At 55.6% G+C, this 144,179-nt stretch overlaps 3 non-coding genes and 3 pseudogenes across 3 annotated transcripts; 2 read left to right on the forward strand and 4 right to left on the reverse strand.

Annotated features, from left to right (window-relative positions):
• Positions 1-29,976: 29,976 nt before the first annotated feature.
• LOC147956910 (signal recognition particle RNA) lies at positions 29,977-30,280 on the reverse strand. Its single transcript, XR_015612431.1, has one exon.
• A 2,018-nt stretch (positions 30,281-32,298) lies between these two features.
• Positions 32,299-32,715, forward strand: LOC147956911 (putative polygalacturonase pseudogene; annotated as a pseudogene).
• Positions 32,716-33,588: 873 nt separating this feature from the next.
• On the reverse strand, positions 33,589-33,890 carry LOC147956912 (signal recognition particle RNA). The gene has a single exon (XR_015612441.1).
• Positions 33,891-36,023: 2,133 nt separating this feature from the next.
• On the reverse strand, positions 36,024-36,327 carry LOC147956913 (signal recognition particle RNA). The gene has a single exon (XR_015612427.1).
• Positions 36,328-58,865: 22,538 nt separating this feature from the next.
• Positions 58,866-59,672, forward strand: LOC147956914 (putative polygalacturonase pseudogene; annotated as a pseudogene).
• Positions 59,673-60,314: 642 nt separating this feature from the next.
• On the reverse strand, positions 60,315-60,600 carry LOC147956915 (signal recognition particle RNA; annotated as a pseudogene).
• Between the last annotated feature and the right edge of the window lie 83,579 nt (positions 60,601-144,179).

A 144,179-nucleotide genomic window follows, 5' to 3' on the forward strand; every position in this document is an offset into this window, starting at 1 on the left:
GATTGCGGTGGAACTGGTGAGCTTGGAGCAGTTGGCGTTGCAGGAGCTCGCGGTGATCCCACCACCTCAGGCGTCACGGTGTAGGTCGTGGTTACGGGCGCACCCGCGTCGGAGTACACAACAGTGAACTCACGGGAGTGCACAGAGTCGCCAGCGTCCTTGCTCCAGTCCCAGCGCCGGTCCTCCTCGAAACGCACATCGCGTGTGATGTACAGACGCTTGCCAATCGGGTCGTACACCCGATAGCCCTTCGTCCCGGGCTCGTACCCCAGGAAGATGCCAGGGCGTGATCTGTCCGCCAACTTGGTCACCCCCGGTCCGACGAGCTTGACATGGGCGACACAGCCAAAGGTGCGGAAGTAGTCCACCGCTGGCTTCTTCTTGCGCCACGCCTCGTATGGCGTGATGCCCTGCAGGCTTCTGGTCGGCGACCGGTTGAGGATGTGGACGGCGGTGCGCACGGCCTCGCCCTAGAACGCACACGGCACGCCCATGGCCTCAATGAGACTGCACGCCATCTCCATGACCGTCTGGTTCCTCCGTTCGACCACCCCATTTTGTTGAGGAGAGTACGGAGTCGTCATGTTCCTCTGGATCCCCAGTTCCTCACAGTAGGCGGCGAATTCGTTCGAGGTGAACTCGCCACCTCTGTCTGTGCGGAACGCCCGGAGCTTGGCATTTCCTTGCATCTCCGCGTGTGCCTTGATCTTCTTGAAGTAACGAAATGCCTCATCCTTGCCTTTCAGTACCTCAAGCCACATGTATCTGCTGAAATCGTCAACTATCAATAGAAAGTACTTGTTACCGCTAGCCATCGCCGGAGTGATCGGACCACACAGGTCGCCATGCACGAGCTCAAGTGCGCTCTCGGCGCGGTACGACGATGCGCGCGGGAAGGGAGTGCGATGCATCTTCCCAATGGTGCAGCCTTCGCAGAACTGGTCGAGGTGCGCAATCGCTGGCATGCCGCCCACCATGCCCTTTGCACCGAGATCATCCAGCGCGCGGAAGTGCAGGTGCCCGAACCATGCATGCCACCTCCATGCGTCGTCCTGAACTCCTGCGAGGAGGCTCACAGGTACGACCAAGTTCAGAGCCATGGCGTATAGCCGGTTGCTCGTCCGCCGCACCCGTGCAAGCAGCAGCCTCTGCCTGTCATACAGGCAGAGTTCTCCCTCCTCGATCACGGCTTTGCAGCTGTGCTCATCGAGCTGGCCGACGCTGACGATGCTTGTGCGTAGTTGCGGGATGTAGTAGACGTCGGCGAGCGCGCGATGTTCACCGTTGCGGCACGTGAAGAGCACGACGCCGCGTCCATAGATCTTCACAACCGAGCCATCACCAAAACGAACAGTACCCCGTACTGTCTCGTCGAGCTTCGAGAGCATGTCGCGGCGCCCCGTCATATGGTTGCTGGCGCCGGTGTCAAGATACCACCAGTCGTTGTCCGTCGCCACGGGCACGACCCGTGCTTCGTTGAGGAAGATCTTCATGCCCGGTTCGCGTGCACCGCCGTTCATGCTCTCGCCGTTCACCACCACGCAGGTGGCCAGCAGCAAGCCCGGCTGCTCGACGTCGACCTGGGCGACGTTTGCCTGTTGGTCCGGCTGCTCCCGCTGGTCCCTCTCCTTCTTGCGGCATTCTTTGGCCCAGTGACCTGGGATGCCGCAATAGCGGCAGTTGCCCTTCCGCTTGGGCGTCGCCAGACCACCATTGCCGCGGCCACCGCTCTGGCCACGGCCGCCCCCGCCTTGGAGGTTCTTGGGCTTGCCATTCCCGTGCCCACGCCCTGCTCCAGAGCCTGAGGACGCGCCGCCTTGCTCCAACAGCTTCTCGTGCGCACGCCACTGGTCGATGGTGTACAGCAGCTGCGCGCCGAGGGCGGGAGTTTCCTCACGCTCACGCTCCTCAACGACAAGGAGCCGGCCGCAGAGTTCCTCGAGGGAGAGCAGCTTGGTGTCGACGAGCGACTCAATCGCCACATCCATCTCGCGGTACGGGCGCGGCACGGTGCGGAGCACCTTGAGGACGGCCTTGTGCTCGTCCACGGGATCACCGAGCGCCTACAGCTCGTCGATGATCGTCCTGAGCCGCATCACGTACGACTCGATTCCCTCGCTGTCCTTGTACCGGAGCGACTCGTACTCCGAGCAACGAGTCTGCGCCTTGGCCTCGCGCACGCGCTCAACGCCGACCCGCATGGTCTTCAGAGTGTCCCATGCCTCCTTGGCACTGGCCTTGGCGCCCAAGATCCGCATCAGCTCCGGCGGCACCCCCTTCAGAAGGGCGATCATGGCGCGCCGATCGTCGTGGTCCGTACCTTGGCCTGTCTCCACCACGCGCCACAGCTCGTCGGCCTGCAACTGCAGCTTAGTGATCATGGCCCAATCAGAATAATTGGTGCGCGTGAGCATCATCGGAGGCGCACCGCCACCGCCGTGCACGATTTGCTCGACAATGCGCACCCCCGACCCCTCCTCGGTGGAGAGACGGGCCAGGGACTTGCCAAGCGCCGACGCCTCCGCCGCGGCCTCTTCTTCCTGTTTCTGCTTCACCTTCTCGTCATCGCTGCCGGCCATCGCTCCGACGGATCAGACACCGCCGGCACCCAGGATGGATCGAACACCACCGAGGCTCTGATGCCACTTGTTGTTGCACAAACTGGCCAACCGATCGAGTAGAAGGAGGGAGCAAGATTGGATCGAGGGGAAGGGGACTGCTTAACTGATTGCAGCTTTTCAGGTGTTTCTGTTATTTATGCAGAGCTCAAAACGAGTTGCCGAATACAAAGGAAATCACACCCACGCACTCCTAGCCTACTGATCGTGCCATCCCACGATGCTAAGCTTGCGCGAGCCACTACGCCGCCGTTAAATCCGCTGAAGTTCCACACCATCCCATGGAAGCGGTCTTGTTGGCATTTCTACAGCTATCTGAAGAAACTGAACTAACTGAAGAAAAGAAAACTGAACCGAACATGGACATGCACACCCTGTCGGTCACTTATTCATTATGGTAACTTAGAGTAACACTGATCCTAGCAACAAGGATTATACTTCAAACCATGCATCGTCAAGTTCAGATGATGAAGCATCCGACAACGAGAGCAAAACGGATGGTAAACATCCTGGTGGAGAACAGAATGAGGATGCAAAATAAGAGCAGACGGCGCGAGAACTAACCACACCATCATAATCCATGAAGTCACACCCTGGTCTGCAGAAAAAGGAGGGACTTTCTCAAACTGATAACAACAGTTATACAGGGGGAGCGGTTTACAACAAACCCTACTACTCACATTTACAGAGTCGGTAACATTCACTTGTGATCCAGGGAAGCTGCGACGTAGTCCTGAGGAGGAGCGCCGAAGCGACGGAGTGCATCACAATGTGCGCCATCCTGAGCTTTATTTGCCCACGACGCGGCAGCGGCCAAACCTTGCTCCGCCTTTCGCCCTTATAAACCCTGATGAGATTGCCTGCACAAACTCTCTCGCCCATGCTGCTGAAGGAGATGGCTGTGAATGTTGAGCTTTCTTGGTTGCTTGTACTTATGCTTAGTGTTTGCTCCTTGCCTCCTTGGTGGTCTATTTATAAGGCATCAAAGAGTTGTATCCGGATGCAAGATATGAGTGGTCTTCATTTCTTTAATGTAACCCTGTAGCGTAGTGTCTATTGTTGGTATGAGAAGGTGTTGTTGATCTGTTTTGTCCCACGCATGGTTTTGGGGCTGTTTGTCTGTCCCTATGCTATCTGCTGCAAATCTTTGATTCCTGAACAGACACACTGTTAGACCAATGATTTGCCAATGGAGTACATATGTTTGTGCAGAGAACAATATGGTTGCCAATCTGTAATGTCCCAGAACCAGATTATTAGTAATCTGTCTATAGAGAAGCATCTGCCATTATGCTTGTCCATTCTGTGATTACGCCTGTTAATTGGCGGCAGTCAGAAGGTTCTTGTCTCACGCTTGCTGCTAAGAGCATCTCATACCGTGCCCCCAATAGCCTCCCCGGCGATTTTTCTGCGCCGGCACCCAAAAATCGGTCCAGTCGCGCCCCCAGGAGCCTGTTTTTCGCCGGTTTGGGCCGAAACTGGTGCCGGCGGACCCAGGCCAAACCTGGCGCGCTAGGGGCTCCTGGGGGCGCCGGGGCGAGCGGTTTTGGCGAAAGAGCTGCGGGCCCGCCGAGTCAGTGACACTCTTCTCGTCGTCCTCACAACGCCTCGATTTCCCGCGAGGAATCAATGGTAAGGCTGTCGCCGGTCAGCCTTGCCATTGATTCCTCACGGGCGGCGCGGTGACGCCTCCCCTCCCGCCGCGCGGCTATAAAAGCAAGGCCTCCCCTCGCCTCTGGCCACACCCGCCCACAGCCGCCGCCGAGCTCTACCTCTCTCGCCATGCGTAGCCGCCGCCGACGTTCCTCCCCTCCCCTCTCTTCCCAAGCCCATCCGATGGCTGAGCGATTCCCCGGCGATGGGCTGCCGCTCGCTCCACGAGTGGGAGGCCTATCTTTTCTTTGAGGCGAACATCCCGGCGCCATCGGACATGCGCGCCAGGCCGATGGGGTGGAGGCTTAGCACCGGTGGCGTCCCCATTCCCCCGGTGCCCGACGTCGAGGCGTGCCTCGACCTCTTCGCCGCCGAGGTCGACCGTGTGCGGGCGTCGCTGACAGAGGAGCAGCGAGCCCTCCTGCAGTACGCCGCCGAAAACCACGCGTCATGGGCGGTGTACTTCCAGCACCGGCAGGCGCAGCGGCTGGCGTCCACCAACGGGGCACGGGTGGTGGGGCAAGAACAGCGAGGGGCGCTGCCTATGGTGGGGCGCCCCCAGCCGCACGCTCCACGAGGTACTTGCTACCTCTTTTAGCACTGCGTTGGTTTTCCTCGAAGAGGAAGGGATGATGCAGCCAAGTAGCGTAAATATTTCCCTCAGTTTTTGAGAACCAATGTATCAATCCAGTAGGAGGCTACGCGCGAGTCCCTCGCACCTGCACAAAACAAATAAATCCTCGCAACCAACGCAAATAGGGGTTGTCAATCCCTATAGGGCCACTTACGAGAGTGAGATCTGGTAGATATGATAAGATAATATTGTAGGAGATAGACCCGGGGGCCTAGTAGCAAAGTATTTATGATAAAGATGCAAAGTAAAATAAAGGCAAAGTAAATAGCAAAGTAAATAACTAAGTAGTAGGAGATTAATATGATTAAGATAGACCCGGGGGCCATAGGTTTCACTAGTGGCTTCTCTTGAGAGCATAAGTATTCTACGGTGGGTGAACAAATTACTGTTGAGCAATTGACAGAATTGAGCATAGTTATGAGAATATCTAGGTATGATCATGTATATAGGCATCACGTCCGAGACAAGTAGACCGACTCCTGCCTGCATCTACTACTATTACTCCACTCATCGACCGCTATCCAGCATGCATCTAGAGTATTAAGTTAAAAACAGAGTAATGCCTTAAGCAAGATGACATGATGTAGAGGGATAGACGCATGCAATATGAAGAAAACCCCATCTTGTTATCCTCGATGGCAACAATACAATACGTGCCTTGATGCCCTTACTGTCACTGGGAAAGAACACCGCAAGATTGAACCCAAAGCTAAGCACTTCTCCCATTGCAAGAAAGATCAATCTAGTAGGCCAAACCAAACTAATAATTCAAAGAGACTTGCAAAGATAACCAATCATACATAAAAGAATTCAGAGAAGATTCAAATATTATTCATAGATAGACTTGATCATAAACCCACAATTCATCGGTCTCAACAAACACACCGCAAAAAGAAGATTACATCGAATAGATCTCCATAAGAGAGGGTGAGAACATTGTATTGAGATCCAAAAAAAGAGAAGAAGCCATCTAGCTACTAACTATGGACCCGTAGGTCTGAGGTAAACTACTCACACTTCATCAGAGGGGCTATGGTGTTGATGAAGAAGCCCTCCGTGATCGATGCCCCCTCCGGCAGAGCTCCGGAACAGGCCCCAAGATGGGATCTCGTGGATACAGAAAGTTACGACGGTCGAATTAGGGTTTTGGCTCCATATCTGATCGTTTGGGGGTACGTGGGTATATATAGGAGGAAGAAGTACGTCGGTGGAGCAACAAGGGGCCCACGAGGGTGGAGGGCGCGCCTGGGAGGGTAGGCGCGCCCCCCTACCTCGTGGCCTCCTATTACGTGTCTTGACGTAGGGTCCAAGTCTCCTGAGTTGTATTCGATGAGAAAATCACGTTCCCGAAGGTTCCGTTTGGACTCCGTTTGATATTCCTTTTCTTCGAAACCCTAAAACAGGCAAAAAACAGCAATTCTGGGAGGGCGGCGGGCGCGCCTCCTCCTCAGCCCCTCTGCGCTACATCAAACCGAAGACGGAGCCAGGGCTCGCAGCCGTGAAGACGGAGCCAGGGCTCGCCGACGGCGTCAAGGAGGAGCTCGACGATGCGGCGGCCTTGAAGTAGGCATGTGACGACTGGACGCGGACGGAGCTGGAGCGCCAGCACCTCGCGTATGAGCGGTTCGCCGCTCGGCGCCATGGCTGGGATGAGGGAGGCGTTGTCGTCCTCGACGACAGCGACGATGACGCGCCGCCACCACCGGTCCACCAGGGCGACGCCTGGCAGGGGTCTAGCAGGACCAGCCGCGTGAAGGAGGAGAAGGATGACGAGGACAACGACGGCGGCGGCGGCGACGGCAGCGACTTCTCCTCTCTCAGCGCCTTATTCGGCCTGTAGTCGCATTTATTTTTTTGAAGTCTTTTATCTATGTAAAAAACTATTTCAGTGTGCCGAATTAATGCACTGTTTCGCCGAATATTTGTCCCGTTCGCCGAATTTTAGTCAAATAAATGTTTAAAAAATAATTAAAACAGGCGCTTGGGGCCGACCCTGGGGCTTCAGCTGGGAACCCCATCGCCCCCGGGCCGATTTTACCACCGGTTCGCCCCCAGACGGCGATTTTTCGAGCCGCCTAGGGAGCCAACGGCTGGAGATGCTCTAATCATTTGCAGTCTGATGGTTGGCCTTGACTGGTCTTGGTTTAACACATGTACTGTACGCCTTGCCCATGGAACATTATCACTTTATCAGTCAACCTTTTTGTTCATATATTTATATACGATTGTTAATTTTTGCAACTTCTTGAGGTGGCACTTTTCTGCTAATCATCTGCATTCCATGAATCAAGAACAATAGTCTGCACTAATCAAGACGAGCTAAAATGCATGCATCAGCACCAGCAGTCTGCATCTGGACTTTGTAGCCAAGGAAAAAAAGCCAGGAAACAGACATAATATTAAGACACTCAATGAGAAGAGGAGGATGGTCTAGCCCCCCCCCCCCCCCCCCCCGACGGGATTTGTTAAACTTAACGTTGATGCTTCTTTTGACCACGACCTTCTCGGGGTGGTCTTAAGAGACGACAAAGGTAGGTTCATCAGGGGGGGTGGTGGTAAGATTGACTGGTGCGTAGATATGTTGATGGCTGAAGCTTTGGCATTAAAATTCGGCCTATCGCTTGCGCAAAGGACAGGTTGTAATCGCATAATTATTAACTCGGATAATATGGAGGTGATCGAGACCATGAACAAAGGAGGACGATCGTGGGGGGCAGCAGCTGCAATTTTTTATGATTGTTTTCATTTAGCTTGTGATTTTCCTATTTCTAGATTTGAGCATTGTAATAGAGAAGCAAATAAAGTTGCTCATGAACTTGCCAAGTTGGATAGATTTTCCTTTATTTCTGATTGGCTCGAGAAACCACATAATGCAATTGTACCAATCCTCATAAACGATGTAGTGATTATTTCTAATGAATAAAACTCAAACTTTCTTTCAAAAAAAGTTAAGACACTCAAATATATAAGGACAGTAGTCTGGCCGGCTGGATGCTGCGTATTTCAGCTCTAAAAAATGAGTTAATTACACTATTGATACATAAACTTGCAGGAGGGTACAATTTCATACAAAAACTTGCATATTGACTCAAGTTAGCCCCTAAACTTACTTTGTGGGAACAAACTGATACAAATTAGTCCGAAACCTGCCTGTCGGATGAGAGGCACACATCGGTCACTTCGGTTTTCGTTTCTCATCGGCCCTTTCGTCTTTTTGTTTCTCGTCAGCGACGGTGCGATGGTCGCCGCGGACGAAATCGACGCTGGATGGAGCCGTGTCCTCGGACGAAATCGACGCTGGATGGAGCCGCGTCCTCGTGGCATTGGTGAGTTTCCGCCTGACTACGGTATGAAATCACTTTCCTTCTTCTATGTCGGATTGTCCCACCTGTAACGGTGTCTCTTATTGCTAGGGTTTTCATCCGGTCTGATCAGTGGTATATTCGCTCGCATATGGTTTTTCTGTGGTGCGTATGGTTGATAATCAGGTGTCAGTAGATGAAAGGTGTTGTTTTGTGGTATTTCCGCCCTCTTGTCATAGTTTACTGAAACCCGTGTTGGGCGTGATGTTGAGAGTTGCAGAAAGTAGTGTTCTGTTACAGTGGAGTTGCTGTTGTTTGATTATAATCTTGTGATGTGATTACTTTCATAGTTTTGTGACTGAAACAAGTGTCGTTTAAATCTTTTCACTACCACTATTTACATAACTCAGATGAAAGTCTAGAAACCTACGCCCTGCGTCGAATCCTTCTGTACACACTCTAAGAACAGGGCTACGAAAATGCCCACAATTCTACTTATTCTCAGTGTCATAAAAGTCAGAGCAATACTCAGATGGTGGAATAAACCCATCAAAATGATTAAGGTTGGAAAAAGCGGTAGGCGTAAGCGAGGCGGTTGTCCTTCGCCTAGTGCCTAGGCGGTGCCTAAGCGACCTAGGCGCGACCTAGGCGGTAATATTTTTTTTACTCATGGTGTATTTGCGATTATTATATGGGTGTTGATATTAGTTTAGGGCATACACATAAGTTAAATACGGTCTACTGCCATTCGAATACAACCCATTTGACATATCAGTGCAGTACGTGGCATGATTTCTTTCTTGGGTAGGCAATTCCTTGCTTGCCCTTCCTAGACATCCATTTATGCCCTAGGTGAGGCGTTTGACTATTGCCTAGTGCCTAGGCGTGCCTAAGCGCCTCCTAAGCACTGCCTTTTCCAACAGAGAAAATAATACTCAATGGCCATTTGCATTTGATTCTGCAAAAATTGTTGAGTTCTACTCACAAAGTCACATACTGTAGGACACGAGAAATTATGAATAGAAAAGCACCTCCGTATTTTTTTGGGCCGAAATGAAGCTCAGATGTCACCCGCCATTCTTCAGTACAACCGTCGCCCAGGCCGCCGTCGGGACCGACATTGCCACCGCCGTCGCCCATGGGCCATGCGCCCACGAGGAGGGGCTGACTATCCGCCCATGACGACGCCCCGTCATGGAGAGCCACCTTCCGTCATTGCCGCGGCCGTTGCCACTGTCAAGGGTTAGGGATTTGGCTTGAGAGGAAGGCTGCCTCAGTCGAGTGTGAATTTGTGGGAATAACAGAGAAGAACCGCTAGGGATTTGGCTGGTGTGTGGTGAACAGAGAGGCTGGCTAGGCTACTCGGGGATCTATTTACATCATACAGTGGGGGGTTCCTGTAAATTAATCTGGATGCGGGCCAAGTTCCTAGAGCCGACGTGGCAGGTTTCAACTAATTTGTATCAGTTTGCTCCCGTAAAGCAAGTTTATGGGCTAATTTGAGTCATTTTGTAAGTTTTTGTATGAGATTGTACCCGCGCTGCAAGTTTATGTACCAATAGTGTAATTAAATCCTCAAAAATATATACTTAGGTACTCTACAGCTGTGGTTATTTTGGTACTCCTCCCTCTGTCCCATAATATAAGATGTTATCCACTGCTGACTCTTTTTTGAGAAGATCCACCCCGTGATGCCTCTGTCTCTCTCGGTCTCTCCTCACTTTTCCCCTCCCGAGACCTTAGCTCGCTCTGCTCACCCAACTGCTGCCGCCGGCACACGGCCCGCCGACGTCGGCGCCGCCGCACCGCCCCTACGCGAGCTTCCGCCTCTCTTTTCTTTGATTCCCGCCGGTCCCCGAGCCCTAGCCCTCTCATCTTCGAGTCGCTGATGCCGCCATCGCCACCTCCAGCAGCCGCCCCGGCCACCTCGTACGACGGCGGAGACAGGGGACAGGAGGCGCCACACCAACGCCAGGAGGTACCCCTCGGCCCTGGCCTTCCCCATCGCGACATTGTGTCCTCTGCGATTGATGAACCCAGGTAACCACTCCCACCCAGACCCATGTTGAGAAGAAAAAATCACGATCTCTTCCCCTTTGCAGGGCCTACCCTCTGGCCTTTCTCTGACACGCGGGCATTGGCGCCACGGCCCTTCTCCATGTCGTGAGATTCGAGGAGGTCAAGGCTGCCACAAGGTCGGCATCACGGTCGGCCCTTCTCCATGTCGCTTGATAGTGCATGTAGATTCTAAAGGCACATGCTCACACAATTTATGTAAAACCGGTAGAATATGTTGCCATCCGTTACAACGCATGAATTATTTCCTATATAGATATTAAAAATAGGAAGTAACATGGAAGAGTTTTCTTATTGTAGTTTTGGTTCAGGGTATCTAGCATAAATAACTGGGGCACTACAACCTTGTTGTGCCCAATGTGGCATTCACGGTGCAGTGGTGAGAGAGATAATAGGTGGCTGGCAGAGAAAAAGAGTGATTTAATGGTATAAAAAGTCTACTCCTAACTTCAGTTTTGCCATTGTAAAAGCCATCTCCAAGTCATTTTCTCTATCTAAAATGAGAGATGAAAAAAGTCCTATGAGAGGTGCAAATTTTTGCTGACGTCGCCGGCATCTTAGTCACAATTATTTGGGGGCGAGTCAGGCTAGACATGATACCTAAGACCTCACTGATCATCTTTTTCATCCCTCGCTCGCATCAGACGCCTGGTCGAGACTACCATGATTGTCCTCATCATCCCTTGCCCGGCAGAACTGTTGTCTCTGTTGTTGTCCTCGGCATCCCTTCACGCGCCACCAAGGCCGGCCTTCCCCAAGCAATTATGCAAGTCATGATCATCCTGGTAATCTCTCTTTGGTGCTTTAAGTTTAATTAACACATCAACAACTAGAATTGGCATACTCGTGTAGGTAACGTATTCAGATTTTGGCCTTTGTCATTTACGCACATTAATACAATATAACATGAGCTTTAGTATAGATGCTATCAAATTTTAGTTAGATTGTTGCTAAAATAAGCATGTTATTGTGGCTACTATTTTTCAAGAAATTTTACTTAGGTGAGCATTTAATATTTTTTCCAGTGAGTATTATTACATTAATGAAAAAAATAGTGCGTAAGATAATATAGAAGGCATGATTTTCCGACCAAGCGGCTTCAATATCGATCTCTGTTCCAATTTGCCGCCATGGAGCTCTGATTTGGAGTGACCTGTGATTCGGCTGTTCAGGAGATTTTGTCAGCGTGATGTGTTTTGGAGGAAAACAAAGTGGTAGAGAGTCAAGGAATTGGGGTTTGGTTGGGGACAGTTCACTTGTGTTTTGATCTGAGGGACCCAAAACTTGAGGCTATCAAAAACTATATGTTTCAACATTTTCAGTTTATCATAAATATAGTCATCTATGTCTCCCACATGGAAGAGCAAGGAATCATGCATGGATGATGTACCACAGTGTTCACTAAAGCCCATGCCGTCGGGCAGAGGGAATGCGGTTTTTCTTCTCCCGTTGCAACGCACGGGCATGTTTCCTAGTTACATCCAATATACTCATACATTGGATTTAATAACAACTTGTATTATGGAAGGGAAGGAGTACATGATAGTAAGAGGTAATTTCTTCTCAAAGAAAAACAATCCTTATGTTTCAAGATCTGGAGTTTCGTGTGTGAAAAAACCCATAGATATACGATCATTTGCGACGGAGTGAAGTGCACCAGAGGTGCTAAACTACTTCATGGGTGTCACATAGGTATCTTCCTTTGCTTACAATTCACCGGTGGGATGTCATCGGAGGGCGTGTGGAGGAGTGCCTCCATTGAATCTCGCTGGATTCCGTCGGTGCTGGTGTTTGATGGATCTGTTGAGTCTCGTCTTTGTTTGTCTTCGATTGAGTGTTTACAGGTTTTACCCTTCCAATCTACAACTTTCTTCATCGGCGATGCTTGTTGCTCTATTGCGCTGGTTCTATGAGGCCTTAGCACGACAATTTCTCGGTTGTCTACTATAAGATTTGCCCGGCTTCGGCGAGGGAGGGGCGATGACAGTGGCGCACCTTCGGCTCGCTCCAGTGCTTGTAGTCGTCGCTAGGTGGTCTATGGACCTGGTTGCATTTTTTATTATCTCTAGTATTCTTTGTACTGCCATGATTAAAGATAAATAGATTGAAAGTTTCTCACGCAAAAAAAAACTAGGACAACGCCCGTATGTTACAACGGGAATATAAATATTCTAGTACGTTAGCTCATGATTTACCTACTCATATTAATGTGATTGTATAAATAATTGCTTACCAAATCCTGTTCATGATTTATCTTATAGTTGATGAAAATTTTGGTAAGTAAATTAAGGTGGAATTGATGCGAAAGATAAGTAAATTGATGTGATAAAGTGGGTTACTGAAAAGGTGCGATCAAATATGGCATGGTGGGAAATAAACCGGCTGAATGAAAGAGACTTGATGGGAAGGGTGAACCGGTTGACAAAGAGTTCTTGCTCACAGAAAAAAAAACACTGCTTAGTTTTTAAGTAGTAGAGAAGTACAGATGACACGTGAAGGTGAAAATTTCTTCTCTGCTAGGAAGGCAGATAAGATACATTATAATTTTCTAGAAATCTTCGTTAAATATTTTGATAGACACATATATTCTCGATCTCTCTGCCAATATATTTTAGGAAATTAAAATAGTTGCAAACACATAAAAACTATATAACTCAAAATGATGCACATCAATTCATAGTGGAATGATATCTTGTTATTACTATGGTTTTTAGATCTAAGTACAATTCAACCCCAAAAAAATGCCAGTGGTACTTCAATTGTTCATAAATCAATCTAAACGATACACACTGGAGTTGCAAAATATATTGTATTTAAAAATTAGCAGCATTATTATGTTGCTAATTATAATAGAAAGATATTAAATTAAATATTATATTTATGAAATAAATTGTAATAAAGTAAAATAGTTTGGTATAATTTAATGAAAATTTGTAATATCTATCCCAGAGTTTGAGTGGAAATTTGTTTAGCATGTAGCAAATTATAAATAGTACACTACAGCTTCGAGTGCTGTCGACGGAAGTGAGTACTGGTGTTACACTCATACTATGATGAAACTAGGATTTAATACTCTAAATAATTTGCTGAAACTGCACATATTTCAACAATCCAGAAAACCTTTATTTGAAGAAATGTCCTCTCGCTCAGATATAATCAAACCAGATGTGTTTGACGGAACCAACTTTAATCGTTGGCAGGCAAAGACAAAGATGTGGTTGATGGATCAGAAATTATTCTGGACCATGGCAGATCCCCCACGCATTGGTCCTATGGACGCTGAGTGTCAGACCAAGTGGAAGGATGCAGATACCTCAGCTGTGGCTCGTTCGTTGTCTGTATTCGCCGATAAGTTGTTTGACGTGTATGTGACTTACATGAATGCCAATAAACTCTGGGATGAGCTGGATCAGAAATATTCTAAGGGGGACAATGGGAACGAGTTCTTCATAACTGCCAGATACTTGAACTACAAGATGGTAGATGGGTGCTCGGTGATGGAGCGAATCCATGAGCTTTAGCTCCATGCACGTGACTTTGGTCAGTACAAGTGCATCCTGCTTGAGTCTTTTCAAGTCAATGTGCTCCTGGCCAAGTTGCCGCCTTCTTGGCGTGACTTTGTTACAGCTCGTCGACATCTTAAGCAAAGTTTATCTCTTGGCGAGCTAGTAGCTGCTATTAATGTTAAGGAGCGGGCCAGGGCAGGTGATGGTGAAGGAAATTCTCAAGTCCATGCTCACCAAGTTGAGGTCAAGAATTCTTGAGACAATGGGAAGTAGAAATACAAGAAACCAACCCCACATAAGCCAAAGCCAAAGAATATGAAGAAGAAGAAGATGATGAAGAAAGAGGACATCATCTGTTATGTTTGTGGTGTGGCTGGTCATAAAGCTTGAAGGAAATATGTCCTAGAGGCAATAATAAAGTTGTTATTTATATTTCCTTATATCATGATAAATGTTTATTACTCATGCTAGAATTGTATTAACTGGAAACTTAGTACATGTGTGAATACATAAACAAAATAGAGTGTCCCTAGTATGCCTCTACTTAACTAGCTCCTTGATCAAAGATGGTTAAGTTTCCTAACCATAGACATGTGTTGCCATTTGATGAACGGGATCACATCATTAGAGAATGATGTGATGGACAAGACCCATCCGTTAGCTTAGCGTAATGATCATTAAGTTTTATTGCTATTGCTCTCTTCATGACTTATACATATTCCTCTGACTATGAGATTATGCAACTCCCGAATACCGGAGGAACACCTTCTGTGCTATCAAACGTCACAACGTAACTGGGTGATTATAAAGATGCTCTATAGGTGTCTTCGAAGGTGTTTGTTGAGTTGGCACAGATCGAGATTAGGATTTGTAAATCCGAGTATCGGAGAGGTATCTCTGGGCCCTCTCGGTAATGCACATCACTATAAGCCTTGCAAGCAATGTGACTAATGAGTTAGTTACGAGATGATGCATTACAAAATGGGTAAAGAGACTTGCCAGTAACGAGATTGAACTAGGTATGATGATACCGACGATCGAATCTCGGGCAAGTAACATACCGGTGACAAAGGGAATGACGTATGTTGTTATGCGATTTGACCGATAAAGATCTTCGTAGAATATGTAGGAACCAATATGAGCATCCAGGTTCCGCTATTGGTTATTGACTGGAGATGTGTCTCGGTCATGTCTACATAGTTCTCGAACCCGTAGGGTCCACATGCTTAACGTTTGATGACGATTTGTATTATGAGTTATGTGTTTTGGTGACCGAAGTTTGTTCGGAGTATCGGATGAGATCACGGACATGACGAGGAGTCTCGAAATGGTCGAGAGGTAAAGATTGATATATTGGAAGGTTATATACGGACATCAGAATGGTTCCGAATAGGTTCGGGGATTTATCGGAGTCGTACCGGGAGGTTATTGGACCCCCCCGGAAAGTTAATGGGCCTTATGGGCAATAGTGGAGAGAGGGAGGAAGGCCACGGGAGGTGGCGCACGCCTCCTCCCTGCCCAATCCAAATTGGACAAGGGGTGGGCCCCCCCTTCCTTCTCCCTCTCCCCTCTTTCCCCTTTCCCCCTCTCAGTTGGAAGGAAGGGGGGCCCGAATCCTACTAGGAGTGGAGTCCTAGTAGGACTCCCCCCCTTGGCGCGCCTCCACCTGGCCGCCGGCCTCCTCCTCCCCTCCTTTATATACGGGGGCGGATGCACCCCAAAGGCACAACAGTTATTGTCTTAGCCGTGTGCGGTGCCCCCCTCCACAGTTTACTCCTCCGGTCATGGCGTCGTAGTGCTTAGGCGAAGCCCTGCGCGGATCACATCACCATCACCGTCACCACACCGTCGTGCTGGCGGAACTCTCCCTCGACCCTCTGCTGGATCAAGAGTTAGAGGGACGTCATCGAGGATAATGTGTGCTGAACACGGAGGTGCCGTACGTTCAGTACTTGGATCGGTTGGATCGTGAAGACGTTCGACTACATCAACCGCGTTAACATAACGCTTCCGCTTTCGTCTACGAGGGTACGTGGACACACTCTCCCCAACAAAGCTAACCAGTGCCGTGAACGTAAGGGAAAAGGTCATGTTCCACCAGGTCAGCACAAGGGTCGTAAGGCTGAAGCTAATGTTGTTGTAGCGAACACAAATATAGATGGGTATGTACCTCAGGCCTTTATGGCATATCCATCAATAGATTGGTGGGTTGATACTGGTGCTACAAGAGATAGGCCCCAGGTGGTCCACTACGCAACTTGAACGGTTGGGCCCGCAGCAGCACACCCAGACCAGGCCCGCAGCAATACAACATCGTCCACATCACCTTAATGCCGCGGCGCGTACGTGCGCGACGTCTACGCGCGCCGGATGAGGCTCGACGGCATGAAGCGCGTCTTCTGGATGACCGGCGACTACAAGTCCCACCCCGACGACGGCTACAACAAGACCGCCGTGCCCGTCGTGGAGAACATCAGCTACCAGGACGTGGTGGTCACCGACGTCTGGAAGGAGGCTGCCAGGATGCAGGGCATCTAGGGCGCGCCCTTCAAGGGCATCTGCATGGCCAACGTCACCACTGAGATGACCAAGGAGAGGAAGGTGTCGTGGAACTGCGCCGATGTCGAGGGCGTGTCGGCCGGCGTCACCCCGGCGCCATGCGCGCCGCTGCAGGGCACCCACGCCGGCTCCTGCCCGTTCCCTACGGACACGCTCGCCGTCGACTAGATCGCCGTGCAGCAATGCTCATACTCCATTGCACCAGCTGCTTTTTCAGTGACTGGGACAGAGTAGCTCGACCATATTAGTAGCACTACTAGGAAAAGGCCTACTAATGGCGCACCTAATTTGGCCATTAATGGCACATTAGTGGTGCGCCATTAGTGCCACGCCATTAGTATATCTTACTAATGGCACACCACTGGTGCGCCATTAGTATCTGGTATACTAATGGCGCACCTCGGATGCGCCATTAGTATATACAACAGTGCGCCATTAGTATGCGTCCCAGGGGGCCATGTATACCCAGGTGCTTTGGCATACTAATGGCGCACAACAACGGGATGCGCCATTAGTAACTTCGGCATACTAATGGCGCACTGTTTAATGATGCGCCATTAGTATCCTTTGGCATACTAATGGTGCACTATGATGTGATGCGCCATTAGTATGAATATTAGGTTTTTTTATTTTTTAATTTTCTATTTTTTGCACAGGTTACAAAATGTATAATTGGACAAAATATAGACAGCACACATCAACAACAGATTCATCGAATACAATAGAAGATTAGTCTCTGAATACAATTCATCATTTTAGTCTCCGAATACAATTCATCATATTAGTCTCCGAATTGAAAAGACCGAACAAAGATAGAACATTGTATTACAAGTCTCGAGACCGCGAGTTTGTCTTCACATTACAAGTCGATATCGATCATCTAAACTACCATCACATAGAAGAGAGCTGCGGTCATCACGATGAGCATCATCACGATGAAACTCGTATTCATCCGGTTCCTCCAACGCTCCCTCCCCTCTCCCGCTAGATAGCGGGCGTATCTAGATTCGGCCTCGGCCCTAGTGGTGTACCCTTTGTAACTGTTACCGCTGAATCGGTGAACCTGTCTCCGACACTCCTCCCAGTCGTTGTAGACTCCGGGAACCTTACCCTTGTACACGACATACCACGGCATCGCTATGCAGTAGCCAAATGAAACGTTAGTACCAATTCACAGACAATACATAAGCAATATATAAGTATGCAACAGAACGATCGGAAGAGAAAAGCAAGACATTAATAGCATCGATTACATCTAAGTTGAACGACTCTCGAAACCAAAGAGACATACTACAAGTTCATTAAAGTTTAATTACAACATGAGCCAATCGATGTTTCAGAACTAGACACAGCATCACTGCTTTCGACTCGACTCAAGGGACCGGAGCATGGATGAAGCCGCCGTCTATCATGGGAGTCATGAAACAACGGGCGTTGTCAGCCTGCATTTGTAGGATTGTGTCGATGTCACTGTTGGATGGTTGATTTCTAAGGTAGAACTGCCCCGAGGTACGAAGGACATCTTGATGGATGATTTCCGCAAACTCTGACTGGATGCGAAAGAATTCTTGTCTGATGTCCGCGTCCTGGATTGCCAACACGCTCGCAGCCCAATCTTTGAGTCTACTCAGTAGCAGAAGTTGATGATGGTCCCGTACGATCGCCCGCATGTGATGGATGGCGTAGTAGGCACCCTTCTAACCGCGAGGCGGCTGCTTGACACAGCAGAACGTCGTATTTTGGGAGAACACGTGCTTGCCGTACTTACGAATAGGCCTGGTGAAGGTGCCTCCAGATTTGACGTAGCCGGGGAGAACATCATCAAGAACCTTCTTGACATTTGTGTAGTCTACATTCGACTGACGGTCCGGGTCGAAATATGTGGCCATGGAATATTTGGGGCTTAGGAGGATGAGCGTGCAACGTGTGTCACTGCAGAAAACACGGAATGTTAAAAGAAAAACGATCGAAATCTAAGAATTCATATGTTACGGGGCGGTTGAGGGGAGGACTTACTCGGGAAAGTAAGGCACGAGGAAGTTATCCTTATCTTGGTTTGCCAGAATGACGCCTTCGAGGTAAGAACTCGCGACTTGCCGGTCCCCAGTGTTGCCCAAGATCTTGGCACGCATGTAGAAGGTGTCGACTATCACGATGTCCGGGGTCTTGTCGCGAATGATCCGCATCTCCATACTCAGCGAAAATAGCCGAACGAAGGTGTAGTGCAGCGGATGAAGGTTCAACATAGCGTGGATGTCATCAAACCACAGGACGATCGTACTCCCAATGGAGTTATCCACAAAGCCCTTGCCCTCTGGCACCTTGGCCGCGAAAACTGGGTATGCCACATCTTTCTCTCCGAGATGCCGCTTCTCCAAAGAAAGAACACTGTCATGCAGACTCCGCATAGCACCGGTTGCAGCATCGAGCATATTTCTCGGTAGCATCGGCCTACCCGCCACATGCACCCTCCTCGAGATATCCTCGGGTGAAGGTGGCCCGTCCTGAGCATGGATCGTACTCGGTGCCGGCTGGCCCACATACTTGTTAGTCTTTCTTTTGCGTGCCTTCTTCTTCTCCTGTAATGGGACCGAGTTCTGCTCACAGACCGCCTTCTTGAGTGTGTTGGGGCTGATAATATTTCGCACCTCGCCTATCTGAGGCTCGGTGAAGTCGGCAGCTGGAGGCGTCTCCTGAAAGCTGAACGGCAGACGACGCCTGTTGCAACTTGGCTTCTCCGCGGTACCAGCTAGATCGCGCACGTCTTTTGTTGGGTTGGGTTCTTGAGAAGGAGGCCCCATGAAGTCGCCACCGTACCCATGATCGGCAAAGTACTGATCGACGTTGGCAAATGTATCGTCGTCGTTGTCGTTCTGATCCTGTGCCATATGCATGTTTGGATCCAGTGGCATAGGGATGTCCGGCACCGTTGCGGCGGTCTTGCCATGGGGCCGACTTGGCGCCGGCACGACTGGCGGTGTTGTCTTTGGGGTGGTGTCCCCCGCCCCCAAACGAATCTGGCTCTTCGGCCAAAGCAGGGGCCAGCTCAGGCAGGCGCTGAGGGTCATCACGTCATCATCGTCGGCCCCGACGGGTCGAATCGGAGGTAACAACTCGTTGCAGCCTGGCAGCACCCGAACCAGTTGAACCCTAAACAAGTTGGGTGGCATCTGGGTACCGTGGAACAAGGGGTTGCCCGGTTGAACGATTTTGCCCTTGGCGACATCGACCAACTCGTTGTTCACGAAGTGCAGGAGAGTGCACGGAACGTCGGTGGCGCCCTGCGAAAACATGTAGGGCGTCAGGGATGCCCAGTCAAAGGCAAGGAGATGAAGTCCTCGGCCGAGAGAGGCTTAATTAGTTACCGTGATGATGGCGTCGAGCTCGGCTAATGTCGAGGCACCGCCAACGGTGGGCGTGCAGTTGACGGAGGGGCCGCTTGCTGCAGAGGTGCCGGCCGGCGTACACCCAGGTGCATTAAGCTCCCGTGCCGGCGTCGGAGACACCAATGCCGCCTCCGCCGGAGACACCAATGGCCCCGCCATCGCGTTCTGCGAGTTGCTGGCCTTGAAGCTAGGAATCGGGGGCGGCCCCTGTTGGCCACCCGCAATCCACGCACTAATCCCCTGGATCAAGGTAGGCACAATGGCGGTGATCGTCGCTCCGAGTTGTTGTTGCACTTGCTCTTGGACAATCTCCGGAATCCGCGCCACTTGTGCCCTGAGTTCTTGAACCTCGCGCGCCTGGCTTTCCGAGCTGGTCTTTTTCTCCTTTCGCCCACCAGTGTTATACTATGACGACCATTTTGTCGACAAGCCTTTGCCGGCCACACGACCAGCTGACGTCGGCTTACTGAGCTTATCCTTGTTCTTCATTACATTCAACGCCCTATTTAGAGTGGTGTCCCAAGGGTTGCTCTTAGTCGACCCCGCGCTACTGCTTTCAGTCGCCTGCGGAAGGAATGTGAACCATTTAGAAATTTGGCTTCATTAATTAGAATGCAACCATATGGAGCTAATTACGCGGGGGTGTATTCCTTACCAGAACAAGCTCAAGCGCCCTGGTCTTCGGATCCGTGATAAGCTCCTTTGTTTTCGGGTCCTTCTTGTACCGGGCCCTGACAAAGTTCCTAGTCTGCTTGTCACCGTATTTATCGAAGAGGGGCGGTAGGCCTTGCTCGGCACGGTCCGCCTCCTCCTTGTCCCATATAGGCTCTGCCACTCTGTAATCGCCGGGACCGAGTGTGTGTTCCGCTAAGTTCAGCTCCCGCATTTCTTTCCCCCACTTACTTGATTCGGAGTTTGCGGTGCTTGAGCAATTGATCTTGAAGTCGTTGTAGTCATCTTCGGTGATCGAAGGATTTTTCTCCTTGATCTTCTCATAACTCTCACCTTTCTCGATCATTCTCTTCACATTGCTTTTCCATGTAGACAGGGCCGTGCTCATCTTCATGAGGGCAGCACTGTTCACTTTATTCCCTTAGAGGCTTGTGTTTTCAAATTCAGCGGGGAACTTGTATCATTCGTGCAGCTTCGTGAAAAGGAGGTTGCGCAAATTCCCTCGGTCAGGATGCCTGAGGTTCTCGGTGTTGGTCGAGACGGTGCTCCGGAGAATGCACCCGAGCTGAAGCGAGTACCCCTTGACTATTCGTTCGGGCGCCGTTGGATTCCCGTTGGAGTCCACTTCAGTAACTTCCTCCTTGAGGGTGCGGAGCACGGTCGGGCGCCGGTCCTTCCGTTGCCTCTTCGGTTGGCTGTCATCTGTGCGTGCGCCGCCATCATCAGTGGTGGCATCCTCGGCGGCACCATCAGTGGTGGCATCAGTGGGATCATCCTCGGCGGTACCATCAGTGGTCCCAGGATCGGTGGGGAAGGCGGCGTCCTCATACAAGTGAGGTTGTTCCTCCATCTCCTGGGACAGCTCCCAGAAGGCCTTGACGCCCGAACCCCCGGCCTCATCGTTGTTGGCCATGTTTCTCTCTAAATAGGAACAAAGTTTGGTCAAAAAGTTGGTTATTGTCAAGGAACAAGATCTCTAAGTTGACCAAATAACCTAATTCTCGAGGAATGTCGCCAAAAAGTTGGTTATTGTCAAGGAACAATTGAGAGATGTTTGTGATATTGCCTAGGTGTTTTGGGATAGAACCTGTTAGTGTGTTGTTGCTAAGGTCCAAGTCCACGTTCTCAGGGTAACCTAGTTCTTGAGGGGTGTGTCTAGAAAGTTGGTTGCTGCAAAGATACAAGGTTGTGAGTTTGGTCAAATTGCCTATGATGTTTGTGATATTGCCTTGGATCTTGAAGGCACTGTTGCATGATGCAGTGGTACAGCCAGCATGGGACCTCATCTTTGCAGGCTAATTTTCTAGATTGTAACACTGGGATTTGTGCACAAGCTAAGCTAGCTAAGACAGTAGCTTCCTTGCAACCCACAAAAGACAAAGGAAAAGGGGTGAAAAGGGGGAGATGGTTAGCTTTGATGAGCAGGCAACATCTTCCTAACCCCCTTCTTCTTGTCTCCTCTCACTATCTCTCTCACACACATGGCAAGCAAGGGTGTCTGAGTGTGTGAAAAAAATACTAAACTAATCCAACCACTAAAGCAAATTAATTTTTATTTCGGTTGAGAATCGGGCACCTTCTAGGTCAAGAAAATTGGGCATGACCTTTGCTAATTTTCTTGACCTAGGAGTGCCCCATTTCTCAACCGAAACGGAAATTAATCAATGTTTCAGGAGAAAGGGGTCATTTTAGAAGATCACAAGTAGCAGCAGCATCACTTGACAAAATCACAACTAGCAGCAGCATCACAAGTAGTACAGCAGCAACATCATCACAAGTAGTACAGCAGCAGCAGCATCATCACAAGTAATACACTTAGCTACCAGTTCAGAAATACAGCTAAGATAACATCATCACCACATTTTAGAAACATAGCTCATCATTTTCATTCTTGCAGATAAGATCATCACCACATTTCAGAAATACAGCTTCATAGGTTGCTCTCTGTATGCAAGCAGTAGACCATATATATGTGACATTTTCATCTCTCATTAGCGCTAAGATCTAACGTCTATTTTTGCTCATGCTGATTACTCACTTCAAAATAGGTTGCTTAGTAGTACGAAACAACACACACCAAGCTCCATCAAAAACAGAATAAAAATGGCCATGTCATGCTTGGCAATAGCACAAGTGACATGAAAATTCAGGAGTAGGAGATCACAAAAGTACAGTCCACAGGTTACTCCAAGTTTCTGAATTTTCGGTAAATTTTCTGTAAGAAAAGAACTGAAAGAAAAGAAATCCTAGGGTTAAAAAATCTGGAGCAAGTCCTAGCAGAACCACAAAATGTTCATCTACTCAAATTAATGTCCAAACAGTGTCATATCTGAAATTAACCTGTCATGTTCACTGCTCAAACATGAAGTACCAGCAACCTTCAACAAGAAGTACTCAAACTGTCAAACATGAAGTACAAGCAACCTGCTATGTTAGGAGTACAAGAAGGATCCTGCTGCTGCTCCAAACAGCACTGGAAAACAGACATACTCCAACAGTTGATTGCGTGGTGGTGTTTAGGGATGGAATGCACAAAAATTGCAGGTGGCTCGGCCTACCAGAACCATTGAAACATAGTGAAACCTGCCCTGACATCGGTCAGTTCCGTGCACAGCACATGCAAATCCTTATGCAAGAAGTGTAGATTACAAAAGCTAGACACTCATCACTATAGTAGTCTACAGCAACTGCAGAATCACCAACACTGAAAGTCAAATCTATGGGTACCATGAAAAGAAGTTAACATGGACAGCAAGTAGCTGACACAAAACGAACATAGCCTAATTTAGCTAAGAAAACCCTCAGGTTGTAGTAGAAGATACTGCTCTAAAACATGTGATCCTTTTTGCATGCTAGGTTTAGTTAGTGTTACCTGCCAAGTGCACATGTGACAGTAGTTCTAGCAAGCAATGTTGCTGAAGGGTATAGCATGTAAATTGGGTCTTGGGCTATAAGTTTAGTGAACTACATGCTACTGGGCTTCATGGCTATGAATATCTCACATAGATTTTAATCTCTTCGCTAGCTCCAAAAAACTGTTAGGTATTTGTCCGTTATTTGTTGCATATCTTACATTTGGTCGGAGAGAGCAAGGCTAATGTGACAATTGCCACAACCAACCTCTATTTCCCTGATGCTTCTTACAGGGCCGGTGCATCAATGTGCCTGGGCATACAAAGATGAGTATATAGTGCAGGACACTGTGCATGCTGAATCTCCTTTTTGTTAAAAAATTCGGTAAATTAACTATGATCAAGCTAAGTGTTTCAGAACACATATTTACATTTCTAGCATAATATTTCAGAACACATACAAATCAGTTATTCTAGCAATGAACAGAGGGGGAGAGGGGGAGAGGAGGAGGGGGAGCTCACGGGGGCGGTGGTGTGGACGGGGCGACGAGGTGGGGCGACGAGGTCCGGGTGGTGGTGGTGCGACGAGGTCCGGGAGGCGACGAGGTCCGGGTGGTGGTGGTGCTCCGGCGACGGTGGTGTGGACGGGGCGGCGTCCGGGCCACCGGCGATGAGGGCGGCGGGGCGATGGCGTCCAACGAGGTGGGCGACGGGGAGAGCGGTGCCGAGGAGACGAGGACGACGGGGCGGCGGGGTGGCGGCGTCGGGAGAGGAGAGGGCGGCATCGGGGCAGCGGCGTCGGGAGAGGAGAGGGGAAGGGGATCGAGGGCGAGGGCGAGGGAGAGAGAGGGGATAGGGAGGGGCCGGGGAGGAAATATGGATGGGGGCGGCACAATAATAATGGCGCACCACCCCTCGGTGTGCCATAAGTACATCCATACTAATGGCGCACCTCACCGTGGTGCGCCATTAGTAGTTTTTTTTCTTATAGCAATGGCACAATACTAATGGCGCACCACCCCTCGGTGCGCCATAAGTACATCCATACTAATGGCGCACCTCACCATGGTGCGCCATTAGTATTTTTTTATAAGACAGTAATAATTTTTTAAACTTGTTTAAATCATAACAGTAATATTTTTTTATAAGACAGTAATAATTTTTTAAAAAATATCATCAAACAGTAATGCCGGTGGAGCGGGGGAGGGTGCGCGGGGTGCGGGGGGTCGGCGGCGGCGGTTGAGTAGGGGAGGGGTGGGGGGGGGTCGGCGGCGGCGGTTGAGTAGGGGAATCGAGGGTGCGGGGGGTCGGCGGCGGCGGCCGGTGGACCGGGGTGTGCTCGGCGGCAAGGGGGACCGGATCTGGCGAGGTGGGATAGCGATCGAGATGGAGGGGGATCGAGATCGAGTGTCCATGAAATTTAAAAATATTCATGATAGTTCAAAAAGTGCCCATGAAATACAATCGAGAAATGAAGGCTACGATTTAAATACAATCGATCTTAGCTAGCTATCTGTTCACAATCTTCTTGCCCTTCTTTTTCGCAAATGGAGTTCTTCTGTGGAACGGACGTCCTTTAGGTAGGGTGGTCCTGCTTCTTCTTGTGGTGTATGCTGCTACTTCATCATCGTCGTCATGTTCGATCCTCGGGTCGCTGTACTTGTCGAAGTCTTGCTCATTGGCTACTCCATCCATTCCGATGATCTTCCTTTTGCCTCTCCTCACGACAACACGACTGGGCTTTGACGGGTCGGTAATGAAGAAGCATTGGTCCACTTGGGAAGCCAGTACCCATGGCTCATTTTTCGCGGTGACGTTTGCGCCCGCGGTCTTGGATTTTGCTTCGGGTATAACCATGGTGGTGAAATACCGGTCTTCTTTTAGGACGCTCTTGGCCCATCTGACACGGAACATCGGGACCTTCTCGCCAGCGTAGCTCAGCTCCCAGATCTCCTCGATCCTTCCGTAGTATCTGTCCTTGTCGTTACCGGTGTAGGATTCCATCGTTACCCCGGAGTTCTGATAACCATCGCTCTTCATGTCCTTAGTCTCGGTGTAGAATGTGTAGCCGTTGATATCGTACGCCTCATAGGTCATCAGGTTGTGCTCGGCGCCCTGTGACAAGGCGAATATGAGTTGTTCTTCCGCGGAAGAATCCTCATGTAAAGGGTACGACAGAAGCTTCTGCTTGAACCAACGCGTGAAACTTGAGTTGTGCTCTTTGAGTATATCTCCGTCCGTCCTCTGTTGGCCTCGGTCATTGTACGTCTTCTTAATAAAGGTTTTGTGCTGTACCACCCAAGGATCGACCACGTCTATGTGTTGTAGCGCGACTAGGTTTGCTCTTTCAAAGTCCGCGAGTCGACCCTCGAAGTCGACATGCATTTCGCGACGACCCTCACGGTGACCCCATCCAGTGAGCCTACCGAGGTGCCTGTTGACGGGCAGACCAATGGGGTTCTCGATGCCTAGATAATTCGTGCAGTAGGAGATGCACTCTTCGGTCAGAAAGCCCCTGGCTATGCTTCCCTCTGGACGTGACATGTTGCGAACGTATCCTTTGATGACACCATTCATCCTTTTGAACGGCATCATGCTGTGCAGGAACGTCGGCCCGAGTTGGATGATATCGTCCACGATATGGACCAGCAGATGCACCATAACGTCGAAGAATGCGGGCGGGAAGTACATCTCAAGCTCGCATAGTATCACCACGATCTCTTCCTGTAGCCTACTGAGTTGCCTCACGCCAACAGACTTCCGAGAGATGACGTCGAAAAAGTTGCATAGGCCAAATAGGGTTTCATGGACGTGCGCGTCCATGATCCCACGGATTGCAACTGGAAGTATCTGCATCATCAGCACGTGACAGTCGTGAGACTTCATCCCGCTGAACTTCAGCTTCGCTGGGTCTAGGTATCTGCTTATCTTCCCCGCGTAACCGTAAGGAAGTTTTACTCCTACGAGGCAGGTGAAAAACTGCTCGATCTCCTCCTGACTTAGAGTGAAGCACGCGGGAGGGTAGTCATTTCCGGTCTTCCTGGCCTTTTTGCCTTTGCGACGACTTTCCGTGTCCTGCTTCGCCTCATCATCATCATCGTCATCATCATGATCATCATATATAGCGTGAAGCTCCTGCCTGATGCCCATTGATTTCAAGTCTGCCCTTGCTTTCGGCCCATCTTTGGTCCTCTCTGGCATGTTGAGCAGGGTACCAAGCAGACTCTCGCACACGTTCTTCGTGATATGCATGACATCAAGGCTGTGAGGCACACGGTGGATCTTCCAGTACGGCAAGTCCCAGAAAACAGACCTCGTTTTCCATACCTTCAGCAGCGGCTCTGGCGCCTTTCGCTTCTTTCCCGGCTCTGGCGCCTTTTGCTTCTTTCCCGGCAGTGGGCAGTCTTTCCAATTTTTCAACAGCTTGTCTATTTCCTCGCCACTCCTCGTACGCGGGCGTCCTCGGGGTTCGGTTTCACCATCGAACAGATCCTTGCATTTTCTCCACGGGTCATCGTCGCGAAGCCACCTTCGATGTCCCATGAACACGGTTTTCGAAGACCCGGGATCTCTATCTAGCTGGCGATACGTTGTGTCATCCATGCACCTGACGCATCCAGAAAATCCGTGGACCACCTGCCCCGCGACATATCCGTAACCGAGATAGTCGTGCACCGTCGTGAGCAGCGCGGCTCTCATAGGGAAATATTCTTTCTCTGCGGCGTCCCACGTATTGGCTGGCGTTTTCCACAGCGTGTCAAGCTCCTCTTTCAGCAGCCCCAGATACAGATTGATGTCGTTCCCTGGTTGTTTCGGTCCTTCAATTAGCATACTCATGTGAATGTACTTCCTCTTCATGCACAACCAGGGGGGAAGGTTGTACATCCACACAAACACAGGCCAGGTGCTATGTGTGCTTCTCTGGCTGCCAAACGGATTGACTCCATCGGTGCTCGCGCCCAGCGCGATGTTCCTTGGATCGTTCCCAAATTCTAGGTCTTCGAAGTTCAACGCTTGCCACTGGCTCGCATCCTTAGGGTGACTCAGCATCTTGTCTTTTTTATCTATCTCCGGATCATTTGCGTCATCTTCTCGCTTCTTCTCCTCCCTATCCGCGTGCCAACGCAGGAGCTTTGCTACCTTAGGGTCCGCGAAATACTGCTGCAGACGAGGAGTAATCGGAAATTACCACACCACTTTTCGAGGAGCTTTCTTCCTCTTCTTGTATCGAGTGACGCCGCACACCGGACATATGGTAGACTCCGTGTGCTCGTCCCGATAAATGATGCAATTGTTCATGCACACATGGTATTTCACGTGCGGTAAATCCAGAGGACACACGATTTTCTTCGCCTCCTCCAAAATGGTCGGGCACTTGTTCCCCTTGGGAAGACGTTCGTGCCAGAATGGCATGTTCTCGTCGAAGCATGCGTCGGTCATTTTGTGTTTTACCTTCATCTCCAGAGCCATGAGCGTTACTTTCAGGCGGGTATCCTCGGGCCTGCATCCTTCATACAATGGAGTAACCGCGTCTAACTCAAGTTGATCCATCTTGGCTTTCTCTCCGGCGGCAGCTCTTGCGTTATCCGTCTGCTTGAGAAGTAGCTCTTGAATATGAGGGTCCTGCACCCAGCCCATCGATGGTCCAGCGTCGTCTGCTCCGCCGGCATCATCATCTTCATGATCATGCGGCCCGTCGTCTGCTCCGGCATCTTCCTCATCATCATGTCCTGCATCTTCTACATGATGACTGTGTACAGCATCACCGTCGTGATCATCTCCTGGGGATTCTTCGTCTTCTCGCCCGCCCGAGCCGCGGTGGTTGTCTTGCTGCCCTTCCTCATTTCTTGCCCGGCCCCCATGGACGACTTCGTAGTCATCTTCATCACCTTGCCACCGATAGCCATCCATGAAACCACGCAAGAGCAGGTGGTCCCGCACCTGCCCGGATTCCGGGTCCGCAATAAGGCTCTTCAGCTTGCATCTTCGACACGGACATCTTATCTCCGTCTCGTTCTTTTGAAGCATCTCGGCTTCGCGGACCTCAAAAACCTATTCACGATGCCTTCGGTCATCATGCGGACCATGGTCGCCTGCGGGGTAGAGCAAAACGATATTTTAGAACCAAGAAAAAATTTGGCATGACTTTCCCTAAAAATAGGACCAAAAAGAATGCTTAATGCCAAAATTCTCGCCGAAACGGAAATGAATCAACATTCCGGCAAAATATTGGCAACTATCGCATTTCAAATACCGGTACACCTCCAAACACAAACACATATGCAACACCACAAACATATGCAACACCACGAACATACATAGATCTAGCTAGGCCATAAAAAGTGCATGTGCACATTGTTGTAGGGAGAACAACATAAATATAGCTTCCCCCCTTACTTACCTATCAAAACAAGGTAATTTAACCACTTAAATTGAATGAATCTATGGTGGAAATGAGGTGAAAAAGAGGAGGCACCCGAGACAAGGAGGAGGTGGAGAGAATGAAGTGGGGAGAAAGTGAGTGAGTGTGGGTAGGAGAGGCTGTCCAAAATATCTTGTTGCTGCCCACTTACTAATGGCGCACCAACTCTAAATGCGCCATTAGTAATCCAGGTTACTAATGGCGCACCTTCTGGTGGTGCGCCATTAATAGTTTTGCAAAAAAAAACATACTAATGGCGCACTGTCCCACAGTGCGCCATTACTAGTTTAAACTAGTAATGGCGCACGGTGGAACAATGCGCCATTAGTAGTTTTGCAAAAAAATGAAGAAAAAATATAATAAAAAAAACAACATTAGTGACGCACTTTCCGATAGGCACTGTGTCTGGATGCGCCATTAGTATGTTTGGACAGGCGCACTAGTTCAAAAAAAAATTTGATACTAATGGCGCACCCTGGGCCAGGTGCGCCATTAGTAGTTTCAACTCTAATGGCGTATCATAAGGTGGTGCGCCATTAGTATATACTAATGGCGCACCGCTTGTCTGCTGCGCCATTAGTGTCAATCCCATCTATAGCCCTTTTTCTAGTAGTGTAGTATCCAGCTTTTTGGGGCACCAAGTGATGAGGCCATTGGATCTCTAAGAGAGAACAGTAACAATAAGGAGCGTGTTGTCAAGTGGCTACTTTGGTAACTTTAGAAGTAAAGATGTTGTGAGTAACTTGCTGAATGCATCCAGAGTTGCAAACTCAGAATTGTCACTTTGTTAAGTAAAGATGTTGTGAGTAACTTGCTGAATGCATCCAGAGTTGCAAACTCAGAATTGTCACTTTGTTAAGTAAAGATGTTGTGAGTAACTTGCTGAATGCATCCAGAGTTGCAAACTCAGAATTGTCACTTTGTTGTAATCATCAGTGTTTATCCTAGGCCTTGCAGGGTGGACCGTTAAGCTGCTGCTTTGTTGCAGTATTATAGGATAATGAAAAGACCGGAAGCAAAAGAAGGTAACCAAGAAAACAATCAACCATACCAAACTCTTACAATTTATATTCAAGATTCAAAAGAGTAAGCAAATAAACCTCTTATGTGCATCACAATTTATACCGAAGAGTCAAAATTATAAGCAAATACTATTGTAATGTGCAATACAAGAATGAAATACTCATAATTTATACTCCAGTCAAAAGAGTGAGCAAATAAACCTGTTACTCTCATTTTATATTGAAGAGCCGAAAGAGTAAGAAAAAAAATACTGTTATACACAACACAAAGAAAAAAAGTGATGGTTCGCTGGAGTAGGCTGCGAGGCCCAAGCGGCCAAGGAGTGCAGCGGCCCGTTATCCTTCCACCGTTGGAAGCGGGCAGTTGTCGCTGCTCTGTGAAGCCAGCCTCACGCTGTGCCTGCCACATTATGGACCGTGAGGCCCAGCTTTCGCATAGGCCCCAGTCGGTCCACTACGCAACTTGAAACGGGCGGGCCAGCAGTAGCACACCCAAACCAGGCCCGCAGCGCTACAACAGCGTCCACATCACTTTAATGCCCCCACTCGGGTTACAAGCTCTCGTAACTGAGCTCGGTGAGTGAAGGGAGTGGAGACGGGTATTTAAACTGGTCGAGAGCCTCCTCGGTTGGCGAGGTGGGACTAAAGAAGGAGGAGTGCTGTGCTTCCTGCTGGGAGTGGGAGATGTTTTCAGCGTGGGCTTTGGCAGCTTTGGCATTTGTGGTTTTGGGCTCATGGACGTGGCCATGTGGGCAAGGCTCTGGCAGCCATTCGTGGATTTTAGTGCTAATTAGCATAGTGAACCTGCTTAGCAGAAATGGAAACAAGTATAAATCGCTGCATGGTTAAAGTTGGGACTAAGAAATATTTTACTTGTATAAGAATCCCAAACGCATATCAGTTGGGAAAACAGTATACAGTCTCTATATCATGCATGCTCGAGTATAAGATTATTAGCGTAATTAGCTAGTAAAAATCCGACGTGGAAGGTTAATTAGCGAAGAGAGAGACTAGTTATGTATCTTGTTGATGATACAAGTCTCTGACTGATGCATCGTCATGTACACCATCGGATGCAGGTGGCTCAACAAGCAGTTCTCTTTTCGAGGGGACGTTTATCAGAACCAATTTTTGGCATCAGCATGAAGCCATCCAGGAGTCTCATGAACCATGCATCGTCGAGTTCAGACGATGAAACATCTGACCACGAGAGCGAATCGGGTGATAAACAACCTGGTATGGTAGTGATCAAAATGAGGACCAAAGGATGCAAGACAAGAAGATCAAAGCACGAAAGGCGAGAACAAACCACAAGATATCATCATCTATGAAGCCCACACCATGATGTGCAGAAAGAGGAGCAACTTTCTCAAACTGGTAAGCATAGTTGCACGGGGGGGAACGGTTTACAACAAATCCTAACATGTACAGAGTCACTGACATTCACTTGTGATCCAGAACAGGTAGTTGCGACGTAGTCCTGAGGAGCGCCGAAGCGACGATGTGCGCAATCCTCAGCTTTATCTGCCCGCGACGAGGTAGCGGCTGAACCCCGCTCCGCCTTTCGCCCTTGTAGACTCTGACAAGATCGCTGGCACATACTCTCTCGCCCATGGTGGTGAAGGATGTGTCCGTGACTGAACTTCCTTGCTTGCTTGCTTGCTTGCACTTATGCTTGATGTCGGCTCCCTGCATGGTCTTGTCGTCTATTTATAAGGCTTCAGGGAGGGCACCATTGATTGAATGTATTTGGGTGACGTTCTTTCCTTACATGTAGTGTCTGTTGGTATGAGAAGCCTCTGTTTGGTCTGTTTTGTCCCATCCATGGCTTGGGGCTGTTTGTCTGTCCCTGTGTCATCTGAACAAATCTTTGACACTTAAACAAACACTGTATGCACCTGTTGCCAATCTTGGACAGCTGTGGTGTCAGGTGCTACATGTTTGTGAAGAGCAAAAAAATGGTTGCCAACCTGTGATGTCCCCAGATCCAGAGTATTAGTAATCTGTCTATGAAGAAGCATCTTTGATCATGCCTGTTCATTGGGGGCAATCAGAAGGTTCCTCCCAGCACTTAGTTGCTAATCATTTGCACTAGTTGTCCTGTGTGATGATGCAGATGCTGCAGTCTAGTGGTTGGCCTTGACTGGTCTTGGTATGGACACCTGTATGTTAGAAGACATTTTGGTCAACCTTTTTGTTGATAAATTAATGCATAGTTCTCTACATTTTCTTCTGGTGGCACTTTCCTGCTAATCATTTGCATTCCATGAATCAACAAAGTAGAGCTTGGTTGGACATACTGGTTAACCTTGTGTTAATAGACTGATACGTCCATGGCTGTCTCATGTGATTGATCATAACTTCAGAGGAACTCTGCATTTTTTTTTGAGATGGCACCTTGTTTACTACTAGTATAATCATTTCCATTCCATGGATGAAGAAAGTAGAGTCTGATTAATCAAGACTATGATAATGAAGGCATCATCAGTTTTGAAGTTTTGATGACAGGTTTCAGGATAGAATAACAGTCTTCATTTGAACTTTGGAGCCAAGCAAAAAGACAGGTGCAGGCCACGCAGAGTACACAAACTATACAATGACAGAGTATACGGACGTGCGCGCCGAGAAGACGACAGCGGTGGGCACCAAGTTGGCGGTGCAGATCAAGATAGCGGTGGCGTCCAGCGCGTATGTGTTTGACGTGTACGCGTGCCGTGTGAGGCTCGACGGCATGAAGCACGTCTTCTGGATGACCGACGACTACAAGTCCCACCCCGACGACGGCTACGACAAGACCACCGTCCTGAAGAACATCCGCTACCAGGACATTGTGGCCACCGGCGTGCGGAAGGAGGCTGCGAGGGTGCAGGGCATCCAGGGGGCGCCCTTCAAGTGCATCTGCATGGCCAACGTCACCGCCGAGATGACCAAGGAGAGGAATGTGTCGTGGAACTGCACCGACGTCGAGGACGTCTCGGCCGGCGTCACCCCGGCGCCATGCGCGCCGCTGTAGGGAACCCACGCCGGCTCCTGCCCGTTCCCCACCGACACACTCACCGTTGACCAGATCACCGTGCAACAGTGCTCATACTCCATCCCACCTGCTACTTCAGTGGCTGGGACAGAGTAGCTCAGCTATATAGTATCCAGCTTCTTATTGCACCAAGTGATGAGGCTATTGGATCTCTAAGTGAGAACAGTAACAATAAGGAGCGTGTTGTCGAGTGGCTTACTGTTTCAATACATACATAATTGTTGTGAGTAACTATAGAAGCAAAAGTTGTTTGTGAGCAACTTACTGTTTCGATGCATACGGAGTTGCAAATTCAGAATTGTCACTTTTGTTGTTCATCAGTGTTTATCCTAGGCCTTGCAAGGCAGACCGTCAAACCGTTGCTTGTTTGCCATATTATCGGATAGACAAAAGATATGAAGCACAATTTATATTGAAGACTCAAAAGAGCAAGCAAATGGACTTCTTATGTGCAACACAAAAAGAATAATACTCACAAATTATATTCAACAGTCAAAAGTGTAAGCAAATAAGCGTCTTATGTTCACCCAAAAAAATACTCACAATATATATTTAAGAGTCACAATTTATACTCAAGAGTATATGTAAGCAAATAAACCTCCTGTGTTTAGGAAAAAAATGAATACTCGTAATTTATATTGAAGAGCCATAATTTATACTGAAGAGTCAATATTTCATGCAATTAAAATTTTAGTGTTCAATAAAAAAAGAAACACTCGCAATTTATACTCAAGTCAAAAGATTGAGCAAATAAACCTCTTACATGCATCACAAAAAATGAAAATATTCCTAGTTTATATTCAAGAGCCAAAAGAATAAGCAAAAAATACATTTATACTCAGAACAAAGAAAAAAAGTGATGGTTCGCTGGAGTAGGCTACGAGGCCCAAGCGGCCTAGGAGTGCAGCGGCCCGTTATCCTTCCACCGTTGGAAGCGGGCAGTTGTCGTTGCTCTATGAAGCCAGCCTCACGCTGTGCCTGCCACATTATGGACCATGAGGCCCAGCTTTCGTATAGACCCCAAATGGTCCACTACGCAACTTGGAACGAGCGGGTCAGCAATAGCATTCCTAGACCAGGCCCGCAGCGCTACAAATGTCGACATCGCCTTGATGCCCCCACTCGGGTTACAAACTCTCACAATTGAGCTCGGCGAGTGAAGAGAGTGGAGACGGGTATTTAAGCTGGTCGAACGCCTCCTCGGTTGGCGAAGTGGGACTAAAACTAGTGGAGTACTGTGCTTCCTGTTGGGGAATGAGGTGGAGCGTTGTGGACTGAAAGAAGTTTTGGGCTCATGAACGTGGCCATATGGACATGGTTTTGGAACTGGGTGCTAATTAGCACAATGAACTTGCTTAACAGAAATGGAAACAATATTAAATACAGTATTTTATTTGTAGAATCCCAAACGCATATCAATGGGACAAACAGTACAATCTTTCTATCATCGATTTGATTTTTTACTCGGTAGCATGTACTGTATCCGAAGGTTAATTAGTGAAGACTGAAGACAGGATTAATGACTGGCTCGATCCTTGTCTTCTTCTCCTCCAACTCTCCCCAGACAGCTCAAACGAGCAAAAGAAAAAAAAAGAGGAGATTCTTACTACATGTAAAGCTGCCTTCACATATTTGACTGGTGCATCGACAAGTATGAAGCCATCGACAAGTCTTACGAAGGATGCATCATTGAGTTCAAATGATGAAACATCTGACGACGAGACCGAATCGGATGGTAAACAGTCTGGTAGTGATCAGAATGAGGACCAAAAAGATTCAAGACAAGAGCAAACAACGAAAAGTAAGAACGAATCAGACAATCATCCATGCATGAAGCGCACACCGTGATGTGCAGAAAGAGGAGCAACTTTCTCAAAAACCGATAAAAACAGTTACACATGGGGAGCAGTTTACAACGAATCCTAATATGTACAGAGTCAGTCTCAGTCACATTCACTTGTGATCCAGAACTTGGTCGCGGCCGCGGCCAAACTGCGCTCCACCTTTCACCCTTGTAAACTATGACGTGTACGCGCGCCGGATGAGGCTCGAGGGCATGAAGCGTGTCTTCTGGATGACCGGCAACTACAAGTTCCACCCCGAAACGGCGGTACCGGTGGTGGAGAACATTAGCTACCAGGACATGGTGGCCACCGGCATGTGGAAGGAGGCGGTGAGGATGCAGAGCATCCCGGGCACGCCCTTCACGGGGTTCTGCATGGCCAACGTCACCGCCAAGATGACCAGTGAGAGGAAGGTGTCGTGGAAGTGTGCCGATGTCGAGGGCGTGTCGGCCGGCGTCACCCCAGCGCCCCGCAGGGCAGCCATGCCGGCTCCTGCCCATTCCCCACCGACACACTCGCCGTCGACCAGATCACCATGCAGCAGTGCTCTTACTCCATCGCACCTGCTACATCAGTGGCTGGGACAGAGTACTATCCAGCTTCTTGCTGCATCAAATGATGAGGCTATTGGATCCCTAAGCGAGAACTGTAACTATAAGTAGCGTGTTGTCGAGTGGCTTACTGTTTCAATGCATAGAGAGTTGTTGTGAGTAACGTTAGAAGTAAAAGTTGTTTGTGAGCAACTTACTGTTTCAATGCATACAGAGTCACAAATTCAGAATTGTCACTTTGTTGTTCATCAGTGTTTATCCTAGGCTTCAAGGCAGACTGTCAAACCGCTGCTTTGTTGCTATATTATTGGATAGAAAAAATGCAAAGCTTTGTTGCCATATTATTGGATAGAAAAAATGCAAAGCACAGTTTATATTGAAGACTCAAAAGAGCAAGCAAATGGACCTCTTATGTGCAACACAAAAAGAATAATACTCACAAATTATATTCAAGAGTCAAAAGAGTAAGCAAATAAGCGTCTTATGTTCACCCAAAAACATACTCGCCATTTATATTCAGAGTCACAATTTCTACTGAAGAGTAAACAATGTAAGCAAATAAACCTCCTGTGTTCAGGAAAAAAAGGAATACTCGTAATTTATATTCAAGAACACAATTTATATTGAAGAGTCAAAATTGCATTCAATTAAAATTTTAATGTAAACCTCTTACATGCAGCACAAAAAATGGAGTGAGCAAATAAACCTCTTACATGCAGCACAAAAAATGGAAATACTCTCCGTTTACATTCCAGAGCCAAAAAAGTAAGCAAAAAATATATTTATACACAGAAAAAAGTGAAAATTCCAGAGCCAAAAGAGTAAGCAAAAAATACATTTATACACAGAATAAAGAAAAAAATGAAAATACATTTATACACTGAATAAAGAAAAAAATGATGGTTCGCTGGAGTAGGCTACGAGGCCCAAGCGGCCTAGGAGTGCAGCGGCCCGTTATCCTTCCACCGTTGGAAGCGGGCAGTTGTCGCTGCTCTGTGAAGCCAGCCTCACGCGGTGCCTGCCACATTATGGACCGTGAGGCCCAACTTTCGCATAGGCCCCAAGCGGTCCACTACTCAACTTGGAACGGGCGGGCCAACAGTAGCACACCTAGACCAGGCTTGCAGCGCTACAACAGCGTCCACACCACCTTAATGCCCCCACTTGGGTTACAAGCTCTCACAACTGAGCTCGGCGAGAGAAGAGAGTGGAGACGGGTATTTAAGCTGGTTGAACGCCTCCTCGGCTGGCGAGGTGGGACTAAAATAAGTGGAGTGTTGTGCTTAGCTGGGGAATGAGGCGGAGCGTTGTGGACTGATAGAAGATTTTAGCGTGGGCTTCTGTGGCTTCGGCCTTTGTCCTTTTGGGCTCATGGACGTGTCCATGCGGACATGGTTTGGGCAGCCATTCGCTGGTTTTGCAACGAGTGCTAATTAGCACAGAGAACTTACTTATCAGAAGTGGAAACAATATAAATGTCCTCCTTTCCATCCGTTTCTTCTCTGCCTTGTTGATTAGTCTTCTCTTCTTTTCCGACCCTCTCCAAACAGATCAAACAAGCAAAAAAAGAAAAGAAAAAGAGGAGATTCTTACTGCATGTAAAGCTGCCTCCACAGATTTTATTGGTGGATCATCAAGCACACACCATCAGATGCCGGTATGAAGCCATCAACGAGTCTTATGAACGCGGCATCGGCAAGTTCAAATGATGAAACATCTGAACCGCGCTCCGCCTTTCACCCTTGTGAACTCCAACAATATCGCCGGCGCAAACTCTCTCGCCCATGCTGGTGAAGGATATGTTTGTCTCTGTGAGCTGCCTTGGTTGCTTGCATGCACTTATGCTTAATGTCTGCTAGCTGGGTGGTCTATTTATAAGGCTTCAGAGAGTTCTATCCGGATCCAATACACGACAGCTACATTGTTGCTCCTTTGCCATCGACTGTATTTGGATGATGTTCATTTTCTTAATGTAGCCTTGTATGTAGACTGTAGTGTCTGTCTGTTGGTATGGGAAACTTCTGTTGATGTGTGCTGTTTCCATTCTTAATTTGGGGTTGTTTATCCATGTGTTATCTGCAAATCTTTGACTCTTGAACAGACACTGTATGCACCTGTCAGGCCAACTGATTTGCCAATTTTGGACACATGTGGTATCTAGTACATGTATCATGTATATGTGCAGAGTTAGAGAATGGTTGCCAACCTGTGATGTCCCCAGATCCAGAGTATTAGTTTGCCCATGAAGAAGCATATGTGATTATGCTTGCTAACTGTGTGATTAATTATGTCTCATGCTTGCTGCTAATCATTTGTGTTAATTGTCCTCTCTGATGATGTAGCTGCTGCAGTCTGGTGGTTGGCCTTGACCGGTCTTGGTTCAACACATGTGTTAGACACAGATTCTTGGCCATCCTTTTGTTAATAAATTAATCCATGGCCGACTCCTGTAATTGATCATAAGCCTCTGCATTTTTCTTGAGATGGCAATTTTATGCTAATCATTTGCATTCCATAAGCCAAGAAAGCAAAGTCCGAGGGTGATTAAACAAGACATTACGATAAAAGCTGGGACAAAGTAGATCGATTATGTAGTACCCAGCTTCTTGTTGTATGAAGTGATGTGGCTATTGGATCTCTAAGTGAGAACCGATTGGCTGTCTTGGTAACTTCGAAAATCAAATTGTTTTGAGTAGCTTGCAATTTCAATGTTTAGAAACTTACAAATTCAGAAATGTTACTTTGATAGTCCGAAAAGAACCATAATGGCAATTTGTAGTCAATAGATAAAGAAAAGGAAAAAAATAAAAATAAAATGATGGTCCGCTAGAGTAGGTTGTGAGGCCCAAGTGGCCTACTCGACCTCGGTACCATCTCCTTGATAATCCGAAAAGAACCATAATGGCAATTTGTAGTCAACAGTCATAAGAAAAGGAAAGAAAATGATGGTTCGCTGAAGTAGCCTAGTCGACCTCGCACCATCTCCTTGATAGTCCCAAAATAACTATAATGGCACTTTGTAGTCAATAGTCAAAAGAAAAGAAAAAAATGATGGTTCGCTGGAGTAGGCTGCAAGGACCAAACGGCCTACTCGAGCTGGGCACCATCTCCTCGATAGTCCAAAAAAACCATAATGACAATTTGTAGTGAATAGTCAAAAGAAAAGGGGAAAAATGATGGTTCGCGGGAGTAGTATACTCGACCTCGGTATCATCTCCTTGATAGTCCAAAAATAACCATAATGGCAATTTGTAGTCAATAGTCAAAAGAAAAGAAAAAAAATGATGGTTCACTGGAGTAGGCTGCGAGGCCCAAGCGACCTAAGAGTGCAGCGGCTCGTTATCCTTCCACCGTTGGAAGTGGGCAGTTGTCGCTGCTCTGTGAAGCCAGCCTCACGCTGTGCCTGCCACCTTATGGACCGTGAGGCCCAGCTTTCGCATAGGCCACATCACTTTAATGCCCCCACTCGGGTTTCAAGCTCTCGCAACTGAGCTCGGTGAATGAAGTAAGTGGAGGCTGCTATTTAAGCTGGTCAAATGCGTCCTCGGTTGGCGAGGTGGGACTAAACAAGGTGGGGTGATGTGCTTCCTGGTGGAAGGTGGCGCGTTGTGCTTTCTGCTGGAGCTGGGACTGAGATTAGAGTGGGCTTTGGCACCTTAATTAGGCCTTTGTCATTTTGGGTTCATGAACGTGGCCATGCGGACAAGGCTTTGGTAGCTCAAAAAAATGTGCTGGTATTGAAATTAAGGTGGGTTTTTGAACTACTTGTAATTAGCACAATGCACTAGTGCTAAAAAAATTAGTACAATGTAATCGCTTCACAGAATTAGCTCAAAAACAACTTGCTTCACAGAAATGGAAACAATATAGAACTGCAGCGTGATTAGTTCTGTATGAGTGTCATTACATAAACCAAGGCGGATTAGTGACTCGACTTGAGTCCCATGCTTTCTGCGGCATCATTTTGGTAGTTACACTTGAGGATGTCTGCCACCAGCAACCGACCCATTTTGCATCACTGACCTCATCGCCAAGTTGACAATGAAGCCATCGAGGAGTCTTATGAACCATGCATCCTCAAGTTCAGATGATGAAGCATCCGACAACGAGAGCAAAACGGATGGTAAACATCCTGGTGGAGATCAGAATGAGGATGCAAAATAAGAGCAGACGGCGCGAGAACTAACCACACCATCATAATCCATGAAAGTCACACCCTGATCTGCAGAAAAAGGAGGGACTTTCTCAAACTGATAACAACAGTTATACAGGGGGAGCGGTTTACAGCAAACCCTACTACTCAAATTTACAGAGTCGTCGGTAACATTCACTTGTGATCCAGAACGGGAAGCTGCGACGTAGTCCTGAGGAGGAGCGCCGAAGCGACGGAGTGCATTACGATGTGTGCCAACCTCAGCTTTATTTGCCCACGACGCGGCAGCGGCCGAACCTCGCTCCGCCTTTCGCCCTTATAAACTCTGATGAGACCGCCGGCACAAACTCTCTCGCCCATGCTGCTGAAGGAGATGGCTGTGAATGTTGAGCTTTCTTGGTTGCTTGTACTTATGCTTAGTGTTTGCTCCTTGCCTCCTTGGTGGTCTATTTATAAGGCTTCAAAGAGTTGTATCCGGATGCAAGATATGAGTGGTCTTCATTTCTTTAATGTAACCCTGTAGCGTAGTGTCTGTTGTTGGTATGAGAAGCTGTTGTTGATCTGTTTTGTCCCACGCATGGTTTTGGGGCTGTTTGTTTGTCCCTATGCTATCTGCTGCAAATCTTTGATTCCTGAACAGACACACTGTTAGACCAATGATTTGCCAATGGAGTACATATGTTTGTGCAGAGCAAAATATGGTTGCCAATCTGTAATGTCCCAGAACCAGATTATTAGTAATCTGTCTATAGAGAAGCATATGCCATTATGCTTGTTCATTGTGTGATTATGCCTGTTAATTGGCGGCAGTCAGAAGGTTCTTGTCTCACGCTTGCTGCTAAGAGCATCTCCAGCCGTGCCCCCAACAACCTCCCCGGCGATTTTTCTGCGCCGGCACCCAAAAATCGGCCCAGTCGTGCCTCCAGGAGCCTGTTTTTCGCCGGTTTGGGCCGAAACTGGTGCCGACGGACCCAGGCCGAACCTGGCGCGCTAGGGGCGCCCGGGGGCGCCGGGGCGAGCGGTTTTGGCGAAAGAGCTGCGGGCCCGCCGAGTCAGTGACACTCGCCTCGTCGTCCTCACAACGCCTCGATTTCCCGCGGGGAATCAATGGCAAGGTTGTCGCCGGTCAGCCTTGCCATTGATTCCTCATGGGCGGCGCGGTGACGCCTCCCCTCCCGCCACACGTACACACGGTGCGCGGCTATAAAAGCAAGGCCTCCCCTCGCCTCTGGCCACACCCGCCGCCGAGCTCTGCCTCTCTCCCCATGCGCAGCCGCCGCCGACGTTCCTCCCCTTCCCTCTCTCCCCAAGCCCATCCGATGGCAGAGCGATTCCCGGCGATGGGCTGCCGCTCGCTCCACGAGTGGGAGGCCTATCTTTTCTTTGAGGCGAACATCCCGGCGCCATCGGACATGCGCGCTGGGCCGACGGGGTGGAGGCTTAGCGCCGGTGGCGTCCCCATTCCCCCGGTGCCCGACGTCGAGGCGCGCCCCGACCTCTTCGCCGCCGAGGTCGACCGCATGCGGGCGTCGCTGACAGAGGAGCAGCGAGCCCTCCCGCAGTACGCCGCCGAAAACCACGCGTCGTGGGCGGTGTACTTCCAGCGCCGGCAGGCGCAGCGGCTGGCGTCCACCAACGGGGCGCAGGTGGTGGGGCAAGAACAGCGAGGGGCGCTGCCTATGGTGGGGCGCCCCCGGCCGCACGCTCCAAGATCTATCTATGGAGAAACCAGCAACGAGGGGAAGGAGAGTTCATCTACATACCCTTGTAGATCGCTAAGCGGAAGCGTTCAAGTGAACGAGGTTGATGGAGTCGTACTCGTCGTGATCCAAATCACCGATGATCCTAGTGCCGAACGGACGGCACCTTCGTGTTCAACACACGTACAGCCCGGTGACGTCTCCCATGCCTTGATCCAGCAAGGAGAGAGGGAGAGGTTGAGGAAGACTCCATCCAGCAGCAGCACAACGGCGTGGTGGTGATGGAGGAGCGTGGCAATCTTGCAGAGCTTCGCCAAGCACCGCGAGATGTGAGGAGAAATAGAGGGAGGGCTGCACCAACGAGAGAGATCAAATCGCGTGTGTTGAGAGGCCCTCCTTCCCCACTATATATAGGGAGCCCAAGGGGGGGTGCCGGCCCTAGGAGATCCAATCTCCTAGGGGGGCGGCGGCCAAGGGAGGATTCCCTCCCCCCCAAGGCACCTAGGGGGTGCCTTCCCCTTGTGGGACTCTTCCCTTCTTGAAACCCTAGGCGCATGGGCCTCTTGGGGCTGGTGCCCTTGGCCCATGTAGGCCAAGGAGCACCCCCTACAGCCCATGTGGCCCTCCGGGGCTGGTGGCCCCACTTGGTGGACCCCCGGGACCCTCCCGGTGGTCCCGGTACGTTACCGATAAAACCCGAAACTTTTCCGGTGACCAAAACAGGACTTCCTATATATAAATCTTTACCTCCAGACCATTCCGGAACTCCTCGTGACGTCCGGGATCTCATCCGGGACTACGAACAACATTCGGTAACCACATACAAACTTCCTTTATAACCCTAGCATCATCGAACCTTAAGTGTGTAGACCCTACGGGTTCGGGAGACATGCAGACATGACCGAGACGTTCTCCGGTCAATAACCAACAGCGGGATCTGGATACCCATGTTGGTTCCCACATGTTCCACGATGATCTCATCGGATGAACCACGATGTCAAGGACTTAATCAATCCCGTATACAATTCCCTTTGTCTATCGGTACGATACTTGCCCGAGATTCGATCGTCGGTATCCCGATACCTTGTTCAATCTCGTTACCGGCAAGTCTCTTTACTCGTTCCGTAACACATCATCCCGTGATCAACTCCTTGATCACATTGTGCACATTATGATGATGTCCTACCGAGTGGGCCCAGAGATATCTCTCCGTCACACGGAGTGACAAATCCCAGTCTCGATTCGTGCCAACCCAACAGACACTTTCGGAGATACCCGTAGTGCACCTTTATAGTCACCCAGTTACGTTGTGACGTTTGGCACACCCAAAGTATTCCTACGGTATCCGGGAGTTGCACAATCTCATGGTCTAAGGAAATGATACTTGACATTAGAAAAGCTTTAGCATACGAACTACACGATCTTGTGCTATGCTTAGGATTGGGTCTTGTCCATCACATCATTCTCCTAATGATGTGATCCCGTTATCAATGACATCCAATGTCCATGGTCAGGAAACCGTAACCATCTATTGATCAACGAGCTAGTCAACTAGAGGCTTACTAGGGACATGGTGTTGTCTACGTATCCACACATGTATCTGAGTTTCCTATCAATACAATTATAGCATGGATAATAAACGATTATCGTGAACAAGGAAATATAATAATAACCAATTTATTATTGCCTCTAGGGCATATTTCCAACAGTCTCCCACTTGCACTAGAGTCAATAATCTAGTTCACATCGCCATGTGATTAACACTCACGGGTCACATCGCCATGTGACCAACATCCAAAGAGTTTACTAGAGTCAATAATCTAGTTCACATCACTATGTGATTAACACTCAATGAGTTCTGGGTTTGATCATGTCATGCTTGTGAGAGAGGTTTTAGTCAACGGGTCTGCAACATTCAGATCCGTATGTACTTCGCAAATCTCTACGCTATATTTGGAGCCATTTCAAATAACTGTTCTACTTGGAGCTATTCCAAATTGTTGCTCCATTATACGTATCCGGTATCTCTACTCAGAGCTATCCGGATAGGTGTTAAGCTTGCATCGATGTAACCCTTTACGACGAACTCTTTTACCACCTCCATAATTGAGAAAATTCCTTAGTCCACTAGTTACTAAGGATAACTTTGACCGCTGTTCTGTGATCCATTCTTGGATCACTCTTGTACCCCTTGACTGACTCATGGCAAGGCACACTTCAGGTGCGGTACACAGCATAGCATACTGTAGAGCATACGTCTTAAGCATAGGCGACGACCTTCGTCCTTTCTCTCTATTCTGCCGTGGTCGAGCTTTAAGTCTTAACTTCATACCTTAAAACTCAGGCAAGAACTCCTTCTTTGACTGATCCATCTTGAACACCTTCAAGATCATGTCAAGATATGTGCTCATTTGAAAGTACCATTAAGCGTTTTGATCTATCCTTATAGATCTTGATGCTCAATGCTCAAGTAGCTTAATCCAGGCTTTCCATTGAAAAATACTTTCCAAATAACCCTATATGCTTTCTAGAAATTCTACATCATTTCTGATCAACAATATGTCAACAACATATACTCATCAGAAATTCTATAATGCTCCCACTCACTTCTTTGGAAATCCAAGTTTCTCATAAACTTTATATAAACCCAAAATCTTTGATCATCTCATCAAAGCGTACATTCCAACCCGAGATGCTTACTCCAGTCCTCAGAAGGATTGCTGGAGCTTTGCATACTTATTAGCATCTTTCAGGATTGACAAAACCTTCTGGTTGTATCACATACAACCTTTCCTCAAGAAAATCGTCGAGGAAACAATGTTTTGACATCCTATCTGCAAGATTTCATAAATAATGCAGTAATTGCTAATATAATTCCAACAGACTCTTAGAATCGCTATGAGTGAGAAAGTCTCACCGTAGTCAACTCCTTGAACTTGTCGGGAAACACCTTAACGACAAGTCGAGCTTTCTCAATGGTGACACTTACCATCATTGTCTGTCTTCCTTTTAAAATCCATCTGTACTCAACAGCCTTACGACCATCAAGTAGTTCTTCCAAAGTCTACACTTTGTTTTCATACATGGATCCTACCTCGGATTTTATGGCCTCGAGCCATTTATCGGAATCCAGGCCCACCATCGCTTCTCCATGGCTCGTAGGTTCATTGTTGTCTAGCAACATGACTTCTAAGACAGGATCACGTACCACTATGAAGTAGTACGCATCCTTGTCATCCCACGAGGTTTGGTAGTGACTTGATCTGAAGTTTCATGATCACTATCATAAGCTTCCACTTCAATTGGTGTAGGTGCCACAGGAACAACTCCCTGTGCCCTGCCACACACTAGTTGAAGAGACGGTTCAATAACCTCATCAAGTCTCCACCATCCTCCCACTCAATTCTTTCGAGAGAAACTTTTCCTCGAGAAAGGACCCGAAAAACAATCCCTTATTGCTTTCGGATCTGAGACAGGAGGTATACCCAACTGTTTTGGGTGTCCTATGAAGATGCATTTATCCTCTTTGGGTTCGAGCTTATCAGCCTGAAACTTTTTCACATAAGCGTCGCAGCCCCAAACTTTTAAGAAATGACAGCTTAGGTTTCTCTAAACCATAGTTCATATGGTGTCATCTCATCGGAATTACGTGGTGCCCTATTTAAAGTGAATGTGGTTGTCTCTAATGCCTAACCCATAAACTATCGTGGTAATTCGGTAAGAGACATCATGGTATGCATCATATCCAATAGGGTGCAATTATGATGTTCGGACACACCATCACACTATGGTGTTCCAGGCTGTATTAGTTGTGAAACAATCTCCACAATGTCTAAATTCCGTGCCAAACTCGTAATTCAGATATTCATCTCTATGACCATATCATAAATATTTTATCCTCTTGTCACGACGATCTTTCAACTTCACCCTGAAATTACTTGAACCTTTCAATAATTCAGACTCGTGATTCATCAAGTAAATATACTCAACATCTACTCAAATCATCTGTGAAGTAAGAACATAACGATATCCACTACACGCCTCAGCACTCATTGGACTGCACACATCAAAATGTATTACTTCCAGCAAGTTGCTTTCTGGTTCCATTTTACTGAAACCGAGGCTTTCAGTCATCTTGCCCATGTGGTATGATTTGCATGTCTCAAGTGATTCAAAATCAAGTGAGTCCAAATGGTCCATTTTCATGGAGTTTCTTTATGCATATACACCAATAGACATGGTTCGCATGTCTCAAACTTTTCAAAAATGAGTGAGTCCAAAGATCCATCAACATGGAGCTTCTTCATGCGTTTTATACCGATATGACTTAAGTGGCAGTGCCACAAGTAGGTGGTACTATCATTACTATCTTATATCTTTTGGCATGAACATGTGTATCACTACGATCGAGATTCAATAAACCATTCATTTTAGGTGCAAGACCATTGAAGGTATTATTCAAATAAACAGAGTAACCATTATTCTCCTTAAATGAATAACCGTATTGCGATAGACATAATCCAATCACGTCTATGCTCAACGCAAACACCAAATAACAATTATTTAGGTTTAACACCAATCTCGATGGTAGAGGGAGCGTGCGATGCTTGATCATATCAACATTGGAAACACTTCCAACACATATCGTCAGCTCACCTTTAGCTAGTCTCCGTTTATTCCGTAGCTTTTATTTCGAGTTACTAACACTTAGCAACCAAACCGGTATCTAATACCCTGGCGCTACTAGGAGTACTAGTAAAGTAAACATCAACACAATGTATATCCAATATACTACTATCGACCTTGCCAGCCTTCTAATCTACCAAGTATCTAGGGTAATCCTGCTCCAGTGGCTGTTCCCCTTATTACAGAAGCACTTAGTCTCGGGTATGGGTTCCACCTTGGGTTTCTTCACTAGAGCAGCAGCTGAATTGCCATTTCATGAAGTATCCCTTCTTGCCCTTGCCCTTCTTGAAACTAGTGGTTTCACCAACCATCAACAATTGATGCTCCTTCTTGACTTCTACTTTTGTGGTGTCAAACATCGCGAATATCTCAAGGATCATCATATATGTCCCTGATATATTATAGTTCATCACAAAGCTCTAGCAGCTTGGTGGTAATGACTTTGGAGAAACATCACTATCTCATCTGGAAGATCAACTCCCACTTGATTCAAGCGATTGTTGTACTCAGACAATCTGAGCACAAGCTCAACAATTGAGCTTTTCTTCCTTAGTTTGCAGGCTAAGAAACTCGTCGGAGGTCTTATACCTCTTGACGTGGGCACGAGCCTGAAATCCCAATTTCAGACCTCGAAACATCTCATATGTTCCGCGACGTTTCAAAACGTCTTCGGTGCCTCAACTCTAAACCGTTTAACTGAACTATCACGTAGTTATCAAAACGTGTATGTCAAATGTTCGCAACATCCACAGACGACGTTCGAGGTTCAGCACACTGAGCGGTGCATTAAGGACATAAGCCTTCTATTAAGCAATGAGGACAATCCTCAGTTTACGGACCTAGTCCGCATAATTGCTACTATCAACTTTCAACTAAATTTTCTCTAGGAACATATCTAAACAGTAGAACTATAGCGTGAGCTACGACATAATTTGCAAAATCCTTTTGACTATGTTCAGGATAAACAAGTTCATCTTATGAACTCCCACTCAGATAGACATCCCTCTAGTCATCTAAGTGATTACATGATCCGAGTCAACTAGGCCGTGTCCGATCATCACGTGAGACGGACTAGTCAACATCGGTGAACATCTTCATGTTGATCGTATCTACCATACGACTCATGCTCGACCTTTCGGTCTCTTGTGTTCCGAGGCCATGTCTGTACATGCTAGGCTCGTCAAGTTAACCTAAGTGTTTCGCATGTGTTCCGAGGTCATGTCTGTACATGCTAGGCTCGTCAACACCTGTTGTATTCGAACGTAAGAATCTATACACCCGATCATCACGTGGTGCTTCGAAACAACCAACTGTCGCAACGGTGCACAGTTAGGGGGAACACTTTCTTGAAATTATTAATGAGGGATCATCTTATTTACTACCGTCGTTCTAAGCAAATAAGATGTATAAACATGATAAACATCACATGCAATCAAATAGTGACATGATATGGCCAATATCATATTGCTCCTTTTGATCTCCATCTTCGGGGCTCCATGATCATCATCGTCACCGGCATGACACCATGATCTCCATCATCATGATCTCCATCATTGTGTCTCCATGAAGTTGTCTCGCCAACTTATTACTTCTACTACTACAGCTAACGATTAGCAATAAAGTAAAGTAATTACATGACGTTTATGTTGACACGCAGGTCATAAATAAATTAAGACAACTCCTATGGCTCCTGCCGGTTGTCTTACTCATCGACATGCAAGTCGTGATTCCTATTACAAGAACATGATCAATCTCATACATCACATATATCATTCATCACATCCTTTGGCCATATCACATCACATAGCATATCCTGCAAAAACAAGTTAGACGTCCTCTAATTGTTGTTTGCATGTTTTACGTGGCTGCTATGGGTTTCTAGCAAGAACGTTTCTTACCTACGCAAAAACCACAACGTGATATGCCAATTGCTATTTACCCTTCATAAGGACCCTTTTCATCGAATCCGATCCGACTAAAGTGGGAGAGACAGACACCCGCCAGCCACCTTATGCAACTAGTGCATGTCAGTCGGTGGAACCGGTCTCACGTAAGCGTACGTGTAAGGTTGGTCTGGGACGCTTCATCCCACAATACCGTCGAAACAAGATTGGACTAGTAACGGTAAGCATATTGAACAAAATCAACGCCCGCAACTACTTTGTGTTCTACTCGTGCATAGAATCTACGCAATAGACCTAGCTCATGATGCCACTGTTGGGGAACGTAACAGAAATTCAAAATTTTCCTACGAATCACCATGATCTATCTATGGAGAAACCAGCAACGAGGGGAAGGAGAGTGCATCTACATACCCTTGTAGATCGCTAAGCGGAAGCGTTCAAGTGAACGAGGTTGATGGAGTCGTACTCGTCGTGATCCAAATCACCGATGATCCTAGTGCCGAACGGACGGCACCTCCGTGTTCAACACACGTACAGCCCGGTGACGTCTCCCATGCCTTGATCCAGCAAGGAGAGAGGGAGAGGTTGAGGAAGACTCCATCCAGCAGCAGCACAACGGCGTGGTGGTGATGGAGGAGCGTGGCAATCTTGCAGAGCTTCGCCAAGCACCGCGAGATGTGAGGAGAAATAGAGGGAGGGCTGCACCAACGAGAGAGATCAAATCGCGTGTGTTGAGAGGCCCTCCTTCCCCACTATATATAGGGAGCCCAAGGGGGGGTGCCGGCCCTAGGAGATCCAATCTCCTAGGGGGGCGGCGGCCAAGGGAGGATTCCCTCCCCCCCAAGGCACCTAGGGGGTGCCTTCCCCTTGTGGGACTCTTCCCTTCTTGAAACCCTAGGCGCATGGGCCTCTTGGGGATGGTGCCCTTGGCCCATGTAGGCCACGGAGCACCCCCTACAGCCCATGTGGCCCTCCGGGGCTGGTGGCCCCACTTGGTGGACCCCCGGGACCCTCCCGGTGGTCCCGGTACGTTACCGATAAAACCCGAAACTTTTCCGGTGACCAAAACAGGACTTCCTATATATAAATCTTTACCTCCGGACCATTCCGGAACTCCTCGTGACGTCCGGGATCTCATCCGGGACTACGAACAACATTCGGTAACCACATACAAACTTCCTTTATGACCCTAGCGTCATCGAACCTTAAGTGTGTAGACCCTACGGGTTCGGGAGACATGCAGACATGACCGAGACGTTCTCTGGTCAATAACCAACAGCGGGATCTGGATACCCATGTTGGATCCCACATGTTCCACGATGATCTCATCGGATGAACCACGATGTCAAGGACTTAGTCAATCCCGTATACAATTCCCTTTGTCTATCGGTACGATACTTGCCCGAGATTCGATCGTCGGTATCCCGATACCTTGTTCAATCTCGTTACCGGCAAGTCTCTTTACTCGTTCCGTAACACATCATCCCGTGATCAACTCCTTGATCACATTGTGCACATTATGATGATGTCCTACCGAGTGGGCCCAGAGATACCTCTCCGTCACACGGAGTGACAAATCCCAGTCTCGATTCGTGCCAACCCAACAGACACTTACGGAGATACCCGTAGTGCACCTTTATAGTCACCCAGTTACGTTGTGACGTTTGGCACACCCAAAGTATTCCTACGGTATCCGGGAGTTGCACAATCTCATGGTCTAAGGAAATGATACTTGACATTAGAAAAGCTTTAGCATACGAACTACACAATCTTGTGCTATGCTTAGGATTGGGTCTTGTCCATCACATCATTCTCCTAATGATGTGATCCCGTTATCAACGACATCCAATGTCCATGGTCAGGAAACCGTAACCATCTATTGATCAACGAGCTAGTCAACTAGAGGCTTACTAGGGACATGGTGTTGTCTACGTATCCACACATGTATCTGAGTTTCCTATCAATACAATTATAGCATGGATAATAAACGATTATCATGAACAAGGAAATATAATAATAACCAATTTATTATTGCCTCTAGGGCATATTTCCAACAAATTCATCGGTCTCAACAAACACACCGCAAAAAGAAGATCACATCGAATAGATTTCCACAAGAGAGGGGGAGAACATTGTATTGAGATCCAAAAAGAGAGAAGAAGCCATCTAGCTACTAACTATGGACCCGTAGGTCTGAGGTAAACTACTCACACTTCATCGGAGGGGCTATGGTGTTGATGAAGAAGCCCTCCGTGATCGATGCCCCCTCCGGCGGAGCTCCGGAACAGGCCCCAAGATGGGATCTCGTGGATACAGAAAGTTACGGCGGTGGAATTAGGGTTTTGGTTCCATATCTGATCGTTTGGGGGTACGTGGGTATATATAGGAGGAAGAAGTACGTTGGTGGAGCAACATGGGGCCCACGAGGGTGGAGGGCGCGCTTGGGGGGGGGGGGGGTAGGCGCGCCCCCCTACCTCGTGGCTTCCTTTTACGTGTCTTGACGTAGGGTCCAAGTCTCCTGAGTTGTATTCGATGAGAAAATCACATTCCCGAAGGTTTCATTCCGTTTGGACTCCGTTTGATATTCCTTTTTTTTGAAACCCTAAAACAGGCAAAAAAACATCAATTCTGGGCTGGGCCTCCGGTTAATTGGTTAGTCCCAAAAATAATATAAAAGTGGATAATAAAGCCCAATAATGTCCAAAATAGTATATAATATAGCATGGAGCAATCAAAAATTATAGATACGTTGGAGACGTATCAAGCATCCCCAAGCTTAATTCCTGCTCGTCCTCGAGTAGGTAAATGATAAAAATATAATTTTTTGATGCGGAGTGCTACTTGGCATAATTTTAATGCAATTCTTCTTAATTGTGGTATGAATATTCAGATCCGAAAGATTCAAGACAAAAGTTCATATTGACATAAAAATGATAATACTTCAAGCATACTAACAAAGCAATTATGTCTTCTCAAAATAACATGGCTAAAGAAAGTTATCCCTACAAAATCATATAGTCTGGCTATGCTCTATCTTCACCACACAAAATATTTAAATCATGCACAACCCCGATGACAAGCCAAGCAATTGTTTCATACTTTTGACAATCTCAAAACTTTTTCAATTTTCACGCAATACATGAGCATGAGCCATGGATATAGCACTACAGGTGGAATAGAGTGGTGGTTGTGGAGAAGACAAAAAGGAGAAGATAGTCTCACATCAACTGGGCATATCAATGGGCTATGGAGATGCCCATCAATAGATATCAATGTGAGTGAGTAGGGATTTCCATGCAACGGATGCACTAGAGCTATAAGTATATCAAAGCTCAAAAAGAAACTAAGTGGGTGTGCATCCAACTTGCTTGCTCATGAAGACCTAGGGCAATTTGAGGAAGCCCATCATTGGAATATACAAGCCAAGTTCTATAATAAAAAATTTCCACTAGTATATGAAAGTGATAACATGAGAGACTCTCTACTATGAAGATCATGGTGCTACTTTGAAGCACAAGTGTGGTAAAAGGATAGTAACATTGTCCCTTCTCTCTTTTTCTCTAATTTTTTTATTTGGGCCTTTTCACTTTTTTATGGCCTCTTTTCTTTCTCTTTTTTTATTTGGGCCTCTTTGGCCTCTTTTATTTATTTTTCGTCCGGAGTCTCATCCCGACTTGTGGGGGAATCATAGTCTCCATCATCCTTTCCTCACTGGGACAATGCTCTAATAATGATGATCATCACACTTTTATTTTTCTTACAACTCAACAATTACAACTCGATACTTAGAACAAAATATGACTCTATATGAATGCCTCCGGCGGTGTACCAGGATATGCAATGATGCATGAGTGACAAGTATGAAAGAATTATGAACGGTGGCTTTGCCACAAATACTATGTCAACTACATGCTCATGCTAAGCAATATGACAATGATGGAGTGTGTCATAAACGAAATGGTGGAAAGTTGCATGGCAATATATCTCGGAATGGCTATGGAAATGCCATAATAGGTAGGTATGGTGGCTGTTTTGAGGAACGTATATGGTAGGTGTATGATACCGGCGAAAGGTGCGCGGTATTAGAGAGGCTAGCAAAAGTGGAAGGCTGAGAGTGCGTATAATACATGGACTCAACATTAGTCATAAATAACGCATATACTTATTGCAAAAATCTACAAGTTATCAAAGCAAAGTATTACGCGCATGCTCCTAGGGGTATAGATTGGTAGGAAAAGACCATCGCTCGTCCCCGACCGCCACTCATAAGGAAGACAATCAATAAATAAATCATGCTCCGACTTCATCACATAACGGTTCACCATACATGCATGCTACGGGAATCACAAGCTTCAACACAAGTATTTCTCAAATTCACAACTACTCAACTAGCATGACTTTAATATCACCATCTCCATATCTCAAAACAATATCAAGTATCAAACTTCTCATAGTATTCAACACACTCTTAAGAGAGTTTTATTATTAATCTTGCATGCCAAGCATATTAGGATTTTAAGCAAATTACCATGCTATTAAGACTCTAACAATAATCTAAGTGAAGCATTAGAGATCAATAGTTTCTATAAAACAAATCCACCACCGTGCTCTAAAATATATAAGTGAAGCACTAGAGCAAAATTATATAACTCAAAAGATATAAGCGAAGCACATAGAGTATTCTAACAAATTCAAAATCAAGTATGGCTCTCTAAAAAGGTGTGTACAGAAAGGATGATTGTGGTAAACTAACAAGCAAAGACTCAAATAATACAAGACGCTCCAAGCAAAACACATATCATGTGGTAAATAAAAATATATTTCCAAGTAAAGTTACCGATAGAAGTAGACGAAAGAGGGGATGCCTTTCGGGGCATCCCCATGCTTTGGATTTTAGGTGTCCTTAGATTATCTTGGGGGTGCCATGGGCACCACCAAGCTTAGGCTCTTGCCACTCCTTGTTCCATAATCCATCAAATCTTTACCCAAAACTTGAAAACTTCACAACACAAAACTTAAAGTAGAAAATCTCGTGAGCTCCATTAGCGAAAGAAAACAAAAGACCACTTCAAGGTACTGTAATGAACTCATTATTTATTTATATTGGTGTTATACCTACTGTATTACAACTTCTCTATGGTTTATAAACTATTTTACTAGCCATAGATTCATCAAAATAAGCAAACAACACACGAAAAACAGAATCTGTCAAAAACAGAACAGTCTGTAGTAATCTGTAGCTAGCGCAAGATCTGGAACCCCAAAAATTCTAAAATAAATTGCTGTACGTGAGGAATTTATCTATTAATCATCTTCAAAAATAATTAACTAAATACCACTTTCCAAATAAAAATTACAGCAGTTCTCGTGAGTGCTAAAGTTTCTGTTTTTTACAGCAAGTTCAACAAGACTTTCCCCAAGTCTTCCCAACGGTTCTACTTGGCACAAACACTAATTAAACACAAAAAACACAACCAAAACAGAGGCTAGATAAATTAATTATTACTAAACAGGAGGAAAAAGTAAGGAATAAAAATAAGAGTGAATTCCATTTTTTACCTTGTAGTTGTACATTTGTGACACATATTACCCTATTTAGCGGAACTTTTATCGAAATGTCAGATTTTGGAGACTTTTAACACGGTTTTACCCCAGTTTTACATTTTGTTTGTTTATGGTCGATAGGATCGGCATGTTGCGTCATCGATTCATAAAAAAAACTGTACGGATCGGAGGGCATCATTGGCGATCTTGTCCAAGCTTCTCTTGTCTATCTGTTCCACTCCTTGTGGCCGTCCACATGTTTTTGGATACAGGGCGTCACCTCACACCTTACCTGATGGACACGCATCAAAAAACAAGGGTCCAAAGATTTCAAAAGGGGTATTCTAGACGAATTTTCACTCAAAGGGGTAATTAGTGTCACAAATGTATAAATATGGGGTAAAAAGTGGAATTCACTCTAAAAATAAAATTGGGTTGCCTCCCAACAAGCGCTATCGTTTAACGCCCCTAGCTAGGCATAATATTTCAATGATGCTCACATGAAAGACAAGAATTGAAGCACAAAGAGAGCATCATAAAACACGTGACAAACACATCTAAGTCTAACATACTTCCTATGCATAGGCATCTTATAGGCAAACAAATTATCAAGGCAAACAAAAACTAGCATATGCAAGGAAGCGGAAAGAAACAATAGCAATCTCAACATAACGAGAGGTAATTTAGTAACATGAAAATTTCTACCACCATATTTTCCTCTCTCATAATAATTACATGTAGGATCATAAGCAAATTCAACAATATAGCTATCACAAAACATATTCTTAACAAGATCCACATGTATGCAAAGTTGAAACTCTTCCAAAATAGTGGGATTAACATTAACTAAAGTCATGACCTCTCCAAACCCACTTTCAATAATATTGCAAACACTATTATCAATCTCATATTCATCATGGGGCTTAAATAAATTTTCAAGATCAAAAGTAGAATCACCCCAATCATGATCATTGCAACAAATAGTAGTCATAGCAAAACTAGCATCCCCAAGATTAGGGTTTTGCATATCATTAACAAAATTGACATTAAGAGAATTTATAATAAAATCATTGCAATCATGCTTTTCATCGAAGGAACTATCAAGTACGGGTGCAATAGCATCGATCTCATGTTTAACATAAGGAACTATAGCAAATTCATCTTCATAAATATTGGCATCATGGCCACAAGAATAGCAGGCATCATGCTCATCAAGGGATATTTCAACCAAATCATCGGAATCATCATTATCTATAGATTCATGCATATCATTATTTTCTTCCAAAGCAACGTTCATTCTTTCAATAAATTCTTGGACATAGACATTATGAGCAAAGTTTTCATTGCAATATTTAAGTATGACGGAATTTTCAGATTTATTGAGAGTAAAATCATACTTTTTAATCAAAGAAGCAACTTCATGAGCACCCTTAAAAATGACAGATTCTTCAATTTGTTCGATATCATAATAACTATAAACACCCTTTGCATAAGAAGATAGGATTTCATTATCATTGAACTCACATAGGTAGGGAAGGTGTTTTTTAGGGTTCTTAGAGCAACAAGTAAAATCACAAATTTCACAAAGATTCGAAGCATAGCATAGCAAACTATTTATATGATACCATAAGAGCTTCCCTTTTTCAGACAAACAATGACGCACAAAATGAGCATGCTCATCTAAAGATTTCCCATCAACTAGGCTAGTTGGGGTTTCAGCACGAGCACATAAGGATCGAAGATGATCCAAGTAGAACACTTTAAGTGGATCCATATCAATAGATTTTTAGCAAGCAAAGATGCAAGCAAATAGAAGGCACATGGAAACACAAACAAGGATACATACGGTAAGAAGGCAAACAAAAGAGGAGGCAAATAATACGGCGAGGGTGAAGTGGGGGAGAGGAAAACGAGAGGCAAATGGGAAATAATGTAATGCGGAAAATAAGGGTATGTGAAGGGTACTTGGTATGTTGACTTTTGCGTAGACCTCCTTGGCAACAGCGCCAGAAATCGTTCTTGCTACCTCTTTTAGCACTGCGTTGGTTTTCCCCGAAGAGGAAGGGATGATGCAGCAAAGTAGCGTAAGTATTTCCCTCAGTTTTTGAGAACCAAGGTATCAATCCAGTAGGAGGCTACGCGCGAGTCCCTCGCACTTGCACAAAACAAATAAATCCTCGCAACCAACGCAAACAGGGGTTGTCAATCCCTATAGGGCCACTTACGAGAGTGAGATCTGGTAGATATGATAAGATAATATTTTTGGTATTTTTATGATAAAGATGCAAAGTAAAATAAAGGCAAAGTAAATAGCAAAGTAAATAACTAAGTAGTAGGAGATTAATATGATGAAGATAGACCCGGGGGGCATAGGTTTCACTAGTGGCTTCTCTCGAGAGCATAAGTATTCTACGGTGGGTGAACAAATTACTGTTGAGCAATTGACAGAATTGAGCATAGTTATGAGAATATCTAGGTATGATCATGTATATAGGCATCACGTACGAGACAAGTAGACCGACTCCTGCCTGCATCTACTACTATTACTCCACTCATCGACCGCTATCCAGCATGCATCTAGAGTATTAAGTTAAAAACAGAGTAATGCCTTAAGCAAGATGACATGATGTAGAGGGATAGACGCATGCAGTATGAAGAAAACCCCATCTTGTTATCCTCGATGGCAACAATACAATACGTGCCTTGCTGCCCTTACTGTCACTGGGAAAGAACACCGCAAGATTGAACCCAAAGCTAAGCACTTCTCCCATTGCAAGAAAGATCAATCTAGTAGGCCAAACCAAACTGATAATTCGAAGAGACTTGCAAAGATAACCAATCATACATAAAAGAATTTAGAGAAGATTCGAATATTATTCATAGATAGACTTGATCATAAACCCACAATTCATCAGTCTCAACAAACACACCGCAAAAAGAAGATTACATCGAATAGATCTCCACAAGAGAGGGGGAGAACATTGTATTGAGATCCAAAAAGAGAGAAGAAGCCATCTAGCTACTAACTATGGACCCGTAGGTCTGAGGTAAACTACTCACACTTCATCGGAGGGGTTATGGTGTTGATGAAGAAGCCCTTCGTGATCGATGCCCCCTCCGGCGGAGCTCCAAAACAGGCCCCAAGATGGGATCTCGTGGATACAGAAAGTTACGACGGTGGAATTAGGGTTTTGGCTCCGTATCTGATTGTTTGGGGGTACGTGGGTATATATAGGAGGAAGAAGTACGTTGGTGGAGCAACAGGGGGTCCACGAGGGTGGAGGGCGCGCCTGGGGGGGTAGGCGCGCCCCCCCTACCTCATGGCTTCCTGTTACGTGTCTTGACGTAGGGTCCAAGTCTCCTGAGTTGTATTCGATGAGAAAATCACGTTCCCGAAGGTTTCATTCCGTTTGGACTCCGTTTGATATTCCTTTTCTTCGAAACCCTAAAACAGGCAAAAAATAGCAATTCTGGGAGGGCGGCGGGCGCGCCTCCTGCTCGGCCCCTCTGCGCTACGTCAAACCGAAGACGGAGCCAGGGCTCGCAGCCGTGAAGACGAAGCAAGGGCTCGTCGGCGGCGTCAAGGAGGAGCTCGACGACGAGGCGACCTTGAAGTAGGCGCGTGACGACTGGACGCGGACGGAGCTGGAGCGCCAGCACCTCGCCTAAGAGCGGTTCGCCGCTCGGCGCCATGGCTGGGATGAGGGAGGCGTTGTCGTCCTCGACGACAGCGCCGATGACGCGCCGCCACCACCGGTCCGCCAGGGCGACGCCTGGCAGGGGTCCAGCAGGAGCAGCCGCGTGAAGGAGGAGAAGGATGACGAGGACAACGACGGCGACGGCAGCGACTTCGCCTCTCTCAGCGCCTTATTCAGCCTGTAGTCGCATTTATTTTTTGAAGTCTTTTATCTATGTAAAAAACTATTTCAGTTTGCCGAATTAATGCACTGTTTCGCCGAATATTTGTCCCGTTCGCTGAATTTTAGTCAAATAAATGTTTAAAAAGTAATTAAAACAGGCGCTTGGGGCCGACCCTGGAGCTTCGACTGGGAACCCCATCGCCCCCAGGCCGATTTTACCGCCGGTTCGCCCCCAGGCGGCGATTTTTCGAGCCGCCTGGGGGGCCAACGGCTGGAGATGCTCTAATCATTTGCAGTCTGATGGTTGTCCTTGACTGGTCTTGGTTTAACACATGTACTGTACGCCTTGCCCATGGAACATTTTCACTTTATCAGTCAACCTTTTTGTTCATACATTTATATACGATTGTTAATTTTTGCAACTTCTTGAGGTGGCACTTTTCTGCTAATCATCTGCATTCCATGAATCAAGAACAATAGTCTGCATTAATCAAGACGAGCTGAAATGCATGCATCAGCACCAGCAGTCTGCATCTGGACTTTGTAGCCAAGGAAAAAAAGCTAGGAAACAGACATAATATTAAGACACTCAATGAGAAGAGGAGGATGGTCTAGCACCCCCGACGGGATTTGTTAAACTTAACGTTGATGCTTCTTTTGAGGAGGGGGGGGGGGGGGGGGGGGAGATTGACTGGTGCGCAGATGTGTTGATGGCTGAAGTTTTGGCGTTAAAATTCGGCCTATCGCTTGCGCAAAGGACGGGTTGTAATCGCATAATTATTAACTCGAATAATATGGAGGTGATCGAGACCATGAAGGTGGCCATGCGACAAGGCTTTGGTAGCTCAAAAAAATGTGCTGGTATTGAAATTAACGTGGGGTTTTGAACTACTTGTAATTAGCACAATGCACTAGTGCTAAAAAAATAGTACAATGTACTCGCTTCACAGAATTAGCTCAAAAAAAAACTTGCTTCACAGAAATGGAAACAATATAGAACTGCAGCACGATTAGTTCTGTATGAGTCTCATTACGTAAACAATATAGATGGCGGATTAGTGACTCGACTTGAGTCCCATGGTTTCCGCGGCATCATTTTCGTAGTTACACTTGAGGATGTCTGCCACCAGCAACCGACCCATTTTGCATCACTGACCTCATCGCCAAGTTGACAATGAAGCCATCGAGGAGTCTTATGAACCATGCATCGTCAAGTTCAGATGATGAAGCATCCGACAACGAGAGCAAAACGGATGGTAAACATCCTGGTGGTGATCAGAATGAGGATGCAACGCGAGAACTAATTAACCACACCATCATAATCCATGAAGTCACACCCTGGTCTGCAGAAAAAGGAGGGACTTTCTCAAACTGATAACAACAGTTATACAGGGGGAGTGGTTGACAACAAACCCTACCACTCACATTTACAGAGTCGGTAACATTCACTTGTGATCCAGAACGGGAAGCTGCGACGTAGTCCTGAGGAGGAGCGCCGAAGCGATGGAATGCATCACGATGTGCGCCATCCTCAGCTTTATTTGCCCACAACGCGGCAGCGGCCGAACCTCGCTCCGCCTTTCGCCCTTGTAAACTCTAATGAGATCGCCGGCCCGTTTACTAATCAGGCCGTGCCTGGGCCAAGGAGCAGCACCCGTGGGCCGGCACGGCACGGCCCGACTATTAAACGTGCCATGGCGGGCCATGCCGAGCCAGGCACGATTAGCACAGGCCGGGCCGTGCCGTGCCGGGCCGGCCCGTTTGGTCAGGTCTGGTCGATTTCGAGGTATGCCTCGGTTCCGGATAATGAGCGAATATTCCATTCCCTGGGACGACGGGTGGGTTCTGATTCGTTCGACTAACCATACGCGGGAATGAGCTGCGGGAATGGGTCGGACCCATGACATTCTATCTGGTCACAGCAACCAAACACACCCCAAGTCGCCCAACACGGACGGCCTCAACCCAGACTCGTGCTCCCAAGTGCGCATCGAGGACTGCTACGTCGTCTCCGGCGACGACTGCATGGCCATCAAGAGCGGCTGGGACGAGTACGGCATAGCGGTCGACATGCCCAGCGAGCACATCGTGATGCGCCGCCTCACCCGTGTCTCCCCCACCAATGCGGCGATCGTGCTCGGCAGCGAGATGTCGGGGGGCATCCGGGACGTGCGCGCCGAGGACATCACCGCCATCGGGACTGAGTCAGCGGTGCAGATCAAGACGGCGGTCGGGCACGGCGCGTACGTGCGCAACGTGTACGCGCGGAGGATGAGGCTCGACGGCATGAAGCGCGTCTTCTGGATGACCGGCGACTACAAGTCCCACCCCGACGATGACTATGACAAGACCGATGTGCCCGTCGTGGAGAACATCAGCTACCAGGACGTGGTGGCCACTGGTGTCTGGAAGGAGGCCGCCAGGATGCAGGGCATCCAGAGCGCGCCCTTCAAGGGCATCTGCATGGCCAACGTCACCGCCGAGATGATCAAGGAGAGGAAGGTGTCGTGGAACTGCGCCAACGTCGAGGGTGTCTCGGCCGGCGTCACCCCGGCGCCATGCACGCCGCTTCAAGGCACCCACGCCGGCTCCTGCCCGTTCCCCACTGACACGCTCACCGTCGACCAGATCACCGTGCAACAGTGCTCATACTCAGTCGCATCTGCTACTACTTCAATGGCTGGGACAGAGTAGCTCAACTATATAGTATCCAACTTCTTGCTGCACCAAGTGGTGAGGTCATTGGGTCTCTAAGTGAGAACAGTAACAATAAAGAGTGTGTTGTCAAGTGGCTGCTTTGGTAACTTTAGAAGTAAGAAAAGTTGTCGTGGGTAACTTCTTACTTACCTTTTCAATGCATACAAAGTTGCAAATTCAAAATTGTCACTTTGTTGCAATCATGGGTGCTTATCTTAGGCATTGCAAGGCAGGCCGTCAAACCGCTGCTCTTTTGCCGTATTATCCGATAAGAAGATCGGAAGCACAAAAGGTAAGCAAATAAACCTCTTATCTGCAGGAAAAATTCATAATTTATACTCAAGAGTCAAAAGTGTAAACAAATAAAACTCGTATGTTCAGCACAATAAAAAAAGAAGTACTCACAATTTATATTCAAGGTTCACAATTTATACCCAAGAATCAAAATTGTAAAAGCAAAAACGAAATTTAATGGCAACACAAAAAAGAAAATATGCAAAGTTTATTTTCAAGTCAAAAGAGTAATCAAATAAACCTGTTATGTGTACGTGCAACAGGAAAAAATGGAAATATTCTCAGTTTATATTCAAGAGCTAAAAGAGTAAGCAAAAGAAATACTTTTTTATGCAGCACAAAGAAAAAAGTGATGGTTCGCTAGAGTAGACTGCGAGGCCCAAGTGGCCTAGGAGTGCAGCGGCCCGTTATCCTTCCACCGTCGGAAGCGGGCAGCTGTCGCTACTCTGTGAAGCCAGCCTCACGATGTGCCTGCTATATTATGGACCGTGAGGCCCAGGTTTTGCATAGGCCCCAGGCGGTCCACTACGCAACTTGAACGGGCGGGCCCGCAACAGCACACCCAGACCAGGCCCGCAGCACTACAACAGCGTCCACATCACCTTAATACCGCGGCGCGTACGTGCACGACGTCTACGCGCGCCAGATGAGGCTCGACGGCATGAAGCGCGTCTTCTAGATGACCGGCGACTACAAGTCCCACCCCGACGATGGCTACAACAAGACCGGCGTGCCCGTCGTGGAGAACATCAGCTACCAGGACGTGGTGGCCACCGGCGTCTGGAAGGAGGCCGCCAGGATGCAGGGCATCTAGGGCGTGCCCTTCAAGGGCATCTACATGGCCAACGTCACCGCCGAGATGACCAAGAAGAAGAAGGTGTCGTGGAACTGCGCCGATGTCGAGGGCGTGTCGGCCGGCGTCACCCCGACGCCATGCGCGCCGCTGCAGGGCACCCACGCCGGCTCCTGCCTGTTCCCTACGGACACGCTCGCCGTCGACCAGATCGCCGTGCAGCAATGCTCATACTCCATTGCACCATCTGCTTCTTCAGTGACTGGGACAGAGTAGCTCGACCATATTAGTAGTATCCAGCTTTTTGGGGCACCAAGTGATGAGGCCATTGGATCTCTAAGAGAGAACAATAACAATAAGGAGCGTGTTGTCAAGTGGCTACTTTGGTAACTTTAGAAGTAAAGATGTTGTGAGTAACTTGCTGAATGCATCCAGAGTTGCAAACTCAGAATTGTCACTTTGTTGTAATCATCAGTGTTTATCCTAGGCCTTGCAGGGTGGACCGTTAAGCTGCTGCTTTGTTGCAGTATTATAGGATAATGAAAAGACCGGAAGCAAAAGAAGGTAAACAAGAAAACCATCAACCATACCAAACTCTTACAATTTATATTCAAGATTCAAAAGAGTAAGCAAATAAACCTCTTATGAGCATCACCAAAAAAGAGGAATAATCACATTTTATATTTGAGACTCACAATTTATACCGAAGAGTCAAAATTGTAAGCAAATACTATTGTAATGTGCAACACAAGAATGAAATACTCATAATTTATACTCCAGTCAAAAGAGTAAGCAAATAAACCTGTTACTCTCAGTTTATATTGAAGAGCCGAAAGGGTAAGCAAAAAAAAATTACTGTTATACACAACACAAAGAAAAAAGTGATGGTTCGAGCGGGAAGTTGTCGCTGCTCTGTGAAGCCAACCTCACACTGTGCCTGCCACATTATGGACCGTGAGGCCCAGCTTTCGCTTAGGCCCCAGCAGGTCCACTACGCAACCTGAAACGGGCGGGCCAGCACTAGCACACCCAAACCAGGCGCGCAGCGCTACAACAGCGTCCACATCACTTTAATGCCCCCATTCGGGTTACAAGCTCTCGTAACTGAGCTCGGTGAGTGAAGAGAGTGGAGATGGGTATTTAAACTGGTCGAGAGCCTCCTCGGTTGGCGAGGTGGGACTAAAGAAGGAGGAGTGCTGTGCTTCCTGCTGGGAGTGGGAGATGTTTTCAGCGTGGGCTTTGGCAGCTTTGGCATTTGTGGTTTTGGGCTCATGGACGTGGCCATGTGGGCAAGGCTCTGGCAGCCATTCGTGGATTTTAGTACTAATTAGCATAGTGAACCTGCTTAGCAGAAATGGAAACAAGTATAAATTGCTGCATGGTTAAAGTTGGGACTAAGAAATATTTTAGTTGTACTATAAGAATCCCAAACGCATATCAGTTGGAAAAACAGTATACAGTCTCTATATCATGCATGCTCGAGTATAAGAATATTAGCGTAATTAGCTGGTAAAAATCCGACGTGCACTACCGGAATCGCACCCTATGCCGACGGCCAGGGCCGTCGGCATAGCCCTGAAAGGCCGTCGGGACAGGCCTATGCCGACGGCACCCGTCGGCATAGGGCCGTGGGCAACATATCCGTCGGCGTAGCCAGGAATGCCGTCGGCATAGAAAGGCCGTCGGCATAGGACCTATCCCGACGGCGTCCGTACATGTATGCCGACGGCCCCGGCCGTCGGCAACGTTATCGCCTAACGGCGGCCGCCGTCAAGTGCTGACCAATGCTTGCTCGCCACGTGGCAGGTCTGTGCCGACGGTCTGGCCGTCGGCATAGCTGTCGGCTTAGGTTGAAACTATGCCGACGGCTAGACCATCGGCATAGACCTGCCACGTGGCAGCCACTGGGAGCTCCTGGAGCAGGCCTATGCCGACGGCTTAGCTGTCGGCTTAGTATGAAACTATGCCGACGGCTAAGCCGTCGGCATAGACCTGCCACGTGGCAGCCACTGGGAGTTCACGGCAGCTCTATGCCAACGGCCTAGCCGTCGGCATAGTTTCTGTCTGTTTTTTTTTCTTTTTTCTGTTTTGTTTGAGCTCAATTCATTTGAATATATATAGCACACAACAAATATATGCATCACATAACAGCTGGCCCAGCAGCATCACAGAACAAATTCATCATCACACATCATAAGAAGCATCGCAAAGCATAAACATATAAGTATCATCACCACCAAGCATAAGAATCTCACAAACAACAATAAGAAACATCACAAGCATATAAGTATCATCACCACCAAGACCGCCACAATGTGACCCAAAGGCTTAAGCGCCAGGACGTCGAGCACCACGGAGGTCGTCACCGCCAAGACCGCCGAAGCCCAGGTCGTCACTGCTAGCGGCAGCGCTACCGCCAAGACCGCCTCCTCCTCCGCCTCCGCCTCCGTGGATCGGAGTGGTCGGGCTCCGTGTCTCTGGAGTGCTGCGAAGACCACCGCCAACGGTAGATCCACCTGTTCCCTGGATGTTGAAAAGACATATGCACGGGATATATGACTGTGTTGAAAGGCATGACATGCTTTGGGTGAATAGATTGGGGATGAACTAACCGGCGAGGGGCCAGCGGTCTATGCCACAAACTCCTCAAAGCTCATCAGCACTGGTTGTGCTGGAGGGCATTGTGCTGGAGGGAACTGAGGACACCTGCCGGCCGCCATATCCTGAAAAGCCTGCTGCATCTGGCTATCCCTCTGCACTTGGTGTTCATAAAGCCTCTGATGCCACGCCATGGTCTCCTGGCGTGTGTACTCCATGTAGGCCTACAGTATGACATGATGGAACCCATAAAACTACTAAATGCGGAAAATGAAGTGAGAAATGAAGATAAGAGGGAAAATACTTACAGATTGTTGCTCCTGAAAGAGGTACTGTGTACTAGTCACTGGATGGCTCGTGCGCTGGCTCAGGCTCGGGTCGATCCGATGAAGCTGTGTGTAGGAGATACTAGGAGTGATCACAGCATCGAGAACCGCCTCCCGACCGTGATCCTTGGGCCCCATCCTCACCACCGCCATGTCGTCCAAAGGCGCCGCAATGGGGTCAGGTGTGTCAGGATGTAACTCCAGATACGCTTCGGAGTAGGCCTTCTTCCTCTCTGCATTCTTCTTGCCGTAGTACTTGGGCTCGCCAGGCTTGGGGTCCTTCCGCGTATGGGAGATCTCCCACGCCTGCATGTGTGAGAGCGGCCGCTTCAGTTTCTCCTCCTGCACCACCAAACAGAGGTTAGTTATACATAAGAAAGTGATGGTAAATAGAAGAAGAAGAATGTTTAATGGGGTTAGTCATACATTAACTGCCTTGTGGAGATAGTGGTTTCGGTTTCCTTGAGCATGTACTCCCTCCGTCCCTCGGTTAGCCTTATTTTTGGTTCTCATAGCCGCCCAGGCTCCAGCCTCATCACACCAAAGATCCACCAGTGCCGCCCAGGACTCGTCTTTTCCATAACACCAATTTGGACACACCTACATAATAAAAGCATAATGGCATGTAGGTGTGTCCAAATTGGTGTTATGGAAGCATAAAGCATAAAGCATAATGTACCACAAGGTAATGAAAGCATAATGAAAGAAAAATATATGAAAGCATAATGAAAAATCTTTTATACTTACCGCCAAGAACTCGGGCCTCTCCAAGGTAATGCCCATCCTCCACGCTTCTTCCTTGGTCATCTTCACACCAAGATAGTCGTGGTAGTATGTGGAGATGGCCACATAGCGCACCTCGTACTGCATCTGGCGGGCCTTCTTCTTGCATTGGCACAGCACAATCTGGTCCGCTCTAGCCCTGTGCTCCGGAATAACTCGATACAATTTCTACAATCATGCATGAAACAAGAATGGGAGAAGCCATGAGTTAAATCATTCATGAAACTAGAATGGACTTGTGCTTCTGAAGAGAACTCACCCAGAAAGTAGTGATCACGGCCTTGGCATGGGTCTCATGGTCCGCGTGACGGGCTGCTTCCCAGTGGTCCCAGCTCGTGGCCAAAACCCGACGGTCCGGCTGCCTGACTGGATCAGGACAGTACAACCCCGGCTAATATAACTTCAGCAAGATGGTGATGAGGCCGTTGGGAATACGGACCCCTTTAGAATATATCCAGTTGCTGCAAAAGAATGAACTATTAGCATGTGACAAGCAAAATAAATAACAACTGGAATAAGCATGTGACAAGCAAAATAATGAACCACTTACTCTTTTCCCGTGGGCTCAATGAGCCACTTCTGCTCCTCAGTAGCAGGAACCTGCTTTGGTAGCTTTGCGTTGCCACGCAGCCACCCCTTCGTGTCAACCCCCTTCCCGTCACCACCATCATCCCCGCCACCACCCTCCTCCTCGCCTGCCTCCTCCTCCACCTCCTTCTCCTCCTCCTCGCCTGCCTCACTAGAGGAGGGCCTCGAAGACAACACCCCTAAGTCGGTGAGGGTGCGCTCTTTCTGGCCGTGACCCCCTGTAGTGGCTCTCCCCCCAGCACCTCGTCCTCTAGAGGCTCTCCCCCCGCCCCCTCCTCCTCTAGGGGCACCTCTTCCTCGACCTCCCTGTGAGGAGTCATCGTCAAGTAGCCGAGGGGGAGGATTACGTGCTCGACCACTCCGACTAGGCAGGCCGACGACCTTGCGTAGGAAACCCACGCCGTCGGCCTTCCCCTTGCCCATGTTCCATGAACCTGCATTGAAAAGAGAAAAAAGCAATTAGTAAATTAATGAAATGAAGGAAAAGGCATGATAATAAACACATTAATAAAAATGCATAAAAAGGCATATTCCTAAACTATAGAAAAAAATACTTGAAACGTACATCTGCTAGAACCCATATGAATCATCACTGTTGTAACCTCTTTCTCGGTCCGTCTCATCATCACTATCAATCATATCATCTTCGTTGTCCGACGGAGGTGGAGGCTCTTCCTCGTCGTCAGCGTCTTCGTTTAACTTTTCTAGCATAAGTATGTCATTTTCATTGACGATGGTCTCACCATCATTCCGTGCATCGTGGAAGTTTGGGTCCACATCATCATCACCCAATGGTCTAGCGTCATCGTTTCTAACCACATCATCATCATCATCATCAGGTTGCTCTTGATAGAACACTCCCTCGTATGTCATGGGGTTAATGTTGTAGTAATCTTCTTCATTCGGGTCTGGTAGCTTACCATGTGGCGACACCTTGAGCACAACTTCCCAACCCTTTAGATACACTTTCTGGCATGGGTAAGGCAGAAAATATACTTGTGTAGCATGGGTAGCCGCAATGAACAGATTGGCTCCGGCATAGACGGTTGATGGTTTAACTTCGACCAAACCAATGGAAGGCGTATGTTTTACCCCCTCCCGCGGATCGAACCATCGTATATATTTTGTACCCTTCCGTAGTAGTCTACTGAATTTTGACCGGGGGTGTACACTCCAGTATTTATAGTTTTGGGATCGGGGCGGCTGTTTTGGTGCTCCTCTGTATGGAGGCGGTACCCATTCACATCATACATTTTACATGTCATGTCGGCAGGGTCAAAACCCATGGAAACCCATCTCAATTCATCATCCATAGATATGTTCAGATCTTTTCCCTACAAGTATAATGGAAATTGTTGCGTGCATTAGTTCGGTTAACTAATAAATGTTGAAGTAGGTATTTAATAGGGGAGTGTGGAAAATTACTTTCTCCATGAACCAAGCAACAAAAATTTTACGTCCAGGGTTTCCATGATGGAGAAGAGTAAGTGCCTCCGCCTCAGTAGGAGGATTCACTCCCGTCCATTCCTCTTGAACGAAATCACTAAAAAAAGATAAGCGGTGTTAGACCGGGACTAAGTGAACATGAAACATGATGATGTGGAAGACATAAAGGAATGGTGTAGTGGTATTACCTCATCCACACTTCCTCAACTTCCTTGATGTTGTGCAAGATATAGAACATGAGGTCCTCCCACTCTTGTCGTGGCATGTTATAAGATTTCGAGGCCCCAGCCCTCCCACCTTGCACGTTGAATAGATCGAGCCTGGGTTGATACTTGGGCTCTTCTATATTGTATCGAGGCACCTTGTTATGCAGATGGGGAACGTGGTCTGGATAGTATGATGTCCTGAGGTCTGACACCTCCTCTAGGATAACTGCCTCAGCTATGGAAGCTTCAATCTTAGCTTTGTTTCCACATTTCCGTCGGAGATGCTTGTTCTGCCTCTCAGGGCCGTACTGCCAGCGATTTTGCACAGGGCCCCCCAACAATACCTCGTTCGTGAGGTGCAGAATGAGATGTGTCATCAGAGTAAAGAAGCCTGGCGGAAAGATCTTCTCTAGCTTGACTATCAACTCCGGTGCCTTCTTATGCAATTTTTCAATCACCTCTTTACTTACTTCTTTAGCACAGAGCGTGCGGAAGAAACGGCTAAGCTCGGCAAGCACTCGCCAGACATGCTCGGGGACATAGCCTCGAACCATCACCGGCATTATCCGCTCAATCCATACATGGTAGTCATGACTCTTCAGGCCGGTCACTTTGCCCGTTGAAAGATTGACTCCCTTACTTATATTCGATGCATAACCATCGGTGAACTTCAAATTTTGTTTCAGCCAGATAAGTACTTCTTTTTTTTCTGGCGGTTTAAGGACAAAGTCAGCATCTGGCTTGAACCAGTTTTTTTGACCGCCTGTGGGAGGCTTCATGTTCAGGCGTGGTCTATCACAAATTCTCTGTCGATCGGCTCTAGCTTTTACGTTATCCTTCGTCTTATCAGGAATGTTGAGGATCGTGTGGAAAAGTGACTCTGCCACATTCTTTTCGGTGTGCATCACATTAATATTGTAAGGAAGTTTGAGGTCCTTGAAATAGGGAAGCTGCGAGAAGGGGGTAATGTGCGTCCAGTTGTGCGTCTCACCATATCCCTCGAAGCCTTTGGCTTTGGCTTTGCCTTTGCCTTTGACTTTAGGCTTGAGATCTTTTAGCTGAGCAAGAACATCTGCCCCCGAAAATGTTGGAATCTCGGTTACTTCATGAACAACCCGGCCTTTCGTGAAGTTCTTCTTGTCTTCCCTGTCTGGATGGTCTGGAGGGAGGAACTGTCGATGCAGGTCAAAGTCTACATACTTGCCACCCTTACTCAGCCAAATCATTCGCAGAGCCTGCATGCACACTGGGCATGGCATCTTACCACTTGTACACCATCCGCAGAATAGAGCATAGCTGGGAAAGTCATGCATGCAGTAGTGCAACCAAACTTTCATCAAGAAATTTCTCTGTAGATCCCGGTCGTATGTCAACCTCGGAAAGTACCAAGAATGGTGCAAAGCATCCACAAGAGGCTGCATAAACACACCCAATTGCTTCCCCGGGTAGTCAGGCCCCGGAATGATGAGCGACAAGAACATGGTCTTCCGTTGCATTAGGGCACCGGGAGGAAGATTGAGCGGAATTACAAACACAGGCCAGCAGCTGTATGGATTGGACGACATACCATATGGATTCAACCCATCACCTGATATGGCTATTCTGACATTCGCAGCTTCGGCTGCTTCCTCGGGGTATTCTTCATCGAATGACTTCCATGCTTCCCCTCCCGATGGATGTATGATTTTTTTTGGATTGTACCTTATACCTTCCTTGTGCCACTTCATCATTTTGGCAGACTCCTTCGTGATGAAAAGGCGCTGCAGTCTTTTTATAAAATCAAGATACCGAAGAACCTTAACGGGGATGGTTAGCTGCTTTTTCTCACCATCCTCACCGACCACCTCAATGTACCGAAACGAACCGCACTTCCTACAGTACTTGTCATCCGCATACTCGTGCCTAAACAAAAGGCAATTCTTCGGGCAAACATCTATTTTCTCATAATCCATAGAGAGTGCCTTCATGATTTTCTTTGTATCGTACATGCTTTTCGGCAGTTCATGTCCCTCAGGGAGGCTGTTAGCCCATACTCCCAGGAATGCTTCGAAGCATTTCTGGCTACAGCCGTACTCAGCCTTCACTGCAATCAGTTGCGAGATGGCATCCAGCTGAGATATTTTCGCTCCCGCATAAAGAGGTTTCTTCGACGAGGCCAAGACCTCCAAGAAGGCCTTTGCGGTTGCCTCCGGCTCCTCCGGTTCATTCTCTGAAGGTGTCGCATTTGCCATTTCTGCAACAATGACATCATCTAGTATGTCCCTGACCCCGTCGTCCTCATATCCATCGATGCATTGTCGCATCACCTCCTCTCTACCACGGTCCTTCTCGGCTATGTTTATCGGCGGCATGTCAAAGTTTGGCATATATCCGTGCGTGCGAAGGTGCTCACTCATGTCCGTCTGATTTCTACGGTGACGTCTGGCACATCTCGCACAGGGGCATGGTGGGATAATTCTCATTGGACGACGGAATATCTCCTTCAAATACACATCGGTTTTCGCGATCCACTCTGATGTTACTCGATTCCGATGGATAAAACCACTTTACATCCACTGATTATCTGCCATCCTCTGCTTTTTTGCAACCCACGCAACATAATTAAGGATTCACTTAAATTAATGGCATCAAATTTTCAGTTTCTACCGCGTTTAATCCACCTACATCTCTAATAGGTAAAGATGGGTCCTAATCCCACCCGAGGATGTGTAGATTGAGTACGTTCTCCATTCTACCCCGTTCCGAGACAAAATTTCGGCAGCACCTCCCCGCTGTTCTCCAGATACACGTCTCGGCAAATAGCCGAGAGAATGTGCTCCGGAGAACAATGGGGAGGCGCCGCCGAAATCCTGTCTCGGAACGGGGTAGAACATGGAGAACATACCCAATCTACACATCCTCGGGCTGTCCGTGGAAAACGCTGGACAATCCAAAAGAGCTGCGGTGATAAATATGCAATTGAATGCATATTTATCGATGCAACCCTTTCGGACGGGAGACACCTAGGTTACGCCAGTTGACTTGAGAATGAAATCTAGTGACATCAAAAAATGGAGGAGATGGACTTGTAGCTCACCTTCGGCTGTAGGGGAAGGAGTCGAACAACAGAGGGATGCTCAGGGAACAACGCGTCGGACGACGGTCACTTTAATGAAATGCAACACCACAAAGCCTGCAAATTCCACCGCGACAAAAAATTAGAACATCACAACTCATAGAGCATATTTAAAACATTTAAACATGCATTCATTTATTTTTGCATCATGTAGGCAAAAAAACTATAGGGACTCATCATCTATTCGTCACATATTCATCATCATCATCTATCCATCTATATATCATGATGTAGTATCCACTCATCTATCCATCTATATATCAACAACAATTTTTTTCTCAACTAACCTATCAACAAAATTTTTATATCTTACAATCCATCTATCTAACTATTTATATATCTAACTAATCTATCCATCTAAACCCTGAACTAACTAACCTAATGTAGCAGCAGCAAGTAGCAAGCAGCGGCAGCAGCAGGAAGCAGCAACCAGCGGCAGCAGTAGGAAGTGGCAACCAGCGGCAGCAAGCAGCAAGCGCCAGCGGTAGCAGCAAAGCAGCAGCAGGGGGCTCACCGGCGAAGCAGAGGTGGGGCGGCGACGAGGTCGGGGTGGAGAAGGGCGGCGACGGGAGGGGCAGTGGCGTCGGCCGCCGGCGCAGTCGGGGACGGGGCGGCCGTAGCCGGGGATGGGCCGCCGGGGACGGGCGGCCGAGGACGGGGACGGGCCGGCCCGACGGCGTCGACGGCGGTCTTGGGCGGTGCGGTGGCGGAGGGGGAGGGGATGGGGGCGGCGCGAGCAGTGGGGCCGGTGCGACGGCGGTGGGGGAGGGGATGGGGGCGGCGCAGGCAGTGGGGCCGGCGTGGCGGCGGTGGGGGATAGGATGGGGGCGGGGGTGGGGCAGCGCCGGAGTTGGGGGAGGGGATGGGGTGGCGGCGCGGTGAGGGTCGGGATAGGGCGGCGGTGGCAGCGAGGGTGGGGCGGCGGCGAGGGTCAGGATAGGGCGGCGGCGGCGGCGCGGGTGGGGATCGGGGTCGGGCGGGGGGGAGACGGTGCGGGGGAGGAAGAATGAGTGGAGGGGGTGGGTGTGGCTGTGGATAAGGTCTGCCTATGCCGACGGCGCCGTCGGCATAGATAGACATGCCATGTGTCAATCTATGCCGACGGCTAAGCCGTCGGCATAGGTACTTTGCATATTTTTGTATTACGGCATATTTTTTTATTTTTTTATTACGGCATATTTGTGAGCTCCGGTATTTTTTTACTACGCTTCCACAACCGTAGGAGGGCCCAGTGCGACACCTCGCGGCATTGCTACCCCCCAGGTACACTGTCCCGTCTAACCCTGACACAGACGACCGCCGGGTCTAGCCCTATGACTTTCACCGCACGGGGTTTGACCGGTGGACCTTTTCACCTGGTTGTCATAGCCCAGCCCATAGCTACACCCCCAACACAGTCCCGGCCCAACTCACCGCAAGATTCCCTTCGTGTCGGCCTGACGTTGCCGTTTCCCCCCTCCGGGACACGGCGGCAGCGACGCCCATGAGCGGAGGGGCACACCCCGGAGCCGCACACCACCCCGCATGTATGAGGGCCCAATGCGACGCTCGGGTGGCATTGCTACCCCTCCCCCCCCCCCCCCGAGGGGCCCCGCCCCGCCTAACCCTGTAGCGTTTGACCACGGGATCTAGCCCTTTGACTTTGCACGGACGGGTTTTGACCAGTGGAACTATCCACCCGGTCGTGTTAGGTCAGCCCATACGAACACTTTAGAGCAACATCCGGGCCAAACCCACAGTAAGATCCCCTCCCTGTAGACCCGACGCGTCCTTTTCCCCCTTCAGGTGCCGGCGGCGGCGCCGTCCGTGTGAGGGGCACACCCCGGAGACGCGTGCCGCCTCTTCAGACAAGCCAGCACACCACCCCGCATGTATGAGGGCCCGGTGCGATGCTCGGGTGGCATTGCTACCCCCACGGCACCGTCCCGCCTAACCCTGTAGCGTTTGACCACAGGATCTAGCCCTTTGACTTTGCACGGACGGGTTTTGTCCAGTGGAACTATCCACCCTGTCGTGTTAGGTCAGCCCATACGAACACTTTAGAGCAACATCCGGGCCAAACCCACAGTAAGATCCCCTCCCTGTAGACCCGACGCGTCCGTTTCCCCCCTCCAGGTGCCGGCGGCGGCGCCGTCCGTGTGAGGGGGCACACCCCGGAGATGCATGCCGCCTCTTCGGACATGCCAGCACACCATCCCGCATGTATGAGGGCCCGGTGCGACGCTCGGGTGGCATTGCTACCCCCCCCCCCCCCCACGGCCCCCGTCCCTCCTAACCCTGTAGCGTTTGACCACGGGATCTAGCCCTTTGACTTTGCACGGACGGGTTTTGACCAGTGGAACTATCCACCCGGTCGTGTTCGGTCAGCCCATACGAACACTTTAGAGCAACATCCGGGCCAAACCCACAGTAAGATCCCCTCCCTGTAGACCCGACGCGTCCGTTTCCCCCCTCAAGGTGCAGGCGGCGGCGCCGTCCGTGTGAGGGGGCACACCCCGGAGACGCGTGCCGCCTCTTCGGACATGCCAGCACACCATCCCGCATGTATGAGGGCCCGGTGCGACGCTCAGGTGGCATTGCTACCCCCCCCCACGGCCCCCGTCCCGCCTAACCCTGTAGCGTTTGACCACGGGATCTAGCCATTTGACTTTGCACGGACGGGTTTTGACCAGTGGAACTATCGACCCGGTCGTGTTAGGTCAGCCCATACGAACACTTTAGAGCAACATCCGGGCCAAACCCATAGTAAGATCCCCTCCGTGTAGACCCGACGCGTCCGTTTCACCCTCCAGGTGCCGGCGTCGGCGCCGTTCGTGTGAGGGGGCACACCCCGGAGACGCGTGCCGCCTCTTCGGACATGCCTGCACACCACCCCGCATGTATGAGGGCCCGGTGCGACGCTCGGGTGGCATTGCTACCCCCCACGGCCCCCGTCCCGCCTAACCCTGTAGCGTTTGACCACGGGATCTAACCCTTTGACTTTGCACGGACGCGTTTTGACCAGTGGAACTATCCACCCGGTCGTGTTAGGTCAGCCCATACGAACACTTTAGAGCAATATCTGGGCCAAACCCACAGTAAGATCCCCTCCCTGTAGACCCGACGCGTCCGTTTCCCCCCTTCAGGTGCCGGCGGCGACGCCGTCCGTGTGAGGGGGCACACCCCGGAGACGCGTGCCGCCTCTTCGGACATGCTATCACACCATCCCGCATGTATGAGGGCCCGGTGCGACGCTCGGGTGGCATTGCTACCCCCCCCACGGCCCCCGTCCCGCCTAACCCTGTAGCGTTTGACCACGGGATCTAGCCCTTTGACTTTGCACGGACGCGTTTTAACCATTTGAACTATCCACCCAGTCGTGTTAGGTCAGCCCATACGAACACTTTAGAGAAACATCCGGGCCAAACCCACAGTAAGATCCCCTCCCTGTAGACCCGACGCGTCCGTTTCCCCCCTCCAGGTGCCGGCGGCGGCGCCGTCCGTGTGAGGGGGCACACCCCGGAGACGCGTGCCGCCTCTTCGGACATGCCAGCACACCATCCCGCATGTATGAGGGCCCGGTGCGACGCTCGGGTGGCATTGCTACCCCCCCACGGCCCCCGTCCCGCCTAACCCTGTAGCATTTGACCACGGGATCTAGCCCTTTGGCTTTGCACGGATGGATTTTGACCAGTGGAACTATCGACCCGGTCGTGTTAGGTCAGCCTATACGAACACTTTAGAGCAACATCCAGGCCCAACCCACAGTAAGATCCCCTCCGTGTAGACCCGACGCGTCCGTTTCCCCCCTCCAGGTGCCGGCGTCGGCGCCGTCCGTGTGAGGGGGCACACCTCGGAGACGCGTGCCGCCTCTTCGGACATGCCAGCACACCATCCCGCGTGTATGAGGGCCCGGTGCGACGCTCGGGTGGCATTGCTACCCCCCCACGGCCCCCGTCCCTCCTAACCCTGTAGCGTTTGACCACGGGATCTAGCCCTTTGACTTTGCACGGACGGGTTTTGACCAGTGGAACTATCGACCCGGTCGTGTTAGGTCAGCCTATACGAACACTTTAGAGCAACATCCGGGCCAAACCCACAGTAAGATCCCCTCCCTATAGACCCGACGTGTCCGTTTCGCCCCTTCAGGTGCCGGCGGTGGCGCCGTCCGTGTGAGGGGGCACACCCCGGAGACGCGTGCCGCCTCTTCGGACATGCCAGCACACCACCCCGCATGTATGAGGGCCCGGTGCGACGCTCGGGTGGCGTTGCTACCCCCCAACGGCCCCCGTCCCGCCTATCCCTGTAGCGTTTGACCACGGGATCTAGCCCTTTGACTTTGCGCGGACGGGTTTTGACCAGTGGAACTATCCACCCGGTCGTGTTAGGTCAGCCCATACGAACACTTTAGGGCAACATCCGGGCCAAACCCACAGTAAGATCCCCGCCGTGTAGACCCGACGCGTCCGTTTCCCCCCCAGGTGCCGGCGTCGGCGCCGTCCGTGTGAGGGGGCACACCCCGGAGACGCGTGCCGCCTCTTCGGACATGCCAGGACACCACCCCGCATGTATGAGAGCCCGGTGCGACGCTCGGGTGGCATTGCTACCCCCTCCCCCCACGGCCCCCGTCCCACCTAACCCTGTAGCATTTGACCACGGGATCTAGCCCTTTGACTTTGCACGGACACGTTTTAACCATTGGAACTATCCACCCGGTCGTGTTAGGTCAGCCCATACGAACACTTTAGAGCAACATCCAGGCCAAACCCATAGTAAGATCCCCTCCCTGTAGACCCGACGCGTCCGTTTCCCCCCTTTAGGTGCCGGCGGCGGCGCCGTCCGTGTGAGGGGGCACACCCCGGAGATGCGTGCCGCCTCTTCGGACATACCAGCACACCATCCCGCATGTATGAGGGCCCGGTGCGATGCTCGGGTGGCATTGCTACCCCCCCCCCCCCACGGCCCCCGTCCCGCCTAACCCTGTAGCGTTTGACCACGGGATCTAGCCCTTTGACTTTGCACGGACGGGTTTTGACCCGTGGAACTATCCACCCGGTCGTGTTAGGTCAGCCCATACGAACACTTTAGAGCAACATCCGGGCCAAACCCACAGTAAGATCCCCTCCCTGTAGACCCGACGCGTCCGTTTCCCCCCTCCAGGTGCCGGCGACGGCGCCGTCCGTGTGAGGGGGCACACCCCGGAGACGCGTGCCGCCTCTTCGGACATGCCAGCATACCATCCCGCATGTATGAGGGCCCGGTGCGACGATCGGGTGGCATTGCTACCCCCCCCCCCCCCACGGCCCCCGTCCCGCCTAACCCTGTAGCGTTTGACCACGGGATCTAGCCCATTGACTTTGCACGGATGGGTTTTGACCAGTGGAACTATCGACCCGGTCGTGTTAGGTCAGCCTATACGATAACTTTAGAGCAACATCCGGGCCAAACCCACAGTAAGATCCCCTCCGTGTAGACCCGACGCGTCCGTTTCCCCCCTCCAGGTACCGGCGTCGGCGCCGTCCGTGTGAGGGGGCACACCCCGAAGACGCTTGCCGCCTCTTCGGACATGCCAGCACACCACCCCGCATGTATGAGGGCCCGGTGCGACGCTCGAGTGGCATTGCTACCCCCCAACGGCCCCCGTCCCGCCTATCCCTGTAGCGTTTGACCACGGGATCTAGCGCTTTGACTTTGCACGGACGGGTTTTGACCAGTGGAACTATCCACCCGGTCGTGTTAGGTCAGCCCATACGAACACTTTAGAGCAACATCCGGGCCAAACCCACAGTAAGATCCCCGCCGTGTAGACCCGACGTGTCCGTTTCCCCCTCCAGGTGCCGGCGTCGACGCCGTCCGTGTGAGGGGGCACACCCCGGAGACGCGTGCCGCCTCTTCGGACATGCCAGGACACCACCCCGCATGTATGAGAGCCCGGTGCGACGCTTGGGTGGCATTGCTACCGCCCCTCCCCCCACGGCCCCCGTCCCGCCTAACCCTGTAGCGTTTGACCACGGGATCTAGCCCTTTGACTTTGCACGGACACGTTTTAACCAGTGGAACTATCCACCCGGTCGTGTTAGGTCAGCCCATACGAACACTTTAGAGCAACATCCAGGCCAAACCCACAGTAAGATCCCCTCCCTGTAGACCCGACGCGTCCGTTTCCCCCCTTCAGGTGCCGGCGGCGGCGCCGTCCGTGTGAGGGGGCACACCCCGGAGATGCGTGCCGCCTCTTCGGACATACCAGCACACCATCCCGCATGTATGAGGGCCCGGTGCGACGCTCGAGTGGCATTGCTACCCCCCCCCCCCCACGGCCCTCGTCCCGCCTAACCCTGTAGCGTTTGACCACGGGATCTAGCCCTTTGACTTTGCACAGACGGGTTTTGACCAGTGGAACTATCGACCCGGTCGTGTTAGGTCAGCCTATACGAACACTTTAGAGCAACATCCGGGCCAAGCCCACAGTAAGATCCCCTCCCTGTAGACCTGACGTGTCCGTTTCCCCCCTTCAGGTGCCGGCGGCGCCGCCGTCCGTGTGAGGGGGCACACCCCGGAGACGCGTGCCAACTCTTCGGACATGCCAGCACACCACCCCGCATGTATGAGGGCCCGGTGCGACGCTCGGGTGGCATTGCTACCCCCCAACGGCCCCCGTCCCGCCTAACCCTGTTGTGTTTGACCACGGGATCTAGCCCTTTGACTTTGCACGGACGGGTTTTGACCAGTGGAACTATCGACCCGGTCGTGTTAGGTCAGCCCATACGAACATTTTAGAGCAACATCCGGGCCAAACCCACAATAAGATCCCCTCTGTGTAGACCCGACGCGTCCGTTTCCCCCTCCAGGTGCCGGCGTCGGCGCCGTCCGTGTGAGGGGGCACACCCCGGAGACGCGGGCCGCCTCTTCGGACATGCCCACACACCACCCCGCATGTATGAGAGCCCGGTGCGACGCTCGGGTGGCATTGCTACCCCCCCCCCCCCACGGCCCCCGTCCCGCCTAACCCTGTAGCGTTTGACAACGGGATCTAGCCCTTTGACTTTGCACGGACGGGTTTTGACCAGTGGAACTATCCACCCGGTCGTGTTAGGTCAGCCCATACGAACACTTTAAAGCAACATCCGGGCCAAACCCACAGTAAGATCCCCGCCGTGTAGACCCGACGCGTCCGTTTCCCCCTCCAGGTACCGGCGTCGGCGCCGTCCGTGTGAGGGGGCACACCCCGGAGACGCGTGCCGCCTCTTCGGACATGCAAGGACACCACCCCGCATGTATGAGAGCCCGGTGCGACGCTCGGGTGGCATTGCTACCCCCCCCCCACGGCCCCCGTCCCGCCTAACCCTGTAGCGTTTGACCACGAGATCTAGCCCTTTGACTTTGCACGGACACGTTTTAACCAGTGGAACTATCCACCCGGTCGTGTTAGGTCAGCCCATACGAACACTTTAGAGCAACATCCAGGCCAAACCCACAGTAAGATCCCCTCCCTGTAGACCCGACGCGTCCGTTTCCCCCTTCAGGTGCCGGCGGCGGCGCCGTCCGTGTGAGGGGGCACACCCCGGAGATGCGTGCCGCCTCTTCGGACATACCAGCACACCATCCGGCATGTATGAGGGCCCGGTGCGACGCTCGGGTGGCATTGCTACCCCCCCCCCCCCACGGCCCCCGTCCCGCCTAACCCTGTAGCCTTTGACCACGGGATCTAGCCCTTTGACTTTGCATGGACGGGTTTTGACCCGTGGAACTATCCACCCGGTCGTGTTAGGTCAGCCCATACGAACACTTTAGAGCAACATCCGGGCCAAACCCACAGTAAGATCCCCTCCCTGTAGACCCGACGCGTCCGTTTCCCCCCTCCAGGTGCCGGCGACGGCGCCGTCCGTGTGAGGGGGCACACCCCGGAGACGCGTGCCGCCTCTTCGGACATGCCAGCATACCATCCCGCATGTATGAGGGCCCGGTGCGACGCTCGGGTGGCATTGCTAGCCCCCCCCCACGGCCCCCGTCCCGCCTAACCCTGTAGCGTTTGACCACGGGATCTAGCCCATTGACTTTGCACGGACGGGTTTTGACCAGTGGAACTATCGACCCGGTCGTGTTAGGTCAGCCTATACGAACACTTTAGAGCAACATCTGGGCCAAACCCACAGTAAGATCCCCTCCGTGTAGACCCGACGCGTCCGTTTCCCCCCTCCAGGTACCGGCGTCGGCGCCGTCCGTGTGAGGGGGCACACCCCGAAGACGCGTGCCGCCTCTTCGGACATGCCAGCACACCACCCCGCATGTATGAGGGCCCGGTGCGACGCTCGGGTGGCATTGCTACCCCCCAACGGCCCCCGTCCCGCCTATCCCTGTAGCGTTTGACCACGGGATCTAGCCCTTTGACTTTGCACGGACGGGTTTTGACCAGTGGAACTATCCACCCGGTCGTGTTAGGTCAGCCCATACGAACACTTTAAAGCAACATCCGGGCCAAACCCACAGTAAGATCCCCGCCGTGTAGACCCGACGCGTCCGTTTCCCCCTCCAGGTGCCGGCGTCGGCGCCGTCCGTGTGAGGGGGCACACCCCGGAGACGCGTGCCGCCTCTTCGGACATGCCAGGACACCACCCTGCATGTATGAGAGCCCGGTGCGACGCTCGGGTGGCATTGCTACCCCCCCCACGGCCCCCGTCCCGCCTAACCCTGTAGCGTTTGACCACGGGATCTAGCCCTTTGACTTTGCACGGACACGTTTTAACCAGTGGAACTATCCACCCGGTCGTGTTAGGTCAGCCCATATGAACACTTTAGAGCAACATCCAGGCCAAACCCACAGTAAGATCCCCTCCCTGTAGACCCGACGCGTCCGTTTCCCCCCTTCAGGTGCCGGCGGCGGCGCCGTCCGTGTGAGGGGGCACACCCCGAAATGCGTGCCGCCTCTTCGGACATCCCAGCACACCATCCCGCATGTATGAGGGCCCGGTGCGACGCTCGGGTGGCATTGCTACCCCCCCCCCCCACGGCCCCCGTCCCGCCTAACCCTGTAGCGTTTGACCACGGGATCTAGACCTTTGACTTTGCACGGACGGGTTTTGACCAGTGGAACTATCGACCCGGTCGTGTTAGGTCAGCCTATACGAACACTTTAGAGCAACATCCGGGCCAAGCCCACAGTAAGATCCCCTCCCTGTAGACCCGACGTGTCCGTTTCCCCCCTTCAGGTGCCGGCGGAGCCGCCGTCCGTGTGAGGGGGCACACCCCGGAGACGCGTGCCGACTCTTCGGACATGCCAGCACACCACCCCGCATGTATGAGGGCCCGGTGCGACGCTCGGGTGGCATTGCTACCCCCCAACGGCCCCCGTCCCGCCTAACCCTGTAGTGTTTGACCATGGGATCTAGCCCTTTGACTTTGCACGGACGGGTTTTGACCAGTGGAACTATCGACCCGGTCGTGTTAGGTCTGCCCATACGAACATTTTAGAGCAACATCCGGGCCAAACCCACAATAAGATCCCCTCCGTGTAGACCCGACGCGTCCGTTTCCCCCTCCAGGTGCCGGCGTCGGCGCCGTCCGTGTGAGGGGGCACACCCCGGAGACGCGTGCCGCCTCTTCGGACATGCCAGCACACCACCCCGCATGTATGAGGGCCCGGTGCGATGCTCGGGTGGCATTGCTACCCCCCCCCACGGCCCCCGTCCCGCCTAACCCTGTAGCGTTTGACCACGGGATCTGGCCCTTTGACTTTGCACGGACACGTTTTAACCAGTGGAACTATCCACCCGGTCGTGTTAGGTCAGCCCATACGAACACTTTAGAGCAACATCCAGGCCAAACCCACAGTAAGATCCCCTCCCTGTAGACCCGACGCATCCGTTTCCCCCTTCAGGTGCCGGCGGCGGCGCCGTCCATGTCAGGGGGCACACCCCGGAGACGCGTGCCGCCTCTTCGGACATACCTGCACACCACCCCGCATGTATGAGGGCCCGGTGTGACGCTCGGGTGGCATTGCTACCCCCCACGGCCCCCGTCCCGCCTAACCCTGTAGCGTTTGACCACGGGATCTAGCCCTTTGACTTTGCACGGACGCCTTTTGACCAGTGGAACTATCCACCCGGTCGTGTTAGGTCAGCCCATACGAACACTTTAGAGCAACATCCGAGCCAAACCCACAGTAAGATCCCCTCCCTGTAGACCCGACGCGTCTGTTTCCCCCCTTCAGGTGCCGGCGGCGGCGCCGTCCGTGTGAGGGGGCACACCCCGGAGACGCGTGCCGCCTCTTCAGACATGCCAGCACACCACCCCGCATGTATGAGGGCCCGGTGCGACGCTCGGGTGGCATTGCTACCCCCCATGGCCCCTGTCCCGCCTAACCCTGTAGCGTTTGAGCACGGGATCTAGCCCTTTGACTTTGCACGGACGGGTTTTGACCAGTGGAACTATCCACCCGGTCGTGTTAGGTCAGCCCATACGAACACTTTAGAGCAACATCCGGGCCAAACCCACCGTAAGATCCCATCCCTGTAGACCCGACGTGTCCGTTTCCCCCCTCTAGGTGCCGGCGGCGGCGCCGTCCGTGTGAGGGGGCACACCCCGGAGACGCATGCCGCCTCTTCGGACATGCCAGCACACCATCCCGCATGTATGAGGGCCCGGTGCGACGCTTGGGTGGCATTGCTACCCCCCCCACGGCCCCCGTCCCGCCTAACCCTGTAGCGTTTGACCACGGGATCTAGCCCATTGACTTTGCACGGACGGGTTTTGACCAGTGGAACTATCGACCCGGTCGTGTTAGGTCAGCCTATACGAACACTTTAGAGCAACATCTGGGCCAAACCCACAGTAAGATCCCCTCCGTGTAGACCCGACGCATCCGTTTCCCCCCTCCAGGTACCGGCGTCGGCGCCGTCCGTGTGAGGGGGCACACCCCGAAGACGCGTGCCGCCTCTTCGGACATGCCAGCACACCACCCCGCATGTATGAGGGCCCGGTGCGACGCTCGAGTGGCATTGCTACCCCCCAACGGCCCCCGTCCCGCCTATCCCTGTAGCGTTTGACCACGGGATCTAGCCCTTTGACTTTGCACGGACGGGTTTTGACCAGTGGAACTATCCACCCGGTCGTGTTAGGTCAGCCCATACGAACACTTTAAAGCAACATCCGGGCCAAACCCACAGTAAGATCCCCGCCGTGTAGACCCGACGCGTCCGTTTCCCCCTCCAGGTGCCGGCGTCGGCGCCGTCCGTGTGAGGGGGCACACCCCGGAGACGCGTGCCAACTCTTCGGACATGCCAGCACACCACCCCGCATGTATGAGGGCCCGGTGCGACGCTCGGGTGGCATTGCTACCCCCCAACGGCCCCCGTCCCGCCTAACCCTGTTGTGTTTGACCACGGGATCTAGCCCTTTGACTTTGCACGGACGGGTTTTGACCAGTGGAACTATCGACCCGGTCGTGTTAGGTCAGCCCATACGAACATTTTAGAGCAACATCCGGGCCAAACCCACAATAAGATCCCCTCTGTGTAGACCCGACGCGTCCGTTTCCCCCTCCAGGTGCCGGCGTCGGCGCCGTCCGTGTGAGGGGGCACACCCCGGAGACGCGGGCTGCCTCTTCGGACATGCCAGCACACCACCCCGCATGTATGAGGGCCCGGTGCGATGCTCGGGTGGCATTGCTACCCCCCCCCATGGCCCCCGTCCCGCCTAACCCTGTAGCGTTTGACCACGGGATCTGGCCCTTTGACTTTGCACGGACACGTTGTAACCAGTGGAACTATCCACCCGTTCGTGTTAGGTCAGCCCATACGAACACTTTAGAGCAACATCCGGGCCAGACCCACAGTAAGATCCCCGCCGTGTAGACCCGACGCGTCCGTTTCCCCCTCCAGGTGCCGGCGTCGGCGCCGTCCGTGTGAGGGGGCACACCCCGGAGACGCGTGCCGCCTCTTCGGACATGCCAGGACACCACCCCGCATGTATGAGAGCCCGGTGCGACGCTCGGGTGGCATTGCTACCCCCCCCCCCACGGCCCCCGTCCCGCCTAACCCTGTAGCGTTTGACCACGGGATCTAGCCCTTTGACTTTGCACGGACATGTTTTAACCAGTGGAACTATCCACCCGGTCATGCTAGGTCAGCCCATACGAACACTTTAGAGCAACATCCAGGCCAAACCCACAGTTAGATCCCCTCCCTGTAGACCCGACGAGTCCGTTTCCCCCCTTCAGGTGCCGGCGGCGGCGCCGTTCGTGTGAGGGGGCACACCCCGGGGATGCGTGCCGCCTCTTCGGACATACCAGCACACCATCCGGCATGTATGAGGGCCCGGTGCGACGCTCGGGTGGCATTGCTACCCCCCCCCACGGCCCCCGTCCCGCCTAACCCGGTAGCGTTTGACCACGGGATCTAGCCCTTTGACTTTGCATGGACGGGTTTTGACCCGTGGAACTATCCACCCGGTCGTGCTAGGTCAGCCCATACGAACACTTTAGAGCAACATCCGGGCCAAACCCACAGTAAGATCCCCTCCTTGTAGACCCGACGCGTCCGTTTCCCCCCTCCAGGTGCCGGCGACGGTGCCGTCCGTGTGAGGGGGCACACGCCGGAGACGCGTGCCGCCTCTTCGGACATGCCAGCATACCATCCCGCATGTATGAGGGCCCGGTGCGACGCTCGGGTGGCATTGCTAGCCCCCCCCCCCCACGGCCCCCGACCCGCCTAACCCTGTAGCGTTTGACCACGGGATCTAGCCCATTGACTTTGCACGGACGGGTTTTGACCAGTGGAACTATCGACCCGGTCGTGTTAGGTCAGCCTATACGAACACTTTAGAGCAACATCCGGGCCCAACCCACAGTAAGATCCCCTCCGTGTAGACCCGACGCGTCCGTTTCCCCCCTCCAGGTGCCGGCGTCGGCGCCGTCCGTGTGAGGGGGCACACCCCGGAGACGCGTGCCGCCTCTTCGGACATGCCAGCACACCACCCCGCGTGTATGAGGGCCCGGTGCGACGCTCGGGTGGCATTGCTACCCCCCCCCCACGGCCCCCGTCCCGCCTAACCCTGTAGCGTTTGACCACGGGATCTAGCCCTTTGACTTTGCAAGGACGGGTTTTGACCAGTGGAACTATCGACCCGGTCGTGTTAGGTCAGCCTATACAAACACTTTAGAGCAACATCCGGGCCAAACCCACAGTAAGATCCCCTCCCTATAGACCCGACGTGTCTGTTTCCCCCCTTCAGGTGCCGGCGGTGGCGCCGTCCGTGTGAGGGGGCACACCCCGGAGACGCGTGCCGCTTCTTCGGACATGCCAGCACACCACCCCGCATGTATGAGGGCCCGGTGCGACGCTCGGGTGGCATTGCTACCCCCCAACGGCCCCCGTCCCGCCTATCCCTGTAGCGTTTGACCACGGGATCTAGCCCTTTGACTTTGCACGGACGGGTTTTGACCAGTGGAACTATCCACCCGGTCGTGTTAGGTCAGCCCATACGAACACTTTAGAGCAACATCAGGGCCAAACCCACAGTAAGATCCCCGCCGTGTAGACCCGACGCGTCCGTTTCCCCCTCCAGGTGCCGGCGTCGGCGCCGTCCGTGTGAGGGGGCACACCCCGGAGACGCGTGCCGCCTCTTCGGACATGCCAGGACACCACCCCGCATGTATGAGAGCCCGGTGCGACGCTCGGGTGGCATTGCTACCCCCCCCACGGCCCCCGTCCCGCCTAACCCTGTAGCGTTTGACCACGGGATCTAGCCCTTTGACTTTGCACGGACACGTTTTAACCAGTGGAACTATCCACCCGGTCGTGTTAGGTCAGCCCATACGAACACTTTAGAGCAACATCCAGGCCAAACCCACAGTAAGATCCCCTCCCTGTAGACCCGACGCGTCCGTTTCCCCCCTTCAGGTGCCGGCGGCGGCGCCGTCCGTGTGAGGGGGCACACCCCGGAGATGCGTGCCGCCTCTTCGGACATACCAGCACACCATCCGGCATGTATGAAGGCCCGGTGCGACGCTCGGGTGGCATTGCTACCCCCCCCCCCCACGGCCCCCGTCCCGCCTAACCGTGTAGCGTTTGACCACGGGATCTAGCCCTTTGACTTTGCATGGACGGGTTTTGACCCGTGGAACTATCCACCCGGTCGTGTTAGGTCAGCCCATACGAACACTTTAGAGCAACATCCGGGCCAAACCCACAGTAAGATCCCCTCCCTGTAGACCCGACGCGTCCGTTTCCCCCCTCCAGGTGCCGGCGACGGCGCCGTCCGTGTGAGGGGGCACACCCCGGAGACGCGTGCCGCCTCTTCGGACATGCCAGCATACCATCCCGCATGTATGAGGGCCCAGTGCGACGCTCGGGTGGCATTGCTAGCCCCCCCCCACGGCCCCCGTCCCGCCTAACCCTGTAGCGTTTGACCACGGGATCTAGCCCATTGACTTTGCACGGACGGGTTTTGACCAGTGGAACTATCGACCCGGTCGTGTTAGGTCAGCCTATACGAACACTTTAGAGCAACATCTGGGCCAAACCCACAGTAAGATCCCCTTCGTGTAGACCCGACGCGTCCGTTTCCCCCCTCCAGGTACCGGCGTCGGCGCCGTCCGTGTGAGGGGGCACACCCCGAAGACGCGTGCCGCCTCTTCGGACATACCAGCACACCACCCCGCATGTATGAGGGCCCGGTGCGACGCTCGGGTGGCATTGCTATCCCCCAACGGCCCCCGTCCCGCCTATCCCTGTAGCGTTTGACCACGGGATCTAGCCCTTTGACTTTGCACGGACGGGTTTTGACCAGTGGAACTATCCACCCGGTCGTGTTAGGTCAGCCCATACGAACACTTTAAAGCAACATCCAGGCCAAACCCACAGTAAGATCCCCGCCGTGTAGACCCGACGCGTCCGTTTCCCCCTCCAGGTGCCGGCGTCGGCGCCGTCCGTGTGAGGGGGCACACCCCGGAGACGCGTGCCGCCTCTTCGGACATGCCAGGACACCACCCTGCATGTATGAGAGCCCGGTGCGACGCTCGGGTGGCATTGCTACCCCCCCCCCCCCCACGGCCCCCGTCCCGCCTAACCCTGTAGCGTTTGACCACGGGATCTAGCCCTATGACTTTGCACGGACGGGTTTTGACCAGTGGAACTATCCACCCGGTCGTGTTAGGTCAGCCCATACGAACACTTTAAAGCAACATCCGGGCCAAACCCACAGTAAGATCCCCGCCGTGTAGACCCGACGCGTCCGTTTCCCCCTCCAGGTGCCGGCGTCGGCGCCGTCCGTGTGAGGGGGCACACCCCGGAGACGCGTGCCGCCTCTTCGGACATGCCAGGACACCACCCCGCATGTATGAGAGCCCGGTGCGACGCTCGGGTGGCATTGCTACCCCCCCCCCCACGGCCCCCGTCCCGCCTAACCCTGTAGCGTTTGACCACGGGATCTAGCCCTTTGACTTTGCACGGACACGTTTTAACCAGTGGAACTATCCACCCGGTCGTGTTAGGTCAGCCCATACGAACACTTTAGAGCAACATCCAGGCCAAACCCACAGAAAGATCCCCTCCCTGTAGACCCGACGCGTCCGTTTCCCCCTTCAGGTGCCGGCGGCGGCGCCGTCCGTGTGAGGGGGCACACCCCGGAGATGCGTGCCGCCTCTTCGGACATACCAGCACACCATCCGTCATGTATGAGGGCCCGGTGCGACGCTCGGGTGGCATTGCTACCCCCCCCACGGCCCCCGTCCCGCCTAACCCTGTAGCGTTTGACCACGGGATCTAGCCCTTTGACTTTGCATGGACGGGTTTTGACCCGTGGAACTATCCACCCGGTCGTGTTAGGTCAGCCCATACGAACACTTTAGAGCAACATCCGGGCCAAACCCATAGTAAGATCCCCTCCCTGTAGACCCGACGCGTCCGTTTCCCCCCTCCAGGTGCCGGCGACGGCGCCGTCCGTGTGAGGGGGCACACCCCGGAGACGCGTGCCGCCTCTTCGGACATGCCAGCATACCATCCCGCATGTATGAGGGCCCGGTGCGACGCTCGGGTGGCATTGCTAGCCCCCCCCCACGGCCCCCGTCCCGCCTAACCCTGTAGCGTTTGACCACGGGATCTAGCCCATTGACTTTGCACGGACGGGTTTTGACCAGTGGAACTATCGACCCGGTCGTGTTAGGTCAGCCTATACGAACACTTTAGAGCAACATCTGGGCCAAACCCACAGTAAGATCCCCTCCGTGTAGACCCGACGCGTCCGTTTCCCCCCTCCAGGTACCGGCGTCGGCGCCGTCCGTGTGAGGGGGCACACCCCGAAGACGCGTGCCGCCTCTTCGGACATGCCAGCACACCACCCCGCATGTATGAGGGCCCGGTGCGACGCTCGGGTGGCATTGCTACCCCCCAACGGCCCCCGTCCCGCCTAACCCTGTAGCATTTGACCACGGGATCTAGCCCATTGACTTTGCACGGACGGGTTTTGACCAGTGGAACTATCGACCCGGTCGTGTTAGGTCAGCCTATACGAACACTTTAGAGCAACATCTGGGCCAAACCCACAGTAAGATCCCCTCCGTGTAGACCCGACGCGTCCGTTTCCCCCCTCCAGGTACCGGCGTCGGCGCCGTCCGTGTGAGGGGGCACACCCCGAAGACGCGTGCCGCCTCTTCGGACATGCCAGCACACCACCCCGCATGTATGAGGGCCCGGTGCGATGCTCGGGTGGCATTGCTACCCCCCCCACGGCCCTCGTCCCGCCTAACCCTGTAGCGTTTGACCACGGGATCTGGCCCTTTGACTTTGCACGGACACGTTTTAACCAGTGGAACTATCCACCCGGTCGTGTTAGGTCAGCCCATACGAACACTTTAGAGCAACATCCAGGCCAAACCCACAGTAAGATCCCCTCCCTGTAGACCCGACGCGTCCGTTTCCCCCCTTCAGGTGCCGGCGGCGGCGCCGTCCATGTCAGGGGGCACACCCCGGAGACGCGTGCCGCCTCTTCGGACATGCCTGCACACCACCCCGCATGTATGAGGGCCCGGTGCGATGCTCGGGTGGCATTGCTACCCCCCACGGCCCCCGTCCCGCCTAACCCTGTAGCGTTTGACCACGGGATCTAGCCCTTTGACTTTGCACGGACGCCTTTTGACCAGTGGAACTATCCACCCGGTCGTGTTAGGTCAGCCCATACGAACACTTTAGAGCAACATCCGAGCCAAACCCACAGTAAGATCCCCTCCCTGTAGACCCGACGCGTTTGTTTCCCCCCTTCAGGTGCCGGCGGCGGCGCCGTCCGTGTGAGGGGGCACACCCCGGAGACGCGTGCCGCCTCTTCGGACATGCCAGCACACCACCCCGCATGTATGAGGGCCCGGTGCGACGCTCGGGTGGCATTGCTACCCCCCCACGGCCCCCGTCCCGCCTAACCCTGTAGCGTTTGACCACGGGATCTAGCCCTTTGACTTTGCACGGACGAGTTTTGACCAGTGGAACTATCGACCCGGTCATGTTAGGTCAGCCTATACGAACACTTTAGAGCAACATCCGGGCCAAACCCACAGTAAGATCCCCTCCGTGTAGACCCAACGCGTCCGTTTCCCCCCTCCAAGTGCCGGCGTCGGCGCCGTCCGTGTGAGGGGGCCACACCCCGGAGACGTGTGCCGCCTCTTCGGACATGCCAGCACACCACCCCGCATGTATGAGGGCCCGGTGCGACGCTCGGGTGGCACTGCTACCCCCCCCCCCCCACGGCCCCCGTCCCGCCTAACCCTGTAGCGTTTGACCACGGGATCTAGCCCTTTGACTTTGCACGGACGGGTTTTGACCAGTGGAACTATCGACCCGGTCGTGTTAGGTCAGCCTATACGAACACTTTAGAGCAACATCGGGGCCAAACCCACAGTAAGATCCCCTCCGTGTAGACCCGACGCGTCCGTTTCCCCCCTCCAGGTACCGGCGTCGGCGCCGTCCGTGTGAGGGGGCACACCCCGAAGACGCGTGCCGCCTCTTCGGACATGCCAGCACACCACCCCGCATGTATGAGGGCCCGGTGCGACGCTCGGGTGGCATTGCGACCCCCCAACGGCCCCCGTCGCGCCTAACCCTGTAGCGTTTGACCACGGGATCTAGCCCTTTGACTTTGCACGCACACGTTTTAACCAGTGGAACTATCCACCCGGTCGTGTTAGGTCAGCCCATACGAACACTTTAGAGCAACATCCAGGCCAATCCCACAGTAAGATCCCGTCCCTGTAGACCCGACGCGTCCGTTTCCCCCCTTCAGGTGCCGGCGGCGTCGCCGTCCGTGTGAGGGGGCACACCCCGGAGACACGTGCCGCCTGTTCGGACATGCCAGCACACCATCCCGCATGTATGAGGGCCCGGTGCGACGCTCGGGTGGCATTACTACCCCCCCCCACGGCCCCCGTCCCGCCTAACCCTGTAGCGTTTGACCACGGGATCTAGCCCTTTGACTTTGCACGGACGGGTTTTGACCAGTGGAACTATCGACCCGGTCGTGTTAGGTCAGCCTATACGAACACTTTAGAGCAACATCCGGGCCAAACCCACAGGAAGATCCCCTCCGTGTAGACCCGACGCGTCCGTTTCCCCCCTTCAGGTGCCGGCGTCGGCGCCGTCCGTGTGAGGGGGCACACCCCGGAGACGCGTGCCGCCTCTTCGGACATGCCAGCACACCACCCCGCATGTATGAGGGCCCGGTGCGACGCTCGGGTGGCATTGCTACCCCCCATGGCCCCTGTCCCGCCTAACCCTGTAGCGTTTGACCACGGGATCTAGCCCTTTGACTTTGCACGGACGGGTTTTGACCAGTGGAACTATCCACCCGGTCGTGTTAGGTCAGCCCATACGAACACTTTAGAGCAACATCCGGGCCAAACCCACAGTAAGATCCCATCCCTGTAGACCCGACGTGTCCGTTTCCCCCCTCTAGGTGCCGGCGGCGGCGCCGTCCGTGTGAGGGGGCACACCCCGGAGACGCATGCCGCCTCTTCGGACATGCCAGCACACCATCCCGCATGTATGAGGGCCCGGTGCGACGCTCGGGTGGCATTGCTATACCCCCCCCCCCCACCCACGGCCCCCGTCCCGCCTAACCCTGTAGCGTTTGACCACGGGATCTAGCCCTTTGACTTTGCACGGACGAGTTTTGACCAGTGGAACTATCGACCCGGTCGTGTTAGGTCAGCCTATACGAACACTTTAGAGCGACATCCGGGCCAAACCCACAGTAAGATCCCCTCCGTGTAGACCCAACGCGTCCGTTTCCCCCCTCCAAGTGCCGGCGTCGGCGCCGTCCGTGTGAGGGGGCCACACCCCGGAGACGTGTGCCGCCTCTTCGGACATGCCAGCACACCACCCCGCATGTATGAGGGCCCGGTGCGACGCTCGGGTGGCACTGCTACCCCCCCCCCCCCACGGCCCCCGTCCCGCCTAACCCTGTAGCGTTTGACCACGGGATCTAGCCCTTTGACTTTGCACGGACGGGTTTTGACCAGTGGAATTATCGACCCGGTCGTGTTAGGTCAGCCTATACGAACACTTTAGAGCAACATCCGGGCCAAACCCTAAGTAAGATCCCCTCCCTGTAGACCCGACGTGTCCGTTTCCCCCCTTCAGGTGCCGGCGGCGGCGCCGTCCGTGTGAGGGGGCACACCCCGGAGATGCGTGCCGCCTCTTCGGACATGCTAGCACACCACCCCGCATGTATGAGGGCCCGGTGCGACGCTCGGGTGGCATTGCTACCCCCCAACGGCCCCCGTCCCGCCTAACCCTGTAGCGTTTGACCACGGGATCTAGACCTTTGACTTTGCACGGACGGGTTTTGACCAGTGGAACTATCGACCCGGTCGTGTTAGGTCAGCCCATACGAACACTTTAGAGCAACATCCGGGCCAAACCCACAGTAAGTTCCCCTCCGTGTAGACCCGACGCGTCCGTTTCCCCCTCCAGGTGCCCGCGTCGGCGCTGTCCGTGTGAGGGGGCACACCCCGGAGATGCGTGCCGCCTCTTCGGACATGCCAGCACACCACCCCGCATGTATGAGGGTCCGGTGCGACGCTCGGGTGGCATTGCTAACCCCCCCCCCCCCACGGCCCCCGTCCCGCCTAACCCTGTAGCGTTTGACCACGGGATCTAGCCCTTTGACTTTGCACGCACACGTTTTAACCAGTGGAACTATCCACCCGGTCGTGTTAGGTCAGCCCATACGAACACTTTAGAGCAACATCCAGGCCAAACCCACAGTAAGATCCCGTCCCTGTAGACCAGACGCGTCCGTTTCCCCCCTTCAGGCGCCGGCGGCGGCGCCGTCCGTGTGAGGGGGCACACCCCGGAGACGCGTGCCGCCTCTTCGGACATGCCAGCACACCATCCCGCATGTATGAGGGCCCGGTGCGACGCTCGGGTGGCATTGCTACCCCCCCCCCCATGGCCCCCGTCCCGCCTAACCCTGTAGCGTTTGACCACGGGATCTAGCCCTTTGACTTTGCAGGACACGTTTTAACTAGTGGAACTATCCACCCGGTCGTGTTAGGTCAGCCCATACGAACACTTTAGAGCAACATCCAGGCCAAACCCACAGCAAGATCCCCTCCATGTAGACCCGACGCGTCCGTTTCCCCCTCCAGGTGCCGGCGTCGGCGCCGTCCGTGTGAGGGGGCACACCCCGGAGACGCGTGCCGCCTCTTCGGACATGCCAGCACACCACCCCGCATGTATGAGGGCCCGGTGCGACGCTCGGGTGGCATTGCTACCCCCCACGGCCCCCGTCCCGCCTAACCCTGTAGCGTTTGACCACGGGATCTAGCCCTTTGACTTTGCACGGACGGGTTTTGACCAGTGGAACTATCGACCCGGTCGTGTTAGGTCAGCCTATACGAACACTTTAGAGCAACATCCGGGCCAAACCCACAGTAAGATCCCCTCCGTGTAGACCCGACGCGCCCGTTTCCCCCCTTTAGGTGCCGGCGTCGGCGCCGTCCGTGTGAGGGGGCACACCCCGGAGACGCGTGCCGCCTCTTCGGACATGCCAGCACACCACCCTGCATGTATGAGGGCCCGGTGCGACGCTCGGGTGGCATTGCTACCCCCCCCCCCACGGCCTCCGTCCCGCCTAACCCTGTAGCGTTTGACCACGGGATCTAGCCCTTTGACTTTGCAGGACACGTTTTAACCAGTGGAACTATCCACCCGGTCGTGTTAGGTCAGCCCATACGAACACTTTAGAGCAACATCCAGGCCAAACCCACAGTAAGATCCCCTCCCTGTAGACCCGACGCGTCCGTTTCCCCCCTTCAGGTGCCGGCGTCGGCGCCGTCCGTGTGAGGGGGCACACCCCGGAGACGCGTGCCGCCTCTTCGGACATGCCAGCATACCATCCCGCATGTATGAGGGCCCGGTGCGAGGCTCGGGTGGCATTGCTAGCCCCCCCCCCACGGCCCCCGTCCCGCCTAACCCTGTAGCGTTTGACCACGGGATCTAGCCCATTGACTTTGCACGGACGGGTTTTGACCAGTGGAACTATCGACCCGGTCGTGTTAGGTCAGCCTATACGAACACTTTAGAGCAACATCTGGGCCAAACCCACAGTAAGATCCCCTCCGTGTAGACCCGACGCGTCCGTTTCCCCCCTCCAGGTACCGGCGTCGGCGCCGTCCGTGTGAGGGGGCACACCCCGAAGACGCGTGCCGCCTCTTCGGACATGCCAGCACACCACCCCGCTTGTATGAGGGCCCGGTGCGACGCTCAGGTGGCATTGCTACCCCCCAACGGCCCCCGTCCCGCCTATCCCTGTAGCGTTTGACCACGGGATCTAGCCCTTTGACTTTGCACGGACGGGTTTTGACCAGTGGAACTATCCACCCGGTCGTGTTAGGTCAGCCCATACGAACACTTTAGAGCAACATCCGGGCCAAGCCCACAGTAAGATCCCCTCCCTGTAGACCCGACGTGTCCGTTTCCCCCCTTCAGGTGCCGGCGGCGCCGCCGTCCGTGTGAGGGGGCACACCCCGGAGACGCGTGCCGACTCTTCGGACATGCCAGCACACCACCCCGCATGTATGAGGGCCCGGTGCGACGCTCAGGTGGCATTGCTACCCCCCAACGGCCCCCGTCCCGCCTAACCCTGTAGTGTTTGACCACGGGATCTAGCCCTTTGACTTTGCACGGACGGGTTTTGACCAGTGGAACTATCGACCCGGTCGTGTTAGGTCAGCCCATACGAACATTTTAGAGCAACATCCGGGCCAAACCCACAATAAGATCCCCTCCGTGTAGACCCGACGCGTCCGTTTCCCCCTCCAGGTGCCGGCGTCGGCGCCGTCCGTGTGAGGGGGCACACCCCGGAGACGCGTGCCGCCTCTTCGGACATGCCAGCACACCACCCCGCATGTATGAGGGCCCGGTGCGATGCTCGGGTGGCATTGCTACCCCCCCCCCCACGGCCCCCGTCCCGCCTAACCCTGTAGCGTTTGACCACGGGATCTGGCCCTTTGACTTTGCACGGACACGTTTTAACCAGTGGAACTATCCACCCGGTCGTGTTAGGTCAGCCCATACGAACACTTTAGAGCAACATCCAGGCCAAACCCACAGTAAGATCCCATCCCTGTAGACCCGACGTGTCCGTTTCCCCCCTCTAGGTGCCGGCGGCGGCGCCGTCCGTGTGAGGGGGCACACCCCGGAGACGCATGCCGCCTCTTCGGACATGCCAGCACACCATCCCGCATGTATGAGGGCCCGGTGCGACGCTCGGGTGGCATTGCTATACCCCCCCCCCCACCCACGGCCCCCGTCCCGCCTAACCCTGTAGCGTTTGACCACGGGATCTAGCCCTTTGACTTTGCACGGACGAGTTTTGACCAGTGGAACTATCGACCCGGTCGTGTTAGGTCAGCCTATACGAACACTTTAGAGCGACATCCGGGCCAAACCCACAGTAAGATCCCCTCCGTGTAGACCCAACGCGTCCGTTTCCCCCCTCCAAGTGCCGGCGTCGGCGCCGTCCGTGTGAGGGGGCCACACCCCGGAGACGTGTGCCGCCTCTTCGGACATGCCAGCACACCACCCCGCATGTATGAGGGCCCGGTGCGACGCTCGGGTGGCACTGCTACCCCCCCCCCCCACGGCCCCCGTCCCGCCTAACCCTGTAGCGTTTGACCACGGGATCTAGCCCTTTGACTTTGCACGGACGGGTTTTGACCAGTGGAATTATCGACCCGGTCGTGTTAGGTCAGCCTATACGAACACTTTAGAGCAACATCCGGGCCAAACCCTAAGTAAGATCCCCTCCCTGTAGACCCGACGTGTCCGTTTCCCCCCTTCAGGTGCCGGCGGCGGCGCCGTCCGTGTGAGGGGGCACACCCCGGAGATGCGTGCCGCCTCTTCGGACATGCTAGCACACCACCCCGCATGTATGAGGGCCCGGTGCGACGCTCGGGTGGCATTGCTACCCCCCAACGGCCCCCGTCCCGCCTAACCCTGTAGCGTTTGACCACGGGATCTAGACCTTTGACTTTGCACGGACGGGTTTTGACCAGTGGAACTATCGACCCGGTCGTGTTAGGTCAGCCCATACGAACACTTTAGAGCAACATCCGGGCCAAACCCACAGTAAGTTCCCCTCCGTGTAGACCCGACGCGTCCGTTTCCCCCTCCAGGTGCCCGCGTCGGCGCTGTCCGTGTGAGGGGGCACACCCCGGAGATGCGTGCCGCCTCTTCGGACATGCCAGCACACCACCCCGCATGTATGAGGGTCCGGTGCGACGCTCGGGTGGCATTGCTAACCCCCCCCCCCCCACGGCCCCCGTCCCGCCTAACCCTGTAGCGTTTGACCACGGGATCTAGCCCTTTGACTTTGCACGCACACGTTTTAACCAGTGGAACTATCCACCCGGTCGTGTTAGGTCAGCCCATACGAACACTTTAGAGCAACATCCAGGCCAAACCCACAGTAAGATCCCGTCCCTGTAGACCAGACGCGTCCGTTTCCCCCCTTCAGGCGCCGGCGGCGGCGCCGTCCGTGTGAGGGGGCACACCCCGGAGACGCGTGCCGCCTCTTCGGACATGCCAGCACACCATCCCGCATGTATGAGGGCCCGGTGCGACGCTCGGGTGGCATTGCTACCCCCCCCCCCCATGGCCCCCGTCCCGCCTAACCCTGTAGCGTTTGACCACGGGATCTAGCCCTTTGACTTTGCAGGACACGTTTTAACTAGTGGAACTATCCACCCGGTCGTGTTAGGTCAGCCCATACGAACACTTTAGAGCAACATCCAGGCCAAACCCACAGCAAGATCCCCTCCATGTAGACCCGACGCGTCCGTTTCCCCCTCCAGGTGCCGGCGTCGGCGCCGTCCGTGTGAGGGGGCACACCCCGGAGACGCGTGCCGCCTCTTCGGACATGCCAGCACACCACCCCGCATGTATGAGGGCCCGGTGCGACGCTCGGGTGGCATTGCTACCCCCCACGGCCCCCGTCCCGCCTAACCCTGTAGCGTTTGACCACGGGATCTAGCCCTTTGACTTTGCACGGACGGGTTTTGACCAGTGGAACTATCGACCCGGTCGTGTTAGGTCAGCCTATACGAACACTTTAGAGCAACATCCGGGCCAAACCCACAGTAAGATCCCCTCCGTGTAGACCCGACGCGCCCGTTTCCCCCCTTTAGGTGCCGGCGTCGGCGCCGTCCGTGTGAGGGGGCACACCCCGGAGACGCGTGCCGCCTCTTCGGACATGCCAGCACACCACCCTGCATGTATGAGGGCCCGGTGCGACGCTCGGGTGGCATTGCTACCCCCCCCCCCCCCACGGCCTCCGTCCCGCCTAACCCTGTAGCGTTTGACCACGGGATCTAGCCCTTTGACTTTGCAGGACACGTTTTAACCAGTGGAACTATCCACCCGGTCGTGTTAGGTCAGCCCATACGAACACTTTAGAGCAACATCCAGGCCAAACCCACAGTAAGATCCCCTCCCTGTAGACCCGACGCGTCCGTTTCCCCCCTTCAGGTGCCGGCGTCGGCGCCGTCCGTGTGAGGGGGCACACCCCGGAGACGCGTGCCGCCTCTTCGGACATGCCAGCATACCATCCCGCATGTATGAGGGCCCGGTGCGAGGCTCGGGTGGCATTGCTAGCCCCCCCCCCACGGCCCCCGTCCCGCCTAACCCTGTAGCGTTTGACCACGGGATCTAGCCCATTGACTTTGCACGGACGGGTTTTGACCAGTGGAACTATCGACCCGGTCGTGTTAGGTCAGCCTATACGAACACTTTAGAGCAACATCTGGGCCAAACCCACAGTAAGATCCCCTCCGTGTAGACCCGACGCGTCCGTTTCCCCCCTCCAGGTACCGGCGTCGGCGCCGTCCGTGTGAGGGGGCACACCCCGAAGACGCGTGCCGCCTCTTCGGACATGCCAGCACACCACCCCGCTTGTATGAGGGCCCGGTGCGACGCTCAGGTGGCATTGCTACCCCCCAACGGCCCCCGTCCCGCCTATCCCTGTAGCGTTTGACCACGGGATCTAGCCCTTTGACTTTGCACGGACGGGTTTTGACCAGTGGAACTATCCACCCGGTCGTGTTAGGTCAGCCCATACGAACACTTTAGAGCAACATCCGGGCCAAGCCCACAGTAAGATCCCCTCCCTGTAGACCCGACGTGTCCGTTTCCCCCCTTCAGGTGCCGGCGGCGCCGCCGTCCGTGTGAGGGGGCACACCCCGGAGACGCGTGCCGACTCTTCGGACATGCCAGCACACCACCCCGCATGTATGAGGGCCCGGTGCGACGCTCAGGTGGCATTGCTACCCCCCAACGGCCCCCGTCCCGCCTAACCCTGTAGTGTTTGACCACGGGATCTAGCCCTTTGACTTTGCACGGACGGGTTTTGACCAGTGGAACTATCGACCCGGTCGTGTTAGGTCAGCCCATACGAACATTTTAGAGCAACATCCGGGCCAAACCCACAATAAGATCCCCTCCGTGTAGACCCGACGCGTCCGTTTCCCCCTCCAGGTGCCGGCGTCGGCGCCGTCCGTGTGAGGGGGCACACCCCGGAGACGCGTGCCGCCTCTTCGGACATGCCAGCACACCACCCCGCATGTATGAGGGCCCGGTGCGATGCTCGGGTGGCATTGCTACCCCCCCCCCACGGCCCCCGTCCCGCCTAACCCTGTAGCGTTTGACCACGGGATCTGGCCCTTTGACTTTGCACGGACACGTTTTAACCAGTGGAACTATCCACCCGGTCGTGTTAGGTCAGCCCATACGAACACTTTAGAGCAACATCCAGGCCAAACCCACAGTAAGATCCCATCCCTGTAGACCCGACGTGTCCGTTTCCCCCCTCTAGGTGCCGGCGGCGGCGCCGTCCGTGTGAGGGGGCACACCCCGGAGACGCATGCCGCCTCTTCGGACATGCCAGCACACCATCCCGCATGTATGAGGGCCCGGTGCGACGCTCGGGTGGCATTGCTATACCCCCCCCCCCCACCCACGGCCCCCGTCCCGCCTAACCCTGTAGCGTTTGACCACGGGATCTAGCCCTTTGACTTTGCACGGACGAGTTTTGACCAGTGGAACTATCGACCCGGTCGTGTTAGGTCAGCCTATACGAACACTTTAGAGCGACATCCGGGCCAAACCCACAGTAAGATCCCCTCCGTGTAGACCCAACGCGTCCGTTTCCCCCCTCCAAGTGCCGGCGTCGGCGCCGTCCGTGTGAGGGGGCCACACCCCGGAGACGTGTGCCGCCTCTTCGGACATGCCAGCACACCACCCCGCATGTATGAGGGCCCGGTGCGACGCTCGGGTGGCACTGCTACCCCCCCCCCCCCCACGGCCCCCGTCCCGCCTAACCCTGTAGCGTTTGACCACGGGATCTAGCCCTTTGACTTTGCACGGACGGGTTTTGACCAGTGGAATTATCGACCCGGTCGTGTTAGGTCAGCCTATACGAACACTTTAGAGCAACATCCGGGCCAAACCCTAAGTAAGATCCCCTCCCTGTAGACCCGACGTGTCCGTTTCCCCCCTTCAGGTGCCGGCGGCGGCGCCGTCCGTGTGAGGGGGCACACCCCGGAGATGCGTGCCGCCTCTTCGGACATGCTAGCACACCACCCCGCATGTATGAGGGCCCGGTGCGACGCTCGGGTGGCATTGCTACCCCCCAACGGCCCCCGTCCCGCCTAACCCTGTAGCGTTTGACCACGGGATCTAGACCTTTGACTTTGCACGGACGGGTTTTGACCAGTGGAACTATCGACCCGGTCGTGTTAGGTCAGCCCATACGAACACTTTAGAGCAACATCCGGGCCAAACCCACAGTAAGTTCCCCTCCGTGTAGACCCGACGCGTCCGTTTCCCCCTCCAGGTGCCCGCGTCGGCGCTGTCCGTGTGAGGGGGCACACCCCGGAGATGCGTGCCGCCTCTTCGGACATGCCAGCACACCACCCCGCATGTATGAGGGTCCGGTGCGACGCTCGGGTGGCATTGCTAACCCCCCCCCCCCCACGGCCCCCGTCCCGCCTAACCCTGTAGCGTTTGACCACGGGATCTAGCCCTTTGACTTTGCACGCACACGTTTTAACCAGTGGAACTATCCACCCGGTCGTGTTAGGTCAGCCCATACGAACACTTTAGAGCAACATCCAGGCCAAACGCACAGTAAGATCCCGTCCCTGTAGACCAGACGCGTCCGTTTCCCCCCTTCAGGCGCCGGCGGCGGCGCCGTCCGTGTGAGGGGGCACACCCCGGAGACGCGTGCCGCCTCTTCGGACATGCCAGCACACCATCCCGCATGTATGAGGGCCCGGTGCGACGCTCGGGTGGCATTGCTACCCCCCCCCCATGGCCCCCGTCCCGCCTAACCCTGTAGCGTTTGACCACGGGATCTAGCCCTTTGACTTTGCAGGACACGTTTTAACTAGTGGAACTATCCACCCGGTCGTGTTAGGTCAGCCCATACGAACACTTTAGAGCAACATCCAGGCCAAACCCACAGCAAGATCCCCTCCATGTAGACCCGACGCGTCCGTTTCCCCCTCCAGGTGCCGGCGTCGGCGCCGTCCGTGTGAGGGGGCACACCCCGGAGACGCGTGCCGCCTCTTCGGACATGCCAGCACACCACCCCGCATGTATGAGGGCCCGGTGCGACGCTCGGGTGGCATTGCTACCCCCCACGGCCCCCGTCCCGCCTAACCCTGTAGCGTTTGACCACGGGATCTAGCCCTTTGACTTTGCACGGACGGGTTTTGACCAGTGGAACTATCGACCCGGTCGTGTTAGGTCAGCCTATACGAACACTTTAGAGCAACATCCGGGCCAAACCCACAGTAAGATCCCCTCCGTGTAGACCCGACGCGCCCGTTTCCCCCCTTTAGGTGCCGGCGTCGGCGCCGTCCGTGTGAGGGGGCACACCCCGGAGACGCGTGCCGCCTCTTCGGACATGCCAGCACACCACCCCGCATGTATGAGGGCCCGGTGCGACGCTCGGGTGGCATTGCTACCCCCCCCCCCCCCACGGCCTCCGTCCCGCCTAACCCTGTAGCGTTTGACCACGGGATCTAGCCCTTTGACTTTGCAGGACACGTTTTAACCAGTGGAACTATCCACCCGGTCGTGTTAGGTCAGCCCATACGAACACTTTAGAGCAACATCCAGGCCAAACCCACAGTAAGATCCCCTCCCTGTAGACCCGACGCGTCCGTTTCCCCCCTTCAGGTGCCGGCGTCGGCGCCGTCCGTGTGAGGTGGCACACCCCGGAGACGCGTGCCGCCTCTTCGGACATGCCAGCATACCATCCCGCATGTATGAGGGCCCGGTGCGACGCTCGGGTGGCATTGCTAGCCCCCCCCCCCCCACGGCCCCCGTCCCGCCTAACCCTGTAGCGTTTGACCACGGGATCTAGCCCATTGACTTTGCACGGACGGGTTTTGACCAGTGGAACTATCGACCCGGTCGTGTTAGGTCAGCCTATACGAACACTTTAGAGCAACATCTGGGCCAAACACACAGTAAGATCCCCTCCGTGTAGACCCGACGCGTCCGTTTCCCCCCTCCAGGTACCGGCGTCGGCGCCGTCCGTGTGAGGGGGCACACCCCGAAGACGCGTGCCGCCTCTTCGGACATGCCAGCACACCACCCCGCTTGTATGAGGGCCCCGTGCGACGCTCAGGTGGCATTGCTACCCCCCAACGGCCCCCGTCCCGCCTATCCCTGTAGCGTTTGACCACGGGATCTAGCCCTTTGACTTTGCACGGACGGGTTTTGACCAGTGGAACTATCCACCCGGTCGTGTTAGGTCAGCCCATACGAACACTTTAGAGCAACATCCGGGCCAAGCCCACAGTAAGATCCCCTCCCTGTAGACCCGACGTGTCCGTTTCCCCCCTTCAGGTGCCGGCGGCGCCGCCGTCCGTGTGAGGGGGCACACCCCGGAGACGCGTGCCGACTCTTCGGACATGCCAGCACACCACCCCGCATGTATGAGGGCCCGGTGCGACGCTCAGGTGGCATTGCTACCCCCCAACGGCCCCCGTCCCGCCTAACCCTGTAGTGTTTGACCACGGGATCTAGCCCTTTGACTTTGCACGGACGGGTTTTGACCAGTGGAACTATCGACCCGGTCGTGTTAGGTCAGCCCATACGAACATTTTAGAGCAACATCCGGGCCAAACCCACAATAAGATCCCCTCCGTGTAGACCCGACGCGTCCGTTTCCCCCTCCAGGTGCCGGCGTCGGCGCCGTCCGTGTGAGGGGGCACACCCCGGAGACGCGTGCCGCCTCTTCGGACATGCCAGCACACCACCCCGCATGTATGAGGGCCCGGTGCGATGCTCGGGTGGCATTGCTACCCCCCCCCCCCCACGGCCCCCGTCCCGCCTAACCCTGTAGCGTTTGACCACGGGATCTGGCCCTTTGACTTTGCACGGACACGTTTTAACCAGTGGAACTATCCACCCGGTCGTGTTAGGTCAGCCCATACGAACACTTTAGAGCAACATCCAGGCCAAACCCACAGTAAGATCCCCTCCCTGTAGACCCGACGCGTCCGTTTCCCCCCTTCAGGTGCCGGCGGCGGCGCCGTCCGTGTGAGGGGGCACACCCCGGAGACGCGTGCCGCCTCTTCGGACATGCCAGCACACCACCCCGCATGTATGAGGGCCCGGTGCGACGCTCGGGTGGCATTGCTACCCCCCATGGCCCCTGTCCCGCCTAACCCTGTAGCGTTTGACCACGGGATCTAGCCCTTTGACTTTGCACGGACGCCTTTTGACCAGTGGAACTATCCACCCGGTCGTGTTAGGTCAGCCCATACGAACACTTTAGAGCAACATCCGAGCCAAACCCACAGTAAGATCCCCTCCCTGTAGACCCGACGCGTCTGTTTCCCCCCTTCAGGTGCCGGCGGCGGTGCCGTCCGTGTGAGGGGGCACACCCCGGAGACGCGTGCCGCCTCTTCGGACATACCAGCACACCACCCCGCATGTATGAGGGCCCGGTGCGAAGCTCTGGTGGCATTGCTACCCCCCCCACGGCCCCCGTCCCGCCTAACCCTGTAGCGTTTGACCACGGGATCTAGCCCTTTGACTTTGCATGGACGGGTTTTGACCCGTGGAACTATCCACCCGGTCGTGTTAGGTCAGCCCATACGAACACTTTAGAGCAACATCCGGGCCAAACCCACAGTAAGATCCCCTCCCTGTAGACCCGACGCGTCCGTTTCCCCCCTCCAGGTGCCGGCGACGGCGCCGTCCGTGTGAGGGGGCACACCCCGGAGACGCGTGCCGCCTCTTCGGACATGCCAGCATACCATCCCGCATGTATGAGGGCCCGGTGCGACGCTCGGGTGGCATTGCTAGCCCCCCCCCCCACGGCCCCCGTCCCGCCTAACCCTGTAGCGTTTGACCACGGGATCTAGCCCATTGACTTTGCACGGACGGGTTTTGACCAGTGGAACTATCGACCCGGTCGTGTTAGGTCAGCCTATACGAACACTTTAGAGCAACATCTGGGCCAAACACACAGTAAGATCCCCTCCGTGTAGACCCGACGCGTCCGTTTCCCCCCTCCAGGTACCGGCGTCGGCGCCGTCCGTGTGAGGGGGCACACCCCGAAGACGCGTGCCGCCTCTTCGGACATGCCAGCACACCACCCCGCATGTATGAGGGCCCAGTGCGACGCTCGGGTGGCATTGCTACCCCCCAACGGCCCCTGTCCCGCCTATCCCTGTAGCGTTTGACCACGGGATCTAGCCCTTTGACTTTGCACGGACGGGTTTTGACCAGTGGAACTATCCACCCGGTCGTGTTAGGTCAGCCCATACGAACACTTTAAAGCAACATCCGGGCCAAACCCACAGTAAGATCCCCGCCGTGTAGACCCGACGCGTCCGTTTCCCCCTCCAGGTGCCGGCGTCGGCGCCGTCCGTGTGAGGGGGCACACCCCGGAGACGCGTGCCGCCTCTTCGGACATGCCAGGACACCACCCCGCATGTATGAGAGCCCGGTGCGACGCTCGGGTGGCATTGCTACCCCCCCGCACGGCCCCCGTCCCGCCTAACCCTGTAGCGTTTGACCACGGGATCTAGCCCTTTGACTTTGCACGGACACATTTTAACCAGTGGAACTATCCACCCGGTCGTGTTAGGTCAGCCTATACGAACACTTTAGAGCAACATCCGGGCCAAGCCCACAGTAAGATCCCCTCCCTGTAGACCCGACGTGTCCGTTTCCCCCCTTCAGGTGCCGGCGGCGGCGCCGTCCGTGTGAGGGGGCACACCCCAGAGATGCGTGCCGCCTCTTCGGACATCCCAGCACACCATCCCGCATGTATGAGGGTCCGGTGCGACGCTCGGGTGGCATTGCTACCCCCCCCACGGCCCCCGTCCCGCCTAACCCTGTAGCGTTTGACCACGGGATCTAGACCTTTGACTTTGCACGGACGGGTTTTGACCAGTGGAACTATCGACCCGGTCGTGTTAGGTCAGCCTATACGAACACTTTAGAGCAACATCCGGGCCAAGCCCACAGTAAGATCCCCTCCCTGTAGACCCGACGTGTCCGTTTCCCCCCTTCAGGTGCCGGCGGCGCCGCCGTCCGTGTGAGGGGGCACACGCCGGAGACGCGTGCCGACTCTTCGGACATGCCAGCACACCACCCCGCATGTATGAGGGCCCGGTGCGACGCTCGGGTGGCATTGCTACCCCCCAACGGCCCCCGTCCTGCCTAACCCTGTAGTGTTTGACCACGGGATCTAGCCCTTTGACTTTGCACGGACGGGTTTTGACCAGTGGAACTATCGACCCGGTCGTGTTAGGTCAGCCCATACGAACATTTTAGAGCAACATCCGGGCCAAACCCACAATAAGATCCCCTCCGTGTAGACCCGACGCGTCCGTTTCCCCCTCCAGGTGCCGGCGTCGGCGCCGTCCGTGTGAGGGGGCACACCCCGGAGACGCGTGCCGCCTCTTCGGACATGCCAGGACACCACCCCGCATGTATGAGGGCCCGGTGCGACGCTCGGGTGGCATTGCTACCCCCCCTCCCCCCACGGCCCCCGTCCCGCCTAACCCTGTAGCGTTTGACCACGGGATCTAGCCCTTTGACTTTGCACGGACACGTTTTAACCAGTGGAACTATCCACCCGGTCGTGTTAGGTCAGCCCATACGAACACTTTAGAGCAACATCCAGGCCAAACCCACAGTAAGATCCCCTCCCTGTAGACCCGACGCGTCCGTTTCCCCCCTTCAGGTGCCGGCGGCGGCGCCGTCCGTGTGAGGGGGCACACCCCGGAGATGCGTGCCGCCTCTTCGGACATACCAGCACACCATCCCGCATGTATGAGGGCCCGGTGCGACGCTCGGGTGGCATTGCTACCCCCCCCCACGGCCCTCGTCCCGCCTAACCCTGTAGCGTTTGACCACGGGATCTAGCCCTTTGACTTTGCACAGACGGGTTTTGACCAGTGGAACTATCGACCCGGTCGTGTTAGGTCAGCATATACGAACACTTTAGAGCAACATCCGGGCCAAGCCCACAGTAAGATCCCCTCCCTGTAGACCTGACGTGTCCGTTTCCCCCCTTCAGGTGCCGGCGGCGCCGCCGTCCGTGTGAGGGGGCACACCCCGGAGACGCGTGCCAACTCTTCGGACATGCCAGCACACCACCCCGCATGTATGAGGGCCCGGTGCGACGCTCGGGTGGCATTGCTACCCCCCAACGGCCCCCGTCCCGCCTAACCCTGTTGTGTTTGACCACGGGATCTAGCCCTTTGACTTTGCACGGACGGGTTTTGACCAGTGGAACTATCGACCCGGTCGTGTTAGGTCAGCCCATACGAACATTTTAGAGCAACATCCGGGCCAAACCCACAATAAGATCCCCTCTGTGTAGACCCGACGCGTCCGTTTCCCCCTCCAGGTGCCGGCGTCGGCGCCGTCCGTGTGAGGGGGCACACCCCGGAGACGCGGGCCGCCTCTTCGGACATGCCCGCACACCACCCCGCATGTATGAGAGCCCGGTGCGACGCTCGGGTGGCATTGCTACCCCCCCCCCCCCCCCCCCCACGGCCCCCGTCCCGCCTAACCCTGTAGCGTTTGACAACGGGATCTAGCCCTTTGACTTTGCACGGACGGGTTTTGACCAGTGGAACTATCCACCCGGTCGTGTTAGGTCAGCCCATACGAACACTTTAAAGCAACATCCGGGCCAAACCCACAGTAAGATCCCCGCCGTGTAGACCCGACGCGTCCGTTTCCCCCTCCAGGTACCGGCGTCGGCGCCGTCCGTGTGAGGGGGCACACCCCGGAGACGCGTGCCGCCTCTTCGGACATGCCAGGACACCACCCCGCATGTATGAGAGCCCGGTGCGACGCTCGGGTGGCATTGCTACCCCCCCCCCCCCCACGGCCCCCGTCCCGCCTAACCCTGTAGCGTTTGATCACGGGATCTAGCCCTTTGACTTTGCACGGACACGTTTTAACCAGTGGAACTATCCACCCGGTCGTGTTAGGTCAGCCCATACGAACACTTTAGAGCAACATCCAGGCCAAACCCACAGTAAGATCCCCTCCCTGTAGACCCGACGCGTCCGTTTCCCCCTTCAGGTGCCGGCGGCGGCGCCGTCCGTGTGAGGGGGCACACCCCGGAGATGCGTGCCGCCTCTTCGGACATACCAGCACACCATCCGGCATGTATGAGGGCCCGGTGCGACGCTCGGGTGGCATTGCTACCCCCCCCCCCCCCACGGCCCCCGTCCCGCCTAACCCTGTAGCGTTTGACCACGGGATCTAGCCCTTTGACTTTGCATGGACGGGTTTTGACCCGTGGAACTATCCACCCGGTCATGTTAGGTCAGCCCATACGAACACTTTAGAGCAACATCCGGGCCAAACCCACAGTAAGATCCCCTCCCTGTAGACCCGACGCGTCCGTTTCCCCCCTCCAGGTGCCGGCGACGGCGCCGTCCGTGTGAGGGGGCACACCCCGGAGACGCGTGCCGCCTCTTCGGACATGCCAGCATACCATCCCGCATGTATGAGGGCCCGGTGCGACGCTCGGGTGGCATTGCTAGCCCCCCCCCACGGCCCCCGTCCCGCCTAACCCTGTAGCGTTTGACCACGGGATCTAGCCCATTGACTTTGCACGGACGGGTTTTGACCAGTGGAACTATCGACCCGGTCGTGTTAGGTCAGCCTATACGAACACTTTAGAGCAACATCTGGGCCAAACCCACAGTAAGATCCCCTCCGTGTAGACCCGACGCGTCCGTTTCCCCCCTCCAGGTACCGGCGTCGGCGCCGTCCGTGTGAGGGGGCACACCCCGAAGACGCGTGCCGCCTCTTCGGACATGCCAGCACACCACCCCGCATGTATGAGGGCCTGGTGCGACGCTCGGGTGGCATTGCTACCCCCCAACGGCCCCCGTCCCGCCTATCCCTGTAGCGTTTGACCACGGGATCTAGCCCTTTGACTTTGCACGGACGGGTTTTGACCAGTGGAACTATCCACCCGGTCGTGTTAGGTCAGCCCATACGAACACTTTAAAGCAACATCCGGGCCAAACCCACAGTAAGATCCCCGCCGTGTAGACCCGACGCGTCCGTTTCCCCCTCCAGGTGCCGGCGTCGGCGCCGTCCGTGTGAGGGGGCACACCCCGGAGACGCGTGCCGCCTCTTCGGACATGCCAGGACACCACCCTGCATGTATGAGAGCCCGGTGCGACGCTCGGGTGGCATTGCTACCCCCCCCACGGCCCCCGTCCCGCCTAACCCTGTAGCGTTTGACCACGGGATCTAGCCCTTTGACTTTGCACGGACACGTTTTAACCAGTGGAACTATCCACCCGGTCGTGTTAGGTCAGCCCATATGAACACTTTAGAGCAACATCCAGGCCAAACCCACAGTAAGATCCCCTCCCTGTAGACCCGACGCGTCCGTTTCCCCCCTTCAGGTGCCGGCGGCGGCGCCGTCCGTGTGAGGGGGCACACCCCGAAATGCGTGCCGCCTCTTCGGACATCCCAGCACACCATCCCGCATGTATGAGGGCCCGGTGCGACGCTCGGGTGGCATTGCTACCCCCCCCCACGGCCCCCGTCCCGCCTAACCCTGTAGCGTTTGACCACGGGATCTAGACCTTTGACTTTGCACGGACGGGTTTTGACCAGTGGAACTATCGACCCGGTCGTGTTAGGTCAGCCTATACGAACACTTTAGAGCAACATCCGGGCCAAGCCCACAGTAAGATCCCCTCCCTGTAGACCCGACGTGTCCGTTTCCCCCTTTCAGGTGCCGGCGGCGCCGCCGTCCGTGTGAGGGGGCACACCCCGGAGACGCGTGCCGACTCTTCGGACATGCCAGCACACCACCCCGCATGTATGAGGGCCCGGTGCGACGCTCGGGTGGCATTGCTACCCCCCAACGGCCCCCGTCCCGCCTAACCCTGTAGTGTTTGACCACGGGATCTAGCCCTTTGACTTTGCACGGACGGGTTTTGACCAGTGGAACTATCGACCCGGTCGTGTTAGGTCTGCCCATACGAACATTTTAGAGCAACATCCGGGCCAAACCCACAATAAGATCCCCTCCGTGTAGACCCGACGCGTCCGTTTCCCCCTCCAGGTGCCGGCGTCGGCGCCGTCCGTGTGAGGGGGCACACCCCGGAGACGCGTGCCGCCTCTTCGGACATGCCAGCACACCACCCCGCATGTATGAGGGCCCGGTGCGATGCTCGGGTGGCATTGCTACCCCCCCCCCCCCCCCACGGCCCCCGTCCCGCCTAACCCTGTAGCGTTTGACCACGGGATCTGGCCCTTTGACTTTGCACGGACACGTTTTAACCAGTGGAACTATCCACCCGGTCGTGTTAGGTCAGCCCATACGAACACTTTAGAGCAACATTCAGGCCAAACCCACAGTAAGATCCCCTCCCTGTAGACCCGACGCATCCGTTTCCCCCTTCAGGTGCCGGCGGCGGCGCCGTCCATGTCAGGGGGCACACCCCGGAGACGCGTGCCGCCTCTTCGGACATGCCTGCACACCACCCCGCATGTATGAGGGCCCGGTGTGACGCTCGGGTGGCATTGCTACCCCCCACGGCCCCCGTCCCGCCTAACCCTGTAGCGTTTGACCACGGGATCTAGCCCTTTGACTTTGCACGGACGCCTTTTGACCAGTGGAACTATCCACCCGGTCGTGTTAGGTCAGCCCATACGAACACTTTAGAGCAACATCCGAGCCAAACCCACAGTAAGATCCCCTCCCTGTAGACCCGACGCGTCTGTTTCCCCCTTTCAGGTGCCGGCGGCGGCGCCGTCCGTGTGAGGGGGCACACCCCGGAGACGCGTGCCGCCTCTTCAGACATGCCAGCACACCACCCCGCATGTATGAGGGCCCGGTGCGACGCTCGGGTGGCATTGCTACCCCCCATGGCCCCTGTCCCGCCTAACCCTGTAGCGTTTGAGCACGGGATCTAGCCCTTTGACTTTGCACGGACGGGTTTTGACCAGTGGAACTATCCACCCGGTCGTGTTAGGTCAGCCCATACGAACACTTTAGAGCAACATCCGGGCCAAACCCACCGTAAGATCCCATCCCTGTAGACCCGACGTGTCCGTTTCCCCCCTCTAGGTGCCGGCGGCGGCGCCGTCCGTGTGAGGGGGCACACCCCGGAGACGCATGCCGCCTCTTCGGACATGCCAGCACACCATCCCGCATGTATGAGGGCCCGGTGCGACGCTCGGGTGGCATTGCTACCCCCCCACGGCCCCCGTCCCGCCTAACCCTGTAGCGTTTGACCACGGGATCTAGCCCATTGACTTTGCACGGACGGGTTTTGACCAGTGGAACTATCGACCCGGTCGTGTTAGGTCAGCCTATACGAACACTTTAGAGCAACATCTGGGCCAAACCCACAGTAAGATCCCCTCCGTGTAGACCCGACGCATCCGTTTCCCCCCTCCAGGTACCGGCGTCGGCGCCGTCCGTGTGAGGGGGCACACCCCGAAGACGCGTGCCGCCTCTTCGGACATGCCAGCACACCACCCCGCATGTATGAGGGCCCGGTGCGACGCTCGGGTGGCATTGCTACCCCCCAACGGCCCCCGTCCCGCCTATCCCTGTAGCATTTGACCACGGGATCTAGCCCTTTGACTTTGCACGGACGGGTTTTGACCAGTGGAACTATCCACCCGGTCGTGTTAGGTCAGCCCATACGAACACTTTAAAGCAACATCCGGGCCAAACCCACAGTAAGATCCCCGCCGTGTAGACCCGACGCGTCCGTTTCCCCCTCCAGGTGCCGGCGTCGGCGCCGTCTGTGTGAGGGGGCACACCCCGGAGACGCGTGCCAACTCTTCGGACATGCCAGCACACCACCCCGCATGTATGAGGGCCCGGTGCGACGCTCGGGTGGCATTGCTACCCCCCAACGGCCCCCGTCCCGCCTAACCCTGTTGTGTTTGACCACGGGATCTAGCCCTTTGACTTTGCACGGACGGGTTTTGACCAGTGGAACTATCGACCCGGTCGTGTTAGGTCAGCCCATACGAACATTTTAGAGCAACATCCGGGCCAAACCCACAATAAGATCCCCTCTGTGTAGACCCGACGCGTCCGTTTCCCCCTCCAGGTGCCGGCGTCGGCGACGTCCGTGTGAGGGGGCACACCCCGGAGACGCGGGCCGCCTCTTCGGACATGCCAGCACACCACCCCGCATGTATGAGGGCCCGGTGCGATGCTCGGGTGGCATTGCTACCCCCCCCCCCCACGGCCCCCGTCCCGCCTAACCCTGTAGCGTTTGACCACGGGATCTGGCCCTTTGACTTTGCACGGACACGTTGTAACCAGTGGAACTATCCACCCGGTCGTGTTAGGTCAGCCCATACGAACACTTTAGAGCAACATCCGGGCCAGACCCACAGTAAGATCCCCGCCGTGTAGACCCGACGCGTCCGTTTCCCCCACCAGGTGCCGGCGTCGGCGCCGTCCGTGTGAGGGGGCACACCCCGGAGACGCGTGCCGCCTCTTCGGACATGCCAGGACACCACCCCGCATGTATGAGAGCCCGGTGCGACGCTCGGGTGGCATTGCTACCCCCCCCCCCCCCCCCACGGCCCCCGTCCCGCCTAACCCTGTAGCGTTTGACCACGGGATCTAGCCCTTTGACTTTGCACGGACACGTTTTAACCAGTGGAACTATCCACCCGGTCATGCTAGGTCAGCCCATACGAACACTTTAGAGCAACATCCAGGCCAAACCCACAGTTAGATCCCCTCCCTGTAGACCCGACGCGTCCGTTTCCCCCCTTCAGGTGCCGGCGGCGGCGCCGTCCGTGTGAGGGGGCACACCCCGGGGATGCGTGCCGCCTCTTCGGACATACCAGCACACCATCCGGCATGTATGAGGGCCCGGTGCGACGCTCGGGTGGCATTGCTACCCCCCCCACGGCCCCCGTCCTGCCTAACCCGGTAGCGTTTGACCACGGGATCTAGCCCTTTGACTTTGCATGGACGGGTTTTGACCCGTGGAACTATCCACCCGGTCGTGCTAGGTCAGCCCATACGAACACTTTAGAGCAACATCCGGGCCAAACCCACAGTAAGATCCCCTCCTTGTAGACCCGACGCGTCCGTTTCCCCCCTCCAGGTGCCGGCGACGGCGCCGTCCGTGTGAGGGGGCACACGCCGGAGACGCGTGCCGCCTCTTCGGACATGCCAGCATACCATCCCGCATGTATGAGGGCCCGGTGCGACGCTCGGGTGGCATTGCTAGCCCCCCCCCCCCACGGCCCCCGACCCGCCTAACCCTGTAGCGTTTGACCACGGGATCTAGCCCATTGACTTTGCACGGACGGGTTTTGACCAGTGGAACTATCGACCCGGTCGTGTTAGGTCAGCCTATACGAACACTTTAGAGCAACATCCGGGCCCAACCCACAGTAAGATCCCCTCCGTGTAGACCCGACGCGTCCGTTTCCCCCCTCCAGGTGCCGGCGTCGGCGCCGTCCGTGTGAGGGGGCACACCCCGGAGACGCGTGCCGCCTCTTCGGACATGCCAGCACACCACCCCGCGTGTATGAGGGCCCGGTGCGACGCTCGGGTGGCATTGCTACCCCCCCCCCCCCACGGCCCCCGTCCCGCCTAACCCTGTAGCGTTTGACCACGGGATCTAGCCCTTTGACTTTGCAAGGACGGGTTTTGACCAGTGGAACTATCGACCCGGTCGTGTTAGGTCAGCCTATACAAACACTTTAGAGCAACATCCGGGCCAAACCCACAGTAAGATCCCCTCCCTATAGACCCGACGTGTCTGTTTCCCCCCTTCAGGTGCCGGCGGTGGCGCCGTCCGTGTGAGGGGGCACACCCCGGAGACGCGTGCCGCCTCTTCGGACATGCCAGCACACCACCCCGCATGTATGAGGGCCCGGTGCGACGCTCGGGTGGCATTGCGACCCCCCAACGGCCCCCGTCCCGCCTATCCCTGTAGCGTTTGACCACGGGATCTAGCCCTTTGACTTTGCACGGACGGGTTTTGACCAGTGGAACTATCCACCCGGTCGTGTTAGGTCAGCCCATACGAACACTTTAGAGCAACATCAGGGCCAAACCCACAGTAAGATCCCCGCCGTGTAGACCCGACGCGTCCGTTTCCCCCTCCAGGTGCCGGCGTCGGCGCCGTCCGTGTGAGGGGGCACACCCCGGAGACGCGTGCCGCCTCTTCGGACATGCCAGGACACCACCCCGCATGTATGAGAGCCCGGTGCGACGCTCGGGTGGCATTGCTACCCCCCCCACGGCCCCCGTCCCGCCTAACCCTGTAGCGTTTGACCACGGGATCTAGCCCTTTGACTTTGCACGGACACGTTTTAACCAGTGGAACTATCCACCCGGTCGTGTTAGGTCAGCCCATACGAACACTTTAGAGCAACATCCAGGCCAAACCCACAGTAAGATCCCCTCCCTGTAGACCCGACGCGTCCGTTTCCCCCCTTCAGGTGCCGGCGGCGGCGCCGTCCGTGTGAGGGGGCACACCCCGGAGATGCGTGCCGCCTCTTCGGACATACCAGCACACCATACGGCATGTATGAGGGCCCGGTGCGACGCTCGGGTGGCATTGCTACCCCCCCCCCCCACGGCCCCCGTCCCGCCTAACCCTGTAGCGTTTGACCACGGGATCTAGCCCTTTGACTTTGCATGGACGGGTTTTGACCCGTGGAACTATCCACCCGGTCGTGTTAGGTCAGCCCATACGAACACTTTAGAGCAACATCCGGGCCAAACCCACAGTAAGATCCCCTCCCTGTAGACCCGACGCGTCCGTTTCCCCCCTCCAGGTGCCGGCGACGGCGCCGTCCGTGTGAGGGGGCACACCCCGGAGACGCGTGCCGCCTCTTCGGACATGCCAGCATACCATCCCGCATGTATGAGGGCCCAGTGCGACGCTCGGGTGGCATTGCTAGCCCCCCCCCCCACGGCCCCCGTCCCGCCTAACCCTGTAGCGTTTGACCACGGGATCTAGCCCTTTGACTTTGCATGGACGGGTTTTGACCCGTGGAACTATCCACCCGGTCGTGTTAGGTCAGCCCATACGAACACTTTAGAGCAACATCCGGGCCAAACCCACAGTAAGATCCCCTTCCTGTAGACCCGACGCGTCCGTTTCCCCCCTCCAGGTGCCGGCGACGGCGCCGTCCGTGTGAGGGGGCACACCCCGGAGACGCGTGCCGCCTCTTCGGACATGCCAGCATACCATCCCGCATGTATGAGGGCCCGGTGCGACGCTCGGGTGGCATTGCTAGCCCCCCCCCACGGCCCCCGTCCCGCCTAACCCTGTAGCGTTTGACCACGGGATCTAGCCCATTGACTTTGCACGGACGGGTTTTGACCAGTGGAACTATCGACCCGGTCGTGTTAGGTCAGCCTATACGAACACTTTAGAGCAACATCTGGGCCAAACCCACAGTAAGATCCCCTCCGTGTAGACCCGACGCGTCCGTTTCCCCCCTCCAGGTACCGGCGTCGGCGCCGTCCGTGTGAGGGGGCACACCCCGAAGACGCGTGCCGCCTCTTCGGACATGCCAGCACACCACCCCGCATGCATGAGGGCCCGGTGCGACGCTCGGGTGGCATTGCTACCCCCCAACGGCCCCCGTCCCGCCTATCCCTGTAGCGTTTGACCACGGGATCTAGCCCTTTGACTTTGCACGGACGGGTTTTGACCAGTGGAACTATCCACCCGGTCGTGTTAGGTCAGCCCATACGAACACTTTAAAGCAACATCCGGGCCAAACCCACAGTAAGATCCCCGCCGTGTAGACCCGACGCGTCCGTTTCCCCCTCCAGGTGCCGGCGTCGGCGCCGTCCGTGTGAGGGGGCACACCCCGGAGACGCGTGCCGCCTCTTCGGACATGCCAGGACACCACCCTGCATGTATGAGAGCCCGGTGCGACGCTCGGGTGGCATTGCTACCCCCCTCACGGCCCCCGTCCCGCCTAACCCTGTAGCGTTTGACCACGGGATCTAGCCCTTTGACTTTGCACGGACACGTTTTAACCAGTGGAACTATCCACCCGGTCGTGTTAGGTCAGCCCATATGAACACTTTAGAGCAACATCCAGGCCAAACCCACAGTAAGATCCCCTCCCTGTAGACCCGACGCGTCCGTTTCCCCCCTTCAGGTGCCGGCGGCGGCGCCGTCCGTGTGAGGGGGCACACCCCGAAATGCGTGCCGCCTCTTCGGACATCCCAGCACACCATCCCGCATGTATGAGGGCCCGGTGCGACGCTCGGGTGGCATTGCTACCCCCCCCCCACGGCCCCCGTCCCGCCTAACCCTGTAGCGTTTGACCACGGGATCTGGACCTTTGACTTTGCACGGACGGGTTTTGACCAGTGGAACTATCGACCCGGTCGTGTTAGGTCAGCCTATACGAACACTTTAGAGCAACATCCGGGCCAAGCCCACAGTAAGATCCCCTCCCTGTAGACCCGACGTGTCCGTTTCCCCCCTTCAGGTGCCGGCGGCGCCGCCGTCCGTGTGAGGGGGCACACCCCGGAGACGCGTGCCGACTCTTCGGACATGCCAGCACACCACCCCGCATGTATGAGGGCCCGGTGCGACGCTCGGGTGGCATTGCTACCCCCCAACGGCCCCCGTCCCGCCTAACCCTGTAGTGTTTGACCACGGGATCTAGCCCTTTGACTTTGCACGGACGGGTTTTGACCAGTGGAACTATCGACCCGGTCGTGTTAGGTCAGCCCATACGAACATTTTAGAGCAACATCCGGGCCAAACCCACAATAAGATCCCCTCTGCCCGTCCGTGTGAGGGGGCACACCCCGGAGAGGCATGCCGCCTCTTCGGACATGCCAGCACACCATCCCGCATGTATGAGGGCCCGGTGCGACGCTCGGGTGGCATTGCTACCCCCCCCACGGCCCCCGTCCCGCCTAACCCTGTAGCGTTTGACCACGGGATCTAGCCCATTGACTTTGCACGGACGGGTTTTGACCAGTGGAACTATCGACCCGGTCGTGTTAGGTCAGCCTATACGAACACTTTAGAGCAACATCTGGGCCAAACCCACAGTAAGATCCCCTCCGTGTAGACCCGACGCATCCGTTTCCCCCCTCCAGGTACCGGCGTCGGCGCCGTCCGTGTGAGGGGGCACACCCCGAAGACGCGTGCCGCCTCTTCGGACATGCCAGCACACCACCCCGCATGTATGAGGGCCCGGTGCGACGCTCGGGTGGCATTGCTACCCCCCAACGGCCCCCGTCCCGCCTATCCCTGTAGCGTTTGACCACGGGATCTAGCCCTTTGACTTTGCACGGACGGGTTTTGACCAGTGGAACTATCCACCCGGTCGTGTTAGGTCAGCCCATACGAACACTTTAAAGCAACATCCCGGCCAAACCCACAGTAAGATCCCCGCCGTGTAGACCCGACGCGTCCGTTTCCCCCTCCAGGTGCCGGCGTCGGCGCCGTCCGTGTGAGGGGGCACACCCCGGAGACGCGTGCCAACTCTTCGGACATGCCAGCACACCACCCCGCATGTATGAGGGCCCGGTGCGACGCTCGGGTGGCATTGCTACCCCCCAACGGCCCCCGTCCTGCCTAACCCTGTTGTGTTTGACCACGGGATCTAGCCCTTTGACTTTGCACGGACGGGTTTTGACCAGTGGAACTATCGACCCGGTCGTGTTAGGTCAGCCCATACGAACATTTTAGAGCAACATCCGGGCCAAACCCACAATAAGATCTCCTCTGTGTAGACCCGACGCGTCCGTTTCCCCCTCCAGGTGCCGGCGTCGGCGACGTCCGTGTGAGGGGGCACACCCCGGAGACGCGGGCCGCCTCTTCGGACATGCCAGCACACCACCCCGCATGTATGAGGGCCCGGTGCGATGCTCGGGTGGCATTGCTACCCCCCCCCCCCCCCCACGGCCCCCGTCCCGCCTAACCCTGTAGCGTTTGACCACGGGATCTGGCCCTTTGACTTTGCACGGACACGTTGTAACCAGTGGAACTATCCACCCGGTCGTGTTAGGTCAGCCCATACGAACACTTTAGAGCAACATCCGGGCCAGACCCACAGTAAGATCCCCGCCGTGTAGACCCGACGCGTCCGTTTCCCCCACCAGGTGCCGGCGTCGGCGCCGTCCGTGTGAGGGGGCACACCCCGGAGACGCGTGCCGCCTCTTCGGACATGCCAGGACACCACCCCGCATGTATGAGAGCCCGGTGCGACGCTCGGGTGGCATTGCTACCCCCCCCCCCCCCACGGCCCCCGTCCCGCCTAACCCTGTAGCGTTTGACCACGGGATCTAGCCCTTTGACTTTGCACGGACACGTTTTAACCAGTGGAACTATCCACCCGGTCATGCTAGGTCAGCCCATACGAACACTTTAGAGCAACATCCAGGCCAAACCCACAGTTAGATCCCCTCCCTGTAGACCCGACGCGTCCGTTTCCCCCCTTCAGGTGCCGGCGGCGGCGCCGTCCGTGTGAGGGGGCACACCCCGGGGATGCGTGCCGCCTCTTCGGACATACCAGCACACCATCCGGCATGTATGAGGGCCCGGTGCGACGCTCGGGTGGCATTGCTACCCCCCCCACGGCCCCCGTCCTGCCTAACCCGGTAGCGTTTGACCACGGGATCTAGCCCTTTGACTTTGCATGGACGGGTTTTGACCCGTGGAACTATCCACCCGGTCGTGCTAGGTCAGCCCATACGAACACTTTAGAGCAACATCCGGGCCAAACCCACAGTAAGATCCCCTCCTTGTAGACCCGACGCGTCCGTTTCCCCCCTCCAGGTGCCGGCGACGGCGCCGTCCGTGTGAGGGGGCACACGCCGGAGACGCGTGCCGCCTCTTCGGACATGCCAGCATACCATCCCGCATGTATGAGGGCCCGGTGCGACGCTCGGGTGGCATTGCTAGCCCCCCCCCCCACGGCCCCCGACCCGCCTAACCCTGTAGCGTTTGACCACGGGATCTAGCCCATTGACTTTGCACGGACGGGTTTTGACCAGTGGAACTATCGACCCGGTCGTGTTAGGTCAGCCTATACGAACACTTTAGAGCAACATCCGGGCCCAACCCACAGTAAGATCCCCTCCGTGTAGACCCGACGCGTCCGTTTCCCCCCTCCAGGTGCCGGCGTCGGCGCCGTCCGTGTGAGGGGGCACACCCCGGAGACGCGTGCCGCCTCTTCGGACATGCCAGCACACCACCCCGCGTGTATGAGGGCCCGGTGCGACGCTCGGGTGGCATTGCTACCCCCCCCCCCCACGGCCCCCGTCCCGCCTAACCCTGTAGCGTTTGACCACGGGATCTAGCCCTTTGACTTTGCAAGGACGGGTTTTGACCAGTGGAACTATCGACCCGGTCGTGTTAGGTCAGCCTATACAAACACTTTAGAGCAACATCCGGGCCAAACCCACAGTAAGATCCCCTCCCTATAGACCCGACGTGTCTGTTTCCCCCCTTCAGGTGCCGGCGGTGGCGCCGTCCGTGTGAGGGGGCACACCCCGGAGACGCGTGCCGCCTCTTCGGACATGCCAGCACACCACCCCGCATGTATGAGGGCCCGGTGCGACGCTCGGGTGGCATTGCTACCCCCCAACGGCCCCCGTCCCGCCTATCCCTGTAGCGTTTGACCACGGGATCTAGCCCTTTGACTTTGCACGGACGGGTTTTGACCAGTGGAACTATCCACCCGGTCGTGTTAGGTCAGCCCATACGAACACTTTAGAGCAACATCAGGGCCAAACCCACAGTAAGATCCCCGCCGTGTAGACCCGACGCGTCCGTTTCCCCCTCCAGGTGCCGGCGTCGGCGCCGTCCGTGTGAGGGGGCACACCCCGGAGACGCGTGCCGCCTCTTCGGACATGCCAGGACACCACCCCGCATGTATGAGAGCCCGGTGCGACGCTCGGGTGGCATTGCTACCCCCCCCACGGCCCCCGTCCCGCCTAACCCTGTAGCGTTTGACCACGGGATCTAGCCCTTTGACTTTGCACGGACACGTTTTAACCAGTGGAACTATCCACCCGGTCGTGTTAGGTCAGCCCATACGAACACTTTAGAGCAACATCCAGGCCAAACCCACAGTAAGATCCCCTCCCTGTAGACCCGACGCGTCCGTTTCCCCCCTTCAGGTGCCGGCGGCGGCGCCGTCCGTGTGAGGGGGCACACCCCGGAGATGCGTGCCGCCTCTTCGGACATACCAGCACACCATCCGGCATGTATGAGGGCCCGGTGCGACGCTCGGGTGGCATTGCTACCCCCCCCCCCCCCCACGGCCCCCGTCCCGCCTAACCCTGTAGCGTTTGACCACGGGATCTAGCCCTTTGACTTTGCATGGACGGGTTTTGACCCGTGGAACTATCCACCCGGTCGTGTTAGGTCAGCCCATACGAACACTTTAGAGCAACATCCGGGCCAAACCCACAGTAAGATCCCCTCCCTGTAGACCCGACGCGTCCGTTTCCCCCCTCCAGGTGCCGGCGACGGCGCCGTCCGTGTGAGGGGGCACACCCCGGAGACGCGTGCCGCCTCTTCGGACATGCCAGCATACCATCCCGCATGTATGAGGGCCCAGTGCGACGCTCGGGTGGCATTGCTAGCCCCCCCCACGGCCCCCGTCCCGCCTAACCCTGTAGCGTTTGACCACGGGATCTAGCCCATTGACTTTGCACGGACGGGTTTTGACCAGTGGAACTATCGACCCGGTCGTGTTAGGTCAGCCTATACGAACACTTTAGAGCAACATCTGGGCCAAACCCACAGTAAGATCCCCTCCGTGTAGACCCGACGCGTCCGTTTCCCCCCTCCAGGTACCGGCGTCGGCGCCGTCCGTGTGAGGGGGCACACCCCGAAGACGCGTGCCGCCTCTTCGGACATACCAGCACACCACCCCGCATGTATGAGGGCCCGGTGCGACGCTCGGGTGGCATTGCTACCCCCCAACGGCCCCCGTCCCGCCTATCCCTGTAGCGTTTGACCACGGGATCTAGCCCTTTGACTTTGCACGGACGGGTTTTGACCAGTGGAACTATCCACCCGGTCGTGTTAGGTCAGCCCATACGAACACTTTAAAGCAACATCCGGGCCAAACCCACAGTAAGATCCCCGCCGTGTAGACCCGACGCGTCCGTTTCCCCCACCAGGTGCCGGCGTCGGCGCCGTCCGTGTGAGGGGGCACACCCCGGAGACGCGTGCCGCCTCTTCGGACATGCCAGGACACCACCCCGCATGTATGAGAGCCCGGTGCGACGCTCGGGTGGCATTGCTACCCCCCCCCCACGGCCCCCGTCCCGCCTAACCCTGTAGCGTTTGACCACGGGATCTAGCCCTTTGACTTTGCACGGACACGTTTTAACCAGTGGAACTATCCACCCGGTCATGCTAGGTCAGCCCATACGAACACTTTAGAGCAACATCCAGGCCAAACCCACAGTTAGATCCCCTCCCTGTAGACCCGACGCGTCCGTTTCCCCCCTTCAGGTGCCGGCGGCGGCGCCGTCCGTGTGAGGGGGCACACCCCGGGAATGCGTGCCGCCTCTTCGGACATACCAGCACACCATCCGGCATGTATGAGGGCCCGGTGCGACGCTCGGGTGGCATTGCTACCCCCCCCCCCCACGGCCCCCGTCCTGCCTAACCCGGTAGCGTTTGACCACGGGATCTAGCCCTTTGACTTTGCATGGACGGGTTTTGACCCGTGGAACTATCCACCCGGTCGTGCTAGGTCAGCCCATACGAACACTTTAGAGCAACATCCGGGCCAAACCCACAGTAAGATCCCCTCCTTGTAGACCCGACGCGTCCGTTTCCCCCCTCCAGGTGCCGGCGACGGCGCCGTCCGTGTGAGGGGGCACACGCCGGAGACGCGTGCCGCCTCTTCGGACATGCCAGCATACCATCCCGCATGTATGAGGGCCCGGTGCGACGCTCGGGTGGCATTGCTAGCCCCCCCCCCCCCACGGCCCCCGACCCGCCTAACCCTGTAGCGTTTGACCACGGGATCTAGCCCATTGACTTTGCACGGACGGGTTTTGACCAGTGGAACTATCGACCCGGTCGTGTTAGGTCAGCCTATACGAACACTTTAGAGCAACATCTGGGCCAAACCCACAGTAAGATCCCCTCCGTGTAGACCCGACGCGTCCGTTTCCCCCCTCCAGGTACCGGCGTCGGCGCCGTCCGTGTGAGGGGGCACACCCCGAAGACGCGTGCCGCCTCTTCGGACATACCAGCACACCACCCCGCATGTATGAGGGCCCGGTGCGACGCTCGGGTGGCATTGCTACCCCCCAACGGCCCCCGTCCCGCCTATCCCTGTAGCGTTTGACCACGGGATCTAGCCCTTTGACTTTGCACGGACGGGTTTTGACCAGTGGAACTATCCACCCGGTCGTGTTAGGTCAGCCCATACGAACACTTTAAAGCAACATCCGGGCCAAACCCACAGTAAGATCCCCGCCGTGTAGACCCGACGCGTCCGTTTCCCCCACCAGGTGCCGGCGTCGGCGCCGTCCGTGTGAGGGGGCACACCCCGGAGACGCGTGCCGCCTCTTCGGACATGCCAGGACACCACCCCGCATGTATGAGAGCCCGGTGCGACGCTCGGGTGGCATTGCTACCCCCCCCCCACGGCCCCCGTCCCGCCTAACCCTGTAGCGTTTGACCACGGGATCTAGCCCTTTGACTTTGCACGGACACGTTTTAACCAGTGGAACTATCCACCCGGTCATGCTAGGTCAGCCCATACGAACACTTTAGAGCAACATCCAGGCCAAACCCACAGTTAGATCCCCTCCCTGTAGACCCGACGCGTCCGTTTCCCCCCTTCAGGTGCCGGCGGCGGCGCCGTCCGTGTGAGGGGGCACACCCCGGGGATGCGTGCCGCCTCTTCGGACATACCAGCACACCATCCGGCATGTATGAGGGCCCGGTGCGACGCTCGGGTGGCATTGCTACCCCCCCCCCACGGCCCCCGTCCTGCCTAACCCGGTAGCGTTTGACCACGGGATCTAGCCCTTTGACTTTGCATGGACGGGTTTTGACCCGTGGAACTATCCACCCGGTCGTGCTAGGTCAGCCCATACGAACACTTTAGAGCAACATCCGGGCCAAACCCACAGTAAGATCCCCTCCTTGTAGACCCGACGCGTCCGTTTCCCCCCTCCAGGTGCCGGCGACGGCGCCGTCCGTGTGAGGGGGCACACGCCGGAGACGCGTGCCGCCTCTTCGGACATGCCAGCATACCATCCCGCATGTATGAGGGCCCGGTGCGACGCTCGGGTGGCATTGCTAGCCCCCCCCCCCACGGCCCCCGACCCGCCTAACCCTGTAGCGTTTGACCACGGGATCTAGCCCATTGACTTTGCACGGACGGGTTTTGACCAGTGGAACTATCGACCCGGTCGTGTTAGGTCAGCCTATACGAACACTTTAGAGCAACATCCGGGCCCAACCCACAGTAAGATCCCCTCCGTGTAGACCCGACGCGTCCGTTTCCCCCCTCCAGGTGCCGGCGTCGGCGCCGTCCGTGTGAGGGGGCACACCCCGGAGACGCGTGCCGCCTCTTCGGACATGCCAGCACACCACCCCGCGTGTATGAGGGCCCGGTGCGACGCTCGGGTGGCATTGCTACCCCCCCCCACGGCCCCCGTCCCGCCTAACCCTGTAGCGTTTGACCACGGGATCTAGCCCTTTGACTTTGCAAGGACGGGTTTTGACCAGTGGAACTATCGACCCGGTCGTGTTAGGTCAGCCTATACAAACACTTTAGAGCAACATCCGGGCCAAACCCACAGTAAGATCCCCTCCCTATAGACCCGACGTGTCTGTTTCCCCCCTTCAGGTGCCGGCGGTGGCGCCGTCCGTGTGAGGGGGCACACCCCGGAGACGCGTGCCGCCTCTTCGGACATGCCAGCACACCACCCCGCATGTATGAGGGCCCGGTGCGACGCTCGGGTGGCATTGCTACCCCCCAACGGCCCCCGTCCCGCCTATCCCTGTAGCGTTTGACCACGGGATCTAGCCCTTTGACTTTGCACGGATGGGTTTTGACCAGTGGAACTATCCACCCGGTCGTGTTAGGTCAGCCCATACGAACACTTTAGAGCAACATCAGGGCCAAACCCACAGTAAGATCCCCGCCGTGTAGACCCGACGCGTCCGTTTCCCCCTCCAGGTGCCGGCGTCGGCGCCGTCCGTGTGAGGGGGCACACCCCGGAGACGCGTGCCGCCTCTTCGGACATGCCAGGACACCACCCCGCATGTATGAGAGCCTGGTGCGACGCTCGGGTGGCATTGCTACCCCCCCCACGGCCCCCGTCCCGCCTAACCCTGTAGCGTTTGACCACGGGATCTAGCCCTTTGACTTTGCACGGACACGTTTTAACCAGTGGAACTATCCACCCGGTCGTGTTAGGTCAGCCCATACGAACACTTTAGAGCAACATCCAGGCCAAACCCACAGTAAGATCCCCTCCCTGTAGACCCGACGCGTCCGTTTCCCCCCTTCAGGTGCCGGCGGCGGCGCCGTCCGTGTGAGGGGGCACACCCCGGAGATGCGTGCCGCCTCTTCGGACATACCAGCACACCATCCGGCATGTATGAGGGCCCGGTGCGACGCTCGGGTGGCATTGCTACCCCCCCCCCCCCCACGGCCCCCGTCCCGCCTAACCCTGTAGCGTTTGACCACGGGATCTAGCCCTTTGACTTTGCATGGACGGGTTTTGACCCGTGGAACTATCCACCCGGGCGTGTTAGGTCAGCCCATACGAACACTTTAGAGCAACATCCGGGCCAAACCCACAGTAAGATCCCCTCCCTGTAGACCCGACGCATCCGTTTCCCCCCTCCAGGTGCCGGCGACGGCGCCGTCCGTGTGAGGGGGCACACCCCGGAGACGCGTGCCGCCTCTTCGGACATGCCAGCATACCATCCCGCATGTATGAGGGCCCAGTGCGACGCTCGGGTGGCATTGCTAGCCCCCCCCCACGGCCCCCGTCCCGCCTAACCCTGTAGCGTTTGACCACGGGATCTAGCCCATTGACTTTGCACGGACGGGTTTTGACCAGTGGAACTATCGACCCGGTCGTGTTAGGTCAGCCTATACGAACACTTTAGAGCAACATCTGGGCCAAACCCAAAGTAAGATCCCCTCCGTGTAGACCCGACGCGTCCGTTTCCCCCCTCCAGGTACCGGCGTCGGCGCCGTCCGTGTGAGGGGGCACACCCCGAAGACGCGTGCCGCCTCTTCGGACATACCAGCACACCACCCCGCATGTATGAGGGCCCGGTGCGACGCTCGGGTGGCATTGCTACCCCCCAACGGCCCCCGTCCCGCCTATCCCTGTAGCGTTTGACCACGGGATCTAGCCCTTTGACTTTGCACGGACGGGTTTTGACCAGTGGAACTATCCACCCGGTCGTGTTAGGTCAGCCCATACGAACACTTTAAAGCAACATCCGGGCCAAACCCACAGTAAGATCCCCGCCGTGTAGACCCGACGCGTCCGTTTCCCCCTCCAGGTGCCGGCGTCGGCGCCGTCCGTGTGAGCGGGCACACCCCGGAGACGCGTGCCGCCTCTTCGGACATGCCAGGACACCACCCTGGATGTATGAGAGCCCGGTGCGACGCTCGGGTGGCATTGCTACCCCCCCCACGGCCCCCGTCCCGCCTAACCCTGTAGCGTTTGACCACGGGATCTAGCCCTATGACTTTGCACGGACGGGTTTTGACCAGTGGAACTATCCACCCGGTCGTGTTAGGTCAGCCCATACGAACACTTTAAAGCAACATCCGGGCCAAACCCACAGTAAGATCCCCGCCGTGTAGACCCGACGCGTCCGTTTCCCCCTCCAGGTGCCGGCGTCGGCGCCGTCCGTGTGAGGGGGCACACCCCGGAGACGCGTGCCGCCTCTTCGGACATGCCAGGACACCACCCCGCATGTATGAGAGCCCGGTGCGACGCTCGGGTGGCATTGCTACCCCCCCCCCCCACGGCCCCCGTCCCGCCTAACCCTGTAGCGTTTGACCACGGGATCTAGCCCTTTGACTTTGCACGGACACGTTTTAACCAGTAGAACTATCCACCCGGTCGTGTTAGGTCAGCCCATACGAACACTTTAGAGCAACATCCAGGCCAAAACCATAGAAAGATCCCCTCCCTGTAGACCCGACGCGTCCGTTTCCCCCTTCAGGTGCCGGCGGCGGCGCCGTCCGTGTGAGGGGGCACACCCCGGAGATGCGTGCCGCCTCTTCGGACATACCAGCACACCATCCGTCATGTATGAGGGCCCGGTGCGACGCTCGGGTGGCATTGCTACCCCCCCCCACGGCCCCCGTCCCGCCTAACCCTGTAGCGTTTGACCACGGGATCTAGCCCTTTGACTTTGCATGGACGGGTTTTGACCCGTGGAACTATCCACCCGGTCGTGTTAGGTCAGCCCATACGAACACTTTAGAGCAACATCCGGGCCAAACCCATAGTAAGATCCCCTCCCTGTAGACCCGACGCGTCCGTTTCCCCCCTCCAGGTGCCGGCGACGGCGCCGTCCGTGTGAGGGGGCACACCCCGGAGACGCGTGCCGCCTCTTCGGACATGCCAGCATACCATCCCGCATGTATGAGGGCCCGGTGCGACGCTCGGGTGGCATTGCTAGCCCCCCCCCCCCCACGGCCCCCGTCCCGCCTAACCCTGTAGCGTTTGACCACGGGATCTAGCCCATTGACTTTGCACGGACGGGTTTTGACCAGTGGAACTATCGACCCGGTCGTGTTAGGTCAGCCTATACGAACACTTTAGAGCAACATCTGGGCCAAACCCACAGTAAGATCCCCTCCGTGTAGACCCGACGCGTCCGTTTCCCCCCTCCAGGTACCGGCGTCGGCGCCGTCCGTGTGAGGGGGCACACCCCGAAGACGCGTGCCGCCTCTTCGGACATGCCAGCACACCACCCCGCATGTATGAGGGCCCGGTGCGACGCTCGGGTGGCATTGCTACCCCCCAACGGCCCCCGTCCCGCCTAACCCTGTAGCGTTTGACCACGGGATCTAGCCCATTGACTTTGCACGGACGGGTTTTGACCAGTGGAACTATCGACCCGGTCGTGTTAGGTCAGCCTATACGAACACTTTAGAGCAACATCTGGGCCAAACCCACAGTAAGATCCCCTCCGTGTAGACCCGACGCGTCCGTTTCCCCCCTCCAGGTACCGGCGTCGGCGCCGTCCGTGTGAGGGGGCACACCCCGAAGACGCGTGCCGCCTCTTCGGACATGCCAGCACACCACCCCGCATGTATGAGGGCCTGGTGCGATGCTCGGGTGGCATTGCTACCCCCCCCCCCACGGCCCCCGTCCCGCCTAACCCTGTAGCGTTTGACCACGGGATCTAGCCCTTTGACTTTGCACGGACACGTTTTAACCAGTGGAACTATCCACCCGGTCGTGTTAGGTCAGCCCATACGAACACTTTAGAGCAACATCCAGGCCAAACCCACAGTAAGATCCCCTCCCTGTAGACCCGACGCGTCCGTTTCCCCCCTTCAGGTGCCGGCGGCGGCGCCGTCCATGTCAGGGGGCACACCCCGGAGACGCGTGCCGCCTCTTCGGACATGCCTGCACACCACCCCGCATGTATGAGGGCCCGGTGCGATGCTCGGGTGGCATTGCTACCCCCCACGGCCCCCGTCCCGCCTAACCCTGTAGCGTTTGACCACGGGATCTAGCCCTTTGACTTTGCACGGACGCCTTTTGACCAGTGGAACTATCCACCCGGTCGTGTTAGGTCAGCCCATACGAACACTTTAGAGCAACATCCGAGCCAAACCCACAGTAAGATCCCCTCCCTGTAGACCCGACGCGTCTGTTTCCCCCCTTCAGGTGCCGGCGGCGGCGCCGTCCGTGTGAGGGGGCACACCCCGGAGACGCGTGCCGCCTCTTCGGACATGCCAGCACACCACCCCGCATGTATGAGGGCCCGGTGCGACGCTCGGGTGGCATTGCTACCCCCCATGGCCCCTGTCCCGCCTAACCCTGTAGCGTTTGACCACGGGATCTAGCCCTTTGACTTTGCACGGACGGGTTTTGACCAGTGGAACTATCCACCCGGTCGTGTTAGGTCAGCCCATACGAACACTTTAGAGCAACATCCGGGCCAAACCCACAGTAAGATCCCATCCCTGTAGACCCGACGTGTCCGTTTCCCCCCTCTAGGTGCCGGCGGCGGCGCCGTCCGTGTGAGGGGGCACACCCCGGAGACGCATGCCGCCTCTTCGGACATGCCAGCACACCATCCCGCATGTATGAGGGCCCGGTGCGACGCTCGGGTGGCATTGCTACCCCCCCCACGGCCCCCGTCCCGCCTAACCCTGTAGCGTTTGACCACGGGATCTAGCCCTTTGACTTTGCACGGACGAGTTTTGACCAGTGGAACTATGGACCCGGTCATGTTAGGTCAGCCTATACGAACACTTTAGAGCAACATCCGGGCCAAACCCACAGTAAGATCCCCTCCGTGTAGACCCAACGCGTCCGTTTCCCCCCTCCAAGTGCCGGCGTCGGCGCCGTCCGTGTGAGGGGGCCACACCCCGGAGACGTGTGCCGCCTCTTCGGACATGCCAGCACACCACCCCGCATGTATGAGGGCCCGGTGCGACGCTCGGGTGGCACTGCTACCCCCCCCCCCCCCCCACGGCCCCCGTCCCGCCTAACCTTGTAGCGTTTGACCACGGGATCTAGCCCTTTGACTTTGCACGGACGGGTTTTGACCAGTGGAACTATCGACCCGGTCGTGTTAGGTCAGCCTATACGAACACTTTAGAGCAACATCGGGGCCAAGCCCACAGTAAGATCCCCTCTGTGTAGACCCGACGCGTCCGTTTCCCCCCTCCAGGTACCGGCGTCGGCGCCGTCCGTGTGAGGGGGCACACCCCGAAGACGCGTGCCGCCTCTTCGGACATGCCAGCACACCACCCCGCATGTATGAGGGCCCGGTGCGACGCTCGGGTGGCATTGCGACCCCCCAACGGCCCCCGTCGCGCCTAACCCTGTAGCGTTTGACCACGGGATCTAGCCCTTTGACTTTGCACGCACACGTTTTAACCAGTGGAACTATCCACCCGGTCGTGTTAGGTCAGCCCATACGAACACTTTAGAGCAACATCCAGGCCAAACCCACAGTAAGATCCCGTCCCTGTAGACCCGACGCGTCCGTTTCCCCCCTTCAGGTGCCGGCGGCGGCGCCGTCCGTGTGAGGGGGCACACCCCGGAGACACGTGCCGCCTCTTCGGACATGCCAGCACACCATCCCGCATGTATGAGGGCCCGGTGCGACGCTCGGGTGGCATTGCTACCCCCCCCCCCCACGGCCCCCGTCCCGCCTAACCCTGTAGCGTTTGACCACGGGATCTAGCCCTTTGACTTTGCACGGACGGGTTTTGACCAGTGGAACTATCGACCCGGTCGTGTTAGGTCAGCCTATACGAACACTTTAGAGCAACATCCGGGCCAAACCCACAGTAAGATCCCCTCCGTGTAGACCCGACGCGTCCGTTTCCCCCTCCAGGTGCCGGCGTCGGCGCCGTCCGTGTGAGGGGGCACACCCCGGAGACGCGTGCCGCCTCTTCGGACATGCCAGCACACCAACCCGCATGTATGAGGGCCCGGTGCGACGCTCGGGTGGCATTGCTACCCCCCCCCCCCCCCCACGGCCTCCGTCCCGCCTAACCCTGTAGCGTTTGACCACGGGATCTAGCCCTTTGACTTTGCAGGACACGTTTTAACTAGTGGAACTATCCACCCGGTCGTGTTAGGTCAGCCCATACGAACACTTTAGAACAACATCCAGGCCAAACCCACAGTAAGATCCCCTCCCTGTAGACCCGACGCGTCCGTTTCCCCCCTTCAGGTGCCGGCGGCGGCGCCGTCCGTGTGAGGGGGCACACCCCGGAGACGCGTGCCGCCTCTTCGGACATGCCAGCACACCACCCCGCATGTATGAGGGCCCGGTGCGACGCTCGGGTGGCATTGCTACCCCCCATGGCCCCTGTCCCGCCTAACCCTGTAGCGTTTGACCACGGGATCTAGCCCTTTGACTTTGCACGGACGGGTTTTGACCAGTGGAACTATCCACCCGGTCGTGTTAGGTCAGCCCATACGAACACTTTAGAGCAACATCCGGGCCAAACCCACAGTAAGATCCCATCCCTGTAGACCCGACGTGTCCGTTTCCCCCCTCTAGGTGCCGGCGGCGGCGCCGTCCGTGTGAGGGGGCACACCCCGGAGACGCATGCCGCCTCTTCGGACATGCCAGCACACCATCCCGCATGTATGAGGGCCCGGTGCGACGCTCGGGTGGCATTGCTACCCCCCCCCCCCCACGGCCCCCGTCCCGCCTAACCCTGTAGCGTTTGACCACGGGATCTAGCCCTTTGACTTTGCATGGACGGGTTTTGACCCGTGGAACTATCCACCCGGTCGTGTTAGGTCAGCCCATACGAACACTTTAGAGCAACATCCGGGCCAAACCCACAGTAAGATCCCCTCCCTGTAGACCCGACGCGTCCGTTTCCCCCCTCCAGGTGCCGGCGACGGCGCCGTCCGTGTGAGGGGGCACACCCCGGAGACGCGTGCCGCCTCTTCGGACATGCCAGCATACCATCCCGCATGTATGAGGGCCCAGTGCGACGCTCGGGTGGCATTGCTAGCCCCCCCCCACGGCCCCCGTCCCGCCTAACCCTGTAGCGTTTGACCACGGGATCTAGCCCATTGACTTTGCACGGACGGGTTTTGACCAGTGGAACTATCGACCCGGTCGTGTTAGGTCAGCCTATACGAACACTTTAGAGCAACATCTGGGCCAAACCCACAGTAAGATCCCCTCCGTGTAGACCCGACGCGTCCGTTTCCCCCCTCCAGGTACCGGCGTCGGCGCCGTCCGTGTGAGGGGGCACACCCCGAAGACGCGTGCCGCCTCTTCGGACATACCAGCACACCACCCCGCATGTATGAGGGCCCGGTGCGACGCTCGGGTGGCATTGCTACCCCCCAACGGCCCCCGTCCCGCCTATCCCTGTAGCGTTTGACCACGGGATCTAGCCCTTTGACTTTGCACGGACGGGTTTTGACCAGTGGAACTATCCACCCGGTCGTGTTAGGTCAGCCCATACGAACACTTTAAAGCAACATCCGGGCCAAACCCACAGTAAGATCCCCGCCGTGTAGACCCGACGCGTCCGTTTCCCCCTCCAGGTGCCGGCGTCGACGCCGTCCGTGTGAGGGGGCACACCCCGGAGACGCGTGCCGCCTCTTCGGACATGCCAGGACACCACCTTGCATGTATGAGAGCCCGGTGCGACGCTCGGGTGGCATTGCTACCCCCCCCCCCCACGGCCCCCGTCCCGCCTAACCCTGTAGCGTTTGACCACGGGATCTAGCCCTATGACTTTGCACGGACGGGTTTTGACCAGTGGAACTATCCACCCGGTCGTGTTAGGTCAGCCCATACGAACACTTTAAAGCAACATCCGGGCCAAACCCACAGTAAGATCCCCGCCGTGTAGACCCGACGCGTCCGTTTCCCCCTCCAGGTGCCGGCGTCGGCGCCGTCCGTGTGAGGGGGCACACCCCGGAGACGCGTGCCGCCTCTTCGGACATGCCAGGACACCACCCCGCATGTATGAGAGCCCGGTGCGACGCTCGGGTGGCATTGCTACCCCCCCCCCCCCCCACGGCCCCCGTCCCGCCTAACCCTGTAGCGTTTGACCACGGGATCTAGCCCTTTGACTTTGCACGGACACGTTTTAACCAGTAGAACTATCCACCCGGTCGTGTTAGGTCAGCCCATACGAACACTTTAGAGCAACATCCAGGCCAAAACCATAGAAAGATCCCCTCCCTGTAGACCCGACGCGTCCGTTTCCCCCTTCAGGTGCCGGCGGCGGCGCCGTCCGTGTGAGGGGGCACACCCCGGAGATGCGTGCCGCCTCTTCGGACATACCAGCACACCATCCGTCATGTATGAGGGCCCGGTGCGACGCTCGGGTGGCATTGCTACCCCCCCCCCCCACGGCCCCCGTCCCGCCTAACCCTGTAGCGTTTGACCACGGGATCTAGCCCTTTGACTTTGCATGGACGGGTTTTGACCCGTGGAACTATCCACCCGGTCGTGTTAGGTCAGCCCATACGAACACTTTAGAGCAACATCCGGGCCAAACCCATAGTAAGATCCCCTCCCTGTAGACCCGACGCGTCCGTTTCCCCCCTCCAGGTGCCGGCGACGGCGCCGTCCGTGTGAGGGGGCACACCCCGGAGACGCGTGCCGCCTCTTCGGACATGCCAGCATACCATCCCGCATGTATGAGGGCCCGGTGCGACGCTCGGGTGGCATTGCTAGCCCCCCCCCACGGCCCCCGTCCCGCCTAACCTTGTAGCGTTTGACCACGGGATCTAGCCCATTGACTTTGCACGGACGGGTTTTGACCAGTGGAACTATCGACCCGGTCGTGTTAGGTCAGCCTATACGAACACTTTAGAGCAACATCTGGGCCAAACCCACAGTAAGATCCCCTCCGTGTAGACCCGACGCGTCCGTTTCCCCCCTCCAGGTACCGGCGTCGGCGCCGTCCGTGTGAGGGGGCACACCCCGAAGACGCGTGCCGCCTCTTCGGACATGCCAGCACACCACCCCGCATGTATGAGGGCCCGGTGCGACGCTCGGGTGGCATTGCTGCCCCCCAACGGCCCCCGTCCCGCCTAACCCTGTAGCGTTTGACCACGGGATCTAGCCCATTGACTTTGCACGGACGGGTTTTGACCAGTGGAACTATCGACCCGGTCGTGTTAGGTCAGCCTATACGAACACTTTAGAGCAACATCTGGGCCAAACCCACAGTAAGATCCCCTCCGTGTAGACCCGACGCGTCCGTTTCCCCCCTCCAGGTACCGGCGTCGGCGCCGTCCGTGTGAGGGGGCACACCCCGAAGACGCGTGCCGCCTCTTCGGACATGCCAGCACACCACCCCGCATGTATGAGGGCCTGGTGCGATGCTCGGGTGGCATTGCTACCCCCCCCCCCACGGCCCCCGTCCCGCCTAACCCTGTAGCGTTTGACCACGGGATCTGGCCCTTTGACTTTGCACGGACACGTTTTAACCAGTGGAACTATCCACCCGGTCGTGTTAGGTCAGCCCATACGAACACTTTAGAGCAACATCCAGGCCAAACCCACAGTAAGATCCCCTCCCTGTAGACCCGACGCGTCCGTTTCCCCCCTTCAGGTGCCAGCGGCGGCGCCGTCCATGTCAGGGGGCACACCCCGGAGACGCGTGCCGCCTCTTCGGACATGCCTGCACACCACCCCGCATGTATGAGGGCCCGGTGCGATGCTCGGGTGGCATTGCTACCCCCCACGGCCCCCGTCCCGCCTAACCCTGTAGCGTTTGACCACGGGATCTAGCCCTTTGACTTTGCACGGACGCCTTTTGACCAGTGGAACTATCCACCCGGTCGTGTTAGGTCAGCCCATACGAACACTTTAGAGCAACATCCGAGCCAAACCCACAGTAAGATCCCCTCCCTGTAGACCCGACGCGTCTGTTTCCCCCCTTCAGGTGCCGGCGGCGGCGCCGTCCGTGTGAGGGGGCACACCCCGGAGACGCGTGCCGCCTCTTCGGACATGCCAGCACACCACCCCGCATGTATGAGGGCCCGGTGCGACGCTCGGGTGGCATTGCTACCCCCCATGGCCCCTGTCCCGCCTAACCCTGTAGCGTTTGACCACGGGATCTAGCCCTTTGACTTTGCACGGACGGGTTTTGACCAGTGGAACTATCCACCCGGTCGTGTTAGGTCAGCCCATACGAACACTTTAGAGCAACATCCGGGCCAAACCCACAGTAAGATCCCATCCCTGTAGACCCGACGTGTCCGTTTCCCCCCTCTAGGTGCCGGCGGCGGCGCCGTCCGTGTGAGGGGGCACACCCCAGAGACGCATGCCGCCTCTTCGGACATGCCAGCACACCATCCCGCATGTATGAGGGCCCGGTGCGACGCTCGGGTGGCATTGCTACCCCCCCCCCCACGGCCCCCGTCCCGCCTAACCCTGTAGCGTTTGACCACGGGATCTAGCCCTTTGACTTTGCACGGACGAGTTTTGACCAGTGGAACTATCGACCCGGTCATGTTAGGTCAGCCTATACGAACACTTTAGAGCAACATCCGGGCCAAACCCACAGTAAGATCCCCTCCGTGTAGACCCAACGCGTCCGTTTCCCCCCTCCAAGTGCCGGCGTCGGCGCCGTCCGTGTGAGGGGGCCACACCCCGGAGACGTGTGCCGCCTCTTCGGACATGCCAGCACACCACCCCGCATGTATGAGGGCCCGGTGCGACGCTCGGGTGGCACTGCTACCCCCCCCCCCCACGGCCCCCGTCCCGCCTAACCTTGTAGCGTTTGACCACGGGATCTAGCCCTTTGACTTTGCACGGACGGGTTTTGACCAGTGGAACTATCGACCCGGTCGTGTTAGGTCAGCCTATACGAACACTTTAGAGCAACATCGGGGCCAAACCCACAGTAAGATCCCCTCTGTGTAGACCCGACGCGTCCGTTTCCCCCCTCCAGGTACCGGCGTCGGCGCCGTCCGTGTGAGGGGGCACACCCCGAAGACGCGTGCCGCCTCTTCGGACATGCCAGCACACCACCCCGCATGTATGAGGGCCTGGTGCGACGCTCGGGTGGCATTGCGACCCCCCAACGGCCCCCGTCGCGCCTAACCCTGTAGCGTTTGACCACGGGATCTAGCCCTTTGACTTTGCACGCACACGTTTTAACCAGTGGAACTATCCACCCGGTCGTGTTAGGTCAGCCCATACGAACACTTTAGAGCAACATCCAGGCCAAACCCAAAGTAAGATCCCGTCCCTGTAGACCCGACGCGTCCGTTTCCCCCCTTCAGTTGCCGGCGGCGGCGCCGTCCGTGTGAGGGGGCACACCCCGGAGACACGTGCCGCCTCTTCGGACATGCCAGCACACCATCCCGCATGGATGAGGGCCCGGTGCGACGCTCGGGTGGCATTGCTACCCCCCCCCCCCCCCACGGCCCCCGTCCCGCCTAACCCTGTAGCGTTTGACCACGGGATCTAGCCCTTTGACTTTGCACGGACGGGTTTTGACCAGTGGAACTATCGACCCGGTCGTGTTAGGTCAGCCTATACGAACACTTTAGAGCAACATCCGGGCCAAACCCACAGTAAGATCCCCTCCGTGTAGACCCGACGCGTCCGTTTCCCCCTCCAGGTGCCGGCGTCGGCGCCGTCCATGTGAGGGGGCACACCCCGGAGACGCGTGCCGCCTCTTCGGACATGCCAGCACACCAACCCGCATGTATCAGGGCCCGGTGCGACGCTCGGGTGGCATTGCTACCCCCCCCCCACGGCCTCCGTCCCGCCTAAGCCTGTAGCGTTTGACCACGGGATCTAGCCCTTTGACTTTGCAGGACACGTTTTAACTAGTGGAACTATCCACCCGGTCGTGTTAGGTCAGCCCATACGAACACTTTAGAGCAACATCCAGGCCAAACCCACAGTAAGATCCCCTCCCTGTAGACCCGACGCGTCCGTTTCCCCCCTTCAGGTGCCGGCGGCGGCGCCGTCCGTGTGAGGGGGCACACCCCGGAGACGCGTGCCGCCTCTTCGGACATGCCAGCACACCACCCCGCATGTATGAGGGCCCGGTGCGACGCTCGGGTGGCATTGCTACCCCCCATGGCCCCTGTCCCGCCTAACCCTGTAGCGTTTGACCACGGGATCTAGCCCTTTGACTTTGCACGGACGGGTTTTGACCAGTGGAACTATCCACCCGGTCGTGTTAGGTCAGCCCATACGAACACTTTAGAGCAACATCCGGGCCAAACCCACAGTAAGATCCCATCCCTGTAGACCCGACGTGTCCGTTTCCCCCCTCTAGGTGCCGGCGGCGGCGCCGTCCGTGTGAGGGGGCACACCCCGGAGACGCATGCCGCCTCTTCGGACATGCCAGCACACCATCCCGCATGTATGAGGGCCCGGTGCGACGCTCGGGTGGCATTGCTACCCCCCCCACGGCCCCCGTCCCGCCTAACCCTGTAGCGTTTGACCACGGGATCTAGCCCTTTGACTTTGCACGGACGAGTTTTGACCAGTGGAACTATCGACCCGGTCGTGTTAGGTCAGCCTATACGAACACTTTAGAGCGACATCCGGGCCAAACCCACAGTAAGATCCCCTCCGTGTAGACCCAACGCGTCCGTTTCCCCCCTCCAAGTGCCGGCGTCGGCGCCGTCCGTGTGAGGGGGCCACACCCCGGAGACGTGTGCCGCCTCTTCGGACATGCCAGCACACCACCCCGCATGTATGAGGGCCCAGTGCGACGCTCGGGTGGCACTGCTACCCCCCCCCCACGGCCCCCGTCCCGCCTAACCCTGTAGCGTTTGACCACGGGATCTAGCCCTTTGACTTTGCACGGACGGGTTTTGACCAGTGGAATTATCGACCCGGTCGTGTTAGGTCAGCCTATACGAACACTTTAGAGCAACATCCGGGCCAAACCCTAAGTAAGATCCCCTCCCTGTAGACGCGACGTGTCCGTTTCCCCCCTTCAGGTGCCGGCGGCGGCGCCGTCCGTGTGAGGGGGCACACCCCGGAGACGCGTGCCGCCTCTTCAGACATGCTAGCACACCACCCCGCATGTATGAGGGCCCGGTGCGACGCTCGGGTGGCATTGCTACCCCCCAACGGCCCCCGTCCCGCCTAACCCTGTAGCGTTTGACCACGGGATCTAGACCTTTGACTTTGCACGGACGGGTTTTGACCAGTGGAACTATCGACCCGGTCGTGTTAGGTCAGCCCATACGAACACTTTAGAGCAACATCCGGGCCAAACCCACAGTAAGTTCCCCTCCGTGTAGACCCGACGCGTCCGTTTCCCCCTCCAGGTGCCCGCGTCGGCGCTGTCCGTGTGAGGGGGCACACCCCGGAGATGCGTGCCGCCTCTTCGGACATGCCAGCACACCACCCCGCATGTATGAGGGCCCAGTGCGACGCTCGGGTGGCATTGCTAACCCCCCCCCCACGGCCCCCGTCCCGCCTAACCCTGTAGCGTTTGACCACGGGATCTAGCCCTTTGACTTTGCACGCACACGTTTTAACCAGTGGAACTATCCACCCGGTCGTGTTAGGTCAGCCCATACGAACACTTTAGAGCAACATCCAGGCCAAACCCACAGTAAGATCCCGTCCCTGTAGACCAGACGCGTCCGTTTCCCCCCTTCAGGCGCCGGCGGCGGCGCCGTCCGTGTGAGGGGGCACACCCCGGAGACGCGTGCCGCCTCTTCGGACATGCCAGCACACCATCCCGCATGTATGAGGGCCCGGTGCGACGCTCGGGTGGCATTGCTACCCCCCCCCCCATGGCCCCCGTCCCGCCTAACCCTGTAGCGTTTGACCACGGGATCTAGCCCTTTGACTTTGTAGGACACGTTTTAACTAGTGGAACTATCCACCCGGTCGTGTTAGGTCAGCCCATACGAACACTTTAGAGCAACATCCAGGCCAAACCCACAGCAAGATCCCCTCCATGTAGACCCGACGCGTCCGTTTCCCCCTCCAGGTGCCGGCGTCGGCGCCGTCCGTGTGAGGGGGCACACCCAGGAGACGCGTGCCGCCTCTTCGGACATGCCAGCACACCACCCCGCATGTATGAGGGCCCGGTGCGACGCTCGGGTGGCATTGCTACCCCCCACGGCCCCCGTCCCGCCTAACCCTGTAGCGTTTGACCACGGGATCTAGCCCTTTGACTTTGCACGGACGGGTTTTGACCAGTGGAACTATCGACCCGGTCGTGTTAGGTCAGCCTATACGAACACTTTAGAGCAACATCCGGGCCAAACCCACAGTAAGATCCCCTCCGTGTAGACCCGACGCGCCCGTTTCCCCCCTTTAGGTGCCGGCGTCGGCGCCGTCCGTGTGAGGGGGCACACCCCGGAGACGCGTGCCGCCTCTTCGGACATGCCAGCACACCACCCCGCATGTATGAGGGCCCGGTGCGACGCTCGGGTGGCATTGCTACCCCCCCCCCCCCACGGCCTCCGTCCCGCCTAACCCTGTAGCGTTTGACCACGGGATCTAGCCCTTTGACTTTGCAGGACACGTTTTAACCAGTGGAACTATCCACCCGGTCGTGTTAGGTCAGCCCATACGAACACTTTAGAGCAACATCCAGGCCAAACCCACAGTAAGATCCCCTCCCTGTAGACCCGACGCGTCCGTTTCCCCCCTTCAGGTGCCGGCGTCGGCGCCGTCCGTGTGAGGGGGCACACCCCGGAGACGCGTGCCGCCTCTTCGGACATGCCAGCATACCATCCCGCATGTATGAGGGCCCGGTGCGACGCTCGGGTGGCATTGCTAGCCCCCCCCCCCACGGCCCCCGTCCCGCCTAACCCTGTAGCGTTTGACCACGGGATCTAGCCCATTGACTTTGCACGGACGGGTTTTGACCAGTGGAACTATCGACCCGGTCGTGTTAGGTCAGCCTATACGAACACTTTAGAGCAACATCTGGGCCAAACCCACAGTAAGATCCCCTCCGTGTAGACCCGACGCGTCCGTTTCCCCCCTCCAGGTACCGGCGTCGGCGCCGTCCGTGTGAGGGGGCACACCCCGAAGACGCGTGCCGCCTCTTCGGACATGCCAGCACACCACCCCGCATGTATGAGGGCCCGGTGCGACGCTCGGGTGGCATTGCTACCCCCCAACGGCCCCCGTCCCGCCTATCCCTGTAGCGTTTGACCACGGGATCTAGCCCTTTGACTTTGCACGGACGGGTTTTGACCAGTGGAACTATCCACCCGGTCGTGTTAGGTCAGCCCATACGAACACTTTAGAGCAACATCCGGGCTAGGCCCACAGTAAGATCCCCTCCCTGTAGACCCGACGTGTCCGTTTCCCCCCTTCAGGTGCCGGCGGCGCCGCCGTCCGTGTGAGGGGGCACACCCCGGAGACGCGTGCCGACTCTTCGGACATGCCAGCACACCACCCCGCATGTATGAGGGCCCGGTGCGACGCTCAGGTGGCATTGCTACCCCCCAACGGCCCCCGTCCCGCCTAACCCTGTAGTGTTTGACCACGGGATCTAGCCCTTTGACTTTGCACGGACGGGTTTTGACCAGTGGAACTATCGACCCGGTCGTGTTAGGTCAGCCCATACGAACATTTTAGAGCAACATCCGGGCCAAACCCACAATAAGATCCCCTCCGTGTAGACCCGACGCGTCCGTTTCCCCCTCCAGGTGCCGGCGTCGGCGCCGTCCGTGTGAGGGGGCACACCCCGGAGACGCGTGCCGCCTCTTCGGACATGCCAGCACACCACCCCGCATGTATGAGGGCCCGGTGCGATTCTCGGGTGGCATTGCTACCCCCCCCCCCCCACGGCCCCCGTCCCGCCTAACCCTGTAGCGTTTGACCACGGGATCTGGCCCTTTGACTTTGCACGGACACGTTTTAACCAGTGGAACTATCCACCCGGTCGTGTTAGGTCAGCCCATACGAACACTTTAGAGCAACATCCAGGCCAAACCCACAGTAAGATCCCCTCCCTGTAGACCCGACGCGTCCGTTTCCCCCCTTCAGGTGCCGGCGGCGGCGCCGTCCATGTCAGGGGGCACACCCCGGAGACGCGTGCCGCCTCTTCGGACATGCCTGCACACCACCCCGCATGTATGACGGCCCGGTGCGACGCTCGGGTGGCATTGCTACCCCCGACGCCCCCCGTCCCGCCTAACCCTGTAGCGTTTGACCACGGGATCTAGCCCTTTGACTTTGCACGGACGCCTTTTGACCAGTGGAACTATCCACCCGGTCGTGTTAGGTCAGCCCATACGAACACTTTAGAGCAACATTCGAGCCAAACCCACAGTAAGATCCCCTCCCTGTAGACCCGACACGTCTGTTTCCCCCCTTCAGGTGCCGGCGGCGGTGCCGTCCGTGTGAGGGGGCACACCCCGGAGACGCGTGCCGCCTCTTCGGACATACCAGCACACCACCCCGCATGTATGAGGGCCCGGTGCGACGCTCTGGTGGCATTGCTACCCCCCCCACGGCCCCCCGTCCCGCCTAACCCTGTAGCGTTTGACCACGGGATCTAGCCCTTTGACTTTGCACGGACAGGTTTTGACCAGTGGAACTATCCACCCGGTCTTGTTAGGTCAGCCCATACGAACACTTTAGAGCAACATCCGGGCCAAACCCACAGTAAGATCCCCTCCCTGTAGACCCGACGCGTCCGTTTCCCCCCTTCAGGTGCCGGCGGCGGCGCCGTCCGTGTGAGGGGGCACACCCCGGAGACGCGTGCCGCCTCTTCGGACATGCCAGCACACCACCCCGCATGTATGAGGGCCCGGTGCGACGCTCGGGTGGCATTGCTACCCCCCATGGCCCCTGTCCCGCCTAACCCTGTAGCGTTTGACCACGGGATCTAGCCCTTTGACTTTGCACGGACGGGTTTTGACCAGTGGAACTATCCACCCGGTCGTGTTAGGTCAGCCCATACGAACACTTTAGAGCAACATCCGGGCCAAACCCACAGTAAGATCCCATCCCTGTAGACCCGACGTGTCCGTTTCCCCCCTCTAGGTGCCGGCGGCGGCGCCGTCCGTGTGAGGGGGCACACCTCGGAGACGCATGCCGCCTCTTCGGACATGCCAGCACACCACCCCGCATGTATGAGGGCCCGGTGCGACGCTCGGGTGGCATTGCTACCCCCCCCCCCCCACGGCCCCCGTCCCGCCTAACCCTGTAGCGTTTGACCACGGGATCTAGCCCTTTGACTTTGCATGGACGGGTTTTGACCCGTGGAACTATCCACCCGGTCGTGTTAGGTCAGCCCATACGAACACTTTAGAGCAACATCTGGGCCAAACCCACAGTAAGATCCCCTCCGTGTAGACCCGACGCGTCCGTTTCCCCCCTCCAGGTACCGGCGTCGGCGCCGTCCGTGTGAGGGGGCACACCCCGAAGACGCGTGCCGCCTCTTCGGACATACCAGCACACCACCCCGCATGTATGAGGGCCCGGTGCGACGCTCGGGTGGCATTGCTACCCCCCAACGGCCCCCGTCCCGCCTATCCCTGTAGCGTTTGACCACGGGATCTAGCCCTTTGACTTTGCACGGACGGGTTTTGACCAGTGGAACTATCCACCCGGTCGTGTTAGGTCAGCCCATACGAACACTTTAAAGCAACATCCGGGCCAAACCCACAGTAAGATCCCCGCTGTGTAGACCCGACGCGTCCGTTTCCCCCTCCAGGTGCCGGCGTCGGCGCCGTCCGTGTGAGGGGGCACACCCCGGAGACGCGTGCCGCCTCTTCGGACATGCCAGGACACCACCCTGCATGTATGAGAGCCCGGTGCGACGCTCGGGTGGCATTGCTACCCCCCCCCCCCCACGGCCCCCGTCCCGCCTAACCCTGTAGCGTTTGACCACGGGATCTAGCCCTATGACTTTGCACGGACGGGTTTTGACCAGTGGAACTATCCACCCGGTCGTGTTAGGTCAGCCCATACGAACACTTTAAAGCAACATCCGGGCCAAACCCACAGTAAGATCCCCGCCGTGTAGACCCGACGCGTCCGTTTCCCCCTCCAGGTGCCGGCGTCGGCGCCGTCCGTGTGAGGGGGCACACCCCGGAGACGCGTGCCGCCTCTTCGGACATGCCAGGACACCACCCTGCATGTATGAGAGCCCGGTGCGACGCTCGGGTGGCATTGCTACCCCCCCCCCCCCCACGGCCCCCGTCCCGCCTAACCCTGTAGCGTTTGACCACGGGATCTAGCCCTTTGACTTTGCACGGACACGTTTTAACCAGTAGAACTATCCACCCGGTCGTGTTAGGTCAGCCCATACGAACACTTTAGAGCAACATCCAGGCCAAAACCATAGAAAGATCCCCTCCCTGTAGACCCGACGCGTCCATTTCCCCCTTCAGGTGCCGGCGGCGGCGCCGTCCGTGTGAGGGGGCACACCCCGGAGATGCGTGCCGCCTCTTCGGACATACCAGCACACCATCCGTCATGTATGAGGGCCCGGTGCGACGCTCGGGTGGCATTGCTACCCCCCCCCACGGCCCCCGTCCCGCCTAACCCTGTAGCGTTTGACCACGGGATCTAGCCCTTTGACTTTGCATGGACGGGTTTTGACCCGTGGAACTATCCACCCGGTCGTGTTAGGTCAGCCCATACGAACACTTTAGAGCAACATCCGGGCCAAACCCATAGTAAGATCCCCTCCCTGTAGACCCGACGCGTCCGTTTCCCCCCTCCAGGTGCCGGCGACGGCGCCGTCCGTGTGAGGGGGCACACCCCGGAGACGCGTGCCGCCTCTTCGGACATGCCAGCATACCATCCCGCATGTATGAGGGCCCGGTGCGACGCTCGGGTGGCATTGCTAGCCCCTCCCCACGGCCCCCGTCCCGCCTAACCTTGTAGCGTTTGACCACGGGATCTAGCCCATTGACTTTGCACGGACGGGTTTTGACCAGTGGAACTATCGACCCGGTCGTGTTAGGTCAGCCTATACGAACACTTTAGAGCAACATCTGGGCCAAACCCACAGTAAGATCCCCTCCGTGTAGACCCGACGCGTCCGTTTCCCCCCTCCAGGTACCGGCGTCGGCGCCGTCCGTGTGAGGGGGCACACCCCGAAGACGCGTGCCGCCTCTTCGGACATGCCAGCACACCACCCCGCATGTATGAGGGCCCGGTGCGACGCTCGGGTGGCATTGCTACCCCCCAACGGCCCCCGTCCCGCCTAACCCTGTAGCGTTTGACCACGGGATCTAGCCCATTGACTTTGCACGGACGGGTTTTGACCAGTGGAACTATCGACCCGGTCGTGTTAGGTCAGCCTATACGAACACTTTAGAGCAACATCTGGGCCAAACCCACAGTAAGATCCCCTCCGTGTAGACCCGACGCGTCCGTTTCCCCCCTCCAGGTACCGGCGTCGGCGCCGTCCGTGTGAGGGGGCACACCCCGAAGACGCGTGCCGCCTCTTCGGACATGCCAGCACACCACCCCGCATGTATGAGGGCCTGGTGCGATGCTCGGGTGGCATTGCTACCCCCCCCCCCACGGCCCCCGTCCCGCCTAACCCTGTAGCGTTTGACCACGGGATCTGGCCCTTTGACTTCGCACGGACACGTTTTAACCAGTGGAACTATCCACCCGGTCGTGTTAGGTCAGCCCATACGAACACTTTAGAGCAACATCCAGGCCAAACCCACAGTAAGATCCCCTCCCTGTAGACCCGACGCGTCCGTTTCCCCCCTTCAGGTGCCGGCGGCGGCGCCGTCCATGTCAGGGGGCACACCCCGGAGACGCGTGCCGCCTCTTCGGACATGCCTGCACACCACCCCGCATGTATGAGGGCCCGGTGCGATGCTCGGGTGGCATTGCTACCCCCCACGGCCCCCGTCCCGCCTAACCCTGTAGCGTTTGACCACGGGATCTAGCCCTTTGACTTTGCACGGACGCCTTTTGACCAGTGGAACTATCCACCCGGTCGTGTTAGGTCAGCCCATACGAACACTTTAGAGCAACATCCGAGCCAAACCCACAGTAAGATCCCCTCCCTGTAGACCCGACGCGTCTGTTTCCCCCCTTCAGGTGCCGGCGGCGGCGCCGTCCGTGTGAGGGGGCACACCCCGGAGACGCGTGCCGCCTCTTCGGACATGCCAGCACACCACCCCGCATGTATGAGGGCCCGGTGCGACGCTCGGGTGGCATTGCTACCCCCCATGGCCCCTGTCCCGCCTAACCCTGTAGCGTTTGACCACGGGATCTAGCCCTTTGACTTTGCACGGACGGGTTTTGACCAGTGGAACTATCCACCCGGTCGTGTTAGGTCAGCCCATACGAACACTTTAGAGCAACATCCGGGCCAAACCCACAGTAAGATCCCATCCCTGTAGACCCGACGTGTCCGTTTCCCCCCTCTAGGTGCCGGCGGCGGCGCCGTCCGTGTGAGGGGGCACACCCCGGAGACGCATGCCGCCTCTTCGGACATGCCAGCACACCATCCCGCATGTATGAGGGCCCGGTGCGACGCTCGGGTGGCATTGCTACCCCCCCCCCCACGGCCCCCGTCCCGCCTAACCCTGTAGCGTTTGACCACGGGATCTAGCCCTTTGACTTTGCACGGACGAGTTTTGACCAGTGGAACTATCGACCCGGTCATGTTAGGTCAGCCTATACGAACACTTTAGAGCAACATCCGGGCCAAACCCACAGTAAGATCCCCTCCGTGTAGACCCAACGCGTCCGTTTCCCCCCTCCAAGTGCCGGCGTCGGCGCCGTCCGTGTGAGGGGGCCACACCCCGGAGACGTGTGCCGCCTCTTCGGACATGCCAGCACACCACCCCGCATGTATGAGGGCCCGGTGCGACGCTCGGGTGGCACTGCTACCCCCCCCCCCCCCCACGGCCCCCGTCCCGCCTAACCTTGTAGCGTTTGACCACGGGATCTAGCCCTTTGACTTTGCACGGACGGGTTTTGACCAGTGGAACTATCGACCCGGTCGTGTTAGGTCAGCCTATACGAACACTTTAGAGCAACATCGGGGCCAAACCCACAGTAAGATCCCCTCTGTGTAGACCCGACGCGTCCGTTTCCCCCCTCCAGGTACCGGCGTCGGCGCCGTCCGTGTGAGGGGGCACACCCCGAAGACGCGTGCCGCCTCTTCGGACATGCCAGCACACCACCCCGCATGTATGAGGGCCCGGTGCGACGCTCGGGTGGCATTGCGACCCCCCAACGGCCCCCGTCGCGCCTAACCCTGTAGCGTTTGACCACGGGATCTAGCCCTTTGACTTTGCACGCACACGTTTTAACCAGTGGAACTATCCACCCGGTCGTGTTAGGTCAGCCCATACGAACACTTTAGAGCAACATCCAGGCCAAACCCAAAGTAAGATCCCGTCCCTGTAGACCCGACGCGTCCGTTTCCCCCCTTCAGGTGCCGGCGGCGGCGCCGTCCGTGTGAGGGGGCACACCCCGGAGACACGTGCCGCCTCTTCGGACATGCCAGCACACCATCCCGCATGGATGAGGGCCCGGTGCGACGCTCGGGTGGCATTGCTACCCCCCCCCCCCCCCCCCCCACGGCCCCCGTCCCGCCTAACCCTGTAGCGTTTGACCACGGGATCTAGCCCTTTGACTTTGCATGGACGGGTTTTGACCAGTGGAACTATCGACCCGGTCGTGTTAGGTCAGCCTATACGAACACTTTAGAGCAACATCCGGGCCAAACCCACAGTAAGATCCCCTCCGTGTAGACCCGACGCGTCCGTTTCCCCCTCTAGGTGCCGGCGTCGGCGCCGTCCATGTGAGGGGGCACACCCCGGAGACGCGTGCCGCCTCTTCGGACATGCCAGCACACCAACCCGCATGTATCAGGGCCCGGTGCGACGCTCGGGTGGCATTGCTACCCCCCACGGCCCCCGTCCCGCCTAACCCTGTAGCGTTTGACCACGGGATCTAGCCCTTTGACTTTGCACGGACGCCTTTTGACCAGTGGAACTATCCACCCGGTCGTGTTAGGTCAGCCCATACGAACACTTTAGAGCAACATCCGAGCCAAACCCACAGTAAGATCCCCTCCCTGTAGACCCGACGCGTCTGTTTCCCCCCTTCAGGTGCCGGCGGCGGCGCCGTCCGTGTGAGGGGGCACACCCCGGAGACGCGTGCCGCCTCTTCGGACATGCCAGCACACCACCCCGCATGTATGAGGGCCCGGTGCGACGCTCGGGTGGCATTGCTACCCCCCATGGCCCCTGTCCCGCCTAACCCTGTAGCGTTTGACCACGGGATCTAGCCCTTTGACTTTGCACGGACGGGTTTTGACCAGTGGAACTATCCACCCGGTCGTGTTAGGTCAGCCCATACGAACACTTTAGAGCAACATCCGGGCCAAACCCACAGTAAGATCCCATCCCTGTAGACCCGACGTGTCCGTTTCCCCCCTCTAGGTGCCGGCGGCGGCGCCGTCCGTGTGAGGGGGCACACCCCGGAGACGCATGCCGCCTCTTCGGACATGCCAGCACACCATCCCGCATGTATGAGGGCCCGGTGCGACGCTCGGGTGGCATTGCTACCCCCCCCCCCCCCCACGGCCCCCGTCCCGCCTAACCCTGTAGCGTTTGACCACGGGATCTAGCCCTTTGACTTTGCACGGACGAGTTTTGACCAGTGGAACTATCGACCCGGTCATGTTAGGTCAGCCTATACGAACACTTTAGAGCAACATCCGGGCCAAACCCACAGTAAGATCCCCTCCGTGTAGACCCAACGCGTCCGTTTCCCCCCTCCAAGTGCCGGCGTCGGCGCCGTCCGTGTGAGGGGGCCACACCCCGGAGACGTGTGCCGCCTCTTCGGACATGCCAGCACACCACCCCGCATGTATGAGGGCCCGGTGCGACGCTCGGGTGGCACTGCTACCCCCCCCCCCACGGCCCCCGTCCCGCCTAACCTTGTAGCGTTTGACCACGGGATCTAGCCCTTTGACTTTGCACGGACGGGTTTTGACCAGTGGAACTATCGACCCGGTCGTGTTAGGTCAGCCTATACGAACACTTTAGAGCAACATCGGGGCCAAACCCACAGTAAGATACCCTCTGTGTAGACCCGACGCGTCCGTTTCCCCCCTCCAGGTACCGGCGTCGGCGCCGTCCGTGTGAGGGGGCACACCCCGAAGACGCGTGCCGCCTCTTCGGACATGCCAGCACACCACCCCGCATGTATGAGGGCCCGGTGCGACGCTCGGGTGGCATTGCGACCCCCCAACGGCCCCCGTCGCGCCTAACCCTGTAGCGTTTGACCACGGGATCTAGCCCTTTGACTTTGCACGCACACGTTTTAACCAGTGGAACTATCCACCCGGTCGTGTTAGGTCAGCCCATACGAACACTTTAGAGCAACATCCAGGCCAAACCCAAAGTAAGATCCCGTCCCTGTAGACCCGACGCGTCCGTTTCCCCCCTTCAGGTGCCGGCGGCGGCGCCGTCCGTGTGAGGGGGCACACCCCGGAGACACGTGCCGCCTCTTCGGACATGCCAGCACACCATCCCGCATGGATGAGGGCCCGGTGCGACGCTCGGGTGGCATTGCTACCCCCCCCCCCCCCACGGCCCCCGTCCCGCCTAACCCTGTAGCGTTTGACCACGGGATCTAGCCCTTTGACTTTGCATGGACGGGTTTTGACCAGTGGAACTATCGACCCGGTCGTGTTAGGTCAGCCTATACGAACACTTTAGAGCAACATCCGGGCCAAACCCACAGTAAGATCCCCTCCGTGTAGACCCGACGCGTCCGTTTCCCCCTCCAGGTGCCGGCGTCGGCGCCGTCCATGTGAGGGGGCACACCCCGGAGACGCGTGCCGCCTCTTCGGACATGCCAGCACACCAACCCGCATGTATCAGGGCCCGGTGCGACGCTCGGGTGGCATTGCTACCCCCCCCCCCCCACGGCCTCCGTCCTGCCTAAGCCTGTAGCGTTTGACCACGGGATCTAGCCCTTTGACTTTGCAGGACACGTTTTAACTAGTGGAACTATCCACCCGGTCGTGTTAGGTCAGCCCATACGAACACTTTAGAGCAACATCCAGGCCAAACCCACAGTAAGATCCCCTCCCTGTAGACCCGACGCGTCCGTTTCCCCCCTTCAGGTGCCGGCGGCGGCGCCGTCCGTGTGAGGGGGCACACCCCGGAGACGCGTGCCGCCTCTTCGGACATGCCAGCACACCACCCCGCATGTATGAGGGCCCGGTGCGACGCTCGGGTGGCATTGCTACCCCCCATGGCCCCTGTCCCGCCTAACCCTGTAGCGTTTGACCACGGGATCTAGCCCTTTGACTTTGCACGGACGGGTTTTGACCAGTGGAACTATCCACCCGGTCGTGTTAGGTCAGCCCATACGAACACTTTAGAGCAACATCCGGGCCAAACCCACAGTAAGATCCCATCCCTGTAGACCCGACGTGTCCGTTTCCCCCCTCTAGGTGCCGGCGGCGGCGCCGTCCGTGTGAGGGGGCACACCCCGGAGACGCATGCCGCCTCTTCGGACATGCCAGCACACCATCCCGCATGTATGAGGGCCCGGTGCGACGCTCGGGTGGCATTGCTACCCCCCCCACGGCCCCCGTCCCGCCTAACCCTGTAGCGTTTGACCACGGGATCTAGCCCTTTGACTTTGCACGGACGAGTTTTGACCAGTGGAACTATCGACCCGGTCGTGTTAGGTCAGCCTATACGAACACTTTAGAG

Source organism: Triticum urartu, chromosome 7A (genome assembly GCF_056163025.1).
Source record: "Triticum urartu cultivar PI428250 chromosome 7A, HENAU_Tu73, whole genome shotgun sequence".
Lineage (NCBI taxonomy): Eukaryota > Viridiplantae > Streptophyta > Magnoliopsida > Poales > Poaceae > Triticum > Triticum urartu.